Source organism: Schistocerca serialis, chromosome 4 (genome assembly GCF_023864345.2).
Source record: "Schistocerca serialis cubense isolate TAMUIC-IGC-003099 chromosome 4, iqSchSeri2.2, whole genome shotgun sequence".
Classification (NCBI taxonomy): Eukaryota; Metazoa; Arthropoda; class Insecta; order Orthoptera; family Acrididae; genus Schistocerca; species Schistocerca serialis.
In genome coordinates this window covers 958,433,348-958,577,526 of record NC_064641.1, presented here as the reverse complement: position 1 = coordinate 958,577,526, position 144,179 = coordinate 958,433,348, and the positions used below count along the sequence as shown (strand labels likewise).

General features: G+C 41.3%; 1 protein-coding gene across 2 annotated transcripts; it reads right to left on the bottom strand.

The window, feature by feature from the left end:
- Positions 1–43,861: 43,861 nt before the first annotated feature.
- Positions 43,862–110,821, bottom strand: LOC126475109 (alanine aminotransferase 1-like). Of its 2 annotated transcripts, XM_050102692.1 has the most exons (12): positions 110,003–110,821; positions 83,678–83,767; positions 83,457–83,565; positions 83,217–83,347; positions 81,512–81,625; positions 81,261–81,390; positions 70,023–70,102; positions 53,206–53,326; positions 52,949–53,070; positions 46,805–46,990; positions 44,339–44,487; positions 43,862–43,991 (listed from the first exon to the last, which is right to left on the bottom strand). In XM_050102692.1, exons 1-12 carry the CDS (start codon positions 110,291–110,293, stop codon positions 43,901–43,903), a joined length of 1,614 nt encoding a protein of 537 aa, XP_049958649.1. In that variant the 5' UTR covers positions 110,294–110,821; the 3' UTR covers positions 43,862–43,900. The 2 variants fall into 2 exon arrangements, with proteins under 2 accessions (XP_049958649.1, XP_049958650.1); XM_050102693.1 differs by lacking the exon at positions 46,805–46,990.
- Between the last annotated feature and the right edge of the window lie 33,358 nt (positions 110,822–144,179).

Sequence of the window (144,179 nt, the reverse complement as noted above, 5' to 3'; positions counted from 1 at the left end):
TAATGTCCTCACTTTCTCAATGTTTTCATCACTGATGGCGGTCGCTGACCGTTCAATACAGGGATTGTTAGAAACTCTTTCCCTGCCTTCTTGAAAATGGGTGAACCACTTGTACATGCACTTCATGGACAGTGCTTGATCCCCATAAACACATACCGGTACTGCATGTGTCTCTTTCAGTGTCTTGCTAAACTTAAAACAAAACTTTAAATTGATCCTTTGCTTTTTCATTGTCCTGTTCTCAGTTCAGAACCAACTCACTAAACAAGCACTTTGTTCAACAGGTCTAACATGGAACACACACAATGCTCAACTGAACTGTGGTGGGGGCAGATTGCCAACACTGGCTGCTACACAGATGCAGCGTTGTCAGTAACCAGTCTTGTCCAATCGACCGTTCTGACTTCATTCGCTGAACTTTATTGTATGTTCCATTACCCTCTAAATATCTCAGATCCTTCTACTCCAGGTTTTGGCCAGTTCTTGGTCCCCAGAATAAGTGCCAATAATAATGTCAGTGTGCTCACCCAGATGATTCAGTAATGTGATGAGCATTGAGCTGTAATTGGAAATGCCATGATTTCGTTGTGAGCTGGGGTGAAAAGAAATGCCACCAAAATTTTGATACACATGTGACATTACAGTGGGCTGGAGAGTGGTGGCAACGATGGATGAGCTCTCTTTGGCAGGATGCAAATCGGAAGGAAATCCCATGAAAGTGTTCATATGTCACAACGCCCACATAGTACTAGGGACAGAAAGTTGGCTGAAACCAGATGTAAACAGTAATGAAATTCTAAACTCAGATTGGAATGTATACTGCAGAGACAGGCTGGACAGTGAAGGGGGAGGCGTGTTTATAGCGATAAGAAGTGCAATAGAATCGAAGGAAATTGACGGAGATCCGAAATGTGAAATAATTTGGGTGAAGGTCACGGTTAAGGCAGGCTCAGACATGGTAATTGGATGTCTCTATAGGCCCCCTGGCTCAGCAGCTGTTGTGGCTGAGCACCTGAAGTACAATTTGGAAAATATTTCGAGTAGATTTCCCCACCATGTTATAGTTCTGGGTGGAGATTTTAATTTGCCGGATGTAGACGGGGAGACTCAAACGTTCATAATGGGTGGCAGGGACAAAGAATCCAGTTAAATTTTTTAAAGTGCTTTATCTGAAAACTACCCTGAGCAGTTAAACAGAGAACTGACTCGTGGCGATAACATATTAGACCTTCTGGTGACAAACAGACCCGAACTATTTGAAACAGTTAACGCAGAACAGGGAATCAGCGATCATAAAGCGGTTACTGCATCGATGATTTCAGCCGTAAATAGAAATGTTAAAAAAGGTAGGAAGATTTTTCTGTTTAGCAAAAGTGACAAAAAGGAGAATACAGAGTACCTGACGGCTCAACACAAAAGTTTTGTCTCAAGTACAGATAGTGTTGAGGATCAGTGGACAAAGTTCAAAACCATCGTACAATATGTGTTAGATGAGTATGTGCCAAGCAAGATCATAAGAGATGGAAAAGAGCCACTGTGGTACAACAACCGAGTTAGAAAACTGCTGTGGAAGCAAAGGGAACTTCACAGCAAACATAAACTTAGCCAAAGCCTTGCAGACAAACAAAAATTACGCAAAGCGAAATGTAGTGTAAGGATGGCTATGCGAGAGGCATTCAATGAATTCGAAAATAAAGTTCTATGTACTGACTTGGCAGAAAATCCTGAGAAATTTTGGTCTGATGTCAAAGCGGTAGGTGGATCAAAACAAAATGTCCAGACACTCTGTGACCAAAATGGTACTGAAACAGAGGATGACAGACTAAAGGCCGAAATACTAAATGTCTTTTTCCAAAGCTGTTTCACAGAGGAAGACTACACTGTAGTTCCTTCTCTAGATTGTTGCACAGATGACAAAATGGTAGATACCGAAATAGATGACAGAGGAATAGAGAAACAATTAAAATCGCTCAAAAGAGGAAAGGCCGCTGGACCTGATGTGATACCAGTTCGATTTTACACAGAGTGTGCGAAGGAACTTGCCCCCCCTTCTTGCAGCGGTGTACCATAGGTCTCTAGAAGAGCGTAGCGTTCCAAAGGATTGGAAAAGGGCACAGGTCATCCCCGTTTTCAAGAAAGGACATCAAACAGATGTGCAGAACTATAGACCTATATCTCTAACGTCTGTCAGTTGTAGAATTTTGGAACACGTATTATGTTCGAGTATAATGACTTTTCTGGAGAGTAGAAATCTACTCTGTAGGAATCAGCATGGGTTTCGAAAAAGATGATTGTGTGAAACCCAGCTCGCGCTATTCATCCACGAGACTCTGAAGGCCATAGACACGGGTTCCCAGGTAGATGCTGTGTTTCTTGACTTCCGCAAGGCATTCGATACAGTTCCCCACAGTCGTTTAATGAACAAAGTAAGAGCATATGGACTATCAGACCAATTGTGTGATTGGATTGAAGATTTCCTAGATAACAGAATGCAGCATGTCATTCTCAGTGGAGAGAAGTCTTCCAAAGTAAGAGTGATTTCAGGTGTGCCGCAGGGGAGTGTCGTAGGACCGTTGCTATTCACAATATACATAAATGACCTTGTGGATGACATTGGAAGTTCACTGAGGCTTTTTGCGGATGATGCTGTGGTATATAAAGAGGTTGTAACAATGGAAAATTGTACTGAAATGCAGGAGGATCTGCAGCGAATTGACGCATGGCGCAGGGAATGGCAATTGAATCTCAATGTAGACAAGTGTAATGTGCTGTGAATACATAGAAAGAAAGATCCCTTATCATTTAGCTACAATATAGCAGGTCAGCAACTGGAAGCAGTTAATTCTATAAATTATCTGGGAGAAGGCATTAGGAGTGAATTAAAATGGAATGATCATATAAAGTTGGTCATCGGTAAAGCAGATGCCAGACTGAGATTCATTGGAAGAATCTTAAGGAAATGCAATCCGAAAACAAAGGAAGTAGGTTACAGTATGCTTGTTCGCCCACTGCTTGAATACTGCTCAGCAGTGTGGGATCCGTGCCAGATAGAGAAGATTCAATGGAGAGCAGCGCGCTTCGTTACAGGATCATTTAGTAATCGTGAAAGCGTTACGGAGATGATAGATAAACTCCAGTGGAAGGCTCTGCAGGAGAGATGGTCAGTAGCTCGGTACAGGCTTTTGTTGAAGTTTCGAGAACATACCTTCACTGAGGAGTCAAGCAGTATATTGCTCCCTCCTACGTATATCTCGTGAAGAGACCATGAGGATAAAATCAGAGAGATTAGAGCCCACACAGAGGCATACCGACAACCCTTCTTTCTACGAACAATACGAGACTGGCATAGAAGGGAGAACCGATAGAGGTACTCAAGGTACCCTCTGCCACACACAGTCAGGTGGCTTGCGGAGTATGGATGTAGATGTAGATGTAGATGTAGATATGTGGCTCAACTAGTTGGGCTCTGCATGACCATGGAAACAAGTTTGGTGGAACTGTACTTGGTGTTGTGCATATGACAAAGTCAGATAACATTCCCTTGTGTATGTATGCAACAGTCTGTTGAACGATGTCTTGTTGCGATGCAAATATGATGTATCCATTACCAAAGGCACCTAGAAGGCAGGTACTTGGTGCATAATGTTTGGATATATGGACCATTGTTGATGCCATTGGCTGTGCACAAAACATGTCACACTTTTTTTTAAAAAGGGGCAGAGGTTGTTCATTTTGATGTGAAGCTCTGAAGTGAAAATTATGTAAGTCACTGTCTTACATTCATAGTTCTCCGACACTATAATTGTGAGATGGTTCCTGTGTCTAAGCCTATGAGATTAGATGAAGGCCACATGGTAATCCAAGGAGGTGCTGACATTCATTGCAATGTCACTAATATGGAGAAGAACCAGGTGAGTTTCCTCATGGTTGGTTGATGGACACAGTGAATGCAAAATATATACATTTTATTGCACAGTAACAGTAAATGGAAAAAACCTACATGCATACAATGAAAAGATTGAACTGGTCTCAAAGATAGTCCTGCGGCTGAGAATTGTGCCACTGCCTGAAATGTCTTGCTACATTAGTTTCCCCCTGCAGGTCCAGGGGTTATAATAGGCCCCAGGCATTCCTGCCTGTCATAAGAGGTGACTAAAAGGAGTCTGACGCGTTTTGGCCTTTATGTGATGGTCCCCTGTAGGGTTTGACCTCCATTCTTCCAAATTTTTCCCCCTGGGGCATCGGGACTCCCGGCAATGGCCATCCTACCAGGTGGCCTTTGCTGCGGCTTGGTGGTGCCCATGGGGAGGGCCCCTGGTTGGAGTGGGTGGCATCAGGGCGGATGACTCGCCATGAAGCGTAGTACATCATCTCTTGTTGATGGTCAAACACCAGCAGTCTCTAAGCAATGAAGGTCTAACTTCAATGCTAAATGCTAAGAAATATGAGCCCAAATCATTGCCGCCCCCCTCCCCAGCCACACCATGGGAAGAACGCAAGGCTAATGATGGCAGCGAAGCTTATTCACTCCAGTACCTCATATGTACAAGAGTTGATAGGGAATCCTTCTTTTCAATGAAACCTTAATTTGTTTGTGGAGCATTGAGAGGACAAGTTTGGGGAGGTGGAAGGCTTGTCCAAAATGCACTCTGGGTCAGTCTTCATCAAAACAGCATCCTCTGCCGAGTCACGGGCACCACTCGCCTGTGACAAGCTGGGGGATGTTTCTGTAACCATCACACCCCATAAGAGCTTAAATATGGTCCAGGGTATCATATTTCACAGGGACCTTCTTTTGCAGTCGGACAATGAGCTGCGCAACAATTTAGAGCGATGAGGTGTTCATTTCATCCGGCACGTCCATCGTGGTCCGAGGGATAACCAGTTTTCTACTGGTGCCTTCATCGAGGGTGACACATTGCCCGAGAATGTTTATGTGATGGTCTACTGCTGTTACATCAGGCCATATATCCCTCCCCCGATGCAGTGCTTTAAGTGCTGGTAGTTCACCCATATGTCTCCCCACTGTACTGGGGTGCAAGTCGCTCTAATTTGCTGCAGCTCTACGTAGCCCTTGTCCAATCCTGCCTTTACTAATGGAGACTGGGCAGAGGATGCTGTTTATGGTTCGGCGGTGCCCTCAGTGTTGTGTTTACTCAACCCAGTGCACCACTGTGGCACTTGCCTAGCGATGGGAGCTTTTAGAACGAGTCCGGTGATCAGTGTTCTAGTGGAGGCCGGAGTCCCTCCATTGAAGGTTAGGCTTGCACAACTGCTCGCCAGTTACGTTACACACATTCATAGTTCTCCTGAGCATCCAAACTACTGTTTCCTTTTTCCACCCGTGGCAGTTCATCTCCCGCATCAGCGGCCCAGGTCAGGACTAACGATTGCGGTTCACGTGCGGTCCCTTCTGTCTGAACTGGAGTCCTTCTCTTTACCACCTCCCATCCAGGTCCTTCTGCATACACCTCCGTGGTGTACACCTAGGCCGAAGATTCATCTGGACCTTCCACATGCTCCTAAGGACTCCGTTAACCCTGCAGCTCTCTGCTGTCACTTCTTCTCAATTCTTGACATGTACCGGGGCCATGAAGTGGATTACACTGACGGCTTGATGGCTGATGGTCACTTAGGCTTTGCGTATGTTCTTGGAAGAAATATTGAACGTCACTCCTTGCCAGATAGCTGCAGTGTTTTCACTGCAGAGCTGGCGGCCCTATCTTGTGCTTTTTAGCGCATCCACTCATGCCTTGGGAAGTCATTTCTCCTGTGTACTGACTCCTTGAGCAGCCTACAAGCTATCAACCAGTGGTACCCTTGCCATCTACATCTACATCTAACTCCATACTCCGCAAGCCACCTGACGGTGTGTGGCGGAGGGTACCTTGAGTACCTCTATAGGTTTTCCCTTCTATTCCAGTCTCGTATTGTTCGTGGAAAGAAGGATCCTTTGATAGCATCCATTCAGGAGTCCATCTATGTTCTGGACCGGTCCCATCGTTCAGTTATGTTTGTGTGGACCCCAGGACATGTTCGGAATCTCAGGCAACGAAATTGCCGACAGGCTGGTCAAACAGGCTACGCGGAAACTGCTTCTGGAGATGCGCCTCTCCAAAACAGACCTGTGTTCTGCTTTGCGAGACGGAGTGGTATATTAGTATGCACAACAAACTGTGTGTCATTAAGGAGATTATGAATGTGTGGAAGTCTTGCAAGTGGTCGTCTTGCAGGGAATCAGTTGTCCTCTGCTGGCTTGTCATTGGCCATATGTGGCTACCGCACGGTTACCTCCTGCATCGCGAGGACCCACCTCGGTGTTGTTGTGGCTGACAAATGACGGTCGTCCACCTCTCTCTGGACTGCCCACTTTTAGCCGCTCTGCAGCGGACGTTTAACTTTTCCAGCACCCTACCTTCAATGTTGCGTGACAATGCCTCAACAGCAGCTTTATTTTTATGTTTTATTTGTGAGGGTAGGTTTTATCATTTGATCTAAGTCTTAGCACATGTCCTTTATCCTTCTGTGTCCTCGACCCTAGTGCTTTTAGGGTGGAGGTTTTAATGTGTTGCAGAGTGGCTGACTTCTCCTTCTATTCTCATGGTCAGCCAGCCATGGTAATCTGCCGTCTTGTTGTATCTCTTCTACATGTTTCTTGTGTCTCTCTGTGGTTTTCTTGTCCGATTTTTCCGTTTTAGTGTTTGTTGCCCTTCTGTCATTCTTGTGGTTTTCTCCTTTCTTCCAGCTGTGTATTGTATGTCTTGATTATTTTACTCCCACCCTTGTGGAATTATTTTATTCGGAACGAGGGACCGATGACCTAGCAGTTTGGGCCCTCTCCCCCTCTTTTAACTCAATCAACCGACCAACCAAGCTACATTCGTTAATGCCATCTGTGCTGTGTTGCCACAGTGTCATATCGTGCACATATGATAAAGACAATAAAGAAACAGCCAGTATCTGTGAGGACCTAGAATTAGTATATGAGGATGGACCATCTTGTGATATAAAAGTGCTCCTTGGTGACTGTAATGCTAAAGTAGAAAGAGTGGTTTTTCTGAGACACTATGCTGGCTCTCGAGGTACTAGTGGATGCCAGTCACAGAAATGTTATTGAGAATGTAAAATCTCAAAGAGGTGCAGAAACAGAATCAGACCAATATTTTATGTTGACAACTAACCATGAAAGGATAGAAAGCTGTAACTGCAGGAAAACAGATAGAAGCAAACTGGGAAAGAAAAAGAAAATCCCCCGAGAGAAAGCAACATTGAAAGGATAAATGGTATTGAAATTTGTAACAGGTTTGCTGGCCTTGAAGGAGAGGAAGATAATGTAGACAAATGATCCCAGCTGAAGACTGGAGACAAGCACATGACAGATGAAGTTTTGAAAGCTTTCAAGAAAAGGAGAAGCAGCAGAGAATGGATTAATGGCCATTATGAATGGTAAAAGGAAGTAGAAGCTTTCACGTTCATAACACTGATTTTACATTCTCTGTCATGCATTAAAATCTCCACTAACCAAACATCAAATATTGAAGAGCTACCAACTTCTGTCCTGCACACTGATCAGGTGCTATGGTAAAAATGACACATGAAAGTAACAACATTTCATGAAATCGCATTCTAGGGGCTTTTATGTTTACGTGATTCATTTGCAGTAAAACATGCATACCAGGCAGCTACAGTGCAAAACAGCTGCTAGGTCGATGATGTCAACAGTGGAAAGCAACATATCGTTGTAACGAAGTCTGTAAATAACATTGGATAACAGCATTGTTAATTCACTTACTTTTCTGTAAGAGTAAGTGTGTGTGGTCATTTGTTGCTATTACCAGAAAATTTGAAGTAAGTTCCTAGTTTTTAATTCCTTCATATTTAATAACTATGAATTGCAACTTCCCTAATTATGCAGAAACTATATTTGTTTTAGGGTATGCCTAGAAGTAGAATCTAACGGGTCAGAGTGAAAGACGCACAGCTAGACAGATACCATTTCTGCACAAAGAAAGTAATAGCAGTGTGGGCATTGATAATAATGCATCTGTTTACTTAACCTTCATGATATTAATTCATGAGTACCAACAATTGAAGTACCGATTTTTAAATTAATTATATAAGGAGGCCAATGAAACTTATGTACATAATTTGAAAGAAACTTTGTCGCAGGTGTGCAGGAAAGAACAAAATTGTGTTTATAAATAACCACTATGAGGACACACAGACACACACACACACACACACACACACACACACACACACACACACACACACGACAAAAGTTTTTATTTGGCTCTGACATTGTTACCATTTTTTACCATGTGTAACGATCAGGTGCTATGGGAGACATGACACACAAAAGAAAGTAACGGCATTTTCAGTTACTTTGGTCTAAGTGTAAACAGAACTAACTCTGTGTTCGTTTGCCACAGTCACCGAAAAATTTATCATGTTCCTAATTTTCAGTATCTTTATTTTGAGCCACAATGTCTTTTATTATAAGGAAACTATATTTGTTTTAGGCTATACCTGGAAGAAGAATGTTAATTTCATAGCGAGCACAGACGTAACAAGAATAACTGTAACACCACAAGAAGAATGTTAATGGGTCGGACTGAAAGACTATGAGCGAGAGAGACACTTTTTGCATAGAATAGGTAACAGATGATTGGGTAACGCGTAATTCCCAGCCTTGGGTTCACAGGTAGGGTTCGCATGTACTCCCTGGTGATGGAGGGAGGGGTGATTGCGTGAGCTGCTACCTTCCCAAATTGCTGATTGCTCCCTCTGTCAGGTGTTCAGGAGGTGTGACCTGAGGGGAGCCCCCATTTGGAAGGAGCGCGCCATTGGAGACGCTGGCAGTCATGGGGGATTTTCTCGCAATGAGCCGATCATCATCTTCGCAGTCAATGTCTACCAGACATAAACAGAATGAAGCTCCCGATTCAAAGACCCTCCCAGCAGCACCACAGTTCCTTGTGGTTTCCAGTATTGAAGACAGTCAGTCTTTTGCAAACTGTAAATCCGTTTATTATTCAGAAAGGTGTTGCAGTTGCCGGTCCTGTGAAATCCTGCTCTCATTTATGCAATGGCACTATGCTTTTGGAGACTACTTCTGGTTCAAGCACAACAATAGCTTGCCGCTTCACTCCTCTATGCCTATCCTGTTCGTGTCGAGGCCTATAGGACTCTGAATTCTTCCTGTGTTGTTATTTACACTAGGCTGCTCAACGGTCTGACTAAGGCTGAAATCCAAACATACCTCACTGGAGTCCATTAGGTGATGAAAAAGGCAGATTCTCCTCAGTGCCCACACACACTCTTTTTCTCATCTCTTATAGAGTGGTGCTTCCGTCCAAGATCAAAGCATGTTATGAAGCTATTACAGTCTGACCATACATTCCAAACCCGATGCGCTGCTACCAGTGTAATCGTTTCAACCGCACTTGAATGTCCTGTCAACACCCAGCCAAATTTGTAACCTGTGGTAGCGGTGCTCATTAGCGCTATTGTCTGCCGTCTCCTCCCAGCTGTATCAACTATAATGGTGACCATGCTGCCTGCTCTTGAGATTGTTCCATGTATCTCGATTAGAGGCCTGTCCAGGAGATCTGGGTAAAGGAAAAAGTACCTTACCTGGTCGCCCGCAAGTTATTGGCTAGTCACAAACCCTGTGTCCTACATCTGGCACTTACAGTACTGTTCTTGCTACATTCAACCTCAAATTCAGCACTGATTCTAAAATTGCCCCTTGTCATGGTAACATCACCAACTCCTCGTCCAGCTGTGCCACAAGCCACCAAAATTTCGCCTCATGTGGCGAAGTCACCTGCTACACAACCGGCAGGCTGGAAAGGACAGAAGGGCTACTCCTGCGAAGAATTCCTACATTCTTCCAACCAGCAAATGTCTGAGTCTTCCTCCACCAACCAGAAAGTTTCCAAGAAGTCAAGCAAAGGCAAACGGTCTTCTTCACCAACTTAAAGATCCTCTTTGACGGTGTCACCACATGATACTCTTTCCCAGCCGACCTCTATGTCGCTGGTGCACACCACCAATCATTTTTTTTCTGCCCTGGACTCCACAGATCAACAGACGGAGAATGCTGACACCTTTGCAGTTCTCATGGAGCAGGATCCGCCAGCCTTTGCTCACTGTAGCAGTGAGTCTTTGAAGGCTGACACAGAGCAGCTGCTGTGGTGTACCCCTTTCTTTTTTCCCTCCTCCCCTTTCCCTGTCGTGTCTCTCCTTCAATGGAATATTTGTGGGCTTTGATCAAACAAAGAGGATTTATGACTGCTCTTAGAATCACTGTGTCCACTTGTTCTCTGTTTCCAGGAAACAAAATTGCATCCTCATGACCACTTTGAGCTCTTGCATTTCTTCCTGGTCCATTTTCACCTTCCCCCCTGAGGATGGCATTCCATCTTATGGAGGAGCCATGCTGCTCATATGGGATGATATTCATAGTGTACCAGCTGTTGCAGTTCGCCTTTTCCTTCCTCACTTGACCTTTTCACTTTGTAACATTTACATCCCTCCATCTTCCGATGTCAGTGGGCAGACTTCCTCCAACTTACTGGGCTGCTACCTCATCCCTTTCTGCCGCTCATTGACTTTAATGCACACTATCTCCTATGGGGCTCACCTAGAACTTGTCCGAGAGGTACATTTGGACCTATCCTTCTGCACTGCCCAGTTTGCCCATCATCTCAGGTGGTCCATTCTCTCTGACACATAATCAAGTGACCATTTCCCATGTGGTATCCATTTGCTGACTCCTATGCCACCTACGTGCACACCCAAATGACAGATTTATAATGCCGACTGGAGGCTTTAGTTCTCCCTGGCGACCTTTGACGAATATTTCCTCAGTTGCAGTTGTAATGACTGAGTAGAATATCTTACCAACATTATACTTACCTTTGCAGAATGTTCCATTCCTCGCACTTCCTCTTTACCATGCTATATCCCGGTCCTTTGGACTGAGGCATACCACAATGCAATTCGCACACAGAGATGTGCTCTCCACATTTTTAACCAGCATTCTTCGATGGGAAACTGCATTCATTATAAACAGTTGCATGCACAGTGTCGTCGCGTTCTTTGGTGTAAGAAACAAGCTATCTGGATATCATCCACTAGTTCTTTTAACAGTTCCACTCACTCTTCTGTTTTATGGGCCATATTCAGTCGGCTCTTTAGGAGCAAGATGCATGACCCAATTTCTAGCCTGAAAGTAGCAGATGATGTTATAGTGTATACTATTATTATATCCAACACCTTGGGCCACCATTTTTTTGGAGATTTCAGGCTCCTCCCACTATCACCCTGCTTTCCTCCATCAGAAAAGCTCGGAGGAGACTTGGGCGATTCTCTTCCTCTTCCTCTTCCTGTTCCTCTTCCTCTTGCTCTTCCTCTCCCTCCTCTTCTTTCTCTTTCTCTTTCTCTTCTCTTTCTCTTTTGCACCCTTCTCTTGTGGGCAAGCACTTCGTGCTTCATACGTGGAACCGCATCTGGGCAGGGGCACATTTCCCAGACACTGATGTGAAGCCACTGTCATACCCATACCTAAGCCTGTTAAGGACAAACACCTCCCTTCTACCTACTGCCCCATTTCTCTCAGCAGCTGTGCTTGCAAGGTGATGGAACACGTGATTCGTGCTTGATTAGTATAAGGGATTGAGTCTCGCAATTTACTAACCCGTGCACAGTGTGGATGTTGAGCACTCAATTCTGCTGTTGCCCATCTTGTCACTTTGTCCACTCATGTCATGAATGGTTTCTGCGGAAATCCCAGATTCTGGCCGTGTTTTTCAATTTTGAGGAAGCCTGTGACACTTGACGGAGGACTGGTATCCTCTGTACAATCCGCACATGTGGCTTCTGTGGCCACATACCCTGTTTCCTTCCGGAATTTTTAAAAGACTGAGTTTTCAAGGTAAGTGTGGGTTCTGTCTTGTCGGACACTTTTATGCAGGAAAACGATGTGCCTCAGGCTTCCATCGTGAGGTTGTCTTATTTGCTGTCACTATTAACCCTATGATAGCCTGTCTCCTGCTGGGCATCTCCGGCTCCCTTCACGTGGATGATTTTGCCATGTATTGCAGTTGGCTTATTGAGCAGCGTCTTCAGCATTGTCTCAATTGTCTTTATTGATGGAGCTTCGATGATGGCTTTTGTTTTCCCGCTGGCAAAAACGTTTGTGTGAATTTCTGGTGGCACAATTGGTTTCTTCCACTGTCTTTAAATCTTGGGACTATTGCTCCTCCATTTGTTGAAACTATGAAATTCCTGGGACTCATGCTTCAGAGGAAACTTTGAACCACACTCCTCAGTTTGTACCGGTCCCTTCTCTACTCAAAACTAGACTATGGGTGTTTCATTTATGCATCTACACGATACTGCCTACAGGAAAAATTAAGAGGCCTTTGGAGAAAAGAGAACCACTTGCATGAATATCAAGAGCTCAGATGGAAACCCAGTTCTAAGCAAAGAAGGGAAAGCAGAATGGTGGAAGGAGTATATAGAGTGTCTATACAGGGGTGATGTTCTTGAGGACAATATTATGGAAATGGAAGAGGAGGTAGATGAAGATGAAATGGGAGATATGATACTGCATGAAGAGTTTGACAGAGCACTGAAAGACCTAAGTCGAAACAAGGCCCCGGGAGTAGACAACATTCCATTAGAACTTCTGACAGCCTTCGGAGAGCCAGTCCTGACAAAACTTTACCATCTGGTGAGCAAGATGGTATGAGAGAGGCGAAATTCCCTCAGACTTCAAGAAGAATTTAATAATTCCAATCCCAAAGAAAACAGGGGTTGACAGATGTGAAAATTACCAAACTATCAGTTTAATAAGTCACAGTTGTAAAATACTAACGCGAATTCTTTACAGATGAATGGAAAAACTGGTAGAAACCCACCTCGGGGAAGATCAGTTCGGATTCCGTAGAAATGTTGGAACACGTGAGGCAATACTGACTCTACAACTTATCTTAGAAGAAAGATTAAGGAAAGGCAAACCTAATTTTCTAGCATTTGTAGACTTAGAGAAAGCTTTTGACAATGTTGATTGGAATACTCTCTTTCAAATTCTGAAGGTGGCAGGGGTAAAATACAGGGAGCGAAAGGCTATTTACCATTTGTACAGAAAGCAGATGGCAGCTATAAGAATCGAGGGGTATGAAAGGGAAGCAACAGTTGGGGAGGGAGTGAGACAGGGTTGTAGCCTCTCCCCGATGCTATTCAATCTGTATATTAAGCAAGCTGTAAAGGAAACAAAAGAAAAATTCGGAGTAGGTATTAAAATCCATGGAGAAGAAATAAAAACTTTGAGGTTCGCCGATGACATTGTAATTCTGTCAGAGACAGCAAAGGACTTGGAAGAGCAGTTGAACGGAATGGACAGTGTCTTGAAAGGAGGTATAAGATGATCATCAACAAAAGCAAAACGAGGATAATGGAATGTAGTCGAATTAAGTCGGGTGATTCTGAGGGAATTAGATTAGGAAATGAGACACTTACAGTATTAAAGGAGTTTTGCTATTTGGGGAGCAAAAAACACTGATGATGGTCGAAGTAGAGAGGATATAAAATGTAGACTGGCAACGGCAAGGCAAGCATTTCTGAAGAAGAGAAATTTGTTGACATCGAGTATTGATTTGTCAGGAAGTCGTTTCTGAAAGTATTTGTATGGAGTGTAGCCATGTATGGAAGTGAAACATGGATGATAAATTGTTTAGACAGGAGGAGAATAGAAGCTTTTGAAATGTGGTGCTACAAAAGAATGCTGAAGATTAAATCAGTAGATCACATAATTAATGAGGAGGTATTGAATAGAATTGGGGAGAAGAGGAGTTAGTGGCACAACTTGACCAGAAGAAGGGATCGGTTGGTAGGACATGTTCTGAGGCATCAAGGGATCACCAATTTAATACTGGAGGGCAGCGTGGAGGGTAAAAATTGTAGAGGGAGACCAAGAGATGAATACACTAAGCAGATTCAGAAGGATGTAGGCTGCAGTAGGTACTGGGAGATGATGAAGCTTGCACAGGATAGAGTAGCATGGAGAGCTGCATCAAACCAGTCTCAGGACTGACGACCACAACAACATTGTGGCATATGTTTGGCCGCTAGTGCCTTTTACACTAGCCCGGTTGAAGCTGCTGAACTACTGCTGTCCTAAGGCCGTGACTTTCTCCTCAACAGATATGCATGCCATTTGTCTACCATGTGTGGCCATCCATCCCATGCCTCCTTCTTTGATGACTCCCTTGATCACCTTTATGGGACGCATCGCTCTTTTCTGTTACCTCCTGAAGTTCACTTTCGGCTCTTGCTCCGTCAGCTTAATCTCATGCTACCTGCCACCTTCCCCATGGGTGAGAAGCTTTCACCACCTTGGCTTCGTACAGTGGCCCATTTTCACCTTGTCCTTTATTCACTTCCTAAAAACACTATTCCAGCCTTGCTCTGTTGCCCTCAGTTTCGCGACCTCCACACTGAACTTTGTACACAAAACATCAGACTGACTGTGGTGTCGGGTGCACCTTCGCCATTGGCTCTGACATTTGGTATTGGCCTCTGGAACACTGCTCAGTATTGACAGCAGAGCTCTTTGCCCTGTATCAGGCAATGCAGTACATCTGGCTTCACACACTTTCCAGTTGTGTCATCTGCTCTGCCTCTCTCAGTGTACTCCAAAGCCTCTGTGTGCTGAACACTGTCCATCCCTTAGTGGAATGGGCCCAGCAAAGTTCTCACTTGCTCACTCTTGATGGAGCAAATGTGATGTTTGTGTGGGTTCCTGGTCACACCCATCTGACAGTAAACGAGGCCACTGACGCTGCTGACGAGGTTTCAGTCCTTTCACTTCAGCTCATTAGTTCTTATATTCCCTCCAATGGTCTCTATGATGCCGTCTGTCAGCAGGTGGTGTCACTTTCACATTGCCACTGGTCCTTCCTTCATGGGAACAGGCTCCAGGTTATTAAGCCTCTCCCCGTGGCTTGGACAACCTCCTCTTGGCCCTCTCACTGTGAGGAGATGAAGTTAGCTAGGTTGCATATTCGGCACTGTCTTTTTAGCCATTGCCATTTGCTAAGTGGTGCACCCCCACCACCTTGTGCTCATTGCGCTCAATCTTTGACGGCCCGCCATTTCGTGATGGAATGCCCTTTTAACCACTTATGTTCTCATTTGTGTTTGCCGTTTTAGCTATCAGCTGGTTTAGCAAACAATGCACAGGCTGTTGACCACGTTTTACTTTTTGTCCGTCATGGCAATATGGCAAAGAACATTTAATTTTTAGATCATGATCTCTGTTTCTCTATGGTGTATTTTATAGACCTTTCTCCACATCCCTGTTTTTAGCTGTCCTGTCTTCTGTTGATTGCGATTAACATGTAGTTGTTTTTAACTCCTCTCTTTGTTTTCATATTTTACATTTCTGACTTGGGCATGTACAACCTTAGTTGTTTTTGCGCCCTAAAACAAAACAAAACAAAACAACTGTATTGTCAACACCGAAAAGTTACTTTGCTGCCGTGAACATAAAATTTGTTTTTCAGTGCAGTGTATCAAAGACTCCCTTCAAATGATGGAACAATTAAAGATGAATCAGAGAATTATTTCAAGAGTACATGTAACTACAATGCAGCATTTGCCATGCATCAATTCTACAGCTAAAATTTCAGACAATTTAAGATACATGACATACAAGAGGTACACTGATGCAGTTGATCGAGTTTCAACCACAGGCGATACTAGTTGTCTTTTAATACTCAGTACATTTTGATGATTGCATCTGGTTTATGTTATGTAATTATGACTGCCTCTGCTCATTACACCTAGTTTATCATTCACTTTTATAAACGTAACAGTCTTAAAGGCATACAGTGAATACACAAACAATAAATTTTAATTTTTGAAGAAATTTCCATAGGACAGATATTTGTTTATAAACATATCAAAAAACATTTTGCATCACCTCGGATCCAAGAGTTTCAAATTATGTACAGAAAATTGGAATAGAGATCAAAATAAACATCATTTCTGTCCTTTTTGTTGCTCATGAAAACCACACATTGCATGTTGTACCACCATACAGTGAGTATTTCAGATGCGGTGATCCAGATTGCTCTACACACTGGTACCTCTAATATCCAGTAGCACGTCCTCTTGAATTGATGCATGTCTTTATTCGTCTTGGCGTACTATCTACAAGTACATCAAGGCACTTTGGTCCAGATTGTCACACTCCTCAACGGCGATTCGGTGTAGATCCCTCAGAATAGTTGGTGGGTCACGTCATCCATAAACAGCCCTTTGCAATCTATCCCAGGCATGTTTGATAGGGTTCAGGTCTGGAGAATGTGCTGGCCCCTCTAGTCAAGCGATGCCATTATCCTAAAGGAAGGCATTCACAAGATGTGTGCAATGGGGGCATGAATTGTCGTCCATGAAGACAAACGCCTCACCAATTTGCTGCCCATGTGGTGGCACTATCAGTCGGATGATGGCATTCACATATCATACAGCCATTACGGCGCCTTCCATGACCACCAGCGACATACGTGGGCCCCACATAATGCCACCCCAAAACTGCAGGGAACCTCCATCTTGCTGCACTCACTGGGACAGTGTGTCTAAGGTGTTCAGCCTGACCAGGTTCCCTCCAAACATGTCACTGACGATCTTCTGGTTGAAGGCATATGCGACACTTGTCGGTGAAGAGAACATGATGCCAATCCTGAGTGGTCCATTCGACATGTTGTTGGGCACATCTGTACCACACTGCATGGTGTCGTGGTTGCAAAGATGGACATCGCCATGGACGTTGGGAGTGAAATTGCACATCATGCAGCCTATTGCGCACAGTTTGAGCCATAATACGACGTCCTGTGGCTGCACGAAAAGCATTATTCAACATGGTGGCGTGACTGTCAGGATTCCTCTGAGCGATAATCCGTAGGTAGCAGTCATCCACTACAGTAGTAACCCTTGGGCAGCCTGAGTGAGGCATGTCATCGAAAGTTCTGTCTCTCTGTATCTCCTCCATGTCCGAACAACATTGCTTTGGTTCACTCCGAGATGCCTGAACACTTCCCTTGTTGAGAGCCCTTCCTAGCACAAAGTAACACACCGAGTGAGGTGGCGCAGTGGTTAGCACACTGGACTCGCAATCGGGAGGACGATGGTTCAATCCCGTCTCCAGCCATCCTGATTTAGGTTTTCCATGATTTCCCTAAATCATTTCAGGCAAATGCCGGGATGGTTCCTTTGAAAGGGCACGGCCGATTTCCTTCCCAATCCTTCCCTAACCCGAGCTTGCGCTCCGTCTCTAATGACCTCGTTGTCGACGGGACGTTAAACACTAACCACCACCACCACTACAAAGTAACAATGTGGATGTGATCGAACCACGGTATTGACTGTCTAGGCATGGCTGAACTTCAGACAACATGAGCTGTGTACCTCCTTCCTGGTGGAATGACTTGAACTTATTGGCTGTTGGAGCCCCTCCGTCTAATAGGTGCTGCTCATACATGGTTGTTTACATCCTTGGGTGCGTTTAGTGACATCTCTGAACAGTCAAAGAGACTGTGTCTCTGATGCAATATCCACAGTCAACATCTGTCTAAAGAAGTTCTGGGAACTGGGCTGATGCAAAACTTTTTTTGATGCGTGTATTAGCAATTACCCTAACTGATGTCTTTTGAAGCCTCAACTTCCTATCCACATAGACTGTGGGTGCCCCACCCCAAATTTCAGCCCTCATTGAAAATGAGAGTGGATTAATCTGTAGTACACTTGCTTAAGGGCAGGATGATTTATTATTATATTTTGAGGTTTTTGGTAAGTAAATAATGCTGCTAATTTTTGTGTAGCCGATATGCTCGTTCTGTGTAAGACATTTGTCAATCACAATAGCTAAAAACTTATTTTTGTTGGATGTTTCAACTGTAGGTAGTGACTGAATATGAGATTGGTTATAATTTAAAAGAACTTCATTAAAACAGTCTTGTAAGTTTATCCATTGTAGAGATTCTGTGAGCAGTTCAGAGTTCTCTGCACTGTAATGCTAACTGTTCAATATGGTCCCAGCTAATAAATGGTGCATCATCATCAGCATAGTTAATTAGCTTTGAGTTTTGTGGTTGTTTTATGTCAATAACACATACGAAAAATAAAAATAGCCCAAGAATACTTCCCTGGAAAATTTTACACTTGATACTTGTGTATGTTAATTTTACTGTTAGGATTTTACTTTCATTCTTATAACACAATGTAGAACTGTCTTCTGTCTCAGAGATACAAACTTATCAAGTTTAGTTCTACTCTACTTATAACATCAGTTCCTAATTTCAGTAATAGCACTGGATTCACAGAATCCAAGACCTTAGAAAAATCTAGAAAAGTCCTAATGACTGTATCTAGTCTGTATCAGAAGAAGTTATTTTCATGTCAAACTTCTGGCTGCTGAGCTCAAAGAATGCCCGTGGAAGATGGCTGATAAAAATGAAGATAGTGTCTAACCTGACAAAGACCTCTGAATCTTTCAACCTGAAACTGAAGTGTTCCACAAAGTCAGCAGAGTTGCAAATGTAATGTAATCATATACCAGTCTGAGTGGTAAACAATTTTTTGACATATTTAGTAAGTTGGTATGTTGGGACCTCTCTGTTGCTGATAATGGGATGAAGAAGCATTATGAACCTGGGGAAGATCACGAAGTCTTAGAGAAACTGGATATTTTGGTAGCCCTTGATAATGAACGTGGGGAGGAGTGCTCTCAGTGTAAATGGTATTTGCAGTTGTAGATTCTTAATAGTTTCATCTGGTAAATCAATCTTTGGAATGAAAGACCAAGACCTTTCTCATTCTCTTTGTTGGATCTTATAAGGTTACTGATCTTACAGTTGCCCTCTGGGCATTGTTTGATAAGAAATAGGTATTGGTTAGAATTTTCATTTAACTAGCCAACACTGCTTGATACATTAAATACTGTCCATGTACATTTATTTTCACAGCACAAACATGATTACCTTGCAGTTAACATTATTCATTACCTTTAATAAATGTAGGTCAGTAACTTACATAGACATCATGAAATCTAATTTGTTTATGCAAATGGCTTTCAGCTATGACTTGGGACAGGGAGTACAAAATTGGCTGTTATTGCAAAATGTTGTGAAATTTGGCAATTTCCTCATTCACGTGTGCTACTGTCATAAAGAGAGCAACATTGCACTGACGTTATCAACAGGTAGGTATTGAATGTTGAAATTGGAGTGTGTCTTATTTAGTCACAGCAAAGTGTTGATGGACTGGTGGCATATTGTCACAGAAGAGGACTTTGACTTCTTACAAAATGTGAACAAATTCCATCTTAATACACAATATGGAGGGAGACATTAGAAAGCACCTGACATTTCAATGCTTATGTGGAAACACTTGATATAAGTAAGATGACTTAGAAAGCAACATACACAAAGTTTTCCACAGTAAGACTAGTAATACTGAAAGACCAAGTGAGACCAACCAATTCAAAAAACTGCCATGTATCATGTATGTATCTCCAAACATGGCCACTGGAAAGATTTTTACAAAGTCTCTTGAAATTTGCTGTGTATTCAACCTTGTTCTTCATTTCTTCCAATTTCTCTGGAATTTATAGCAACTGAGAGGTAACAGACCACTTGGAAGCCTGACGTATTGAGTTTTCTGTGGTGTTTTGAGCTTGACTGAGTGGTACACTAAACCATCAATAAATTAGTTGCAAGTTGGTTTTTTTTATTTTTATTTACTCTATTTCTTTTTGGGGTGGGGGGTTTATGCTGAAATGAAATTCTTCCGTGTTGTTCTGTGTTCTTACTGGGTGATAGTCTATGCAACAGTTATTGAAATCCAGAATGTGCATACCATAATCTTTATCACTGGGAAGAAAGGAACACCCTCTAGTGGGAAAATAGTGCATTACCTTGTTTAAACATCTCATCTTTGATACATTTTCAAAACTACTTTCACTGGAGATCATGAAATGTCTCTCATGCCAGTGCATTGTGCTGCTAGCTACTTACTGGAGCAGGAACTACATAAGTCAGTAGCACACAATTGTAGCAGTTATTGCAGTTCTGTGTCAGCCTGTATCTTTCATACCAGACACTGTTTGTTGACACGAAGACCAGACAGTATAGAGAACAGTGTTTGTGAAGATTAATGTAGTGAAGTGAGAGGCCTGAGGGCGGGGGTGGAAGTGGTGTGTGTGTGTGTGTGTGTGTGTGTGTGTGTGTGTGTGTGTGTGTGTGTGAGAGAGAGAGAGAGAGAGAGAGAGAGAGGTTATTTCCAATTGTGACCCAGAAGATTGCAGGATTTGAATGTATTTTACAAACAATTGCTATCTGCCAAATGGGAGGATTTGCTATTGGGCAAGAATCCAGATGGAAAGGGGTGTGATAAAGCTGCTGAAGTTGAGTATGTTGTACCCAGTGGTTTGCTCTGCCACTGAGTGGTTAATTGGCTCTTGGCTTCAGTTTAGTTGTGGTCATTCATTCGAGATGATAGCTGGTTGGTGGCCATGCCCACATAAAGCGTCTGCACAAGTTAAAGCAGAGTTCATATTCGATATGCCTGCTTTCACTGATGGGATTGTTATACATGTGGTGGGACTATAATAGGATGTAATCATGAAGGTAAAAAAAGAAGGGAGATGACACTAGACTTTTGCTGTACGTTGTTTTGAAGCCAGTGTGGTCAGGGCCCGCCACCATTTCATGTAGCTCAAAACAGCTGATTATTATTTATGATTGCTTCTTTGTTTTATTACACGTCAAGTTTCGCAGGACCAAATTGAGGAGCAAATCTCTAAGGTCATGGAATGTGTCAGAACATGAAATTACAATGTAAAAGTAATAATAGATAAAATTAAAGTGTTTATGAACCCAAAAAAAGTCAAGCCGTGATATTAAGTAAATGCAATCAACAATACAACAAGAATCAGCTTAATTTTTCAAGGAACTCCTCAATAGAAGAAGTGACCCATGAGGAGAATCTTCAGTTTCAATTTGATTACTGCTAAGATTTTTGAATTTGAGTGGTAGCTTATTGAAAATGGATGCAGCAGTATACTGCACACCTTTCTGCACAAGAGTTAAGGAAGTCCAATCCAAATGCAGGTTTCATTTGTGCCGATTATTAACTGAGTGAAAGCTGCTTATTCATGGAAATAAGCTGATATTCTTAACAAGAAATGACAGTATAGAATATGTATATTGAGAGACCAATGTCAAAATACCCAGACTAGTGAGCAGGGGTCGAAAGTAGGTTCACGCACTTACACCACTCATTGCCCGAACCACCCATTTCTGAGCCAAAAATATCCTTTTAGAAGGGGAAGAGTTACCCCAAAACATAACACCATACAACATAAGTGAATGAAAATAAGCAAAGTAGACTAATTTTCGTGTCAAACAATCACTTGTTTCAGATACCATTCAAATTGTAAAAATGGCAGCGTTAAGTCTTTGAACAAGATTCTGAATGTGGACTTTCCACGACAGTTTACTATTTATCTGAACACCCAGAAATTTGAACTGTTCAGTTTCTCTAATCATATGCCCATTCTGTAAAATTAAAGCATTGGGTTTTGTTGAATTGTGTGTTGGAAACTGTAAAAACTGTCTCTTACTGTGATTTAGCATTAGTTTATTTTCTACAAGCCATTAACTTAGGTCATGAACTGCACTATTTGAAACCGAGCCAATGTTTCACACAACATCCTTTACTACCAAGCTAGTGTCATCAGCAAACAGAAATATTTTAGAGTTACCCGTAATACTATATGGCATATCATTTACATAAATAAGGAACAGGAGTGGCCCCAACACTGATCCCTGGGGTACCCCCCCCCCCTCCCCCCCTCCCCCCCTCCTTCCCCCACTTGATGGTACCCAACTCAGATCTCACACCACAGCCATTCTCAACATTGTGAATAATGACCTTTTGCTGTCTGTTGCTAAATTAAGAGGTGAACCAATTGTGAGCTACTCCCCCTATTCTGTAATGGTCCAATGTCTGGAGCAATATTTTGTGATCCACACAATCAAATGCCTTAGTTAAATCAAAGAATATGCCTAGCATTCAAAACCTTCTGTTTAACCCATCCAGCACCTCAGAGAGAAAAGAGAATATACCATTTTCAGTTGTTAAACAATTTCCAAAGCGAACCGTACATTTGATAGCAAATTGTGTGATATAAAATGATCAATTATGCTTACATACACAGTCTTGTTAATAACTTTAAACTGAGAGAGGTGGTACAGTGTTAACACACTGGACTCACATTCGGGAGGACAATGGTTCAATCCCGCATCCGGCCATCCTGATTTAGGTTTTCCGTGATTTCCCGAAATTTCTTCAGGCAAATGCCAGCCAGGATAGTGCCTTCGAAAGGGCACAGCTGACTTCCTTCCCCGTCCTTCTCTATTCCGATGAGACTGATGACCTTACTGTTTGGTCTCTTCCAACTGATGACCTTACTGTTTGGTCTCTTCCACCAAATCAAACCAACCCAATAACTTGAGCAAACACTGATGGCATAGAAATAGGCTTAAAATTGTCTACATTATCCCTTTCTCCCTTTTTATAAAGTGGCTTTACTACTGAGTACTTTAATAGTTCAGGAAACTGACCATTCTTAAAGGAAAAATTACAAATATGGCTAAGTACAGAGCTAACACGCACAGCACAGTACTTGAATATTCTGCTAGGGACTCCATCATATCCATGAGAGTCCTTAGTCTTCAGTGATGATGTAATTATTGACTCAATCTTATCACAAGGAGTAATTCAGACATCAATCTTGGAAAGGCACTTGCCAAGAAAGTTATATGATTCCCTGTAGCGACTAAATTTTTGTTTAATTCACCAGCAATGCTCAGAAAATGATTATTAAATACTGTACATGTACCTGATTTATCAGTAACAGAAATATTTTTACTATGAACTGACTTTATATCTTCAACCTTGTGCTGCTGAACAGACACTTCCTTTCCAACTGACTATATGGTTTTAATTTTATCCTGTGAATTAGCTATTCTATTTGTGTACTACATACTCTTTGCCTTCCTAATAACATTTTTAAGTGCTTACAGTACTGTTTGTAATGTGCTACTGTAGCTTGATGCCGGCCGGGGTGGCCGAGCGGTTCTAGGTGTTACAGTCTGGAACCGCGCAACCGCTGCGGTCGCAGGTTCGAATCCTGCCTCGAGTATTGATGTGTGTGATGTCCTTAGGTTAGTTAGGTTTAAGTAGTTCTAAGTTCTAGGGGACTGATGACCTCAGAAGTTAAGTCCCATAGTGCTCAGAGCCATTTGAACCATTTTTTTGTAGCTTGATTGTGACTACTTCTTACCTTCTGAAATAATTCCTGCTTCATTCTACATGAGATCCGTATCCCATTAGTCAGCCACCCAGGCTGCCTTTTACTGCTAGTACCCCATTTGAAACGTTCTAATGGAAAGCAACTCTCAAAGAGCGTGAGAAATGTGTTAACCTGTGTTGTCGGTACTATAAATATTCTGCCACTCTTGTTCCTTGACAAGGTTTAAAAAACACTCTATTGCCACTGGATTAACTTTCCTACATAGTTTGTAATTATATATGACAATTGTTTGAGTACAAAAGCCTTTTAGTGTTAATAGTTGTGCATCATGGTCTGAAAGGCCATTCACCCTTTTACTAACAGAATACTCATCTAATAATGAACAATAAATTTAAAAAAAATTGTCTGTGGATGTGCTACTGTTCCCCTGCACCCTAGTTGGAAAAGACACAGCCTGCATTAGATCATATGAATTTAGGAGATCTACCAACATCCTTTTCCTTGCACCATAATATACAAAATTAATATTGAAGTCACCACAAACAACTAATTTCTAGTACTTCCTATAAAGGGAATCAGGAACCCCCTCTAGCTTGAGCAGAAATGCTCTGAAGTCAGAGTTAGGGGGCCAATAAACAACAAAAATTACAAGTTTAGTTTCACTAAATTCAACTGCCCGTGCACAACATTTAAATATCTGTTCAGTGCAGTGCCATGATACGTCTATGGACTCAAATGGAATACTGTTCTTTACATACATGGCCACTCCCCCATTCCGCAAGGAACTCTGTGGAAAACAGGTAGCTACTCTGTATCCTGGTAAAGGAAGCCTCTGAATTGCCAAATTATTTAAGTGGTGTTCTGATATACCTATAATTTCAGAGTCAACATCTATAAGCAGTTCACTAACTTTCTCTCTAATACGTCTTATATTTTGATGAAATATGCTAATTCATTCTCTTCTTGGAAACATGACGTCCTGTGAAGGTGATCCCTTAGTCAGAGGGATTTCTTTTAAGCAGGTGTATGTATCAGCTAACTTCAATCTGAAAAAGGTGCAGCTCTAAAACCAACTACTACAGGAATTTTTCCATGAGTGATCCTACACTAACCACTACACTGTCACCTATAAGCTCTGCCAGCCTCCCCTTCCCATACGTATTGAGGTGCAGGTCATGCCTAGCATTTCTGTCATGCGCATGTAATAGCTACTTTAAATACAGTAGTAAACATTACAGTCCTTGCTTGAATAACGTAGTGTTAGGATGGCAGTTTCAAACGTACATTTCAAATAATGAAGAAGAGAAGGATGTGATGTGAAAAGGATGCTTTCATAATGCATTTTATTCCACTTTTACCATATTTGTATCAATAGCAAATGAAACTGGAACTCCAAAACTAAAGCTTGGTTACTTATTGGTACTGCTTCTTCTTAGTCTGTTCTTTATTAGCCCATAAATTTGTGCAGTGAGGAAAGTGAATGATTATCGAAATATCAAAGAAAAGGTACTACATAGAGGTATACCTCTATGTAGTTTTTATTGTTTTACTAGATTGCAGGGCATTCACTATAGTTTATACATCTTCTCACTTTGAAATCTTACCTATGATGCATCATTCAGTGTGTGGTCAATAATAGTACTGTACAAGGTAAAAAAATGGATGCAATTTTTTAAACATCTACCGGCATTGTGGAATTGTACAAGTGTGATAAAGGGGAGGGTCTCAAACACTTAAGGTCTCATAAAATGGATATTTTACTTTACCACATATGTAATTTATTTTTTCAGTAATGATTGCCTAGCCTGTGTCAGATGTAGGCTTACCTTTCCAACAGTAGCCTATCTGCTTCTTTTCCTGGAATATTTCTCACCACTAACTCTGTCAATTTTTCAGGAATAACCAAACATAGCACAATTCGGATGTACATCTACTTTAATCATCTACTTCATTTTACTTTTGAATTACATTTTGAAATTTTCTAAGTACACCATGTGATCAAAAGTATCTGGACACCTGGCTGAAAATGACTTACAAGTTTGTGGCAACCTCCATTGGTAATGCTGGAATTCAATATGGTGTTGGCATACCCTTAGCCTTGATGACAGCTTCCACTCTTGCAGGCATATGCTCAATCAGGTGCTGGAAAGTTTCTTGGGGAATGGCATTCTTCACAGAGTGCTGCACTAAGGAGAGATATCGATGTTGATCGGTGAGGCCTGGCACGAAGTTGCTGTTACAAAACATCCCAAAGGTGTTCTATAGGATTCAGGTCAGGACTCTGTGCAGACCAGTCCATTACAGGGATGTTGTTGTCATTAACCACTCTGCTACAGGCGGTGCATTATGAATTGCTGCTCGATCATGTTGAAAGATGGAATCGCCATCCCCGAATTGCTCTTCAACAGTGGGAAACAAGAAGGTGCTTAAAACATCAATGTAAGTCTGTACTGTGATAGTGCCATGCAAAATAACAAGGGGTTCAAGCCCGCTCCATGGAAAACACGACCAGACTATAACACCACTGCCTCTGCATTTTATTGTTGGCATTACACACACTGGCAGATGATGTTTACCGGGCATTCGCCATACCCATACCCTGCCATCGCATTGCCACATTGTATACCGTGATTCGTCACTCCACACGACTTTTTTCCACTGGTCGTCCAATGATTATGCTTCTTACACCAAGTGAGGCGTCATTTGGCATTTACCATGTGACCATGAAATCAAAGTTTTCTCACCTCCTGCCTAACTACTTTCGGTGGATCCTGATGCAGTTTGGAATTACTGTGTGGTGGGCTGGGTGGATGTCCAGTGGTCTCTGACAGTTAACAGACAAGGTGGGGCTGTATGCTTTTGTGCTGTACATGTCCCTTCATGTTTCCACTTCACTGTCAGAAACAGTGGGCCTAGGGATAATTAGGAGTGTGGAAATCTTGCAGACAGATGTATGACACAAGTGACACCGAATCACCTGACCACATTCGAAGCCCATGAGGTTCGCGGAGTGCCCCATTCTGCTCTCTCACGATCTCTAATGACTACTGAGGTCACTGATGTGGAGAACCTGGCAGTAGATGGCAGCACAATGCACCTAATATGAAAAGCATATGATCATTTATGAGTTTTTTAATTAAAGACAGAGAGATGTTAGTAATTCTTACCCATCACCATTTACACATCATAACATTAATTGATCATCTTCTGTGGAATAGGAGGAGTTGTGAAAGAGAAACATTTCCAGCTTAGTTTCAAATTTTACTTTGCTCTCTGTCTGACTTGTGTATCAATGTGTATGAGATCAAAACTTTTGGTTTGTGGCATTGCGAAGTCTTGTTTGTACTACAGATGACCTTTATGTGGCGTAATGAATGTCATTTTGTTTCTTCTGGTGTTGTAACTGTGTACAACATTGCTCCTGTTGAAGTGCAGTTGATTATTTATAAAAAGCTTCATGAGGTAATAACTATACTGAGAAACGGATAGATTGGGCAGGCACAACGAAAAGTGTGTTCACACGTTTTCAAGGTAAGCCTTCTTCAGAAAGGAAGAAAATCGCACATACGCTTTCATGCAATTACACACACACACACACACACACACACGACTGCTGCCTCTGGCCGTTCTATCCAGAATCTTTTTTAAGGGGGGGGATGTGAGCAATGAATAATTTAGTGCATGTGATGCTGTACCAACAATCAATGCTATTACGTAGCTATGTATTGTGCAGGGATGAGACCAATACATTGGAGTGTTTGCAATATGGAATGCAATGAAAAACACAGAAAAGCAGCGAAAGAATGGGCACTGATTAAAGTAAGGCAAATCTAAAGTCAAATAACAGAAATAAAATCATTATGATGAAAGTAAACAGTGCAACAGCAATTCAAATATACAAAAGAAAATGTTGCTTGAACGGCTCCACTTACAAATGAAATGCGATACCTTTGAACTTAAGACTGCAATAGGATTGATTAGTACATCTGTAAACAATGTAGGCTGGCATTTTTGTGGAAACAACTATGTCTCCATACAGTCAAAGCACCCAACATGGTTGAAACTGGGCACGGGCATATTAGAGTGACATCACAGGGAAGTTTCACCATGGAGGCATGAATGTGGTGAACTAATGTTTTGGGCTACATAAGATGGCAGATGTCAGCTTCAAGTTTGTGATGTATTGATAACTCCCTTCATTTTTTTATCTCTATGGATGTAGTAGTAGTATTCATCCATGGATTGCTTTTACAAGTATATGTCATCATATTACATTCTGAAAAAAAAAGCATAATTCATATACTGGTATGCATGTATTTACACACTTACAGTTGAATTATTAGGATGAAAATAGCACATTGTATGATGAGAATAACAGTTAGCCTTAGTCTTGTTGTAGGAACCAAGTGCCCAGACCATCAGCTGACCTGACATTATGATAATGATAGGTTTCCATTTTGTGCACTGCAAACGTCAGATTTGTGTGCCTGAGGAACTGAATTGGCATCCTTCTGTAATGAGTGAGATGATGAACTCGGTAAGATCAATGTGACATGGGTATGTGTAAATGCATGGCATAAGGGTGGAAGAGCAATGTGTGAAGCCTTGAATCACTATATAGCAGAATAATGTCATGTAGAAGAAGGTGTAATTAGATGAATGATGAACACTAACTTCACTTAAAGAAGGTATATTCAGCACTTGCACGTACAAGAGCGCGGAGTGAACTGCCTCAGGCCAGAACACATTCAGTATATACATATATGGCTACAGAACATTCCAGTACAATGATTCCTAACATTTGTGGATACTTCCAGAATGTACTCGAACAGAATATAGAAATTAAAAGTGTACAGTTCAGGTGAGATTTGAACTCACGACCCTCCGTGCAACAGTTCAGTATCATAACAACTACAGCACGGTGCTACTCAGCTTCTTCTGCGACATTGCTCCCTCCTTAAGAGGACAGTGTCTCGGTGTTAAGTCCTCTTAGTCCGGGAACGAGTCATCGGTTCTGCATACTCCGACTCCCGATTACTGATGTTCGCCCTGGCGGTGATCTTAGAACTTACTTTGCCGCTACACTCGTAGTCACCTTTCTGCTTGGTGCCTGTTGTGCCTGTTGCAGAAGCTTCGAATTTACCCTGGGTTGCAGGATCCATATAGGGCTTCATTCGAAGGACGTGGACTGTATCTCTGGTCTTTCATTGCCTTGTGTTGGGGTTGAAATCTTCAACTTCGTAAGTAACATCAGACAATTGTTTTACAACCTTATAAGGTCCAAAGTAGCGCCTGAGGAGCGTGTAATGTGTGGGCTTACGTAATAAAGTTTAGTTGTTTTTCTGTACAAAGTGGAAATAAATATGTTTGGTGCATTGAATGATATTCCAAGAGTAGGGTATTTTTTAAATAAGAAGAGAGAGAGCGAGAGAGTGAAAATTTCCCCTTCCTAGCAGTGTAATCTTCAGAGAAGTGTCCAGTGCTAGCAGAAGACATCGGTGCTGCAAGAATGCAGAACCAGCATTCTTCAACAAGTAAGACCATGAAAACGCTTAAGCTGTATAGAGGGAGCTTAACATTACACCGGGCTACCGCACAATGTGGTGACCGTGACAGGACCTGAGAAAGAAGGGGAAATATTGAAGAAATTATAAGAAAAAGAGAAAAAAAAAAAAACAATTGGGAGTTGCCATAGCAACCGATAACATCGAGGCTGAGGAGCGATTCCACAATACTTATCCAGAAATATCATACTGATAAATGTGAAATGATTAAGGGAATCAAGAAAATTGCACAACGCTGCAGTTAGTCTCAAATCACCGCCGCCGCCACACACCAGTGCCTACGCCGCATTACACCAACGCTGCCGCCGCCATACACCAACACTGACATCGCATCACACCAACGCCAACACAGCCGTCCACAAAAGCCAACACCGTCGTCCACCTACCCCGATGTCCATCGACGCTGACACCACCTTCCACTGATGCCGAGTGAGCTACTACTGACCTTTGATTGTTTGTGAAGTTTGGGGTGTTGTGGAAATAAGCGAGTGTACTTTTAATGATAACTAGATTAAAGGCAAAACAAAACACAATGGAAAAAGAACATCAATCCATAGAGTCTGTTGGGGCTATGGGAATTGAAAAACAGGGGCCAGATTTAGGTGAATTAATGAGGTTTATCAAAGCGCAGTTTGAATCACAGAACACAAAACAGGATGAATTGAAGGCAGAATTAAACTCTAAGTTAGATTTGCAAAACACAAAACTAGAGGATCAAGTTAATATGCTAAGTAATCATATGCATGAATGGAAAAAAGAATTGTCTGGTTCCCTGAGTGAACAGACAAAGTTTTTATTTAAAGATTTAGAACAAAGAAATGAAGCTAATATAAAAGTGTTCGTTCAAAAACTAGAATATGATGTAGACTGTAAATGTAGTAATTTGGAAACACAATTTAAGGAAAAATACGACTCTGAAAAATGTTTGTAATGTTACATTTGATGTGGTCGAACAAGAATTAACTACATCCAGAAACAAGATAAGTTGCTCCCCCTAACACAGGTGCAAATTTCAGGGGTCAAATCACGGGTGGAAACCATAGAACAGAACTTCAAAGAAAAGTTAATGACTGCAGAGCTTATAAATTTGAATGGCTTAGAAGAACAAGTAGAAGAATTAATAGGACGAAAGGTTGAAGAGAAACTAAGTGTTGATATCACTTCGCCTATAGTAACCTCCGATTTAGATAACACCAGGAAAGCCTTAGAAACGTTGAGGAAAGAATTCAAGCTTATGCAGGAGAAACTAGAGAAAGGCACAGTTCCCCAAAATATTATATTAAATAAGGACATGATAACTGCTTTGCGATGGGGATAAAATTCAGGCTTGTCGAGACAGTTTCCTAAATTCAAACCATTTGGGGAGGTACACCCCACCCATTTCTTAAAACGGTTTAACCAAGCCATACCTAAAACACACATTTTTTTCTGAAATACGTAGGACCTTATCGTATTCAATCAATAGTACACCAAAAAACCCTATATTTAGTAGATCCTGTGACGGGAGAGGAAAAGGGAATGTATAATGTTAAGGATATAAAACGATATGTACAAAACCCACATGGACATTGACGTTCTGTGTCAACGGGCGGAGTGACGTCTGCCGGTTCCCGAGTTGGGTTCGGTGTTGCTTCCTCATTAGATTTCCTACACCGAACTCCCTTCAAATCTTCGACTATCCTGTAATCTATTTATAGCCCTTAAGCTATCCTATCATATTAGTATTGAAAGAGACCAATTATGACTACACGATTATGACTAATTTAAGGAGTCACAATAAACAGTAACCTCTAAGCATGAGATAAAACTAACAGGGTAACATTCTAACAGGAGATATAATATAATGGTACTGTTTAGGAAGAATGATACCTAGATGACATAAACTGAACATGTGTATGAAATATAAAGTGAAGTGACTAACTTAATAACTATTTGATTATAGTGTATATAATTTCTATTTTTATAGAATGTTTTATATTTTTTGTAAAGTGTGATGTGATTGGGGAGGGTTTATATCTAATTTTGAAAGGGGTGGGTAGCATAGGCACAGACACGACCTACACACCACGCCCTTCATACAACCCTCGCAAACAAGTGTGACTGGTTCTTCATCATTTGCCATTTCATAGGAGTTGCTAAGATCTTTTCTTCGGGGACTTCAAAGGTGACTGTGAAAATGTCCATTCTGCAGGAGCCGCTGAACATCATACCTCCTCCGGCTTGTCTCTTAAGTACCGGCGAAGTGGGGATCCTGGGGAAGGGGGGAGGGAAGGGTTTCCTGTCTTTGGGGCTGTCTTCTTTCTTTCTTCGATCTTAGCAACCAATTCTTTTATTTCCTTTCTTACTTCTCTTAAGAGTACCAATCTATCTTTCCCTCTGTCCACATTCATATACTTCTATCGCTGAAGTTCTTCTCTTTTCCATGATTTCTAAAAATCTTCGACTAAGAACCTTAGTAGACTGAAGAATCAGGACGCACGATCACACTTCCACACTCAAACAATTAAATACAAAGACGCAGACAAATAATGCGCAGGGAGATATAACGACCATCACAGATTCTTCATCTTCCGTATCCGGATGCACCAATTATATCTTCCCTTCCCAGTAATTAGCAACGTAGTTTGCTTTGTCATTGACTTTCAAAATATCATCTGTAGTGCATGTTATAGACATATCTGGGCAAATCAGTAGGTGGTCCACATCCTGTATTGCTCCGCATTCACACCTATCGCTATCACTGTAACCCCATTTAAATAGGTTTGATTTGCACCCAGTTACTCCAGTGCGCAGCCGGTTTAATGACCTCCAAGTTGTAAAAGGTAGTTGAAATCCTGCAGATCCCTCCTCAAGTAGTTCCATTGTGGAGTGTAGCACCATTTCTTCCCAAAGAGATAGCCGCCTTGCGATGGGCTTGGTGGCGAGCTCTTCAGTAGTTTCAATGAAACTCCTGCGGGATTTCAGCTGGACACGTTGTTTTCGGTGCATATGCATCGGGTGTCGAGGATCATTCTTTTGTTTTGATCTTTCGATCTCGGCGGCTACTTGTCTGTGGATAGTGGGTGGTGCTATGCCTATGATGGGATAGATGATGTCTGTGGGAATTGGTTTGAGGCATCCTGTGGCAATACATACAGTTTCGTTTACGGCGACGTCAACTTGCTTAGTGTGAGCACAGTTCCTCCAAACTGGTGCCGAATATTCCGCTGCTGAGATACTCAGCACCAGACCCATGGTGCGCAAAACATGTGGTTGAGCTCCCCACGCTGAACCTGTTAGCTTCCGCAGTATGTTGTTCCTGGCACAGACCTTTTTTTTAGTGTTGTGACAGTGCTGCTTAAAAGTAAGTGCTCTGTCCAATGTTACTCCCAGGTATTTTGGGCTGTTTGTATGTTTCAGCTCTTCCCCTTGCCACATGACTCGGAGTTTCCGTTTTTCCTAAGATGGAAGGCAGATACTTGAGATTTACTAGGGTTTGGTTTGAGATTATTGCCGTCGTAATAGGTAGCAAGTTCTGTTAAGGCTCCTGTGAGATTCTCCTCCACTTATTCAAACGTTTTATCCTGAGTGCCCACTGCTGCATCACCAGCATATATGAACATTCGTGTCTGGTGGCTGATGGGAAGATCATTGGTATAGATGTTAAATAATATTGGAGCCAAGACACTACCCTGTGCAAGTCCATTTTTCTGTGTCCTCCATCGGCTGTTTTTAGATTGTAAGGTTACATAGTAGCGTCTGTTCTGTAGCATGCATTGCACGAACATAGAAAGGGTGTAGGCCTTAGTGACATTATACACTTTCTGGGTAAGCAACTTATGGTTAACTGTGTCATATGCAGCACTGAGATCCAGGAATGCGACCCCAGTTACTTCTCCTCTCTGATAGCCGTCTTCGATGTACTGTGTGAGATTAAGTATTTGGCCACAGCATGATTTTCCTGGTCGAAAATATAGAAATTTTAACTATTGAGCTACATTCATGTACTGTAACATCCGTGTACAAACCACCCAGCGCGAGGTTCAAATTTACGGAGCCTGGAAATTTCCATTCAAAAAACAATTAAGTTGTACTAGGAGATTTTAACTGTCACGGTCTCGCATGGGGTTATAAAGAGACAAATGACGATGGCGAAATGCTGGAGATCTGGGCAGACCAGGCTAAACTGAAATTGATACATGACCCAAAGTTGCCTGCATCATTTAACAGCGGAAGGTGGAAATGAGGATATAATCCAGATAACATCTTTGTCTCCAAAAAGGTATCCCTGCAAACTGTAAAGCAAATCGAGGACCCAATTCCAAGATCGCAACACAGAGCAATAACTTGCTGCATTACTGCAGTAATCAAATCAGATGTAATGCCCTTCAAGAGATGCTTCAGTTTCAAAAAATCGCATTGGGAAGTTTTCACAGAGGACCTTGATAAGGAGATCTTGGAAATTAAACCAGAGATACAATCATATGAAACTTTTATAGACCTTGTCAAGAAAATCTCTTGACGGCGCATATCTAGAGGGTGCCGCACCCAGTATATCGCTGGACTCAATGGTAGCAGCAAGGAAACTCTGAAAAAGTATGAAGAACTGTACAATAAGGACCCCCTCTCAGAGGAAACGATCCAGGCAGGTGAGGTACTGATGTCTGGTATCTCCGAAGCGAGAAAGGAAAAGTGGTGTAACTTCCTACAAGAGACGGACATGAAGCACAGCAGTAGGAAGGCATGGAAACTGGTCAAAAGTTTCAACAACGACCCAACAGAACCACAACCAAATTACAATGAAGTTACACCTGATCAGATAGCTCACGAACTACTCATAAACGGAAAAACTAAAAGGAAGATCAGGAATGGCAAAATTAAAAGAAAATTAAACGAGGAGATTAGCTTCCTAGCTCGCCCGTTCTTCATTCAGGAGCTAGAAGATGCCATCAACGATTTGAAAAACAGCAAGGCCGCTGGCCTCGACGATCTGAGATCTGAGCAAGTTAAACATTTTGGATCGGGAGTACAAGCATGGATCCTAGAGCTAATGAATAACTGTATTACAACAATGCAAATTCCTAAACTGTGGAGGAAAGCTCGGGTTATTGCGTTATTAAAACCAGGGAAAGACCCAGCTGAAGCTAAAAATTTCCGGCCTGTCTCACTGCTTTGTCATTTATTTAAAGTGCTGGAGCGAATGATCCACCGTCACAGATAAGGGGGGAGGTAGTGCTCAGGAAGGACTCGAGCACATGTGCTAAGTAGTGACGGTTGCACATCTCAAGTGAAATGGTATAGTAAGCTTAAGCTGAAGGAACAAGGGGGGACAAAGTGTATATCCACCTGTGTTCATAGCTATAGTAGTACAAAGCAATATGAATGGAGATAAAAAGGAATAGATATTAAGCCAGAGGTATCGAGTCAAATAAGTTTCTGATGAATAATAGGATTGTGCAGACCGAATAACCTGATGAAAAGAAATAAAGTTACAACCATGGACGAAACATACACTCCTGGAAATGGAAAACAGAACACATTGACACCGGTGTGTCAGACCCACCATACTTGCTCCGGACACTGCGAGAGGGCTGTACAAGCAATGATCACACGCACGGCACAGCGGACACACCAGGAACCGCGGTGTTGGCCGTCGAATGGCGCTAGCTGCGCAGCATTTGTGCACCGCCGCCGTCAGTGTCAGCCAGTTTGCCGTGGCATACGGAGCTCCATCGCAGTCTTTAACACTGGTAGCATGCCGCGACAGCGTGGACGTGAACCGTATGTGCAGTTGACGGACTTTGAGCGAGGGCGTATAGTGGGCATGCGGGAGGCCGGGTGGACGTACCACCGAATTGCTCAACACGTGGGGCGTGAGGTCTCCACAGTACATCAATGTTGTCGCCAGTGGTCGGCGGAAGGTGCACGTGCCCGTCGACCTGGGACCGGACCCCAGCGACGCACGGATGCACGCCAAGACCATAGGATCCTACGCAGTGCCGTAGGGGACCGCACCGCCACTTCCCAGCAAATTAGGGACACTGTTGCTCCTGGGGTATCGGCGAGGACCATTTGCAACCGTCTCCATGAAGCTGGACTACGGTCCCGCACACCGTTAGGCCGTCTTCCGCTCACGCCCCAACATCGTGCAGCCCGCCTCCAGTGGTGTCGCAACAGGCGTGAATGGAGGGACGAATGGAGACGTGTCGTCTTCAGCGATGAGAGTCGCTTCTGCCTTGGTGCCAATGATGGTCGTATGCGTGTTTGGCGCCGTGCAGGTGAGCGCCACAATCAGGACTGCATACGACCGAGGCACACAGGGCCAACACCCGGCATCATGGTGTGGGGAGCGATCTCCTACACTGGCCGTACACCACTGGTGATCGTCGAGGGGACACTGAATAGTGCACGGTACATCCAAACCGTCATCGAACCCATCGTTCTACCATTCCTAGACCAGCAAGGGAACTTGCTGTTCCAACAGGACAATGCATGTCCGCATGTATCCCATGCCACCCAACGTGCTCTAGAAGGTGTAAGTCAACTACCCTGGCCAGCAAGATCTCCGGATCTGTCCCCCATTGAGCATGTTTGGGACTGGATGAAGCGTCGTCTCATGCGGTCTGCACGTCCAGCACGAACGCTGGTCCAACTGAGGCGCCAGGTGGAAATGGCATGGCAAGCCGTTCCACAGGACTACATCCAGCATCTCTATGATCGTCTCCATGGGAGAATAGCAGCCTGCATTGCTGCGAAAGGTGGATATACACTGTACTAGTGCCGACATTGTGCATGCTCTGTTGCCTGTGTCTATGTGCCTGTGGTTCTGTCAGTGTGATCATGTGATGTATCTGACCCCAGGAATGTGTCAATAAAGTTTCTCCTTCCTGGGACAATGAATTCACGGTGTTCTTATTTCAATTTCCAGGAGTGTATTTAGCTATTAAGACTATATATGTGAGCGGTAAGCAATGAACAAGTGAAGAATTTAAGCAGATAGGCTGAAGGACTCAGTAGGAGGAAAGGAGAGGTACATAGAAATTTTACCAGGAAATTTTAAATAAAATAGTGTGTAGAGGAGTACGAAAGAGGCAAGACTATGAATCATTGTTAGAGAAGATAGGGAGGGCGCGTCCCATATAGATGAAATGAGAGAAAGAGAGGCAGTTAGACAGACCCAGAGGAGGCTGACCTTGTTTTGGTTGGCAGGAGAGCCAACACCGTGTTACTAGAGGAGGCCGAAAGGCACGCGTTTTAGCTCACGCAGGTTGGCGTGAGGTCTGGAACAGGACAAGGAAATTAGAATTGAGAAAAAAGGACGTAGCTGGTGGAATACTTAACTTTAATCCATTACTGGTGAACGTCGGTCTGGACGGTACATGATTCACAATATCAATAGTAAATGATAATGGCGCCTTGCTAGGTCGTAGCAAATGACGTAGCTGAAGGCTATGCTAAAGTATCGTCTCGGCAAATGAGAGCGTATTTTGTCAGTGAACCATCGCTAGCAAAGTCGGTTGTACAACTGGGGCGAGTGCTAGGAAGTCTCTCTAGACCTGCCGTGTGGCGGCGCTCAGTCTGCAATCACTGATAGTGGCGACACGTGGGTCCAACGTATACTAACGGACCGCAGCTGATTTAAAGGCTATCACCTAGCAAGTGTGGTGTCTGGCGGTGACACCACAGACCTATACTGTGCGGGCAGGGGCACCAAAAAAGGGATTGACCTGTACCATAGTTTAGTATAAATGGAAGGGGCGTACCTACCCAAGGATGAGGAAGAAGATGTTTTCATAGTATCAACCCTTACGTAGGTTGGAACCCAAAGGGGAAAGGGTGGTATAGTGACCTGAGATTGTAGTGGAAAGTTTCTCCTGGTAAATTGGAATTCTAAAATTTTTTAAATAGAAAAAACGAGTCCAGTGCGAGGAGATAGAAAAAAGAGAAAACCCCCAGTACAACAAATTTTTTTCAGACCCGGAAAACCAGTGGTTATCATTGCAACAGCTTCTAAAAAAAAGTAAAGGCTCGACTCAGTATAACGCCTGAACTTTGAAACTGGCTAAGGGGAGGGATTTATTTTGGCTCAATCCTGGAAGCAAGAGTAGATAAATCTATTGGAAATAGCTAATACTTGTTGTACTATTAGTTTATCATACTACTATGTCTATGAAAGATATTACTAACAGCTTAATGAAATACCGGAGAGGGAAGGAGTTTTTGTACCTAATGTTTTTATGTAGTACAAAGTAACAAGATAAGTGTTAAGAAAAAAAAATTATTAAAATATATGTTGTGTGCAAAATAACGAGTAATCAAACTAAGGAGAGGGATATGTAGTGCCCCCAGAATTTTACAAAATCCTGGATACACTTGTGTTCCAGCCGTTTCGAATACGCGTTATTTTAAAGCAGGGCTTAAGAATGAGCATAAGATACTGCAGCCACTTATTGTTTGTGCAGGCGAAACTGGAAGGGAGATAATTCGTCGGTGCTGGCACGTGTTCAGCGCGACCTGCCAAGAATAAACAAATGGTCCGGAAGCTCCGTAGCCGGGTGCAAGGAGTAATGTAGCTTTGCATTGTTGAAAAACAAATGGAGTGACTCGAGATAGTGACTGTTTAGTAGATGTTGAACTGCTGTTGAGAGTATGTGGACTGGACATGGATAGCCAGCCACGATAAAAGCTTATGTATTAATTGTGTTAAAAAATGTGTAATTAACTGATCTTGGGTGCCCGGTAATGTGTGGGCTTACATAATAAATTTTAGTTGTTTTTCTGTACGAAGTGGAAATAAATATATTCTGGTGCATTGAATGATATTCCAAGATTAGGGTATTTTTTAAATACGAAGAGAGAGAATGAGAGAGTGAAAATTTTCCCTTCCTAGCAGTGAAATCTTCAGAGAAGTGTCCGGTACCAGCAGAAGACATCAGCGCTGCAAGAAAGCAGAACCAGCATTCTTCAACAAGTAAGTCCACGAAAATGCTTAAGCCGTATAGAGGGAGCTTAACATTACACTGGGCCACTGCAATACTCTTACTGGGATCATCTGATCTCTTGGCTGCTGCATATAGTTCTATTCTTGTTTTGCAAGAAATTTTGATGCCGTTAGTAAACCAAGGCTTGTTTCCAGATTTTAACAGGTTTTCGCTCACTGACTATTTTGGAAAGGTTTCTTCTAAAAGATTTGTAACTTCATTGATAAATATATTAAATTTTGAGTTAACATCAATTGCAGCATACACAGGAGCCCAGTCCACTAGCTGTAATTTGCTGGTTAAATCTTTCACTGGTGTGTTCATTTATAATCCTAAAGATTTTCCTAATGAAATTTTCTTTCCTTTGTACATTTATTTTGTTTAGAGTGAGGAATTGCTCTTCATGATTATAGAGGCCATATGTAATATTTTTCACAGTTGAATTATTGTAAATATCCTCATCTACAAATACAAGATCTATTAAAGTGCTAGAACCAGCTGTTGCTCTGGATGGAGTATCCACCACTGGTACTAAGTTGTAACAGTACATCAGGTGTTCAGACTGTTTTGTTTCTATTTTCTGTTAAAAAGTACACATTTAAGTCACCCATAACAATGGCTGATTTAGTTTTCCTACATAGGTGGGATAGAACTGATTCTATTTGTCTCAGAAATACATTCAGATTTCCAGCAGGTGCCCTGTAAAGAGCCACTTCAATAACTGTTTGTTGCACTGTCTGCTGTTAACTCAATGGCACAAACCTCAAAATGCTGTTCATCACAGTATTTGCTTAAATCTAGAAATTCATACATTGCATTGTTTCCCTTTTTTTTCCCCCCTCCAAATATTGCAACTCCACCTTTTCTTATAATAAATCTACAGTAATGTGCAGCTAAACTAAAGTTCTCAATTTGTAGCATGTGGATTCCACTCATAACATGATGTTCTTCACATTTGTCTTTTAAATTTATTAGCAACTGGTCTGTTTTGTTGTTGAGACTACATATACTTTGGTGGAATAAAGACAAAGTTCTAATTTTACTCACCTCTTCATTTGCGTGATGTTTGCTAGGAGTGGCTTTTTCCTGTACACCAGTTGATAGTATTGCTTGAGGTGTGGGAGACTCATATTGAACACACGAGAGAGATGTTTCACACACTTTGGAATCCTGTTACCACTAAATAGATGAGAGAAATAAATATTAATGTCAGTGATGTTGAGAAACAGCTGAAATCATTAAAACTCCAGGGCCTGATGGAATCTCTGTCAGATTCTGTACTGAATTTGCAGCTGAAGTAGCCCCTCATCTATCTATAATATATCATAGGTCCCTCAAACAATAAACCATGCCCAGTTCTTGGAAAAAAGCACGGGTCACACCTGTCCACAAGAAGAGTAAGAGACATAATCCATAAAAATATCGTCCAATATCCTTAATGTCAATTTTCTGTAGGATCTTAGAACATATTCTGAGCTCAAACATAATGAGGTACCTTGAACTGAATGAACTCCTCCATGCCAACCAGCATGGATTCCGAAAACATCAATCATGTGAAACCTAACTTGCTTTTTTCTCACAAGACGTACTGAAAGCTTTGGATCAAGGCAGCCGGATAGATGCTGCTATGTTCGCAGACCTAACCAAATCACGTGCGCCCTGCCGTCACTCGGCCCAGCCGCACATGCGTGGTGGTCGGCCTTAGCTTCACGTCGCGGTAGCCGGAGGTTCATGGCGTTATCTCCGGCTGAAGACATGGTGCCATTCAGTAGTTCTTGTGTGCAGCTCCCTCTATGGCCACAAGATATAATGGGAGCACAGATCTGACGCCACAACCACTCGCTCTTGCTCGCTAGCTGTGTAAATATCGAAGTGTTATTGTATAGATCTTATATGACAACCTTGGGCTTAGAACTTAATTATGATTTGCAATGTGGATTTGTGAATTGTATTGTGAACTTAATTATGTAGCTGCTTGCTATAAGAGCAATAGACGATGCCTGCTTCAGTGTGGAGAATAAAGATAAGTAATCTTCCTGATCACATGCGCCTTACTTTGAGACTAATCTTTTCTCGGCCATCAGATCTTGCGTCACACCCCGGTCATGTCCTGCTACCAATTCCAACTTATGTTTGCCACTCCAGGCACACATAAAAGATGCATCTAATCTTCAGAATTCTTCTGTAGCACCACATTTCAAAAGCTTCTATTCTCTTCTTGTCTGAACTATTTATCGTCCATGTTTCACATCCATACACGGCTACACTCCATACAGATACTCTCAGAAACGACTTCCTGACACTTAAATCTATATTCGATGTTAACAAATTTCTCTTCTTCAGAAATGCTTTCCTTGCTATTGCCAGTCTACATTTTATATCCTCTCTACTTCGACCATCATCAGTTATTTTGCTCCCCAAATAGCAAAACTCCTTTACTACTTTAAGTGTCTCATTTCCTAATCTAATTCCCTCAGCATCACCCGAGTTAACTCGACTACATTCCATTATCCTCATTTTGCATTTGTTCATATTCAGCTTATAGCCTCCCTTCAAGACACTGTCCATTCTGTTCAACTGTTCTTCCAGGCCCTTTGCTGTCTCTGACAGAATTATGAGGTCATCTGCAGACCTCAAAATTTTGATTTTTTCTCCATGGATTTTAGTTGCTACTCCAAACTTTTCTTTTGTTTCCTTTACTGCTTGCTCAATGTATAGATTAAAAAACGTGGGGAGAGGCTACAACCCTGTCTCACTCCTTTCCCAACCACTGCTTCCCTTTCATGCCCCTCAACTCTTATAACTGCCGTCTGGTTTCTGTACAAATTGTAAATAACCTTTCGCTCCCTGTATTTTACCCCTGCCACCTTCAGAATTTGAAAGAGAGTATTCCAGTCAACATTGTCAAAAGCTTTCTCTAAGTCTACAAATGCTAGAAACGTAGGTTTGCCTTTTCTTAATCTATTTTCTAATATAAGTCATAGGGTCAGTATTGCCTCACATGTTCCAATATTTCTACGGAATCCAAACTGATCTTCCCCAAGGTTGGCTTCTACCAGTTTTTCCATTCGCCTGTAAAGAATTCGTCTTAGTATTTTGCAGCTGTGGCTTATTAAACAGATAGTTCAGTAATTTTTCATCTGTCAGCACCTGCTTTCTTTGGGATTGGAATTACTATATTCTTCTTGAAGTCTGAGGGTATTTCACCTGTCTCGTACATTTCGCTCACCAGATGGTAGAGTTTTGGCAGGACTGGCTCTCCCAAGGCCGTCAGTAGTTCTAATGGAATGTTGTCTACTCCCGGGGCCTTGTTTCGACTTATGTCTTTCAGTGCTCTGTCAAACTCTTCACGCAGTATCAAATCTCCCATTTCATTTTCATCTATATCTACATCCACTTCCATTTCCATAATATTGCCCTCAAGTACCTTGCCCTTGTATAGACCCTCTATATACTCCTTCCACCTTTCTGCTTTCCTTTCTTTGCTTAGAACTGAGTTTCCATCTGAGCTCTTAATATTCATACAAGTGGTTCTCTTTTCTCCAAAGGTCTCTTTAATTTTCCTGTAGGCAGTATCTATCTTACCCCTAGTGAGATAAACCTCTACATCCTTACATTTGTCCTGTAGCCATGCCTACTTAGCCATTCTGCCCTTCCTGTTGATTTCATTTTTGAGACGTTTGTATTCCTTTTTGCCTGCTTCATTTACTGAATTTTTATATTTTCTCCTTTCATCAATTAAATTCAATATTTCTTCTGTCATCCAAGGATTTCTACTAGCTCTTGTCTTTGTACCTACTTGATCCTCTGCTGCCTTCACTACTTCATTCCTCAAAGCTACCCATTCTTCTTCTACTGTATTTCTTTCCCCCATTCTTGTCAATTGTACCTTTATGCTCTCCCTGAAACTCTCTACAACCTCTTGTTTAGTCAGTTTATCCAGGTCCCATCTCCTTAAATTCCCACCTTTTTGCAGTTTCTTCAGTTTTAATCTACAGTTCATAACCAATAGATTGTGGTCAGAGTCCACATCTGCCCCTAGAAAAAATTTAAAACCCGGTTCCTAAATGTCTGTTATACCATTATATAATCTATCTGATACCTGGCAGTATCTCCAGGCTTCTTCCTTGTATACAACCTTCTTTTATGATTCTTGAACCAAAATGATTAAGTTATGCTCTGTGCAAAATTCTACCAGGTGGCTTCCTCTTTCATTTCTCACCCCCAATCCATATTCACCTACTACGTTTCCTTCTCTTCCTTTTCCTACTATCGAATTCCAGTCACCCATGACTATTAAATTTTCGTCTCGCTTCACTATCTGAATAATTTCTTTTATCTTATCATACATTTCTTCAGTTTCTTCATCATCTGCAGAGCTAGTTGGCATATAAACTTGTACTACTGTAGTAGGCATGGGCTTCGTGTCTATCTTGGCCACAATAATGTATTCACTATGCTGTTTGTAGTAGCTTACTCGCACTCCTATTTTTTAAATTTATTATTAAACCTACTCCTGCATTACCCCTATTTGATTTTGTATTTATAACCCTGTATTCACCTGACCAAAAGTCTTGTTCCTCCTGCCACCGAACTTCGCTAATTCCCACTATATCTAACTTTAACATATCCATTTCCCTTTTTAAATTTTCTAACCTACCTGCCCGATTAAGGGATCTGAAATTCCACGCTCTGATCCGTATAACGACAGTTTTCTTTCTCCTGATAATAGTATTAATAGATAGTATTAATAGTAACCTCAGACTTTTTGCTGTTGATGCAGTTATCTATAATGAAGTACTGTCTGAAAGAAGCTGTGTAAATATTCAGTCAGATTCTGATAAGATTTCAAAGTGGTGCAAAGGCTGGCAACTTGCTTTAATTGTTCAAAAATGTAAAATTGTACACTTCACAAAATGAAAAATGTAGTATCCTATGACTATGTCAATAAGTCACTGTTGTAATTTGCCAACTCATACAAATATGTGGGTGCAACACTTTGTAGGGTTATGAAATGGAATGATCTCACAGACTCAGCTGTGGATAAAGTAGGTGTAGACTTTGGTTTATTGGTAAAGTACTCAGGAAGTGCACTCAGTCTACAAAGGAAACTGCTTACATAGAAATCTCTCATGAGAAAAGTTTTAGGTATTGCTCAAGTGTGTGGGACCCATACCAAATAGGCCTAATGGGAGATATTGAACATATAGAGAGGAGGGCAGCTTGGATGGTTACAGGTTTGTTTCACCTGTGGGAGAGTATCACTGTGATGTTGAAAGAACTGAATTGGCAGAGTCTTGAAGGTAGACATAACCTGTCCCAAGAAAGTCTACTAACAAAGTTTCAAGAACCAGCTTTAAATCATGACTCTAGGAATATATACCATAACCCCCTATGTATCACTCACCTAGGGATCATGAGGACAAGTGTAGAATAATGACTGTATGCACAGAGGCATTCAAACAATCATTCTTCCCATGCTCCATACATGAAAGGAAAAGGAAGAAACACTAATAACTGGTACAATGGTGCGTACCCTCTGCTGTGCTCTTCATGGTGGTTTGCAGACTATAAAAGTAGATGTAGATGTAGATGTAGAAGTAGACGAGGAAATTTAAATGTGTGCATGTGTATGTTTTTGTTAGACTTTTGATTGGAGGAAGGACATAGAAAACTTAGCTACACAAGCAGTATTGTTTCTTTACTGATCAGCTGCTCAATGCCTCAGCTATATGGTGATTGGTTACTTTTACTCCTTCCATAATTTGTATTAGAGGTCTTATGCCCCTGTCAAAAACTTGGATACAAAGAAAGCATATGAAAAATGATGGATTGGGTGTAACATTCATTTTACAGTCTCTTTAGGAAGTACTGTATATTTTTAAATACATTTAATTTTCCATCACAGAGGAAGAGAAGACAAATATGGTGATAATTAAAACTCCTCATCCAGTCAAACTTGTGATTAGTTTTCTGAAATTTATGTGTTATCCATACTTCTGCATGAATTTATCATGATAAGCCTTGATTTTGTTCATCATACTCTTCAGTTTGTTATGCTGAGGCAAAATTGTAGTTCTGGAAAAAAAGAGTTATTAGAGTTATCTTTCAACAATATGTGACATATGAATAAAATAATGAAGTAGTTCAGTTCTAAAATGATGAATAAAAGATGAGAATAAAACTGAGGAACAGGAACAAAAAAATTTTACAGGTACTGAAAAGTATGAAATGTCAGTCACTCTGAATCTTTGACTAGGTGGTTTTTGCCTTTAAATCATTTATACTCTTATCAGCTACATTTTTAATCTGGTGTAGCATCCACACTGTGGTTGTAGTTGTTTAAGTGACTGGGAGCTGAATACTTCCCTCTTTCCACATACATAATTTACAATCAACATTCAAGTCAATATTATACTTCATACCTGAAATGATATGTCCCTGGTTTTTGTCCAAATTCTGATCCTGGTACAACAGTGATACCAGTATCCTCCAATAATCCCAATGCATAGAAAGCATCGGGTGGTAAATTATTTTGTTTAGCTTCCTTTATAGCATTGGGAGGAAGATGTAACTGAAATAAAAATTGACAGCAGGTCATGTATAATAAATAAACTGACTCTTGATGTGCCTTGCCAGGCACATTGGACTTTTGGCATTTTACTTTTAATCTTTGACTTGTTTGTATTTTTATAAAGATGGCTATATTGCATGCTATGCTGGATCACTCCTTTGTAAGCCATGCTATGGAACAGCTGACAGTTTTTGTTCCCATTGCATTTATTCTCTATAATAGCTGCTGTAGAAGTGCAGATCAGGGGTATGTAGTGATTTTTACTGTTGGTTTCAGCTTTTGTGAGATTATGGCTTGCAACTTAGCTCAATCACATGAAGTCTTTGACTACATACAGTCGGTCTGTTGGCCCATAATACAAATTCATGTCATTGCATGAATGCAGTTAACAACGATATTTTTCAATGCATGTTCACTGCTTCTTTATGACCTGAATGATTTGAAGAGGGTTGTAGAAAACAACCAAAACTAGTCATTGTGTTCAAAATTGCAGTATAGGCATTAAAAGCTTTTTACGCAAAAAAAAAAGTGTAATTCAAAAGTGTATATATACACAACAAAATCAAAGCACAAAGAAGGAGTCTGTGAGAAACATCTGTCAAGGAGTGAGACAAAGGTGTCCATTATCACCTAAATTATTTAATATATACATAGATGTCATAAATACATGGCAGAATAAAGCAGTGCACCATTATAAGCTTAATAATAAAGTTATAAATACGTTCCTGTTTGCAAATGATCAGATAATCTTAGTGCACTCAGAAGATAAATTAAATAGAGCAATTTGGCTCTTGCACAAGGTGGCAAATGATTTTAATATTACAATATTTAAAAGTAAAACCAAGATAATGGCATTCCAGGGTGAAGAGCCTTTAAGAGCAAAAATAATAATTGATTATAAGCCACTAGAGCAAGTAAATACTTTTAAACACCTGGGATGTGAAGTCTCATATATCACACACCAATGATCAAGAGTAAAAACTGCAAGAATTCCAGCAGTGTGTAGGTACTATAAATCGCACTATCTTCAAAAAAGTTAGAAAAGAGACAGTACTAAAATTTTATAATGTGATAGCAGTGCAGTTCTAATGTATCGGTCAGAGACTTGGACTCTAAATGCCAGTCGAAGGAGGAGGATTGAGCTAGCAGATGAGACTCCTAAGACCTCTAGCTGGTTACAAAATTATAGATCAGATAAAAAATAGTGAAATAAGTAATGAACTGTCTGTCAAAAGCATACTTCATAAAATAGGAGAGTACAGAAAGAAATGGCATGAATACAATTGAAGAATGCAAAAAGAATGAATACCTAAAATAATATACACCTGAAGGAAAAAGGAATGTTGGGTGTCCTAAAAAGAGATAGAAAGATAAACTGCAATCTACTTGATATTGGAACATGTAAGGATGCCTTAACCAAACTGGACATGGTGGTGATGATGATGATGATGATGATGACGAAAGTTTTTATTTGATAAATAAATAAAGTCATTCTTGTCAAAAAGAATAGAAATATGAAATGGCTGTTTTACTGCAGCATAAAGAAACATTACTGCTGTCTGAATGGGGGTGAAAAGGGATGGAGAAAGCTGTCTGCATTAAGCAGACAACAGGCTGCAACAGGGAATGAAACAGCAAAAGATAGCAAGCTCTGACTTCCTTACAACAGTGCTTTGTGCTCCGCACTGGGCACCTATGACAGTGGATGCATACTCTACAATGTATTTCAACTATTGGCCTTTGAAGAATTGTAGGTAACATCTGTGATGGGCCTCCAATTGCTTCCTCACTCATTTTCAAACCAACAATGTAACATGACTTTCACTTGAAATGGTTTTTATAACACTGGGCATATTATTGTTATTGTTACTATGACAACAGGTTGGAAACAATGGACAAAATTGGGGAAAGGCCACTCCACTGATATGTAACTGATTGGTATGCTGCACAGAGACATTTAACATGTCGACTGCCACGTGGCTGCTGACGGTCACAGCAGAGCCTTATGCCTGAAGCCATGTACTCGCTGACAGCCACAACACAGCCTCACGCCTAATGCTATGGCCTGGCCTGGCAATTAAAAGTCTGTCACTGATGCTTGTGGCATTCAACATATTAACAGAAGCATTCTACTGTGTTTCCAAACCTGGGCAAGCACTTATTCCAACAAAAAAAAAAAAGAATGAACAGTCTGATATGGGGTGTCTTCCCTCATATTTTGGTTGGACACTATAGAACATGTTTCCCATTTGCATCATATAACATATACATATTTGTAACATCCACACATTTTACAAGAATGTTGTTGAAGTTGTACCTGTGGGAATGCATACATGGCACCTTGCACTTTGTTGCAGGACATCCCCTCTAGACTGTTGAACACGTTTACAACTGTCTTTGCTCTTACACTGAGTGAGTTTAAAATAGACTCCTTTTCGGCAGTAAACTGTTCGTATGAGGGATCACCTGGCTGCGGTGGTTTGACTACACAATCAATTGCAACCTATAAACACACATAAAAATTATATATACAAATGAATTTCTTACTTCTAAGACAAAAAAGTCGCTACACCAATACAACTTATGAAATATGATTATAATTTTAAATGAAATGAGTAATCCATTGTTGAAGTCCAACAGACACTAAAATGTCATTTGGTGACTTAGTGGGTACATGTCAGACTAAAAATCCAAAGATGTAAAGTTCAAGATGCTGTCAGTCTCACCATTTTTTCTTTCACATCTCAGTTATTTTACCTGTGGAAAGGATATTTATGTGAAAAATTCCTAGTCACACCATAATGTGAAGTTCATGTTAAATTGTAGGTCTTCTTATAATGGGCTGGACCAGTCCATTCATAGACTGGAAAGAGAGAGCGTACTACTTCCTTTATGACTGCACCTGGTAAAGTGCCATGATATTCACCCTTACAGTTCTGTTTTACCTCTGAAGTTAATATTTAAAAAATTGTTATGAAATAACTAGGGTTGGGTAAAAGATTTCATGTACAGAAATCTACATACTTGTCAGATAACATTAAAAACTGACATATTCACATTTTACAGAAATATGTCATAAAATTTGTTACATTTTGTGACCATTACATATTTATTTATTTATTTATTTATTTCGTATTCAATTAATCCGTATTGTGATAAATCACAAGGATGTGGAATGAGTCATGATTACATACAACAGATATAATACACATATATAAAATGACAAAAATGTACCATAAGATTATGAATAAATTTGTAGGTTAAAATCAAATCAAAGGTATAGCTCAAGTAATATAAAACAATACCTAAAAAGGAAATATAGTACATTTTCCAAATTAAACAAATAATACACATATATAAAATGACAAAAATGTACCATAAGATTATGAATAAGTTTGTAGGTTAAAATCAAATCAAAGGTATAGCTCAAGTAATATAAAACAAATACCTAAAAAGGAAATATAGAACATTTTCCAAATTAAACACTTAATGTGATCTATAGCAAACAAATTTTTATCAGTATAAAAAATCATTGCTTTATCTGTAGATACTCATCAAGAGAATAGAAGGAATTTACCATTAGGTATTCTCTCAATTTACATTTAAAAGTAGGTAAGACATTAATGTGATCTTTAATACCTGATGGAAGGGAGTTGAAAATTTTTGTGGCTGAATAATGAACACCTTTCTGAACAAGACTTAAATGTTTCAGATCCCTGTGTAGATCATTTTTAGACCTAGTATTATGATCATGACATTCACTATTAGTTTTAAAAAGAGATAGGTTGTTAGAAACAAAAATCATCAAAGAAAATATGAATTGAGAGGTAAGTGTTAATATTTGTAACTTATGAAACAGACTTCTGCAAGAATATCTTGGATGAACACCACTCATGATTCTAACAGCTCTCTTCTGTGCAGTAAATATTTTTTTGGCTAAAGGCTTGTTGCCCCAAAATATTATGCCATACGACATGATAGAATGAAAATAACCAAAGTAGGCAGCTTTAGTAGCGTCCTCATCACCAATGGGGGTGATTACACGCAGAGCATAAGTTGCCACACTGAGCCTTCTATGTAGGTCTAAGATATGCTCAGACCAGTTCAGCTTGCCATCAATTAGAATGCCCAAGAACTTAGATGATTCACAGTGTAGTATATTTTGGTTACCACAGTTTAAGTGGCATACTTCATTTTCTTGTTGAGATGTGTGAAATTGCATATACTGAGTTTTCTGAATGTTTAGAGTTAGTCCGTTGCACTTAAACCAGTGTAGGATGTCAACGAGTACAGCATTACATTTATTTTCTAGGTCACTGTTAGTTCGACTTTCAAGCAGAATAGTGGTGTCATCGGCAAAAAGAGTAAATTTACACTCGGTGTCTGTGCAAAGTGGGAGATCATTGATGAAGATAAGGAAAAGCAAAGGTCCTAGGATGGACCCCTGAGGCACACCACACTTTAATGTGCCCCAATCAGAAGAAATGGGACTATCATTGGCACCATTAATTATCACCTTCTGTTTTCTGTTTTGCAGATATGATTCTATCCATCTACCAATGCTACCTCGCAAGCCATAAAAATTAGCCTTATGTAAGAGAATGTTGTGGTCCACACAGTCAAAGGCCTTAGACAAGTCACAAAAAATTCCAATAGGTGACATTTTATTATTTATTGACTCTAAAATTTCATTTGTGAGAGAAAAAATAGCCTGCTCAGTTGATCTACCTTTTTGAAAACCAAACTGGTTTCTGTTGAGTATGTTGTGGCTGTTAAGATGTTCTACAATTCTTGTATACATTAGTTTCTCTAATACTTTTGAGAAACTACTTAGTAGTGATATTGGACGGTAGTTAGATAAATTAGTTTTGTCACCCTTCTTGAAAAGTGGTTTCACAACGGCAAGCTTTAATCTCTCTGGGACAACACCTTGCTGGATAGACTCATTAAAAATGTGACACAGGACTTGACATATGTGGTCACTACAATGCTTCAGTATTTTTGGTGAAATGTTGTCAATACCAGTGGAATTTTTATTTTTTAAGGCCTTGATGGTATTTTTAACTTCAGTAATAGTAACTGGGGCAATACAAATTGGGTCATACGTGTTAGGGTTAGCTCTGTGTAATAAATGCATAGCAGCATTTAAGGAACCGTTACAACCTACTTGTTCTGCTGCAGTTATGAAGTGATTGTTGAATATATTGGAAACTGTTACAGGATTATGAATAACCTCATCCTTATAGCTTATCTCTGTGGTATTAACATTCTTGTTACTCTTGCCACACTCTCTCTTTATAACATTCCAAACTGCTTTTATTTTGTTCTCAGATTTATCAATTTCAGACTTAATATACAGGCTCTTGGATTTGTTTATCACCCTTTTTAAAATTTTACAATATAACTTAAAATGAGACATTTCAAGGGGATCATTTGATACTCTTAGTGAGGCATGTAACTCCCTCTTAGTCCTGCAAGAAATTTTTATACCTCCAGTAATCCATGGTTTACTGGAAGAAACCTCATTGTTCTTTCTGACAGTTTTTTTTGGGAAAGCCATTTCAAATACAGATATAAATTCATTTAAAAAAAGGTTAAATTTATCATTAACATCTGATGTGCTGTACACTGGCTCCCAATCTATCTGTGACAAATAGTCGTTAAAGGCAGACACAGTTTCAGTGTTTATACATCTATAGGACCTATAGGTGTGGGAGATTTTATTGCACAAACTGATGTTATTTACTTTCAGAAGTTGTCCATCATGGTCAGACAGGCCATAAATTACTTTGCTCACACTAGCACTGTTGACTCTATTCTTGTCAATGAAAATATTATCTAGAAGGCTCTTGCAATTTTCTGTAACTCTAGTGGGCCAGGTAACCATCGCAGCCAAGTTGTAAGAATTCATTAAGTGGTCCAGGTCAGTTTTGAGGTTGTTATCAGTTAAGAAGTTGACATTAAAGTCACCTACAATTATTAAATTTCTAGTTTTAGAGAACAATTTGGTCAAAAGAGATTCTAACTTATTCATAAAGATGCAAAACTTCCCTGCTGGAGCTCTGTAAATTGCAAGCACAGTAAGTAACATGTCCTTTGCAGAAATTTCAGTCCCGCAAACTTCAAAATGTTGATCTACACAATACTTACTTAGATCTAAAGATTTATAAATGATTTTACTGTCTATATAAATTACAGCACCACCTTTCTCCTTACTTGTTCTGCAGTAATGAGTAGCTAGATCATACCCATCAAGCTGCAGCCCATCAATTCCAACTGTTACATGATGCTCAGTAAGGCATAAAACATGAGGACGGTCAACAGTGTCCATGTCCCCTAAATTTACAGATAAAAACTCTAATTTACTTTTGAGACTTCTGATATTTTGATGAAGAATAATAAGATTCTTATAGCTACCTCTACTGTCCTTCTGCTGGTCTGCTTGTCCATTAACACCGTTAGTCCCCGTTGCACTCAAAACTGTGTTGGATACATTAAGACCTATGTCGCAGATGGAGATTTGTTCACTAGATGTCGTTGGCGAGGTCGGGTGGGTGCTGGCCATAAAAAATCACTGTTTCTTTTTGGAATTCTTCTTTCTCTCGTAGAAAATCGGGGATTACCTTTTATCCTTGGAGATACTGCATCGGAATTATTTTCCAGTCCTTGAGGTTCTTTGGGTGGAACTTCATCATATGGTATTAATATGTCATTGGCAGTGACAGGGTGAGACACAGCTATACATCTGTTTCTTGTATTCACATTGGTTCCCTGTCTATCTTGGCATGAATTGGTTTCTACAGTACCGGTACAAAATCTGACCTTTCTTGCAGAGCTGGTTGTAAGTGTTTTTACTACATCACACCGTTTCCATGGGTTTGATACTGATGAAGCAATGTTCTTGCACAGTCTGAGCTTTCCTGTTTTGTTCAGGTGTAGTCCATGATTAGTGTAATCAGGCCTTTGCAAGAATAAATTGACATCAATTACTTTCACATTAACAAAATTAGATGACAAATTCATTATATATTCATTAAATCTGTACACTGTTTCGTTGACTTCTGGCTTGTCATAACAGTAGGGAACGGTACATAACAATAGCTTTGTATGATCAAGTGCTGCAGTCAACTTTTCTAAGTCTGGAATAAAGTTGTTTTTCTTACGAATGTCATTTATTCCTGCAAGGATAATAACTGCATCGTCCAAATTGAAATCACTAGTAAGATCTGATGCCCCTTCAACTACACCACTGAGGCATGCATTTGGTTTAACAACAGATGATGTGTAGTACTTGGGTTTCAAAAATTCATTTAGCAATGATGCACAGTTTCGCCCATGACTGTCCGATAGTAATAAAATCTTATTCGTTGGCTGACTCTCAATTGGTCTTTTTGTCGAATTTTTAGGAACATTGTCTCGTCCTACCACCTGATATAATATAATTAACTATTGCTTCAGTAACAATTACTGTCAAAAAAATTGTGCTCGTAATACTGTGGAAGCGAACTATTTATGCTGCTTACATAAAATGTGTGTTTTATTTTCTCTTATTTTGATTTTATTTAGCAAGTTTACATTTTTTTACTATTTGCATATTAATTTGTAAAAGTAAATCTATGCCACCATAAATCTGAAAGTTGTTGATGTAAAATTGAGACTAACAAACTGTTGAATGACACTTTGTTGAAGTGCTAAATAAAAGTACAGTGAATTTTATAAAGCTTTACTTATAATGCATAAATCACCTATGCATCGCTCCACTCCATTCCCATCTGTAGAAGTGACTAAAACAGATTAAAGAGTGATACATAAAAGTTGTTGGGGAATAAAGACTCTTATGTCATCTGTTGGTGTTGTGTTAAGACTGTAGATAGTAAATGTGTGGAAGCAGAAGTTTTACTGTGTGAATCTCTTGGTTTCACTAGTGTGTGGCAACAAAAGATGTTTGCAATTCCTTATAGTGCAGTCTGAAGGTAAGTATTGGCCAGACTTACTTTTTCTTTGTGAAGTTGATACATAAAATACACCACATACAGTAACGAAAGGATGAACATACGAAATCCATTTTTAGTTACGCATGTGATACATTTTTAAAATAATTGCCACATTTGGCATATCTCACAAAATCTTCCTAAATGTAAGCAATAAGAAGATAAATACCAGCAACAAACTATAATGTGTAAAGTACCTAACTAGATGCAACACCTACATTTATGTGTAATAGCTCATTGAGGGGCTAATATCTACAAATGAATGTGAGTTAGGCATTTTATGCCCATTTATGTGTCTACTTCCTGCAGGGGATTGCATAAAGATACTCACTTCAGGGTTCTGTGGAATGAAATAGCCTCTCATGAAAATGTATTATTGTACATAAAAAATTAGAAAAAAGGTTCAACATGAAATTACTGCAAAATATAATCTTACAGCATTCAGAAACTTTTTAAGTCAGGGAGAGTACCTGTCCTGGGACAGTAGGACATGACATGACAGTAAAACTTTTCATGCACATTGCTTTCACATCTGGCTCTAGGTTGATCAGCTCACAGTATCCTCCTCGTAGTCCACACTCTCCCAAGTATCCTGTAATAAACAAAACATACCCTAACAACACTGACACTGTTAAAGTTAGTTGAGGTATTATTTTATCCTTTCACTATTAGAAACCAAGGAAAAACAACAATAACATCACTATATCAATCAGAATAAACATTTTACCTTTCGATGCTGACATGAAAGAGGCCATCTCCATCTCACTATAAGGTGGTCCCATTTCCATCATAACCTTCTTAAATGAATAGAATTTGCTCTCTTCTGCATACACATTGTCCTGGTACACCTAAGGAAAAACAAATTACAACTGCAACTGCAAAGAAAAGTGATGTTTTTTCACACAGGTATCTGTACTGAAGAATGTCATGTAAAATGAGAATTCATGGTCGTTATCATCATTATCACAAAAAACATTTTATTTATCACTTTAATTTATTGTAATGCAACCATTCCAGCAGTGCATATCAAGAACTGTTCCATGTTCCATCTTAGTGCACTCATATTTAGTTTAAATTTAACAGACACTGACGGTAGTTATATACTGTGTTTCTTCTTACATCTGAAATATGATTTAACACATGTAAACTGCTGTGAATATTTTGAAAATTCATGAATCAGAGCCTCGCAACAAAAACATTAAAACTGGAATCACATTTATCTCAGGAAATTTATTCATGATGTTTGTTTTGTATCAATGGATACCAACCATCCCTCCTACTCTCCACCTTTCCTTCTTCATACACTCCACAGTGCACAACTTCTCACTCCAGTCAAGCTGAAGGGCTACAGTCCTAGCACAGTGTATTCAGCCAACATAATATTGCAATTGTTACCTTTACTACTTAGGTTTTTATGTTGTACCCAGTAAAAATATTTTATTTATCACTTCAATTTATAGTAATGCAACCATTCCAGCAGTACATATCAAAAACTGTACCATGTTCCATCTTAGTGCACTTCTGTTTTGTATAAATTTAACAGACACTGACATTAGTAATATTCAGGCAGCATAATATTGCAATTGTTACCTTTACTCTTTAGTTTTTTTTATGTTGTAACCAGTAAAAAACATTTTATTTATCACTTCAATTTATTGAAGTGCAACCTTTCCGGCAGTGCATATCAAGAACTGTACCATAATATTGCAATTTTTACCTTTACTCCTTAGTTTTTTTTATGTTGTACCCAGTAAAACTCCCATTAACCATGGACCTTGCCGTAGGTGGGGAGGCTTGCGTGCCTCAGCAATACAGATAGCCATGGCGTAGGTGCAACCACAACAGAGGGGTATCTGTTGAGAGGCCAGACAAATGTGTGGTTCCTGAAGAGGGGCAGCAGCCTTTTCAGTAGTTGCAGGTGCAACAGTCTGGATGATTGACTGATTTGGCCCTGTAACATCAACCAAAATGGCCTTGCTGTGCTGGTACTGCGAACAGCTGAAAGCAAGGGAAACTACAGCCGCAATTTTTCCTGAGGGCATGCAGCTTTACTGTATGGTTAAATGATGATGGCGTCCTCGTGGGTAAAATATTCTGGGGCTAAAATAGTCCCCTATTTGGATCTCTGGGCGGGGAGTATGCAGGAGCACATCGTTATCAGCAGAAACAAAACTGGTGTTCTAAATATTGGAGTGTGGAATGTCAGGTCCCTTAATCAGGCAGGTAGGTTAGAAAACTTAAAAAGGGTAATAGATAGGTTAAAGTAGGATATAGTGGGAATTAGTAAAGTTTGGTGGCAGGAGGAACAAGACTTCTGGTCAGGTGAATACAGGTTATAACTATAAAATCAAATAGGGGTAATGCAGGAGTAGGTTTAATAATGAATAAAAAAAAAGGAGTGTGGGTAAGCTACTATGAACAGCATAGTGAACACATTATTGTAGCAAAGACAGAAAAGAAGCCCATGCCTACCATAGTAGCACAAGTTTATATTCCAACTAGCTTCACAGATGAAGAAGAGATTGAAGAAATGTATGATGAGATAAAATAAATTATTCAGATAGTGAATGGAGACAAAAATTTAGTTGTCATGGGGGACTGTAATTCGATAGTAGGAAAAGGAAAAGAAGGAAAAGTAGTAGGTGAATATGGAATGGGGGTAAGGAATGAAAGAGGAATCCGCCTGGTAGAATTTTACACAGACCATAACTTAATCATAGCTAACAGAGGGTTTAAGAATCATGAAAGAAGGTTGCGTATGTGGAAAAGGCGTGGAGACACAGGAAGGTTTCAGATAGATTATATAATGGTAAGACAGAGATTTAGGAACCAGGTTTTAAATTGTAAGACATTTCCAGGGGCAGATGTGGATTCTGACCACAATCTATTGGTTAAGAACTGTAGATTAAAACTGAAGAAATTGCAAAAAGGTGGGAATTTAAGGAGATGGGACCTGGATAAAATGAAAGAGCCAGAGGGTAAAGAGAGTTTCAGAGAGAGCATTAGGGAATGAGTGACAAAAACAGGGGGAAAGAAATACAGTAGAAGAAGAATGGGTAGTTTTGAGAGATGAAATAGTGAAGGCAGCAGAGGATCAAGTAGGTAAAAAGACGAGGGCTAGTAGAAATCTTTGGTTGACGGAACAGATGTTGAATTTAATTGATGAAAGGAGAAAATATAAAAATGTTGTGAATGAAGCAGGCGAAAAGGAATACAAACGTCTCAAAAATGAGATTGACAGGAAGTGCAAAATGGCTAAGCCAGGATAGCTAGAGGACAAATGTAAGGATGTACAGGCATATATCACTAGGGGTAAGACAGAAACTACCTACAGGATAATTAAAGATACGTTTGGAGAAAAGAGAACCACTTGTATGAATATCAAGAGCTCAGATGGAAAACCAGTTCTAAGCAAGGAAGGGAAAGCAGAAAGGTGGAAGGAGTTTATAGAGGGTCTATACAAGGGCAATGTACTTGAGAGCAATATTAAGAGAGAGCTGAAGAGTTTGACAGAGCACTGGAAGATCTAAGTCAAAACGAGACCACAAGAGTAGACAACATTCCATTAGAACTACTGATAGCCTTAGGAGAGCCAGCCCTGACAAAACTCTACCATCTGGTGAGCAAGCTGTATGAGACAGATGAAATACCTTCAGACTTCAAGAAGAATCCCAAAGAAAGCAGGTGTTGATAGGTGTGAAAATTACCGAACTATCAGTTTAATATTTCACAGTTGCAAAATACTTACACGAATTCTCTACAGACGAAAGGAAAAATTGGTAGAAGCCAACCTCAGGGAAGATCAGTTTGGATTCCGTTGAAATATTGTAACATGTGAGGCAATACTGACCCTACAACTTATATTAGAAAATAGATTAAGAAAAGGCAAACCTACGTTTCTAGCATTTGTAGACTTAGAGAAAGCTTTTGACAATGTTGACTGGAATACTCTCTTTCAAATTCTGAAGGTGGCAGGGGTAAAATACAGGGAGCGAAAGGTTATTTACAATTTGTACAGAAACCAGATGGCAGTTATAAGAGTCGAGGGGCATGAAAGGGAAGCAACAGTTGGGAAGGGAGTGAAACAGGGATGTATCCTATCCCCATGTTATTCAATCTATACATTGAGCAAGCAGTAAAGGAAACAAAAGAAAAGTTTGGAGTAGAAACTAAAATCCATGGAGATGAAATAAAAACGTTGAGGTTTGCAGATGACATCATAATTCTGTCAGAGACAACAAAGGGCCTGGAAGAGCAGTTGAACAGAATGGACAGTGTCTTGAAGGGAGGCTATAAGCTGAATATGAACAAACGCAAAATGAGGATAATGGAATGTAGTCGAGTTAACTCGGGTGATGCTGAGGGAATAGATTAGGAAATGAGACACTTAAAGTAGTAGATGAGTTTTGCTATTTGGTGAGCAAAATAACTGATGATGGTTGAAGTAGGGAGGATATAAAATGTAAACTAGCTATGTCAAGGAAAGCGTTTCTGAAGAAGAGAAATTTGTTAACATCGAGTATAGATTTAAGTGTCAGGAAGTCATTTCTGAGAGTATTTGTATGGAGTGTAGCCATGTATGGGTGTGAAACGTGGATGATAAATAGTTCAGACAAGAAGAGAATAGAAGCTTTCAAAATGTTGTGCTACAGAAGAATGCTGAAGATTAGATGCATAGATCACACAAGTAATGAAGAGGTACTGAATAGAATTGGGGAGAAGAGGAATTTGTGGTACAACTTTACTAGAAGAAGGAATCGGTTGGTAGGAGATGTTTTGAGGCATCAAAGGATCAGCACTTTTGTATTGGAGGGCAGTGTGGAGGGTAAAACTCATAGAGGGAGACCAAGAGACGAATACACTATGCAGATTCAGTAGGATGTAGGCAGCAGTAAGTACTGGGAGATGAAGCAGCTTGCACAGGATAGAGTAGCATGGAGAGCTCCATCAAACCAGTCTCAGGACTGAAGACCACAACAACAACAACAACAACAACTACAACAACAACACCCTGTAAAACTAATTTTTTGAACTGTCATTGTACATAGTCAATTAATCAGGGGAGACTAAGTAGGCAAGATGTCTCTATTTGGCTGCTATGTCTTCCTTGATTTTTTGTCATGGACAACTTCCCCTTCAGCTTTCCCTGCATTATAAAGCTTGGCAGTTCTTTTAGCCTCTAAGTCTTTCTTTGATTCAGCCAGAAGTAGCAGTCCCTGGTTCAAAAAACTAAAATTTTTATGTCTTTCTGTGTTTTTGTCTGCTATCACTTGGTGATTAGATTTTTGATATTTCAAAAGTATAAACACTATATTACTTTAAACATTGAAGAGGTCAAAAGTACCTGAACATCTGATTAACCAAGAATACACGAAGCCAACCCAAGTAACACACAGATGGCTTTATTCATAAACCTCTGAACAATAACAAAAATAAATCTCTCGCGGCTCCACACATAACAAGACAAAAGAATCACACAGAAGGTGCAACGTAAATGATACACAGAACAACTGATGCAAACGAAAAGAACACAGTGAGAGTAAGTCAGCTCTCCTCTTTGTGTATATAGGTGCAAGTTGCCAGTAGGCAGCATGTCGGAACCCTGCCATGTGTATGCTTCCTACAGCTGGCCTCTAATGACTGGCCCACACTGATACAGTTGGCATTTGATTTAAAAACACTCATGCCATAAAACTACACTCAGCGCACTCGTAGCCACATGCACTAGTAACAGGGTATACCACACGTGTCCCTTGTGTGACGAGGGCACCCAGGTGATGGAGGAGATGCCAGTGGCCCAATGAGAGATGCACCCATCAGATCTGGAATGGCGGCAGCCGGTGCCACAGTGGGGGCAAGGCGGGATGGGACAACGTACTGGGTGGGCACTGGAGCATAGGGCCGGAATGCACAGAGATGCAGGCACCCCCGAGGTCGGTGAGCTTGTGCAGCACCTGATGGCAGCACCGGGGAGGAGGGTGCCATCGCTGTCTCTGCATCATCATCATCATCATCAGCAGCAGCAGCAGCAGCAGCAGGTAGGTGCCAGTGTGGAGGAGATGGGGCTGGACCCACCAGCAATGATGGCTGAGGTGATGATGACGAGGGGATGGTGGACACAGCCCGAATGGAATAGTAGGCTGTGGCAACAGACCTGAGGCCAGAGGCAGTGCAAGTGCCTGGTACTGGGAAGCTAGAATGTCAGGGTGTTGCACATGGAGGAGGCAGCCATTGGGATGGGGCACATCCAAAGCAGGTGATGAAAGGCTCGAGGCAGGGGGCGGCGGGGCAGGCTGCAATGACAGGGACCTCACCTGTGACCTGGCAGCTTCTAGCAGCAAATAGGAGTGCATCTGATCAAAGTGATGCATGACTAGCCCATCAGCCATACGGATGTCCCATGATGGCATCCCTGGCAGTGGACAACAGTGGCCAGTATCCACTTGGGCCAGTGACCAAACCCTTGCGTCCACACTGGCAATCCTGGTGTGATGCAGCCGGACAAACCTGACCAGGGCAAGTTTGGCACAGGCCACAGAAAGTGGAGGAGCGCATGTGGCTGCAAGCTGTGAAGCAACTCAGCCAGTCTCTACTCCCCCATAGTCAAAAAACAGAGAAGGGCATTGTCCAGTGAAGAATCCACAACAAACTTTTTCATTTGGATTTGAACACATGCATCAGTTATTCCACCTTACCACTTGATTGAGGGTGGAATGGCAGAACTGTAACATGACGAATGCTGTGATGAGAACAAATCAATTGAAAGATATAAGAAACAAACTGTGGCCCATTATCAGAAACTGAGGTACAAGGCAGCCCATCAATAGGAAAAAACTCTCAAAAACATATGAAATGTAGCTTCAGCTGATGTCGATGTACTGAAGCATCTAAGGAAACCAGGAAAATGGATCGACAACCAAGGGCCAATGGGATTTCAAGAAATGTATAAAATACATGTTTGACTATCAGGCGCATTTATTTTAAACCCAAATATCACCTGGTTTCAGTCGTGGATCTTGTCCACGGATAAGGGTTAAAATAGTTTAAGCCACAGCATTACATTTGTCATTAGTTAAATAATGTGTAGAGCATGTCATGAATATCAATACATGATATAGGACTTTTAGTAGGAAAAATACTAATACCAAGTGTACACACAGCAGTACTGAAGAGAAGATAGGAGTCCTGATCTTCTCTTCAGTATTACTGTGTGTACACTTGCTTCTAGTATTATATTTATTAATATTACTGTTTTAGGATTGTTGACAGTTAACTTTGCATGGTAGTAAATACACAAATATGTACAACATTATCTTTATGTGACGTTCCTGAGGAGTGAACACTTTCCAACCCAGTGATGAGCTGCCCCGGAATGTGATGCCGTAAACCATCAGTGAACAAAAATGGGGAAAGTATGAATTTTGTGGCAAAGCAAGTGAATTTGTCTGATCGATATATATTCAAGACAGCACAGGACACCAGAATGTGGAGCACCCATACTCTCCTCTGTGGAGCCAAGCATACAATCTGCCTAATTTTGCATGCAAGTAGAGATTGTGCAACAAAATTCAAAAAATCATAATAATTAATTTAATTCAAATTGTAGCTTCAAATGTCCAGAGATATTCAAAAGCATCAAATCCTGAGTTTGACAGGGATTAATTTAATAGTTAGTGTAAGGACCAATGTTTTTTGTAATATTTGGAGGCAAAGAATATAAAAGCTACAACTTTAAGTATTATATTCCAACAACAGTTATTAAAAGAAATAAAATAAAAGTTAATATGGCAACAGAACCCCAATTGGGAAACTGAGATTTGGTCTTTGATGAAGATGCTGTTTGAGGGAACAGTTAAATGTATTAGTGATAAGAAATCCAGAGTTACTATCACCATCTGCAAGAAATGACAAAAGAAAAACCATTACAGAAAAAGGAGAGTGCAGGAGTGAATCAGTGTGAACACTGTTTGCAGTACAGCTGATGAGTGCAAGCCTCAGTTAGCTGTAGCTGGGAATAATATGATTAGGTGACAAGAGATGGCAATGTACACAAGGTGTTAAAGGGCAGTGCATTGGTGGAGCTGTCATTTGTACTCAGCTGCTTAATGTGAAAAGGTTTTTTACATGATTATGGCCACACGATGGGAATTAACAGACTTTGAATGAGGTATTGTAGTCGGAGCTAGATGTGTGGGACATTCTATTTCAGAAACTGATTGGGAATTCAATATTCTGATATCCAAAGTCTCAAGAGTGTGCTCAGAATACCAAATTTCGTGCATTACCTCTCACCGCAGACAATGCAGTGGCCGACAACCTTCACTAATTGAATGTGAGCAGCAGTGTTTGAGTAGAGTTGTCAGTGTTAATAGACAAGCAACACTGCATTAAATAATTGCAGAAATTAATGTGAACATGCGATAAACATATCCTTTAGGACAATGTAGTGAAATCTGGTGTTAATGGTCAATGGCAGCAGATGGCTGAGATGAGTTCCTTTTGCTAGCAGCATGACATCTCTTGTAGTGCCTCTCCTGGGCTTGTTACCACGTCGGTTGTACCCTAGATGACTGGAAAACTGTGGCCTGGCCAGATGAGTCCTGATTTCAGTTGGTACAAACTAGTAGGGTTCGGGTGTGTTGTAGACCCCAGGGAGCCATGGACCCAAGTTGTCAACAAGGCACTGTGCAAGGTGGTGGTGGCTCCGTAACGGTGTGGGCTGTGTTTATGTGGAATGGACTGGGTCCTCTGCTCCAACTGAATTGATTATTTATTGGAAATAGTTACATTTGGCGACCATTTGCAGCCACTGATGGACTGCATGCTCCCATGAGAATGTGCCATGCCACCGGGCCACAATTGTTCATGATTGGTTCGAAGAACATTCTGGACAGTTCAAGCAAATGGTCTAGCCACGCAGACTGCCTGACATGAATCCCATTAAACATATATGGGACATATTCAAAATGTCAGTTTGCAAACAGAAATCTTGTACCAGCAACAATTTCACAATTATGCACAACTATGGAGACAGTGTGATCAATATTTATGCAGGGGTCTTCCATCAACTTGTCAAGTCCATCCCATGTCGAGTTGCTGCACTATGCCGGGCAAAAGGAGGTCCAACACTATATTATGAGTTATTCTACGGCTTTTGTCACCTCAGTGTAATAATAATAATAATAATAATAATAATAATAATAGCATTTATTTGTCTGTAATAACTTTACAGTCTTGTATATCATCAGTTTTTGTACATTTACAAAGATATCATGCCATACATGTAATGAATATATACAACAAGTAGCATATTATATACTATTATATAAACATTCACCAACATTTTGTACTCAGGCATACTAAACTAAAATTGTCAATAACAGAGCTTAGAATTATTTGAATGAGTGTAAACGTTTTTGATTAACAATTGTTTCAATTTTATTTTAAAATGATGGCCATGGAGCTCCTTTGTATTATTTGGTAACCTATTATAGAATTGTCTTACAGCTTCAAGTGCACCTTGATGTGTAGCTGTTTTGTTAGTCATCACCCTGTGATAATCACATCTGATTTGTGTATTATGAGTGTGTCTTTTCATTATCCTCAGTTCATCATTCTCTTTTACAAACATAATAATCTTAAGGACATGCAATGAATACACAGTCAGTAAATTATAATTTTTGAAGTAGTCCCTTCGGGAGTAACATTTACTTATATTGTCAATTAGCCTCAATGCTCTCTTTTGACGCCTGAATGTCTTATCCATTTAGACTGTGGTTGGTGGAGGAGCAAATGCAATTGTCTAAGGACAATAGGATTTATTATACTCAACAGATGTTTCAGTATGTAAACATAGCTGCTAATCGTTTTACAGGTGTAGCTGTTGTGTTCTTTCCATGTTAGATGTTGTCAATCACAAAGCCTAAAAACATAGGTTTATTGGTTGTTTCACCTGTACACAATGATTCAGTATGAGACTGGTTATAATTAAACAAGAACTTTATTACAAGAGTCTTGTCTTCGTTCTGTGTAATTTTATTCATTGTTAGATATTTTGTGATCGGCACAGAGTTCTCTTTATTGCTTTGCTGATGAGTGTGACCCAAGCTAATAAATGATGTGTCATCAGCATAGTTCACTAGCTTTGAGTTTTGCGACCATGTTATGTCATGCAATAAAGAAAAAGAGGCCAAGAATACTTCCCTGAGGGACTCCACATTTAGGAGATTCATGTGCTGTTTTTACTGTTAGGATTTTACTTTTGTTCTTATAACATAGTTTAGTACACTATCTTCTGTCTTGGAAGTACTAACTTAAGAAGTAGAGTGCTACTCCTCTTATACTGTAAGTCTCTAATCTGGATAATAGTACTGCATGGTTCATAGGATCAAAGGCTTTAGACAAATCTAGAAATGTCCTGATGACTTTGTTTCTTTTATCCAGTTTGTTTAGCATTTAATAGATAAAAGTTGCTACTGCCATTGTTGTGGTTGTGGACCTCTCTTTTGAGAACCCAAACAGTGAGTTGTTTAAGAGGTTGTGGAGTACTGAAGTCGATGAGAGTGACCTGTAATAATTTATGTCTGTGATTGCTCCCTTCTTATACACTGGTTGTATCTCAGTAATTTTGAAAAGTTCAGGAATGGTCCCCTGGCCAGTTGAACTGCTATTGGTTTTATTAACTCCTTAAGTAATGTAGATAGTATGTCATCCCTATTTTCATTACCTCACATTCTTTTACTATCCTTGGGAAAAATGAACATATTCCCAAGTGAGACTACATCTGTATTCCAGTTTCATTTACTGGAATCTATGAAAATCTGAGAAAAATTAAATGTTATTATTGCCTCAAACTTTTCAGTATTTGCTAGTTTCGTGTATGCCATTCATATCAAAAAGCAGTGTAGTGAAGGGAATAGTAGACTATCCACCTTATGGGTGAGGAAATCAGCCAATGTTTAACGCAAATAGCAACTGTTGTTAATGGAACAGATTAACGGCTGTATGAGATTTTATTTTTTCTGTGTGTGTGATCAAAAGAAATTATAATACATGGATATTTTGTTTAAGCTGTGTTTATATAATTTCTTCCTATCAGAGTACACGACCCTATTCTGGACCCTGAACAAAGAGATGAAGTCTACATGTGTGTGTGTGTGTGTGTGTGTGTGTGTGTGTGTGTGTGTGTGTGTGTGTGTGTGTGTGTGTGTGTCATACATACTGTAACTTGCAGTTCAGCTAAAGCTGATTTTTTATTATCATCAACAAAAAACATTAAGGAGTAAATATGTTGGGAAGTGAGCAAAAATTCCAAGATGTATGCTTTTGATTTTCTGGTTTCCCTCTTAACCATTGCTCATATAGATTTTATTATTATTATTGATTCTAGACATGTGGAGCTTCTTTTTTAACATTTTGTATCACTTTCCGATAGAAGTGTTATAATATGAAAATAATCATACCAGCATAGTGTTGAGATTTAAATTGATGCTGTCTGAAAAAGTCACATTGTTATATCCTATTGGCTAAAGATGCTACAGGGCGACAGGCAATGGTCTGGCATCTGCTATTTACTTCCATGACATCGCCGAATAGTCGGTAGTCAACATGAGTGGGTGGTCACGACAGTTCCTGCTCTGTGCCATGGTATCCACAAGTCATCACTGGGTATAACACTGTACAATTTGCTTTTAACTTTGTTTTATTATACTACTGCTCATTAAATAGTTGGTTCATAGATGATCTACATCAAGTAGAAACTGGTCACCACTTATGAATAAAAGTGTTCTGTGCAATTAAGACTGTTGAATATAATACTTTATTACTGTTCTTTGTGATTGCTGTTGTGACTGCCAGTCTCTCTCTCTCTCTCTCTCTCTCTCTCTCTCTCTCTCTCTCTCCCTCCCCCATCCCTCTCTCTCTCTCTCTCTCTCTCTCTACATCTCCACTTTCTTCTCATTTAACCTTTTCTCTTTCAGTCACCCTCTCCCTTTCTCTGGGCCCCCCACTGAAGTAGCTGCAAACAACATGCAGGTGAGTCTAGATCTTGATATCTACAGCAGATTATACTGTGTTGTCCTGTCCTGTCTAGGTGCAGATCATTCAATTCTATTTTTATTGATCCATAAATCGTGGCTCATGCTACACATGGTCATAGGACAAGTCACAGTTTAAATTTGTACAAATATTATAATTGACTTATAATGATAAAAAAGAACAATTACATATATAGAATGAAATAAATTAGCTAAAAACTAATGATGTTTAAGAAAACTTTTTACTTGGTTATTTTAGACTAGCATTCATAAAATCTTCAGCTGTATGGAAGCAATTATTCACAACTAACAGTTTTAGTTTGCCGCTGAATTTTGGATAGCTCCTTGTATAAAAGAACTCCCTTGTCTCTTACATTAGTCTGTCCTTTACATAGCCATTGACTAATTATAGATACATAATTGAAGTGACAGGCTTGTTGATGGTGGATATCAATTTCTTTGCAAAAATGTATAAATTTTAATGAAGAAAACACACTATATTTTGAATATACATAAAAGGCACTGGCAGGCTATATACATGGTGATCAACAATTAGTGCAACCTTTTTTGCAGCATGCGGCTGACCCATGAGGCTGGCTGCTGTGCCTGTTGTGCAGGTACAGTTTGTTGAAACACTTAAGAAGAAAAGTAAATTACTCATCTATATTAAGCAAAGAGATGCTGTAACTGCCTCCATTCATTGTTCAAACCTACTTAGAAAATTGCTGATTACACTCTGCAGTTACCTCTGAGAAATGGCAGCAATTTTTCTTGACAAATGTTGGTTAGTTTTAAGTTAACATAAAGTGTGTGGATTTGATTTGTATACTTTCTCTTAAATGGCCCCCTCTTCCCCAGAGATAAAAAACCCACAGAGGGTTAAAATGGGGGAATTAAGAGGCCATATGTTGAAGTACATCATGAATTTCCTGTAATGAGAAGTTGGTGGTATGTGCAGTCACAGAGTTCTACTGATGGGTCACAGAAGGATGTTCTCTCAGTTAATTGGCCAAAAACGACTGCAAAATGTTTTCCACACGTCTTTCACCGTTTGCTTCCTGGAAAAAAAATGGGTCTAATATTCTCTTTGTGGTAACAGCACACCACATTCCTATTTTTTGATTATGCATCATACCTCGTGTATTATGTTAGGCTTTTCAGAACTCCAGTAATGGTTATTTTGTGAAATAATGTATTCACTTAGGATACATTCTCTGTCATGCACTCTGTTCAAAATCCATTCAGAAAACCACAGCCTTTTTGCAGCATCACCTGTTTTAAGTTCTTGCACTGTAGTTATTTTACAGGGCTATAACTTCTATTTCTTTATAGGCATTTGAACAGAGCCATAGGAAATTGCCATTTGCTGAGACAGATTTTCTAGGAGACCTTTCCACAGCATGCACAATGTATCCAGAGCTGCTTCTTTGGATAATGTATCAGCTGACTATGTTTCCTGTCAAAAACACTTCCCATTTCACAAAATTTGTTTATTAATTAATTGTACTCTGATTATGAACTTGAACATTAGGAAATTCCTCTTGAAAGAATCTCCTTAACACGTGTGCTGATTCTGTATGCACATATGACTCGTACATGAATGCTCTTTGGTGACTAGAATTCATGGATTTCCCCTTTCCACTTGAAACACGTTCATTCAGTATACTATATTGTGTCATCTAACAAGCATGTGCTACTTGTGCAAACAGAGGCTTCACAGTGGAGGGGATTAATACTTTCTGCCAGCATTGCCACCAGCGGGGCAACAAAATCCCTGCTGGGCTGTTGTTTTAGGGTTATAGCTCCTGAAACATGTTTAGTAGTGGAGGTGAGGCATTTTTTCATTATCTTGAGTATTCTCTTTTGCATAATAAAAATCTGTGTGTGAGAGGTCAAAATGGAATGCAATATGTAAGTACTGTATGTGCAAGTGCAAAAGCAAACAATTCTGGTGTTTCCATCAGAAATGCAGCACCCACAAATGAGTGCTGGCCCTGTAATTACACATTCTGCTTTCACCAGCAACAGCAGTGGGGGAATATGATATATTAGCAGTGTATAACAGAAGATACTTGTTGCATCAAAGTATCTTATGGCAGTTTGATCTCATGCCATAATATCACTCCAATTTCACACTTTCATTCTGCGAGATACCTGAGAATTCCTTCTTTGAATATTTGTATAGAAAGGCAGAAATCTCGTAGCATATCAACAGCCTCTTTGGTGACATTTGGATGCCATCTTCCTGTACAATATTTGTGTTGTACACTCATCTACATCTTCAGGAAATGTAAATGATAATGAAAGGTAAATTACATAAAATCAATTGACTGCTTCTCCTTGACAATGATCCACATGTATCATGATGAACTGTCCATGTTATGACTTTCCTTTGAGCTGACACAAATCACGTCCTAAAGAAGAGAACTTGAACTGTCTTAGTTGGGTAATGCAAGAATTGAATTTGGTATAATTCCCAACAATTGTTAACTGTAAAAGATGAAGGCTAATGTATGGGCAACCATCTCTGCTGAAAAATACTCTGATTAGTATTGTGGTGAAATGCACCACAACATACGTGCTTGCTCGTTTTCTGGGCAAGCAGCTGACAGAACGTTACAGAAGATGCTGAACCGTTTGTATGTAGCAAGCACCCTAATGTGACACGGATTCTCTCTTTGTCCAACTCTTTGCCTTATGTGGGTTTTCCAGGCAGAAAGTGTGGCCAGAAGCCTTTAACATGAAGAACACTTCCTGCACGGACACTGAGACACCATCGATGAGTGATTTGTGCAGCGTGTAATTGCACGCCAACAGAACATAATGGCTTGCTGCACAGTGTTCTCAGATAGGTGTATGAGCAGTCAGCACACCATGCACTGGTAAGTTGGATTTGTGCGACTATGCAGCATGAGCATTGCTAGCTACTTGCATTTTCATGCAGAAGCTGTGGGCCTACCTGCTTTAAATAACTGAGCTTTCGCTGCCCTCATACCCAGACAGTTATTCCAGGTACAACACCAGTCATCATTTCTTAACTACACCAACACTGATACTACCCAGGACAGCAGTCTGGCAACCTCCAAAGCCTGATAAATGGTGCAGTGTGTGTGCTCATGAGGACTTATATGCTTTTCCGCAAGTCGCCTACCCGCATATGTGAAATAATGTTGCCTGTATTAGTGCACCTTTGTGTGAACAAATAGTTAGATGCAGCCACCATATATTTGTTACATTATTACCTCCCATCTTCACCTGAGAGTGTAGACTCATCTGGTAAGAGTCATGAGTACTAAGTGATTTCTTATGTATGTGTAGATTTAATGTGTAGGCCCCTTTAGTGTGCAAACTCTGTACCCTTTTGCACATATAGAGATAATTATTGTAGTCTGTTTTCTTTCTGTAGATGGAAATTGTATGTAAACATGACCTCCATTAATTGAACTGGGATCAAAATATTATACTTTCCATTCTCTGCTGATAGACGTAAGTTATGTGTCCCATGTAACATAAGGGTTTTGTTTTCATGTGCTGAGAGAGGGAACTTTTTATGAACGCCAATTTCAGCTGCATTAGTGGTGAGATGTATCTGGTCCAGACATGATAGCTGGACCATCATTTACATTGGTCCATCTCTGCATATTTGTACAGTCTCCCATCAAAACATTACCTTTGGCATTTTATTAGGTTGGTGCATAAGTTCATAGTGTTTTGCCGGCCGGGGTGGCCGAGCGCTACAGTCTGGAACCGTGCAACCGCTACGGTCACAGGTTCAAATCCTGCCTCAAGCATGGGTGTGTGTGATATCCTTAGGTTAGTTAGGTTTAAGTAGCTCTAAGTTCTAGGGGACTGATGACCTCAGAAGTTTAAGTCCCACAGTGCTCAGAGCCATTTGAATTATCATAGTGTTTGCAGTTTGCACATTGGTATTCAGATTGCTTTGGGTTTATTTATCATTTGTAATTTTTTATTTGTAGTTCACTGTTGCTATTTGATTTTACACTTTGTCATTTCGAGATAGTGAGTGGAGCTGTGGACACTAGAAAAAGAAGTGCCAAGTAGAGATACTGGAAAATTTCTGACATATTTTTCTGTTTGATATCAGTAGAGGGGTAACAGCAGTGGAAGCAGCCAGAAACATTTGCACCATGTATGGGGATAACACCATTGCACAGAGCACAGGAAGAAAATGGTTTTCTAGTTTTAAGGAGAATTGTTTTGACATTAGTGACTCTCCATGTTCAGGAAGACATTTGGCGTTTGATGAAGATTGTTTGAACACACTAATCCTCAATTATCCACATCAGTGTACTTAAGAAGTGGAAAATGTGATGAACTGTGGTCATTTCACCATCATGTGACATTTGCATGCAATGGGGAAGGTTCAAAAATTGGATATCGGTACCACATGCTTTAAACTAAAATTACAAAAATCATCGGGTGGTGATATGTGCATCTCTGCTTGCTAGTCATTAATTGGCTCATGAAGAACACTGACCAGTCTCATTACTGGTGACAAGAAATTGTGTCTTTATGCTAACATAAGGAAAAGAAAGGAATAGATGAAAAGGAATGAATGAGCCCAAAGAAAGAAACAACTCACTATGCAAAGACCTGTGTGCATTCACAAAAGATAACATTATGCATATGGAGGAACAGCAACCATGTAGTGTACTAAGAATTGCTTCCCCAAGGTGTAACCATAATTGCTGACATGCATTGTGTGAACATGGATCAATGAGTTCTTTGCCTTAAAATCATGTTATTTCTACAGTTGTGGAATTTAAAAGTTATCCAGCATTGGTAGACTGTTGTAAATAGTGAAGGAAAATTTATTATTGAGGACTAAAGCATCTGTTATGTGTATCTGTTGTTTTTATTAAACTTGTGGAGAAACAATATGAAATTATGCAACATTCCAAGGGTATGTTAATTTGTTGTATAACCTCCCTGTAATAGGTAAACTTCATTGAAATAAATGGACCATTTGTATGCCAGTGCCCGTCCATTTCCAACATACCTCTCCTTTACCAATCAGCTTATAAGATAGTTGCTAATAATACAACAAGTTCCCAGAATCCAAGGATAACCATCTAATTTTTCCTTAAATAGTCATCTAGTAAACATTTTACTTGGAAAATTTCAGATGTGCTATTTGAGAAATAGACTGGATAGCTGTCTACAAAACCAAATAATGTTTGTCTAAACTGTATTGTTGTATCAAACTGTATTACATCTGTCAAATTCAGTATTGATAACTTAGTGACATGACTGTGAATACAATAAAATGAATAAAGCACTACATACTGTACCAGTTTTCCTAAAGAAGACCATTCTAGCATCCTACATTATTTACGTAATGATTTTGGATGCCTCTAAGTCTAAAATGTAAGAAGGCTCAACCTAACCACAATAATAAGCTTGGAATTTCCTTTCTTCACTGTTATTATGGCTTATATTGTGATTAATAACTTTGGGTAATGTGAAAATAGAATTTTGAAAAACTTACCTCATCAGCTAAAATAAATAATCTCTCCTGATACGCAAATTTAATTATCTCTTCAATGTTATTTCTTGAAAGGACTTGCCCTGTAACAAGGAAAGTACAATTTATTATAAAACAAGTACTTTGGAAATCGAATTAACAAAACTTTCATAATGAGTGCACTGAAAACAGCAATTAGTCCCCACACTGCATCCGTCTTCGAAAGATAAGATGATCTGCCGAGAGTTAAATGATCTTCTCATTTTTAAGGACTTGGCAGTTTTTCAATGTCAAACCGAAATGGTCTTTTTTGACTCAAGATGCCACAGCTACTAGCTGTGTTATTATAATAACTGAAGCAACAAACAAAGAGGCTTAAACCCCAGCACTCATTGCTTGAGTTTTCCCCCCCAGTCTCTTCCCAGTCCCTAGCATTTCAATCCCTAGGAATGCAACACACTCCAGGAATAAATATGAAATCCCAATATACTTCTTTATCTTACTCATAAAATGCCCTAAGTTAAACATTAGCCAATTATTGTAGAGGCTAAACCCATATTCAGTAGGAAAGTATTCTCCCATTCTCTGTTTGCTGCCACTGCATTTAGGTGGCTTCAGCTACAAAGTGGTTATAACTTAACTGACAGCTGCAGTGTGCACCATACACATCACAGGATGTTGAAAGCTTGAAACACTGTAGATATGTTCATTAATCAGAGCTCTCATGGAATATGCTGAAAAAAATAATAGTTCCATGTTCTGCCACCAGATGACAGTAGGGTGTTGAAAGCAGTCAAAATGTGAAATGCTTCCTGTTTTAACATCAATATGCTGTTTTTTGGTAGATGACTCATTTTGATTCCCTTTGCAAAGTGAATGCTGGTGTAAAAAGTTAAGAAGCTTGAAGTTTTCAATACAAAACACAAGGGCTGTTGAGAAGAAAGACTGTGCAGTGCTGTCTGCTGGTAAAGTTGTTTCATCAGAATGGCAGCAGCAGCAGCAGCAGCAGTGCATTACCGGAGTATCACTGACAGAAACAGCTGTGAAGAAGCCCAGTGTCAATAAATGTGTTAAAGAATATGATCAAGGAATTTGAAGAAACAGATGAATCGGGTGGTGTTCAAGGTAGAAGGAGGCGGCTCATTCCCAAGGCAGTTGTTCATAAAGTTGCCGTGGTTGTACCCATCGTGCAGCGTATGCCTCAGATTCTCCAGCTAGTACTCGAGTTGTGTCATAGGAATTGTTTCTCACCTGGTCAACAGTTCAAAAGATGTTGTAGTGTATTTTACTATGCTATACCTACAAGATTCAGAATGTGCACCAAATGAAGCTCCAAGGCTACAATGCCATGAGTTTTCCCTTCTTTTTTTGTGTGCATGGAAATGGATGATGTGGCTGGGAAACATTCTTTGTATGGACGAGGTACATTTTACTCTGCACAATGCCTCGAGTGTGCAGAACTATTGCATGTGGGATTCTACTCCAATGCATGTTGTGCAGGAACATCCACTCCACACAGCTTATGTTTTTGTGTGGTGATGTTTCACGAGCTCCTTCATTCTTGGTCCAATTTTCTTTGAGGAGGCGACATCCTGTAGACCTGTTAGCTCTACAACGACATTTTCATGTTGTAAGGACTCCTTACGTAACATGTGGTTTGAGCTTTGCAAGAACGTAACTGTGTCCACACCACTATTTTGATGCAAAATAGGGTGACACAACATGTCACTTGCTAGGTGAAAGATTTGCTTTGAGAAACATTCAGTAATGACTATATTATCTCTAGACAATTTCAAGATGTGTAGCCTTTCAGATCCCCAACCTTAATCAGTGTGACTTCTGGTTGTGGGGATATCTGAAAGATCATGTCTACCAGGGCTGTGTCTAGACTCTTCCTGACCTGAAGGAGAACATACGACGATGTATCGCTCTGATTGCACAGACATATCGCAAGCAACTGTCGACTATCCTGTTGGAAGACCATATTGAACACATATATCCTAATAAACCTGCCGGAACTAACATTATCAACTGTTTGGTCATTCTTCCCCTTTTCCTGCACCTACACCACATTCTGACTGCTTACAGTGCCATATTTTCACCTGGGGGTAGAAAGTGAAACTATAATTTTTTCAGCATGATCTGGAAGTGCACTGCTTAATGGACATATGAGGTGTGACAATAAAGTAATGAGACTGATGTGAAAAAAAAATGTTGCTTACTGTTATAGTCAAGTTTAGTGTTGTCTACTTCAAAGTAGTTTCCTTCTGATTGCGTTTTGTCTCTGGATCATACTGAAAAAAACCAACTTTCATCACCAGTGGTAACACAGCTCAACAATTCTGGATTGATTTCTGTTTGCTCTAACAGATTGGGCGCCACAGTTTTCCGTCTTTCTCGCTGTTGTGGTGTGAGACTTTTGGGGACCATTTTTTTCACATATCTTTCTCATACCAAGATCTTCAGTTATTATTAGATGAACCGCTTCTTGATTGATGTTAGTTCTGCAATCACTTTCACGGATAATCTTCAATCAGATCGTAAGAGTTCACGCACCCTGGTCAAGTTGACATTTGTCCGAGAGGTTGATAGTCATCCACTGCGGTCTTCATCTTCAGTATTCATTCTGCCTTCACTAAACATTTTATGCCAACGAAAAACTTGGGCTCTTGACATAACCTCCCCTCCAAACGCCTTCTGAAGCTTACCGTAAGTTGTCGTCATGTTTCACCCAATTAAACACAAAAAGAAATGGCATACCGTTGTGCAATATTATGTGGTTCCATTTCTGTGATGAGAGACACAAACACGTGTTAACTTATTACAGCACAACTCACGACTGAGCAGTTGCATTGATGCGCCACTTGAACTAGAAGCAGCTTATAGACCAAGGTCAAAGATATTGTGCTTACGCAAGCCTGCAGGGTTGCCAGATCTTGCAAAGAAAATCAGTCTCATTACTTTATTGCTGCACCTCATATGTACGATGTTTCAGCACCTTGTGATGTATTCAGCCTGCACTACAGCACTCTGAACACTGTCAGTTTCTTTATAATCACTCAGTATGACATCCTGTAACTCTTGAAGTAAATGTCTTTATAAAGAGTTTAGCCTCAGTAGATATTAAACTGTCGCATAGTCCACATTTTGTGCACTAGTGTCATGAAAACTGAGTCTCAGTGTCCTGCATAGTAGCATCCACATGTTGGAAGAGAACAGGCCCCTGTGAGTGAGTCTTCCGCCTTCTTCATGTCTCAGAATGCCATCAGTCTTCTGCACACTGACATCCAGCAATGAGAGATGGCCATAACTGTCAACCTCCATGTTGAATACGATGTTTCTGTGAACCCTGTTGTAGTAGTAAAGAAAACAAATGCCTATGCCATTTGTCTAAAGGATTGCTCTCGTGTTTCCACAATAGGTATTCAGTAATAATGCTGTTGTTAATGCAGTGTGACATCTTTGGATTCACTGAAATATAAGTTTGCTATAGAGATGAGAGATGAATGCATTAGGTTGGACTTTAAAATTTAGATATCAATAAATAAATAAATAAATTTCATTATCTTTCAGACGGATTGTATCCATTACAGTCCTCCAAGATATGAGTTGGTTGAGTTATAAATGTGCTTGCTCATACATAATGTGGAAAACAAAGACTACTGAATTTATTGAAGGATAACAGAACAAATATGAGGTAGATGCACTAAGCTTCCACCATAATTTTGACCATTTCTTGGATTATTATGCGACAAAGAGGTTTTCTTTTTAGAGACTCTTAAAACTACTATATTCAGATGAAGTCAAACAATGGAAAATCCAGGATGGAAAAATGACTGTCTCTGAGAGATTGTGGTTTATTTTTCATCACACAGGAGTGTTGATCTATTCATTTTTAAGGGTACAGATATCAATCCTTTACTTGAAGGATCAAATCCACCCTTATGCTGCTTTGCTACAGTGAATTGGCATCGCTGATGGAGTGGCCCTCATGGCTCGAAGGGAGAGATTGATGCCTGGAGATTGTTTAGCATGAAGGACTGAGTCACTCGTGCCAGACCATGCTTGCAGAGCAGATCCTGATGGACCATGCTTCTGCAATCGTATGCAAAAGTGAAGTATTTTATTGAAAGATTATAAAGAGTCATGTTGGAGCCATCATGGGGGTAGGAGATGAATGTATGCGAGCAAAGTGAGAATTTAGAAGCTCAGGTTAAATTTTGTATTGGGATAGTTATTACACTACTGGCCATTAAAATTGCTACACCATGAAGATGATGTGCTACTGATGCAAAATTTAACTGACAGGAAGAAGACGCTGTGATACGCAAATGATTAGCTTTTCAGAGCATTCACACAAGGTTGGCACCGGTGGCGACACTTACAACATGCTGACATGAGGAAAGTTTCCAACCGATTTCTCATACACAAACAGCAGTTGACAGGCGTTGCCTGGAGAAACGTTGTTGTGATGCCTCTTGTAAGGAGGAGAAATGCGTACCATCATGTTTCCGACTTTGATAAAGGTCGGATTGTAGCCTATCGCAATTGCGGTTTATCGTATTGTGACATTGCTGCTCACGTTGGTCAAGATCCAGTGACTGTTGGCAGAATATGGAATCGGTGGGTTCAAGAGGGTAATATGGAATGCCGTGCTGGATCCCAATGGCCTCGTATCACTAGCAGTCAAGATGACAGGCATCTTATTCGCATGGCTATAACAGATCGTGCAGCCACGTCTCGATCCCTGAGTCAACAGATGGGGACGTTTGCAAGACAACAACCATCTGCTCGAATAGTTCGACGACATTTGCAGCAGCCAGGACTATCAGCTCGGAGACCATGGCTGCGGTTACCCTTGGTGCTGCATCACAGACAGGAGCACCTGCGATGGTGAACTCAACGACAAACCTGGGTGCACGAATGGCAAAACGTCATTTTTTCGGATGAATCCAAGTTCTGTTTACAGCATCATGATGGTCACATCCGTGTTTGGCAACATCGCGGTGAACGCACATTGAAAGCGTGTATTTGTCATCGCCGTACTGGCGTTTCATTCGCTGTGATGGTATGGTGTGCCATTGGTTACATGTCTCGGTCACCTCTTGTTCGCATTGATGGCACTTTGAACAGTGGATGTTACATTTCAGATGTGTTATGACCCGTGGCTCTACCCTTCATTCAGTCCCTGCGAAACCCTACATTTCAGCAGGATAATGCATGACTGCATGTTGCAGGTCCTGTACGGGCCTTTCTGGATACAGAAAATGTTCGACTGCTGCCCTGGCCAGCACATTCTCCAGATCTCTCACCAATTGAAAACGTCTGGTCAATGGTGGCTGAGCAACTGGCTCGTCACAATACGCCAGTCACTACTCTTGATGAACTGTGGTATCGTGTTGAAGCTGCATGGGCAGCTGTACCTGTACACACCATCCAAGCTCTGCTTGACTCATTGCCCAGGCATATCAAGGCCGTTATTACGGCCAGAGGTGGTTGTTCTGCTTACTGATTTCTCAGGAGCTATGCACCCAAATTGCGTGAAAATGTAATCACATGTCAGTTCTAGTATAATATATTTGTCCAATGAATACCTGTTTATCATCTGCATTTCTTCTTGGTGTAGCAATTTTAATGGCCAGTAGTGTATACAATTAAATGGGAATCGCACAGTAAAAAGTCGGCAATGGGAGCCTCATGATGAGTAGCTGTAATTGTAGTGTAAATGTGCTCAGAACAAGTACAGGTGTAATACAGTAAACTCCCAATTATTCAGGGGAATGTGCGTGAGAAGACACACAAATAATCGAAAAACATGAATAATAAAGATATATTCAAACATACATCCCCTGTTTGAAATTGTATCTCAGTTTTGTGCATAGGTGCTGAAGCCTGTTTATTTCTTAAAGTGGATGGTAATGTAAGTGTGCTTCTGAGAGGAGTTGAATTTTTTTTACATGAAATTTCAGATTATTCTTGGAGCAATAATGTCATTGTACCGAAAACTCCTCTGGCCTGTATAATCTAGAAGAGTATCAACATACTGCAATGCTGTTCAATGACTGACAAGGTCAGTGTCCTCATCCCTATCTTTACATTCAATTTCCTCTTCTTTGTTTTGTTATGAAGCAGCAGTAACAATTTTGGCATTACTTGTGTATTGGAAGCCGTTTTCGCATGCATCAGTCATCAGCCATTCATTCAAGTTTCCTCTATTGACATCTTCAAAACTATTTAAATCTGTTGCCAGATTAATTACTTGTGCAGACGTTATTTCTTCGTAACTAAAACCTTGAAAATCACTTTCTTCTATATCTGAAAGAATTTTCATCCAGCTTCACTTCCAGCCGTGCATCAGAAATTCCATGTATGGGATACTGATGTGTTTACTGGTCTGTTGGCTATATAATGGGAGCCAATTAGGTGGTAAAAACTTAGTTATGACAGATCATAATCAGATCCAAGAATCCGCTCATCAGGATGTGAAGGAGCAGTAACAAGCAATAGAATAGCATTCTGTGGAAAGCCATTCTCTCCTAGAAATCACTGAATTTGTGGTACAGAAGAGTGTGGAATCAGTTTTGAAAATTTCACTATCCTTTCAGGCAACTTTTTAGTTGTAGTAATGCACAGGGAGATCCTTAGCTGTGATATCCTTGAATGCTCATTTTTTTAGTATTATTATTGTTATTTTCCACTCACTAGTAGTTTCACTTTGTGCTTCCCAGGAGGATTAGCTGTCACAAAATTTTGATGTGTTCTTTGGATGACTTATAGCCAGGAGCTTCAAATTTGCTCTTAAAAGCAGGCGTTCTGGTTGGTAGCCATTTCCTATACAAACCACTTTTCTCTGCATTATAAATTTGGTTTGGTGTGAAATTCTCTTCTTCCACACATTTCTGGAACTCTGCTTGGAAGGGATCAGCTGTCTTAACATTTGACGTAAGCCACTCTCCTTGCACAGTAAGTTCACCATTCCCATAATGTTGTTTGAATCTGGTTAGCTACCCAGATGAGGCACTAAATTTTCCCTCTAACCCTAGAGCTTCATGCAAAAATATAGCTTTTTTGACACTTATTGCACTTGAAACAATGACACCACCTTCTCATTTTTGGCTAAAGCATTGCAAAGTCATCAAATGTAGCTCTCTTCATGCTTTTTTGTGGAGGTGGTCCATTTCCTGATAAAATTTTATATTTTCTACTTATCCTTTTTAATGTCCCAAACAGTTTGCAATCAGCACTTAGCTTTGCAGTAGTTTTCCCCTTCTCAAATCATTCAAATAATCCTAACTTTCATTTTAATGTCAACACATTTCTTTTGTTTCTCTGTAATCTCTTTTAAAAAATTTCTTTTAACTTGCTTCATTGACAGTTACACACTGTTTGACATCAGGAAACTGAAATTTGTCTTCCATTTATGTGGAACAGGCTGGTCAGTAACAATGTACATGTTACTTTTTTGTCATGTGGCAGTCATTTAAACAATGGGAATGGCAGTTTTTGTCTCATGGTTGTTTGTTGCTGTTTTCTAGAGAAAAGATTGCAAATCCTTTTTTTTTCTTGCACAAATAATTCGCAAACTTGTTAATCTGCACAGAAATAGAGTGGAATGAATTACCTGTGTCATACAAAAGTGTTGGCATGTTAAAACTTCTTCATTATTGGTAGAATATTGTGGAAAGAAGTGAATTATAGAACAGTCTGGGAGAATAGACTGGCCATGCACTGTAGGCTTACTGTCAGAACTTTAGTTATGAGGACATGTACCATGGGTGTAGATTTGCCCTCGACAACTGGCTACTCATGAATGTCTAATGCCTAATTTTGGAGTCAGCCAGACTACAAAAAAGAGCAGTCGACTATGATTCGGTAAATAGTATGGGGATGGCTTAATGTTTTGTCATTTTCATATGTGGAGTTCAGTTAAATGATAATAGTTTCTTTTTTGAAGTAATGAACCAGCTGATAAAATTTTTATGATCACAATATAAAGTTATAATGTTCTGAATAATTTCCAGTATGAATTTTCACTCTGAAGTGGAGTGTGCATCGATTTAAAATTAATTGGCAGATTAGAACTGTTTGTCGGATCAGGACTTACATCTGGAACCTTTACATTTTCCTGGTAAGTTATTGAAGGTACTGGTCGTGAGTCATGCTTTGATAGCTCAGTCGATATAGAACTTGTCTGTGAAAGGCAAAGGTCACAGGTTCAAGTCCAGCCCTGGCATATGCTTCAAATCTGCCTGGAAGTTTCATTCCAAATAATTATTTCAGTTTCTTTGATGTATGTTTGAACTTATTGCAATAATACACAAAAATAAAGATTGTAAATAAATCATTTGAAGAGTAAGATTCATAACATTATGTACAATCTTTGAAAACATATGTAACCAATCTTGACAGGGTCCTGTATCAAAAGGATGACACTTAATGAATGAAGTAGTAGCAGGATAGTTGTTAAGTTCAGTTCTGTGGTCAAGAGTAACATTTTACGCTGAGACTAAATAAAGTAATGCCAATAATGACAAATCTGAACAAATTAGTTTTCAAGAAACCCAGAAATTACTATTTCCATGTAAAAAATTAAGCAGAATCTGGAGCAGAAATGGAAACTGGAAACATCAGCCTTCTGTGAGCTTTTGAGAAGACTCTTGACAAGAAATCATATTGGCTGTTTGCTTTCATCTCAAGTGGCAACCATCTGCAATCGAGAATGAATCTTTGACAATTCCAGCCACTCATGCCAGCAAAGCATCAGAAAAATAAATGTCAGTCACAGTGGTGAGAGAAAAGCCAACAGCCAATACATCGTAAGTGAAAAAATAAATAAATTAATTAATTAATTAATAAAAAATAAAAAAAATGTACAGCATTTTATTTATTTTGGCAGAATGTGCAATTAGAAAACTGAATTTTGAATATATTTAATGGCTGTGAACAGTTGAAGCTGCTTTACACTTTGCAGCTGGCCATCAGCAAGACAGTCTAGAGCATGAAGAGCAGGGTACCCAGTATCAATGCTCAGCATATGGCATATGAGACACTGCCTCCAAAGTTGTGCGGACACTGGTTTAGTAATGTGCCAATATCTCCAGGGTGTACTGTGGGTACATCAATTTGAGGAAAGTTTCCACTGCCAGAGTCAGCTGCAATCAGTAACAGCATGTTTTTAACAGGGGTCACCATTGCCTGTTACAAATTGTAGCAGGATCACATTACACTAAATCAACTGTGATTTCAATTCCAGACAACAGTCACTTTTACACATCATAATCTATCATCTCAGTATTCTACCAGTAACCAGAGTCTTTGCAAATTATAAGTTCATGAATATTTTTCCCTTTTCTCCTATTTTTCTGTTTACTTTACTTCCTCTCTTCATTGTTTGAAGTCAGTATAAACTACACTTAATGCTGGATGCAGAGAAAATATGTGTGATGTTCTAATGCAACATTTGTAAGGCAGTTTCATGTTGTATCTCAAGTTTTACTTGTATTATTACAAGGGAAGTATACCTAAAGTAGACAAAATGTTTCTTCAGCAGAAGATATCAGTAAGAATATTGTGTAAAATATAAAACTGTAACAAGTTGCAGAAGCCTTTTTAAGAATCTTGGAATTCTTATACACACCTCCCAATACATTTACTCCTTAATGGTTTTTGTTGCCGATGATAAATATCAGTTTCAACAGTTTGTGATATGACCATTCACAGTATGAGACACAAAAATAATTATCATGTAGATTGTACTTCCTTGTCTAGTGTTCAGAATGTTGTTATGTAGGATATTTAACTAGCTCCCATATAACAGAAAGCAAGAAATTGGGAATACTATCAATTTGAAAGAAAAATTTAAAGTAAACCTTGTTAGTAACTCAACAAATTATTTGAGTATCTAGATTCTGGGACTGGAACTGTTTTTTGGGCACATGACAAAAAGCAATGTTTATTAAAAATATTGTATGAAAAATGAATGATGTACTATAAATAGTAGTCAGTATTAACTATAGATGTAAAAAATACTTTCTCCAAAACATACCATTCCAAAAAAGTTGTAAATTTTAAGCTGCCAGGAGCAGCTAGGGAAACTGAGAAAGCACCAGCATTTCTTAAATTACCACCTTCCTTACTAATTTACTCAATTAAATTTATAAGGCATAAGCATGAATAAAATTAATCATTTTAGTGATAAATTTCTTGTCCAGCATGAAGAACATATCTGTGATGATTCCACAACTGTGGTAACGATTTTGAAGAAAATGTCAGCACTTGTTGCACTTTTCTTTTTACTTTAAACCACAATAGGTTTTGGCCTCCAAGACACCCTGCGCCTGATTTATACCAATAGATAATGGCCTTGGGTTGGACCCAAAGCAGTAATGGTTTAAAATAAAGAAAAAATAAAGAAAATTACACCTGCTGCTGACATTTTCTTGAAAATTTTAGTGATAATTTATTGTTAACACAGGACACAGATATAATTTGTATGATGTCTTTGTCTCATGTTAATGTATACTTTCACTCATTCCACATCCTTAATGTTCTCCTTCTTGATGAGATCTATTGACTACTATGAATGAATGAATGAGTGAGTGAATGAATGGTTACTGTATTAGAGAAGGAAAGTTGCTACTCATCATATAGCAGAGATGCTGAGTCACGATAGGCACAAAAAAAGATTCACACAATCATAGCTTTCGACCATTAGGCACAAGTAGACACACGCGCGCACACACACACACACACACACACACACACACACACACACACACACACACACACACACACACACACACACACACACATGCAAATGCAACTTGCACACTTGTCTGCAGTCTCAGATAACTGAAACCACACTGAGACTGAGACTGCAGACATGTTTGCAAGTTGCGTCTGCATGAGTGTGTGTGTGTGTGCGCGTGTGTGTACGTGTGTGTATTGCTGACAAAGGCCTCAATGACCGAAAGCTATAATTGTGTGAATCTTTTTGTTGTGCCTATTGTGACTCAGCATCTCCGCTATATGGTGAGTAGCAACTTTCCTTCTCTATTATTGTTATGTTTCATCCTGGATTTTCCATTGTTTGAATGGTTACTATAATATAAATGATTTATCACTGAAAAATAAGTATGTTCAAACTGTAGATGTAGAGTGTCTGCTGAGATCTAAGAAACCTTGGAGGCCCTAATCTGGCCAGGGTAAACAAGTGAAAGCATAAAATAAATCAGTAAGTAAATGTTTCTGCTTTACCATTACCTGTTGGATTTCCTGGATTTATAATCACTATAGCACGAGGGTTACATACTTTTCTAGCTTCATCTATGGCACGTTGCAGCTCAGCTAGATCCAAGCCCCAGCAACTTTCTTCCTCTAGATAATATGGTATCTAAAAAACAAAATATTGCAAAAGGAATGAATTCCACAGCTCATTCATGTGCAAATTACTGAACACAAAACACTCGTACAGAAAGATTAAAGAAGAGCAAGACCATAATAAATTCACTGACCTGCACCATGTTAAATTCTGAAAGAGTAGCAGAGTATATAGGATACTGAGGAATTGGAGTCATGACACCAGCCTTTTTCCCATTCATTTCTCCTATCAGCAAGTACAGCACCATCTGAAACATCAATATCATTGATAAGAAAATATTTTTCACTTTTCAGTTATTGTTAATTAACAAATATGTGTATGGGCAAGGAAGGGGTTGTTGAGTGGTGTGTGTGGGCATGGAGTGTACAGCCATGTGTGTGTTATCACATTCCTTAACACATTCAGCACTATACCCATACACTATACGAGCACACATGTATCGGCCATGTGGACAGCGCCTTTATCCCATATGGGCACATCTTTTCCGTCCACTGAAATGCGTTTGCTACATGACTGCTGCCTGTAGGATAGCTGTAGTAGTTCACATTTTGTTCACTAGATGCAGCAGCAGTCTATTTACAAGTATCTCTTCACTGAACATGTCGTATGAACGTCAGACATTAACTTTCAGAATTGTCATGGAGGACAGAAACATGCTACCAAAAAGCTTCAAAACAAGGAACCTGAATTCCCCCTTCCCCCCCCCCCCCCCTTCTTTTATTCAAGCAAAACAATGAAGTGAAAAAAATTTTCTTTCACATTTTCTCAGTCTACTGTTAATTGTTTTATTTTGCAGAAGGAAGTCACCAAGCAAAATATATCTCAAGTGGAATTTATAAAAAATAAGAGCTTGGACTTGGTAGCTGCAAGAAGAGACATTATACCCCTGGAACCATCACTAACCATTAGCCTACATAGAAATTTTGTTCTCTGTTTTATAGAAAAGGTGCTACCCACTGCCAACAAAGTAAAAACCACATGCTACTGTGAAGTTTGTTCTGATGAAGGAGGGTAGGAGGACATGTTGAATTGCAGACAGGCACAATGAAAAGATTGTTATATGTTAAGCTTTCGGCTAAACCCTTTACTGGAAATATGAAACACACATGCATTCACATAAGCAAGCACACCTCATAAACAGATGACTGCCTGAGCAGCAAGAAATAGCACTCACGTTTGTAGGTGTTCTTTCTTGTGCAAATATATGTGTGCTTCTCTTTCCTGATGAAAGCATTGTCTGAGAGCTTAATGTGTACCAGCCTTTTTGCTGTACCTGTCTGTTACTCAATGTTTCATCTTTAAACTGAGTAGCAATTTGTCCTTTCCATAATTGTTGATATTCCAACGTGGACCTTCCTGTGTTTGAAAGGAAGGAAAGAGACTGTGTACAAGAAAAGAAAGCAAACTGCAATGTTTGACTTTGTGTACCACAATGTTTTCAAATTACCATTTGGAAGTAAATTATCTATAAATTCCATGTAATCATTCTTGTCTCACAGTATGAATTTTTTTCAATCTGCTTTAAATCTTTGGGAGCAAATGTACACCTTTTCTGGGTGGTGGGGGGCGGCGGGGAGGGGGGGTGGTGTTTTCATGTTTTGGCAGTGCTAATACACCAATACTGATGTGAACATGTGTATAAGCAAGCATATTTCATAATTTATAAATTATGGGGTTTAAAATGCTGCTAGATGTGTGCCTCTAAGATGCTTTACCACTGAGTGATGGTTCCGTCACTTTGCTGGAAAATTACCAGTTCACCTATGCAGTCGAAGGGGAGGGATGGCAGTGCTGAATGTACTAATAATTTAATGACATCACAATTAGAGTTTTGCTACCTTTATGCCTGTAGTCGCGCCACATGTCATGACAATATCCTCCCAAGAGCTTGGGGCACCATCTCTCCTTTCTATAAATTCTGCTACATGTCTACGGATCACTTCAGTTCCAGCAGATTCAGGATAAGACCCTAGAAAAATTTTATGAAGCACTTTTGAAAAATACTAATGTTGCAGTGAACTTAAATAGGTTAGAGTGATTGAAGTAAGTAATTTAGTATTAAAGTCAGTCACACAAACCCACACTGCCACCTGGACAGCTAGCCAGGATCTCTTTGACTCGATATTTTACATCGTAGGGAAACCTGGGATCGTCCAATAACACTGGATATGAAACCATAGCAAGCACCTAAAATAGATACTCCAATAAAAAGACAATATTAATATATATTTATAATATATGAATTTCATTTGGAAGTAAAATTCATTGCAAAATTTTTAATTGTATTTACTAAAGTTACCTGTCTAACAAATGTGATAGGCACTTGCCCCAAGCTATGGCAGTCACCAATGTTTGCTTTAATAACTTCTGTAAATGGTTTCTTGACACCCTGCACAAAACAACCAAACAGTAACAAGTCAGTTAAAAACAACAATGGTTTTTGAATTACAATATGTATAGTACTGACAAGACTCGAACAAAAGAGAGGGGAGGGGTGGGGGTGGGGGTGCGTCGTGTGCGTGTAAGCTTGAGTGGCTCATTCCACCTGTAACCCCCCCCCCCCCCCCCCTCCGCAGGCACACACACACACACACACACACACACACACACACACACACACACACACACACACACACACAAAGTAAACTGTTTAGCTTTCAGTCTTTTGTCATGTGGCCCCTATAACACTAAATAAATGAAAGGTGAGCCACTCACACTGCAGCACACTTAATTCTCTAGCCAAAGAGTTGTAATTCGCAAAACAAGTAATTTTAAAAACTGTGCTGCTCTCAGATTGTCATCTGCAAAACAGAGGTCAGGTCTCCACTTACAGTTACACTTATGCTGTTTCAAGAAGTAAAAGACACTTGTTAATTGGAGCCACACTGAAATTTGTTTACTACAGACACTAAAAATAATCTCATACCATGGTAGTATGAGCCAATGCATAATTAAAAATGGAAATGGGTCTTTAAAAAAAAGAAATTTTTAGAAATGATAGTCTGTCAGTCACTGTTTATTATCTCAAGATTATTGGTTTCACACACTGTTGACAATCTTCAGAGCTGTTAAACGTATAAATATAAATGATAGTAGGATGTTAATTCTGAGTTAAGTATTACAAAGCTAACAAATTTTTATCTTTTGACAAAACTCATAGCTGTAATCAATACATACGTCCTACTGTAAGTTCAGGAGACACAGCTCATTTTCGTAGATTGTTACCAACTTCTTACAGTTTTTATGGTATTATAGTGTTTTTATAATGTTTGTTGGCAAGTTGTCTTTCAAAATTATTTAACTTAGGTAGTATATATCCACTTCAAACAATGGAAAATCCAGGATGGACTGTAACAATATCATCATGAGAAGGGAAGTTGCACACACACACACACACACACACACACACACACACACACACACACACACACACACAAGAGGGAAGGAGAGGGAAAGACGAAAGGATGTGGGTTTTAAGGGAGAGGGTAAGGAGTCATTCCAATCCTCTTAGGGGAAAAAAAGGACAGGTATACACTCACACCACACACATATCCATCCGCATATTATATATATATAGAGGGAAACATTCCACGTGGGAAAAATATATCTAAAAACAAAGATGATGTGACTTACCGAACGAAAGCGCTGGCAGGTCGATAGACACACAAACAAACACAAACATACACACAAAATTCAAGCTTTCGCAACAAACTGTTGCTTCATCAGGAAAGAGGGAAGGAGAGGGAAAGACGAAAGGATGTGGGTTTTAAGGGAGAGGGTAAGGAGTCATTCCAATCCCGGGAGCGGAAAGACTTACCTTAGGGGGAAAAAAGGACAGGTATACAATTGCGCGCGCGCACCCACGTGCACACACACACACACACACACACACACACACACACGCACACACACACACACACACACACACACACACACACACACACACACACACACATCCATCCGCACATACACGGATGGTCATGTGCGCGTGCGCGCGAGTGTATACCCGTCCTTCCCTCCCCCCAAGGTATGAGGGGGCCATCCTGGTACCTATTATCAACCTATTCATGGGTCGCTTAGAGGAAGCCTTCTTGGTTACCCAGGCCTGCCAACCCAAAGTTTGGTACAGATTTATTGATGACATCTTCATGATCTGGACTCACAGTGAAGAAGAACTCCAGAATTTCCTCTCCAACCTCAACTCCTTTGGTTCCATCAGATTCACCTGGTCCTACTCCAAAACCCACGCCACTTTCCTTGACATTGACCTCCACCTGTCCAATGGCCAGCTTCACTCCTCCGTCCACATCAAACCCACCAACAAGCAACAGTACCTCCATTATGACAGCTGCCACCCATTCCACATCAAACGGTCCCTTCCCTACAGCCTAGGTCTTCGTGGCAAACGAATCTGCTCCAGTCCGGAATCCCTGAAACATTACACCAACAACCTGACAACAGCTTTCGCATCCCACAACTACCCTCCCGACCTGGTACAGAAGCAAATAACCAGAGCCACTTCCTCATCCCCTCAAACCCAGAATCCCCCACAGAACCACCCCAAAAGTGCCCCACTTGTGATAGGATACTTTCCAGGAGTGGATCAGACTCTGAATGTGGCTCTCCAGCAGGGATACGACTTCCTCAAATCCTGCCCTGAAATGAGATCCATCCTTCATGAAATCCTCCCCACTCCACCAAGAGTGTCTTTCCGCCATCCACCTAACCTTCGTAACCTGTTAGTTCATCCCTATGAAATCCCCAAACCACCTTCCCTACCCTCTGGCTCCTATTCTTGTAACCGCCCCCGGTGTAAAACCTGTCCCATGCACCCTCCCACCACCACCACCTACTCCAGTCCTGTAACCCAGAATGTGTACACGATCAAAGGCAGAGCCACGTATGAAAGCACCCACATGATTTACCAACTGACCTGCCTACACTTTGATGCATTCTATGTGGGAATGACCAGCAACAAACTGTCCATTCGCATGAGTGGACACAGGCAGACAGTGTTTGTTGGTAATGAGGATCACCCTGTGGCGAAACATGCCTTGGTGCACGGCCAGCACATCTTGGCACAGTGTTACACCATCCGGGTTATCTGGATACTTCCCACCAACACCAACCTATCCGAACTCCGGAGATGGGAACTTGCTCTTCAATATATCCTCTCTTCCCATTACCCACCAGGCCTCAATCTCCGCTAATTTCAAGTTGCCGCCACTCATACCTCACCTGTCATTCAACAACATCTTTGCCTCTGCACTTCCGCCTCGACTGACATCTCTGCCCAAACTCTTTGTCTTTAAATATGTCTGCTTGTGTCTGTATATGTGTGGATGGATGTGTGTGTGTGTGCGGGTGTATGCCCATCCTTTTTTCCCCCGAGGTGGGTCTTTCCGCTCCCGGGATTGGAGTGGCTCCTTGCCCTCTCCCTTGAGGCCCACATCCTTTCGTCTTTCCCTCTCCTTCCCTCTTTCCTGGTGGGGTGGTGGTTTGTTGCGAGGGCTTGAATTTTGTGTTTGTTTGTGTGTCTGTCGACCTGCCGGTGCTTTCGTTCGGTGAGTCGCATCATCTTTGTTTTTTTATATATATATATATATATATATATATATATATATATATATATATATATATATATAAAATAGTGGGAAACATTCCACGTGGGAAAAATATATCTAAAAGCAGAGATGGTGTGGCTTGCCGAGCGGTGGTGTTGGCGGGTCGATAGACACACAAACATACACGCGAAATTCGGGCTTTCGCGGCAGGCGGTTGCTTCGTCAGGGGGGGGGGGGGGGCAGGGGGGGGGGGCAAGAGGATGTGGGTTTTGGGGGGGAGGGTGAGGAGTCGTTCCGGTCCCGGGAGTGGAGTCACTTACCTTGGGGGGAGGGAAGGACGGGTATACAATCACCCGCACGTGCACATGTCCATCCGTGTATGTGCGGATGGATTTTTGTGTGTGTGTGTGTGTGTGTGTGTGTGTGTGTGTGTGTGTGTGTGTGTGTGTGTGTGTGTGTGTGTGCGCGTGCGTGCGCGCGCGTGCGTGCGATTGTATACCTGTCCTTTTTTCCCCCTAAGGTAAGTCTTTCCATTCCCGGGATTGGAATGACTCCTTACCCTCCCCCTTAAAACCCACATCCTTTCGTCTTTCCCTCTCCTTGCCTCTTTCCTGATGAATCCACAGTTTGTTGCGAAAGCTTGAATTTTGTGTGTATGTTTGTGTTTGTTTGTGTGTCCTTCGACCTGCCAGCACTTTCGTTCGGTAAGTCACATCATCTTTGTTTTTAGATATATTTTTCCCATGTGGAATGTTTCCCTCTATTGTGTGTGTGTGTGTGTGTGTGTGTGTGTGTGTGTGTGTGTGTGTGTGTGTGTGTGTGTGTGTGTGTGTATATATATATATATATATATATATATATATATATATATGCAACTCACACACATGACTGAGACAGTCTCAGGCAACTGAATGGCAGTGTGGTTTCAAGTTGGGTTAAGGAAGCTCGTAAATATCTGGAAAGGTTCGACATTCAAGAAGTTCAGAATTTAAATAGGGATACATTTTGGACTATGATTCGAAATTCGGAAGGATTTCAAGTCGAAAGAACTAAGAAGACTGGAAGCACCTGGATGGATGAACAAAAGCAACATCACAGCAGCCATATGAAGGAGCACTGGAGAAAGAGGGCACTTCAGACAAAGAAGAAATAGAATTGGTGATCCTAAGTGGTCAATTCACAAATAAAGGAAATAGAGAAAGCTGAATTTCACAAAGAATCTGAATATGAAAACCATATTATTTCCTACAGAGAGATTTTCATTCTCCCAGGACATCATAATATGCTAGCATTCAATGAGTTCTATAATCCTGCAACAACTGATGACAGGGATGTAGACCTATAATTGTGTGCATTTGTCCAAGGGCTATCTTGAATGATGGGGGCATTTTTGAATTGCTTGGAACCCTTTGTTGTTCTAGTACTTATATGAAACTGTTGTCAAGTGGGAAATAAGTTCTTCATACACATATATTGTATGGATAGGTTGAAGTTTGGTATACTGGAAGTTAGAGAAGTGTGATGACAAGAAAAGCAGAACTTCTGGTCCAAGAATACAGGGATATAGGAGCATGTCTAATAATAAATAGTAAAATAGGAATTGGGGTAAGCTTCCATGAACAACACAGTGAATGCATTGTCATATCACATGGAGCCATTAGTTACCACAACAGTACAAGTTATGCCAACCAATTCTGTAGATGAAGAGATTGAAAGAATGTGTAATGAGGTAACAGAAATTCTTCAGATATTTAATGGACATGAGAATTTAATTATGATGGACTGGAGTATGACCATATGAACAGGACATGAAAGAAAAATAATATGAGAACATTGACTGGGGGAAAGTCATGAGAGAGGAAGACACATGGTAGAATTTTGCTAATAACGTAATTTAATAAGTAGTAGTAATGGGTTTAAAATCATGAAAGGAGGCTACATATTGAAAGATACCTGGAGAGACAGGAAGGTTTCAAATATACTACAGATTTTTAAGACAGAGATCTCAAAACCAGATTTTGAAGTGCATAACATTTACAAGGACAGAACTAGACTCTGACCATAATATATTGGTTATGAAATGTGGATTAAAACTGAGGAATTGCAGAAAAGAGAGAAATTAAGGAGTTTGGACTTCGATAAGTTAAAAGAACTAGCAGTTGTTGAGGGCTTCAAATGGAGTGTTAGGCTTCAATTAACAGAAACAGGAATAAAGAAGACAGTTCAAGATGACTGGGTAGCTTTGAGAGATGAAATAGTGAAGGCAGTGAAGGATCAAATAGCAAAAGAAAAAGAAGGCCCAGCAGAAATCTTTTCATAACAAGCAAAGTATTGAATGCAAAGATGAGGTGACTTACCAAACAAAAGCGCTGGCAGGTCGATAGACACACAAACAAGCACAAACATACACACAAAATTCAAGCTTTCGCAACAAATTGTTGCCTCATCAGGAAAGAGGGAAGGAGAGGGGAAGACGAAAGGATGTGGGTTTTAAGGGAGAGGGTAAGGAGTCATTCCAATCCCGGGAGCGGAAAGACTTACCTTAGGGGGAAAAAAGGACAGGTATACACTCGCACACACGCACATATCCATCCACACATACAGACACAAGCAGACATATTTAAAGACAAAGAGTTTGGGCAGAGATGTCAGTCGAGGCAGAAGTGTAGAGGCAAAGAAGTTGTTGAAAGACAGGTGAGGTATGAGTGGCGGCAACTTGAAATTAGCGGAGATTGAGGCCTGGCGGATGACGAGAAGAGAGGATATACTGAAGGGCAAGTTCCCATCTCCGGAGTTCGGATAGGTTGGTGTTGGTGGGAAGTATCCAGATAACCCGGACGGTGTAACACTGTGCCAAGATGTGCTGGCTGTGCACCAAGGCATGTTTAGCCACAGGGTGATCCTCATTACCAACAAACACTGTCTGCCTGTGTCCATTCATGCGAATGGACAGTTTGTTGCTGGTCATTCCCACATAGAATGCATCACAGTGTAGGCAGGTCAGTTGGTAAATCACGTGGGTGCTTTCACACGTGGCTCTGCCTTTGATCGTGTACACCTTCCGGGTTACAGGACTGGAGTAGGTGGTGGTGGGAGGGTGCATGGGACAGGTTTTGCATCGGGGGCGGTTACAAGGATAGGAGCCAGAGGGTAGGGAAGGTGGTTTGGGGATTTCATAGGGATGAACTAACAGGTTACGAAGGTTAGGTGGACGGCGGAAAGACACTCTTGGCGGAGTGGGGAGGATTTCATGAAGGATGGATCTCATTTCAGGGCAGGATTTGAGGAAGTCGTATCCCTGCTGGAGAGCCACATTCAGAGTCTGGTCCAGTCCCGGAAAGTATCCTGTCACAAGTGGGGCACTTTTGTGGTTCTTCTGTGGGGGATTCTGGGTTTGAGGGGACGAGGAAGTGGCTCTGGTTATTTGCTTCTGTACCAGGTCAGGAGGGTAGTTGCGGGATGCGAAAGCTGTTTTCAGGTTGTTGGTGTAATGATTCAGGGATTCCGGACTGGAGCAGATTCGTTTGCCACGAAGACTTAGGCTGTAGGGAAGGGACCGTTTGATGTGGAATGGGTGGCAGCTGTCATAATGGAGGTACTGCTGCTTGTTGGTGGGTTTGATGTGGACGGACGTTTGAAGTTGGCCATTGGACAGGTGGAGGTCAACGTCAAGGAAAGTGGCATGGGATTTGGAGTAGGACCAGGTGAATCTGATGGAACCAAAGGAGTTGAGGTTGGAGAGGAAATTCTGGAGCTCTTCTTCACTGTGAGTCCAGTGGCAAAGTGATACTTCCAGCAGAAGAAAAATGATCCTAATCCTACTCCTAATGATCCGACTCCTCAAGACACCATCCAAATTGAACCCTGCCTGGAACAGTTCCGTCCTCCGTCACAGCTGGACCCACCTCCTCTTCCTCAAAATCACCCTCTCCAAACCTTCCAGGAATTTCTGACCTCCAGCCTTGCATCTCAATCCTTCTTAAAAAACCTTAATCCTACACCCAACATCACCACTGCTGAAGCCCAGGCTATCCGTGATCTGAAGGCTGACCGATCCATCGTCATTCTTCCGGCGGACAAGGGTTCCACGACCGTGGTACTTGATCGTCGGGAGTATGTGGCTGAGGGACTGCGTCAGCTTTCAGACAACACCACATACAAAGTTTGCCAAGGTAACCCCATTCCCGATGTCCAGGCAGAGCTTCAAGGAATCCTCAGAACCTTAGGCCCCCTGCAAAACCTTTCACCTGACTCCATCAACCTCCTGACCTCACCGACACCCCGCACCCCTACCTTCTAGCTTCTTCCTAAAATCCACAAACCCAATCATCCCGGCCGCCCCATTGTAGCTGGTTACCAAGCCCCCACAGAACGTATCTCTGCCTACGTAGATCAACACCTTCAACCCATTACATGCAGTCTCCCATCCTTCATCAAGGACACCAACCACTTCCTTGAACGCCTGGAATCCTTACCCAATCTGTTACCCCCGGAAACCATCCTTGTAACCATTGATGCCACGTCCTTATACACAAATATTCCGCACGTCCAGGGCCTCGCTGCGATGGAGCATTTCCTTTCACGCCGATCACCTGCCACCCTACCTAAAACCTCTTTCCTCATTACCTTAGCCAGCTTCATCCTGACCCACAACTTCTTCACTTTTGAAGGCCAGACATACCAACAATTAAAGGGAACAGCCATGGGTACCAGGATGGCCCCCTCGTACGCCAACCTATTCATGGGTCGCTTAGAGGAAGCCTTCTTGGTTACCCAAGTCTGCCAACCTAAAGTTTGGTACAGATTTATTGATGACATCTTCATGATCTGGACTCACAGTGAAGAAGAGCTCCAGAATTTCCTCTCCAACCTCAACTCCTTTGGTTCCATCAGATTCACCTGGTCCTACTCCAAATCCCATGCCAATTTCCTTGACGTTGACCTCCACCTGTCCAATGGCCAACTTCACACGTCCGTCCACATCAAACCCACCAACAAGCAGCAGTACCTCCATTATGACAGCTGCCACCCATTCCACATCAAACGGTCCCTTCCCTACAGCCTAAGTCTTCGTGGCAAACGAATCTGCTCCAGTCCGGAATCCCTGAATCATTACACCAACAACCTGAAAACAGCTTTCGCATCCCGCAACTACCCTCCTGACCTGGTACAGAAGCAAATAACCAGAGCCACTTCCTCGTCCCCTCAAACCCAGAATCCCCCACAGAAGAACCACAAAAGTGCCCCACTTGTGACAGGATACTTTCCGGGACTGGACCAGACTCTGAATGTGGCTCTCCAGCAGGGATACGACTTCCTCAAATCCTGCCCTGAAATGAGATCCATCCTTCATGAAATCCTCCCCACTCCGCCAAGAGTGTCTTTCCGCCGTCCACCTAACCTTCGTAACCTGTTAGTTCATCCCTATGAAATCCCCAAACCACCTTCCCTACCCTCTGGCTCCTATCCTTGTAACCGCCCCCGATGCAAAACCTGTCCCATGCACCCTCCCACCACCACCTACTCCAGTCCTGTAACCCGGAAGGTGTACACGATCAAAGGCAGAGCCACGTGTGAAAGCACCCACGTGATTTACCAACTGACCTGCCTACACTGTGATGCATTCTATGTGGGAATGACCAGCAACAAACTGTCCATTCGCATGAATGGACACAGGCAGACAGTGTTTGTTGGTAATGAGGATCACCCTGTGGCTAAACATGCCTTGGTGCACAGCCAGCACATCTTGGCACAGTGTTACACCGTCCGGGTTATCTGGATACTTCCCACCAACACCAACCTATCCGAACTCCGGAGATGGGAACTTGCCCTTCAGTATATCCTCTCTTCTCGTCATCCGCCAGGCCTCAATCTCCGCTAATTTCAAGTTGCCGCCACTCATACCTCACCTGTCTTTCAACAACTTCTTTGCCTCTACACTTCTGCCTCGACTGACATCTCTGCCCAAACTCTTTGTCTTTAAATATGTCTGCTTGTGTCTGTATGTGTGGATGGATATGTGCGTGTGTGCGAGTGTATACCTGTCCTTTTTTCCCCCTAAGGTAAGTCTTTCCGCTCCCGGGATTGGAATGACTCCTTACCCTCTCCCTTAAAACCCACATCCTTTCGTCTTCCCCTCTCCTTCCCTCTTTCCTGATGAGGCAACAATTTGTTGCGAAAGCTTGAATTTTGTGTGTATGTTTGTGCTTGTTTGTGTGTCTATCGACACACATCCTTTCGTCTTCCCCTCTCCTTCCCTCTTTCCTGATGAGGCAACAATTTGTTGCGAAAGCTTGAATTTTGTGTGTATGTTTGTGCTTGTTTGTGTGTCTATCGACCTGCCAGCGCTTTTGTTCGGTAAGTCACCTCATCTTTGTTTTTATGTATAATTTTTCCCACGTGGAATGTTTCCTTCTATTATAAAGTATTGAATGCAATTGACAAAAGGAGAAAATACAAAAATGCAGATGGTGACACAGGCAAATGCACCAAAAATTAGTTGTATTTGATGACTTTAACATTAATTTATAAGTAGATGTGCAAGAAAAGGAATGTTGGAAGAGGTTTTAAATTACTATCTTCTAATGCATAATTTGTACTTTCCAACCAAAGTGTAGGGGAACAGTAGCACTTCTATAGACAACATTTTTGTTCATTCTTCATTAATAGAGCAACATTCCATTAGTAAAAGCATAATTGGGCTTTCAGATCATGATACACAAATTTTAACATTAAAAGGGATTTGTGCATGATCACATTTTATATGTAATTACAAACTGTTTAGAAGTGTGTGACGAACAGCACAAGGTTGAGCGTTTAAAGTCAATATACTGTAAAAATATTACTGTTGCTGGTAAGTGAAATATATGTGCAGTATTTAACAATAACTTTCTGAGTTTAACAGGTGAATTAAATAAAAACTTTTTTTTTTCACGGAATCATATGACACTCTTAGAAAACAGCTTTTGATGACTGCCATTTGAAATAAACTTCTTTGTTACTGACAAGGGAGAGTTTGACTCAATAATTAAATTGCTGAAGACGAAGAACTCTCATGGATATGATGGGCCACCTGGCATAATACTAGGGTATGGCGCTGTGTATGTTGGCCCAGTACTTAGCCATATTCATAGATTTCCCCATAGGAATGGTCGATTTACTGGAAGAGTAAAGTACTCAGGAGTTAAACCATTTTATAAAAAAGGAGAAAATGATAATGTTGACAATTTTAGACCTATTTCTACACCATCAAACTTATTTATACATAAGGGTAATTAGTCATTACAGTTCACATAATTTGCTGAAATGTATAGTTTGTTTGTATAAGTGGTTTGACAACTGAAAAAGCTTCATTCTCTTTTCTCTGCAACACAATGGACGTGTTAAATAAAAAGCTTCTAACACTAGGTGTCTTCTTTGATTTAACTAGGGTGTTTGATAGTTCTGATCATAAAATATTATTGCAGAAGTTGGACCATTATTGAATAAGACTAGCAGCTCACAATTGGTTCCCCTCATACTTTAAGAACAGCCAGCATAAGCTAATTCTCCACAGTATAAAGAACAGCTGTGATAAGGAGTGTGACTGGGCATGACTAAGTGGGCAGGTGGCTCAGTTGTCAGCGCTGGGACCGCTGCCATTTCTTACACGTCTAAACAATATGCCTTCCAAAGACAGGTAATTCCAAAATATTTTTGTTTGCTGATGACTCAGGTTTTGTAGTGAAGATTGTTGACTGCAGCATAGGCAGTGTATCAAATAATGCAGTTCTGCACCCAAGTTCATGGCTTGTAGGAAACAAATTTATGCTAAATCACAGTAAGATTTGGCTTTTACAGTTAATAACACACAGTTAAACTAAAACTGACATTTTGATTACACAAAATGAGCACATGTTTAGTGAGTCTGAACAGTCCAAATTCTTAGGTGTTCAGACAGATGGTAAGCTATCACTGAAAGTCCAGGTTCAGGATCTTGTTCAGAAAGTGAATGCTACTATACTGACTTTTACAACATATTTTCATAAGTGATATCCAATCTGAAGTTAGGCTACTTTGCTTATTTTCATTCACTTTGACGCACGGAATAACTCTTCCCATTCACAAAGGGTATTTTTTACTCAGAAATGGACCGTTGAAGCAATATGGGATGTAAGTTTGCCAACATCTTGTTGAGCCCTATTCCGGAATCTGGGAAGGCTGACATTGGCCTCTTAAACATATGTTTTCTTAAATATCATTTGTTGCTAACTAGATAAGCTTATTCCCAAGAATCAGCAGCTTTTATTCAGTTAATACTAGGCAGAAATCCAATCTGCATTTGCATCACACCTCCATGACTCTTGTGCAGAAAGCCATGCAGTATTCTGCTGCATCCATTTTCATTAAGGTACCACAAGAATTAAAAAAAAGTCTTAGCAGTAATCCATTCACTTTCATGTCTAAGTGAAGAATTTCTTCATGGCTTACTCCTCCTATTCTGTTGAGTAGCTAACGGAAAAAAATTAAGACGATTCCTGTGTTATGTTTTTGATTATGCTAATATATACTCAGCAGCTTGTCTGAATAGGATACATGTAAATTCTTTTGATCAGTTATTAACTTTTCTGATGTTAATTTTATGTACTGACTTCTTCCACGAATATGTCAATTTGCTCCTCAGTTTGGACCTACAGAACTAAAAGTGTAAAATGGAAAGAAAAAAAAAACACATATGTCTAAAGAGTGAAATTGACAGGCAGTGCAATATGGCAAATCAGGAATGGCTAGATGAGGAATGCAAGGATGTAGCAGCGTGCATAACTAGGGGAGAGATAGATGCCACACACAAGGAAATTAGAGAGGGAGAAAGAGAAGCTGTTGTATGGATACTAAAAGCTAAGATGCAAGCCAGAACTAAGCAAAGAAGGGAAAGCAGAAATATGGAAGGAATATATAGAGGCCCTATGCATGGGAAATGAACTCCAGCATAATATTGTAGAAAGGGAAGACGAAGCTGCTGTGTCGTCCGAACAAGACACAGCCAGGGCAAAAGCACCACAGGCACAAAGATGCGAACTGGTGCCAGTGCCATACAGACTTGGCACTTGTGCGCGTTCCACCAGCACCACGGGCAGTGCTGAGGATGAACGTATCGACTTCGCCTTGGCCAATTGCCGGCCAAGTACAATCTGCCATGACCAGAAGACAACGGACAGAAACTTACTCAGAAGATAGAAGAGCAGCTCTCGCTCACTTGGTTGTAGATCGTCGTCCAGGGCTGACTTAGATAGGGAATGTCATATAGTGAACTCTTAGAAGCGAACAGACAGTTGTCGTAAATTGCATTTGCCATGTACTGCAAAGTTTGCCCATGATTATTTGCACTAAGCCATTGAAGGCCCTTTTTGTGTTATATTACAAGCAGTGTTGCACACTTCATTATTTGACAAGTCACAAAAATAGGTAAACCTTTTTAACTCATTTGTGTGATTTTCGTTACTAATTTGTTGGAGTGTAGTAGAACCTTCGTTCTCCTACCCTGTTACCTGACACTGGGGCATAGCTGTATAATAGTGTCAGGGAGAAACTGTCTTAGTGGTGTGCTGCACCAGAATACGTTTTAGGAACTCATAATCTCGGCCTACCGTAGCAACAGTGGCAACACAGCCTTCACAGGAGTAACGACGAGGCCTTTACAAAACTGGCGACGACGGTTTACAAAATTGCCGACGAGGGCTTACTAAAGAAGTAGAGGAAGATGATATGGAAGATATACTGGGAGAGTTATTTGACAGACATATGAGACAGCTAAATTGAAATAAGGTCCCTGGCGTGTACAATATTACATAAGATCTATTCGGGTCCTCGGGAGAGCTCGTCGTGACAATCCTGTTCCACTTAGGTTGCAAAATATGTGAGAGGCGAAATATACCATCAGAAGAACGTAATAACACCAAATACAAAGACGGTAGATGCTGGTAGGTGTGAATATTAATAAACTACCAGATTAATAAGTCATTGATGCAAAATACTTACACGAATTATTTACAATAGAATGGAAAACTGATAAAAGGCTAAGGACAATTCGGGTTTTTGGTGAAATGTGGCAACATGTGACGCAATACCAGTCCTGCACTTTATCTTAGAAGACAGGTTAAAGAATGGCAAATCTACACGTTTGGAGAAAGTGTTTGATTGGAATGCCCTCTTTCAATACTCAGAAACAGCATTCCCCAAACTCGCACATCGAAGATGCCCTCTCGTGTGTGAAGGTCCTACGATTATTGCGTTAGAACAATGTACCACACTCGGTCGACCGTGTTTAACATTTAAACATTTACCACTATGCACCACCACCATAAAGAATTTAGAGTGAGATAGTGTTATACTGGTGCCATCCGTTTCCAGACGGGGGATTGTGCATGTATATATGAGACTCAGCTGCTCACCCGTCCAGCTAGTTCCTTTCAGAATGCTGCTGTTTACCACTACTTAATAACTGACCATCAGTGAGTTGAAAAATGTTAATGCCAGCTTAGCAGCTGTTATATAGTCTTCAAAGTTATTGTAAAAGTGGAGAATGCTCAACGGGGTACAGAGGTGCATTTCGCCGAGTCGGAATGGGACCGACATGAGAGATCGAAGATCTGTCGACGACGGTGTATGAGACACATTCTCGAGATGTCGATATCTTCAGCAGTACGAGAACGACACTGGTCGTCGACGTGTACACTGTCTGATCAAAAGTATCCGGAACTGTGTAGTGTGGAACTGACCGCCAGATACTGTGAAAGGCAGACGTGCCAGTATAAGAGGAGGAGGGGACTGTAACAGCAGAATGGGATGGTCACACGAGCTCAGTGACTTTGAACGTGGACTAGTCAACCAGAGTAACAAATCCACCAGGAACATTTGAACCCTTGTAAAGCTGCCCGAGTCAGCTGTTGTTGATGTGCTGTGAGATGGAAGTAATGTGAGGGAACAACCACAGATAAACCGGCACCAGGCAGGCCTCACGTACTGGCAGACAGGGAAAGAGTTGCAAAGTTCTGCCAGCTGTTCAACTAGCACAGTGACTGTGTACAGCTACCTAAAAAGAACGGCATACTACGATCGGGCAGCTCCTCGTAAGCCGTGCATTTCTTTGGTCCGTAATATGTGGTGATTGAGATGGCATAAAGAGCAACTTCACTGTACAGTGGATGACTGTGTGTGGAGAGAATTACCTGTTGTGATGTGTAGTGCCAACAGTGAAGTACAGAACAGATGGTGTTAGAGTAAGGGAGTGTTCTTCATGTTCCCCTTATTGCACTTAAGAAAATGTTAAATGCAAGAGAATATGAACACATTTTACATCATTGTGTTCAGCTCAAAGTAGAGGAACAGTTTGGAGACGACGACTGTTTCTAATGGCATGATAATGCACCCTGCCACAAAGTAGCACTGTAAGACAGTGTTTCGTGCATAATACTAGTCCTGAAACGGACTAGTCTGCCCAGAGTCCTGACCTGAACGAAATGGAACACCTTTGGCACCAATTACAATGTCGACCTAGCACCAGCTTCCAGTGTCCATCATCAGAACTTTTTCTGGTTTCATTTGTTGAGGAGGAAAGGGCTTCCATTTCTCCAAAGACATTCAGATACCTCATTGAAACTGTCCTCCGTAGAGTTCATATGATGTTCACTAACTGGTGTCCAGATACTTTTCATCAGGTAGTGTATAAGGAAGTTAACTTTTGAAAACTCTGCACATTGCATATATTTAAAATTCGTGTGAGGTGGATTAATGATTGCATGTTGGCATCAAATTTCACAACAATTTTGCCCAACGCTGTTGTGGACGTGACACACGATGGGAAGGTCATCACCTCTCCTTTTACCTACATTTTACCTCTCCTTTTTACAGTCATCAGAACCCCATACCATCATTGAAATAGTGCAGTTTTCCTATGGGTCGGCAAGAAAAACATTTCAGACACTTTGGCACTAAGAATCGACACAAAAGTCCTCAGGAGGTGGGTGGCACGAAGAGCATCAATGAAACAACTGCTTATCACAGAGCGTTGATTCCTACGCATTTTGCAGTCGAAACCAACAGTTTGCAGTGTAATGTGCTACAGAATGACATTTCTGACAAAGTTCGGCTTTGCTGACCCCCCATCTCCAGACGTTTCAACCGTATTCTATCGACTTCGTAGGGCTTCAGTCATACTGAATGCAATGTGACCCCTTTGGAGTGTAGTGCTACCACAGTTTGTGCTCTGGTATATGAAGTGGACCGTTCAAATCCATTTGATACAATTCGAACGTGATCCAAAGTAGTAAAGAGCGTTTGTGCCGTTTCAGCCCCCTGTTTCACACCTACCTGTGGCGTGGTCATAGAGGGTGCAACACTGACATAACTGGTAAAGGGTCGCTCTAACACGCCAACTCGGCAACACTGTCTTTGTTGAACACGTCAGAAATACACCTGTCCGAGACTTGACACCCGTGCAGCCAAGTTGTGCCCTGTGTGGCTGCTCTTGCGCCTGGGGGCAGGCAACCCCACTTGCGGGGTGCCGAAGGGGTTTTCTTTGTATCCAGCATTATCTTCTGCTGCTTTCTAATGCTGCCTTTCAGGCTATCTATATTTAGGACTTTCAGTTAGGTTTAATCTGGAACTCATTCTTCAGCTTACCAGCATGGAAGAATGCTGTTGACGCAGGTGTTATACAATTTCAGCGCAGGGATAGCAAAGCCAGTGACACTAGTTTCCGCTCTTGCAGCATATGACATGTGAACTATTGAGGCATCTAATTTTTCATCACGATTACAGTTTCACCAAAATAGAAATCAATAAAACAGTTACAGTGTCAGTTTGCAATGATAGCTTATTTCATTGGAATAACAACTAATTGAAAATTAACTTTGCCCCACACGTCACGAAACAGCGAGATATCACACACTTTGCACCTCAACATTAATGAATCTTAATACAAATGCGATTTACCACATACAGTCATAATTTCATAACTACGGCGAGAACGCAGGAGTACGTTGATGGGGATGGAAGCGAGATCCATACTTGGGAAGCCACTATAAAATTGATAACGGCACCCAAGGAGCGCAGGAAGAATAATCGTTTAAATACCTCTATGCGTGCTGTAATTAACTGTAGTACAAGTATCAGTGAAGTTTAAGCGTGTCAGGCAAGGCCAGTGACCATTTGTTGTTATATACTTTGTAACTCGCTGCAGTGCGTGAGATCCTAATATTTTTTATTTAACGAAGCATCCTCGGGGTTGACTACTATCCTTTATGCAGCTGTGTTTTGAATTATATGTATCGGACCTATGAACCATTTTCCACTGATTATGCCATCTTTGCACGCAGATGGATTCTGGTCCATCTATAGACATAAAATTAATGATCTTATTACAGTTTGCAGCTTCTTAGTGAAACTGCAGCCTCGCTGTCGAGCAGCTAACCATCTTCCTTAGCAAGCTGCACAATCAACTGTACTATTCTCAAATACAGTACGTGAGTTTAACGTCATTCCTATTCAGAGTTACTGTGTGCTATTAACAATGGGTTAATAGTATGTTAACTGCGAGTATTTAGGATATTCTAAAATTAAATTAACATTTGAATATTTGATTTTTGAGAGAACTTTAATTAGAATTTTTCTATCTGTGGTCAGTTGGAATTAGTTTGTAGCGTTATAAGTAACAACTGTGATAGTATATATAACATGTAGAATTTAATGATTATCTTGTATTGCAATATCTTGTATTATAATCAATGTGTTGCGCTTTGTTTAACGTCTAACTTAGTGAAACCTAGTCTTCAGTAGCAGAGTAGTCCCGACGCATCACATATGAATTTCACATTGATGGAGAACAGTGCATAGCAATTCTCGCTTACCTGTGCTACTTGAAAACTATGTATCTACTTCTATTAGTTTCAACGGCATGAAAATGTATGTGATGGCTGGCTCACGAGACATTGACGGGCACTGGATATCACCAGGCTTTCTGAGTTTTTTGACTACTTTGTAGATAGATGGTCAGAAAACGAAAAAAAAAAACCTATAAACCTTTGGAGTTTCTACAAACGGCGCCATCGAACGAACCAACACTGCAGAAGGCTGGCACCACAAAATTAATAACATGCTTGCTAAACCAAATCATAAAATCAATGACGTAATTAGGTGTATGAAAAGAGAAGCAGAAATTCTGTGTGCGCGTTATAGTGAGGGTAGGGCTGAGTACGTTAAGGTAAACGAAACGGGATGAAAGGTTAGTAAAAATGTACGAAGAGGATGATGAGAGCTGCAGTCTGGAACCGCGAGACCGCTTCGGTCGCAGGTTCGAATCCTGCCTCGGGCATGGCTGTTTGTGATGTCCTTAGGTTAGTTAGGTTTAACTAGTTCTAAGTTCTAGGGGACTAATGACCCCAGCAGTTGAGTCCCATAGTGCTCAGAGCCATTTGAACCATTTGATGATGAGATCAGGACTTGCTTGAGAGCTGTCTCCTACGTACAAAAGATTGACTAAATTTGTCAGAAGATTAATGTGGAAATAAAAATTTACAAAATATAAATAGCTACATATAAATAAAAAAATTTAAAAAAAGTGTATTGACGATACTTGTAAGCTGATTTTAAACACATTTGAATGACAATAATGTACTTGTGCCAGTCCAAAGCATGGATAAAGTCTGATGCAAATCTCAATAGTTTTAAGAATCTGGTCTCAATTCTATGGCCGGCCGTACTGTATTTGGTTTTCCGTGGTTTCTCAGATCATTCTAGGAAAATGGTGGGAGGGTTCCGTAAGGAAGCAATGGCTGCCCGCCCCCGCCCCCCTACAACCACAGATACTGGCGGAAGCTAAAATCTCTAGCGAGAATTACAGTCGACACGACGTAAAACACCAAACGACAAGAGCGATGTGAGGTCTTTTTGTGTTCGATAAGTCATACTTCATACTTGTTTACTGGATACTTTTTTCCTATATAAGTCTTCAACAGTCGATATATTACACCGCAGATGTTCTGAGTACAAACAATGTGATCTTTGATTGTCAGCGATATTGTCGTTGCCTGTGTAGCATTCGAGAGTATGAAGTGAGAGAGTCTGGTCAAGCTTCTGAGCTGTCTGGAATACAGAGATGCAAATGCAGAGGATACTGATTTTTGGAAACATGGTTTTGTAAAGTGTGAAGATATTTAGGTAATGCTGCTGCATTGCTTGCTCATGCTTAATTTATGATAGGTTTTTGAAAAATTTTCAATATGATTTTCTTTATTGATTCGGGTTGGTTAACTTGATTGTTGAGACGGATTTAAACAAAATTCTGTGCCCACATAATTTGGACTAGATTCACCACTCCTTTACCCTTCATTGATGAGTTACATGACAGAGTTACATTTTTTATAACAAGTGAATTTTTTACAAATTGTTGTAATCGTTAAAAATTTGTTCCATATGTCAGTTTTTAAACGGTTGTCTCTTCTGTATCTTAAGTATGTTCAGTTTCTTACACCGTCCCCTTACTATTTTGTAATGTTGTGTCACCAAATTTCACTTGGCGGAAAGCAGTTACTTAAATGTAAACGTAGGCTTCCGCGGCCGTTGTCACAGTCAATAAAATTCTTCTGGGTTTGAGGCCGCATTGTCAATTATAAACTTCAGACGTTTCGGCGACTATTGCAAGACGCCTTCTAGGGTGTGTTGGCGAAACGTCGGAATTTTGTAATTGACAATGCGACCTCAAATCCAGAAGAATTTTATTGACAGTTACTTAAAGTTTAAATATGACGTGTTTAGCATAGTTGCTTTATCTTCCATTGCTCTCGGGTAAGGCTCTTTTTTTCTTTGCTGCTGCGCAGCATTCTAACATTCACCAGTCTCGAACAGCACCGAGCTTCCGTTGCCACAAGGTAAGTTACGGAAGTTTATTAGGGCCAATTTAACATCACTGTAGGAGCAACAAAATTATTTACAGTTGAGCATTGCATTTCAAATTTCGTCGTGGTCAGTACAGTTAAAGTTTAGTTAAGATGTTATTTGTTTGTCAGACATTCTTCCTCTTACAGTGCAGTGTTACACATTCTCGTGAGTGTTCAGGAATTTCTTAGTTCGCGTAAGTAAATTTACAGTGGCAACACCGGCTCCCGTCAGACCACCGAAGTTAAGCGCTGTCGGGCTGTGCTACCACGTGGGTGGGTGACCATCCGGTCTGCCGAGTGCTGTTGGCAAGCGGGCTGCACTCGGCCCTTGTGAGGCAAACTGAGGGGCTACTCGATTGAGAAGAAACTGACATACGGCCAGGAGCGCGGTGTGCTGAGCACATGCCCCTCCAGTAACCCTTGTGGGCTGAGGATGACACGGCGGCCGGTCGGTACCGTGGAGCCTTCATGGCCTGTTCGGACGGACTTTAGTTTTTAGTTGTGTGTGTTGGAAATGCAAGAAATCCATTCTGCCCCCGTTCACTGTACTGCACAATACAGGGTTTCACAAGGTAGCTCATTCGTTATACTGTTTTATCTCTTTTAATTAGTTTTGATAAAAGTTAATTGGAAGACGGTTACACAATTTCAGATGGATTCAGCGACTCTTTCTGTCAGAGAGGCTTTATGTAACCATACTACTTGCACTGTTCAGTTGACAGAAAATTCACATTAACCGTACACACACGAAAGATACGAATAGGAGACCATTGTTGTTGTTGATGTGGTCTTCAGTCCAGAGACTGGTTTGATGCAGCTCTCCATTATAAAAAATAAAACAAAAATACAGTTACAGATCTCCTGATGGCTTTACTAGACAGTAAATGATTGCATCATCTGCAGACAACCTAAGAGGCCTGCTCAGATTGTCTCCTAAATCATATATATAAAGCCTGCAACACTTCCTTGGGGAACGCCAGATATCACTTCTGTTTGACTCGAGGACTTCAATAAGTACGAATAGAGGCCTTTCAGACAGGAAATCACGAATCCAGTCGCACAACTGAGACGATATTCCATAGGCACGGAATTTGATTGCACGCAAGCGATATTTTCTGAATCCGTGTACTATTTGTCAATACATGGTTTTGTTCAAGGTAATTCTTAATGTAAGAACACAGTAGGCCTATATGTTCCAAAATACTACTGCAAATCGACCTCAGTGATATGGTCTGCAATTCGGCAGATTACTCCTATTTCCATTCTTGGGTGCTGGTATGATTTCTGTAACTTTCGTGGCCTTAGATACGGACGTTTTGACGGGCGAGCTGTTGTATGTTATTGCCAAATACAGGATGACAATTATTGAACTTCTGAACGGTTTGCGTTAGGACTTTCAAACTACACGGTTGGCCGCGGCGAATGATGAGTATTAGTATGTGAATATGGTTTGGTTTAGCGATGAAACCCACTTTCATTTGGATGAGTTCGTAAATAAGAAACATCGGCGCATTTGGGGGACTGAGAATCCGTATTTCGCGATCGAGAAGTCTCTTTGCCCCCAACGGATGAGTGTGTGGCGTGCAGTGTCCAGTCGCGGAATAATCGGTGCGATATTCCTTGATGGCACGGTGGCTGCCGAACGGTAAGTGAATGTTTTGGAAGATTATTTCATCCCCATCCAAATCGATCGTGATTTCGACAAGACGTGGTACACACAAGACGGAGCTCAACCCCATCGAAGCAGGAGAGTGTTTGACGTTCTGGAGCAACACTTTGGGGACCGCATTCTGCCTCTGGGTACCCAGAGACGACTGGCAGCGCCCTCGATTAGTTACCATATGCTCCGGATCTGTACTAATGCGACTCCTCTTTGTGGGGCTACATTAAAGACAAAGTATACAGCAATAACAACAAAACCATTGCTGAGATGAAAACAGCCATTCAGGAAGTCATCGAAGCATCGATGTTCCGACACTTCAGTGGGTCATTCAGAATTTCGTTATTCGTCTCCGCCATATCATCGCCAATGATAGCAAACATATCGAACATGCCATAACCTAAATCAGAGTATCTGTAGTGACGTTTACATGTTCATACTTTAAAGGGAACCTAGTTGGCATGCTAACTGGCCCGGAAGACTTGCCTTTATTAAGTGCTTTAAGCATCTTCGCTACACCGAGGATATATACTTCTAAGTTACTCATGTTGGCAGTTGTTCTTGATTAGAATTCAGAAATATTTACTTCGTCTTCTTGGGTGAAAGAATTGCGGAAAATCATATTCAGTAACTCCATTTTGTGACCCTGTCATCGGCATGTCATGCAATGAGGACATTGATTGTGTCTTGCCGCTGGTGTACTTTACCTGTGACCAGAATCTGTTTGGATTTTCTGTCAGTTTTCCCGGCAGAGTTCCATTGTAGACATTATTAAAAGCATCTCGCACTGACATCCGTGGTGAATCTCGATCTTCAGTAAAACTTCGCCAATAATTGGGATTTTGTGTTTTAAATTTGGCATGCTCTTTCCGTTGCTTCTGGAACAGTGTTCTGGCACGTTTTGTGTAGCACGCGGAATTAGTTCAAACCCTTTTTAATTTATTAGGTATAAACCTTTCAATTGCTGCCCATACTATTTCCTTGAATTCAAGCTACGTCTGGTGTATGCTTACTTAATTTGAAAGGAATGGACACTTTTTCTTAGAAAAGTGTCAAGCGAATTTTTATCTGCTTTTGTAAATAGATATATTTTACTTTTATTTTTGGTGGCTTTGGACGTTACAGTATTAAGTCTCGCCACAACGACTTTGTGCCTACTAATCCCTAAGACCGTTATGATGTTCTCTGTTTTCTTAGGATTATTTATCCTAAGAGTTCAAGTATCTTTTCGCAACCATTTACAGTTCTGGTGTGCTCCTGAGGTAACTGCTCAAAATATTTTTCAGAGAGAGCACTTAGAACAATTTCGGGCGAATTTTTGTGCCTATCACCTGCTTTGAACATGTATTTTCACCAACATATCGAGGACAGATTGATGCCACCACAACCTTTAACTGTGTGAGTGCAGTATCTGTTTGAGGTGGTACTCAAATTTTCTTTGAACCTCTCAACAAGTGTGTGATCTGAGACAAGGGTTCGGTAAAATGAGCCTATTATAAATTTAGTCAGGTTGTCAAGTGTAACCTCTATCCACACTAACTCACAGAAACTATCTACTTCAATTTAATTTCAACATATACTAATTCTAACGGGAACAAACACTCCGCGATCAACTGTATTTAACCTATTCCTTCTGGACACTCATTTCGTAAAAATTTTGTCTGACCTTTCTTTGGCTTTAGTCGTATTCCAATACCTATAACGATATGAGCTTGGATCTCTGATTCTTTCCCAGTAATGCTACGACGAGTTACAACTGCATTACCTATGGTTCCTACGTCTACCTCTTCCTGTGTTTGACCTGAATCCTTCGAGACTGAAGCCATTTTTGTTATTTCCCGATCATCTAACCTAAAACACCGCCCTGTTCACCCACACGTGTAGCTGTTTCCTGTGTCTGACCTATTAAGCGGAACCTGTAAAGCGACTATCCTATGGCGCAAGTCGAGGAATCTGCATCCTACACAGCCCCAAAACCACCTGAGCCTTTCAGACCCTCCACTCAGCTGTACCAAACATGCACAACTGGTCCTGTTGACGATACTACCGATCTGTCTTCATCTTGGAAGAAGAATGGCAGTCTTGACCACTTCAAATAGCTTCCAGAAACCAAACAGAATCTCTTCTGACGCCAAGTGACTCACAGTATTAGTACCGAAATGAACCATCACCTGTAGTTGACTGCAATCTGTGCTATTTATGGCATCTGGAAGACCCTTTCTACTTCTGTGACTACTCCTCATCCTCTTTCTCCTCCTGCGCCCCCTCCCATCCTTGATAGTCGCGTCCCTAATGCCCCGATTACAAAGCTAACAGTGGAACTTCCAATTACCAGTAGTCCCAACCTCCGCGAATTCCCGGGTCTTGCAGGCTGAAAAATGACAAGTGACTGCATCTGGATCATGATTATCTTCAGTTACAGACAGGACCTGAAATCTGTGTCAGGTGAACCAGGGAGGCCTTTCCATCGGCTCCTGGGTAGACTTTCGCTGTTTACCACGTCTTGGAGCGAACTCCGATTGTAAGGATTTCAACTATTTCTTCATCACCACTCATCACCACTTACACTAATTTTCATTTCAATAGTGATTTCAGTGGAACAAGGATTAACTTAGCGCAATATTCCTATGTTTTCCTTTGCAAAGCAACATTGGACGCTGCAAAAGAAAAAAAAAAAAAAAAAAAAAAAGGCTCTGAGCACTGTGGGACTTAACTTCTGTGGTCATCAGTCTCCTAGAACTTACAATTACTTAAACCTAACTAACCTAGGGACATCACACACATCCATGCCAGAGGCAGGATTGGAACCTGCGACCGTAACTGTCGCGCGGTTCCAGACTGTAGCGCCTAGAACCGCTCGGCCACTCCGGCCGGTTCGATGCTGCAGCCTGAATTCTCTCGACGACCGCGGGTGAGGGGGCAACCTCAGTGTGTGTAGTAACTGGAGTGCTCATACGATCGTACTTTTGGTAATATGCGTTGATGTGGTACTGAATTAAATACTTTTTTCGCAAATCGAGAAATAATGTATTTACCTGACGGCCTTGATCCAAAGCTTTCAGTATATCATATAACAAAAGTGTTATTCGGGTTTCACGTGACCGATGTTTTCAGAACCTATGCTAATTGGCCTGGAGGGGTTCATTCTGTTCGAGATACCTTATTACGTTTGAGCTCAAGATGTAAGGTTCTACATCCGATGTCAAGATATTGACTGTTGATTTATAGATGACTTCTACTACCCGTCTTCTAGATGGATGTGGCCTGTGCTTTCCTTCAATTAATGCTCACGGTTTTTTGTTCGAGGTATCTTCAATAAATTATGGTTCAGAGTATAGCTAATTCAGCCGTAAATTCAGTTTAGACTCTGATAGGGATTCCACGGGGCCCAGGAGATTTGTTCGATTGTAAGGATTTCAGCTATTTCTTCATCGTCACTTACACTAATATTCATTTCAATAATGATTTCAGTGGAACAAAGATTAAGTTGGCGCAATATTCCCGTATTTTTCTTTGTAAAGCAACACTGAAATCTGCAGCCTGAATTCCGTATACCGTAGCCAGGGCGGCTTCCCGCAGTTTCCAGAGAGCGTCAAGAGTCATGTCAGCATAATTCAAATACAGTCCCTGTCCATTTCTGGTAAAACTTTACTAGGAGCCGTCCACGGTTTTACTCCGAACGCCTGTCGCAAGCGATCATGGGAAGTTAAGATGGCAGAACAGCTAATTTGTAAAGCTAATGACGTAACGACATGAATTGGTTTCGAAAGCGCACGAATAAATAGTCTATTCAACGCAACAGGATGCTCAACATAATTGGTTAAGAATACTGTCACCTTTCAACATAACTTAAGTCTCGGGCTACGCTGCAAATAATGGCATACTAGTCGTAAGAACTGGTGTGTTGTAGATGACGAAAACGGCGATACACTAATCTCTTTGTCAGAAACAGAAGCATATACTGTTACATACTGAAGCGCCAAAGAAACTGGTACACCTGCCTGATATCGTGTAGGGCCCCCGCGAGCATGCCAAAGTGCCTCAAACCGTCGTGGCACGGACTCCACTAATGTCTGAAGTAGTGCTGGAAGGAACTGGAGGGAACGGACACCATGTCCTGCGGGGCTGTCCGTAAATCCGTAAAAGTACGAGGGGATGCAGATGTCTTCTGAACAGGACGTTGCAAGGCATACCAGATATGCTCAATAATGTTCGTGTCTGGGGAATTTGGTGGCCAGCGGAAATGTTTAAACTCAGCAGAGCGTTCCTGGAGCCACTCTGTAGCAATTCTGGACGTGTGGGGGTGTCTCATTGTCCTGCTGGAATGCACAATTGACATGAAAGGATGCGGGTGATCAGACAGGATGCTTACGTACGTGTCACCTGTCAGAGTCGTATCTAGACGTATCAGGGGTCCCATACCACTCCAACTGCACACGCCCCACACCATTACAGAGCCTCCACCAGCTTGAACAGTCCCCTGCTGGCATACAGGGTCCATGGATTCATGAGGTTGTCTCCATACCCGTACACGTCCATCCGCTGGATAAAATTTGAAATAAGACTCGTCCGACCAGACAACATGTTTCCACTTATGATGTCGGTGTTGACGGGCCCAGGCGAGGCGTAAAGCTTTGTGTCGTACAGTCATCATGGGTACACGAGTGGGCCTTCGGTTCCGAAAGCCCCTATCGATGATGTTTCATTGAATGGTTTGCATGCTGACTCTTGTTGATGGCCAGCACTGAAATCTGCAGCAATCTGGACAAGGGTTGCACATCTGCGACACTGAAGCAATCTCTTCAGTCGTCGTTGGTCCCGTTGTTGCAGGATCTTTTTGCGGCCGCAGCGATGTCGCAGATTTGATGTTTTACCGGATTCCTGATATTCACGGTATACACGCGAAATGGCCTTAAGGGAAGTCCCCATTTCATAGCTACCTCGTAGATGCTGTGTCCCATCGGTCGTGCGCCGACTATAACACCAGGTTCAAACTCGCGTAAATCTTGATAACCTGCCATTGTAGCAGCAGTAACCGATCAACAACTGCGCAGCACCGTATTCTGCCTGTTTACATGTCTCTGTATTTGAATACGCATGCCTATACCAGTTTCTTTGGCGCTTCAGTGTATAAGCACGGACTTTCTATCGCACTGCACGCGGGCAGTCAGACAAATGTACGTTTAACCTCTTGCCATTGGAAGCGCTGCAAAGCTGTACTACTACAATATAATTAAAATGAATTAAAACAACAGGTCAAAAAAGGCCTGGCGTCTTTTAGATGGTGGTAACAGTGATAAACTAAAGACCTTCACAAAAATGAGATACTAAGCAAGCAACGACATTGACCCTATGGCATTGCATGCAGAGTGTCTAAATTATACTACTACGTGAAACTAATACACAAAACCATCAAAGATTTTGACATATATGACTATACTGCATGTATGTATAACTGAAACTGTAAACTGCAGCTTTCAACGTACCTTTTCCAGTTCCTTTTCGATCTTCGACGCACGATTCACGAGTGGTCCCGTAATACCATACTGCATTTCCTTTATGCACGGGTTGAGTGTTTCCAGAGTGACACTCTTAGCTCGCCTGCTGGGACGATCCCCACCGATACTACTGGCTGTCATCATGTTGCGAGCTGTATGAGGAGGTACAGCTTCTGTCTCCATATACAGTGCGGCACTCCAGTTCACGCGTTCGTATATCGGCATGGCGTTGCGCGCTTTAAGGGTCCGCACAGAATGAAACACACTGATTCCTACCATGGCTGCTCTTGGAATTTCAACGTGCTCTCACTAATTCGGAATTCCCGATATTAAGAGTGAGCTGAGCAGGGAACTGCAGACCGTATACGGCTTGAGACGGAATTCGAACTGTAGCCAGTTTTAGTGGTAACTGTCTGATGAGCTTGTTACAGAAGTCATACCAGCGCGCACAGTAACTTGTGAAATGAAATGTCGTGTGGCTAGGGCTTCCCGTCGGGTAGACCGGTCGCCTGGTGCAAGTCTTTTGAGATGACTTTCGTCGAGCCAGAAACAACGCGACAGAGAAGCTGCAACACCTCAACGGGTAAATGAGCTCGACACGTCCTCCGCACAGATGCTCGTGTGGACGAATCGTCTGCTACTGTGTGTCCCTCCACTGGTGACGTTCAGGTCCGAAGGTGCGTGCTAAAGCGCTAGTCTAACGGTCCATGCAGCAGAGCTGATAGTGAGGACGACCGCGTGTTGACACTTCCCAAGCAGCTCGCCTGTGGGTGTCGACTTCCGCTGATGTTTCGCCCTTCTGAATGGTAGCGCGAGAGAGGTAATAAACACCTGCGTGCTCTGCAAACTTCTGTGAAGTCCATGTCAGAGGCAATTACTAAACTATCACGTGTTAGATATCGGTATCTTCCCGTTCCAACAGCACGCGCGTCGTGGAAATAAAGATTACATAAATGTCTGTCTCCCCTCTGTAGTTAGCCTAATCTTCAAGATACCTACGCGAGCGGTACGTAGGAAGTTCGAGAATATTCGTCATACAATACTGGTTCTTAGAATTTTGAAAGTACGCTTTTGCGGGATTATTTGCGTCGATCTTCAAGAGTCTGCCAATTCAGGTTTTTTTGCGCCCTCTCGTAAGTCGAACCCCTGACTGTTCGCATGGTCCTTTGTGTATGTTCGATATCATCTGTTACTCGTATGTGGCGTGGGTCTCACGCTCTTGAAGCGCAGATGCCTGCGATTTCAATAATAGAAACAATAAAAATGTAATACGTTTTAATTGGCGATAATAATAATAATAATAATAATAATAATAATAATAATAGATAGGAAAACACTTCCCAATGTTGTGCAAAATTCAGTTTATTTCATCACTAGCCGGCTTTCAGCCTGTTAGGACATTTTCAGGTGACAAGTGAATGTCGCAAACACAGATAAACATGTAGCGACTGTCGAGCACTCAAACCGCACTTTTGTGCTTTGACTGAACAGACTCTTTGGTTTAAATTCACTCTAGTTTTCGCATGCCGGCTGGGTTGCATACTGTTCTTGTGTATTTGATATTTGCGAATACAACTTCCCTCATCTACTGCAAGGGGACAGAAGTTACTACAAACATGATGTGCGACTAACATATATATTATTTATACAGAAGATACAAAAATAACGTAGTGTTTACATAGAAAACACTACAGTTTTTGTCAAACAGAAATAATTAAATTTTCTGAAAGAGGGGAAAACAAAGTTTTTATGTGGAGGTAAATTTATCAGCTGATGAGAAATACGAAGAATTTACGATTTGAGTATGGTATTTGTAACAAACTTAATTTAACAACAAGGAAAAAGAAACTGGGTCTGATCATTTACTTAAACTGGCATCCTGTGTAATGTGCTCGTAGATTTACGGTGTTTCTAGAAGGGTGGGCTCTATGCTTTTCTTAACAGAATTTAAAATTTCACATTCTGCAACACGTAAATGATTTTCTGTTAAAAATGATCAGAAAAGGTTGTATTTTTCTTACCTAATCTGCAGTTACTCTCATGTTCAGATAACCTAATTGTCACAGCTCTGCCTGACGGACCAGTATATACCATTTCACACTGATTGTTACTAGATTGTCTGAAAATGAGAGAATCTGGAGTTTAGGGAAGAAAGATTCAACCTCTGCTGACAATATTTTGACAAAAAACGATTCACGCAATGTAAAATGTGAAGCTTTGCGTCTAACGGCAGCTACCTGGGCGCCCTTGTCTAGTGCTCTCCGGGTCTCGTGGAGGAACAGAACGAGCTGGGTTTCACACGATCTTTGTCTTCGGAACCCATGTCGCTTCCTGCAGAGGAGATTTTCGGTCTCCAGGGGATAAAACACTTCCGAAAATTCTACAACAGACCGACGTCAGGGAGACAGCCCTTTAGTCCTGTACGACCGTTCGACGGCGGATCTCGAAGACGGGAATGACCTGTGCTTTTTCCCAATCATTAGCAACGCTTCACTCCTCTAGATAGCTGTGGTTCACTGTTGCTTTCCTGTACTCTGCGGAGCATCGAAGTGGTGTCCCGCTTGGTCGAGTGGCCTTTCCCCTGTTGAGCGACTTCCGTTGCTATTCTACACCATGGCCATTTGTTTCGATACCTGTCTTTTGGCATTCGTGTGACGATTTAAAGAACGAACTGTAGTGGAATCTTTCTCTGTGAAACAGTTTTCGAAAAATGCTCTTAGTACTTCGACCTTATCTCTGTCATTCTCTGTTTCGATGGCATTATGGTTGCAGAGTGTAGGGTCACACGGCTTAGAGCCGTTTAAATACGACCAGAATTTCTTAGGATTTTCTGTCAAATTGATAGACAGAGTTTTACTTTCGTATTCGTTGAATGCTTCAGGCGTAGCCCACTTTATGCTAATTTTGGCTTCGTTTAGTTTTTGTTTTTCCGCTAGGCTTTGGCTACGTTAGAAATATGTCAGTGAAGCTTTCTTTACTTTCTTAGCAACTTCGTAACACCGTTGTCAGACCACGGTGAATGTTTTTCATCCCTGACAACTTTCCTCGGGACATACTTGTTTAAAGAGTATTGTACGAGGCTCTTTACCTTTGTTCATGGATGCTCAACATTGTCAGTGCTGGAGATGAAATTTACGTGATGACCTATCAGGTAATTTAAAATCTGTCTCTTGTCGCTCTTGATAAACAGAAAGACCTCCTGCCTTTAGTTGTATTCCCGTTTACCGCTGCATTCAGTGATACTGTAACGACTTTGATAACTAGGTTCCTGTTCTACGCCAAGTAGAAAAGGTTGGTTCGTCACGAGCAGGCCTAAGGTATTATCTTCACGGTCCGGTCCTCTCGTTAACTGTTCAAGTTAATTTCCGGCCATCTCACGATCTATCGGAAAAGGATGACGAGTCTCACCAGTCTCTTAAAAAAGTTTAAGGAAAACCAAGTTGGAAAGGGTCAGCCCCAGGTTCATCTTTATTTGCAACACCCTTCATCATTTTCAATTTCTCAAAGCACATACAATTTATTCAAACAATCTTAAGCTTTACAGAATAGAAAATGTACAAAATTAGCCTAGCTAATATAAAACCAAAGAATCTCTGAAACAGGCGTTTAGGTTAAATTTTCAGCAACAAGAAGTTCTTTACATAATTGTAAATACAAATTAACACACGAGTGTGAGGCATCCAAAATTCTAGTAATTAAAACAGTATCTTAAATTCGGTCAGTACGCTGGCAATGCACAATAAATTAATAATGACAGCTAAGGTGACCGAGGTGTCTTAGAAACTTACGCTGAAGTAGGACAGAGTGAGAATGAAATAATATAAGGCCTAGGATGCAGATCATCACAAGTTTTAATCACTACTTACAATTTTCCATGTGTAACCAGATTGCCACTCCCAACTGGTGTGTAGTACACCCAATATTCAGCCCACTATAACCTGCATATGAAGTCACAATGTATCTTTGTGGGGCCAAGGCTTGACAATAACTAAAACGATTCAAAACAACACATTACACAAGGTACAAAGTCGTACCTCCAAAATTTTTCTTAATTAAATTTAGGGTTTCATTGATATTGAACGCGAAGTTTAAAATCTCTTTTGCCAACAGAAGAACTATAATGTCCTGCCCATATTTGCGTGAACACAGCACATGGCAACCCTGATGTTAATTCTATTACCTCTTTTGGCTACAGATCATTCACAAGGGGGTCAGTGGGACTTCTCAAACAGCAAACTCCCATGGCCATTAAAGGGTGTGAAAGATGAATTCCGCCGTTAAGCCTCGCCACACCACAAAGGCAACGAGAAGATGCATTTTCCGCCTTCACGGAGGCCCCGCAGCACTGGTTCTTGACTGTGGCCACATTCCAGGGTTTGACACCTCCCCGTACTCATGCCGCGAGTGACCCAGGAATAAGCGGGTGGACCCCGTGCAGTGAGCGACCGAGACGCAGACATTGGAGCCGTTGTGCAGCCACGCCCTCACCTTGCTTAAGAATGGTCACGTTGCGTGCCGAAAACCGATGGACCTCTGCAGCCGTTAGGATGGGATCTCAAGAATACACATGCAAAAGCACGTGAATTCTTCTGGCCTGGCAGCAGTCGTTTTACCTGCCTTAGAAAGCAAGAACGTGTCAACGATTCCAGCACACCACAGGCACTGGGAGGAGCATACTCAAAGCGCGAACAATTCGCACAGGGAGCCGTTTGAAAGAAGTCAGCCTTCTTAAAAAGACGTGTTCTGGCCAATAAGGACGCTCGTTAGAAATCACAGATAGAAGCAGACTCCGAGACGAATCCCAGAAATGAGTCTGTCGAGGCCTCACGCAGGGACATCGGCTGCAAGGGAGTGTTTTACGGCTGCTTTCATAACGACTTCGGGATGCAGAAAAACATCGAAAGAATGTGCCACCAATGCTAGTGAAATCGAGAGAAAGATGCCAATTCCCAACTCGCACACTAGATGGAAGATAGGAAATTTCCACCCTGCACGGATAGGCACGGTCGTGAAATGGCGATCATTCCCTGGGCGGCATTGCAAACTGAGTCCGCCAATGACAGCGCCGCGAGAGGAGACAATTCTGGGGAACCGTTGAGCTGGCAGATGGTAAGTCGGTAAGGCAGCGCGGCAACAGGGCGTCTCCATGCATCGCCAGTATCCGCCCTGCCCTCCGACACCGTGACACCACAGCTTCGACCACAAGCTACAAGGGGCAGGCAAGGCAGGGACCGTGCCTGTGGCTCGCTGCAAAGCCGCGGATGCCGAGGAGAGCGCCAGACACGGACTGCACAGCTCCGAGGCGCACAACATCTGCCGCAGCACTACACGACGGTTGATCACGGTGAGAAGATTCGTTCCGCCCTCCTTCCTATTAATAACTTAATAACCCAGTCAGTTCCGCACTGAGATTTGTAGTTCTGGTTTGGTTTGTGTAAACAGTACTGAAATTCCTACGTTTTTCATGTTTTAATCGTGTAAGCAATCGGTTCCATTCATATATCGACTCCTTCGTCTCATAACCCTGTATGTTTGATTTCATTTAATTATTCCAGAATGAGATTTTCACTCTGCAGCGGAGTGTGCGCTGATATGAAACTTCCTGGCAGATTAAAACTGTGTGCCCGACCGAGACTCGAACTCGGGACTTTTGCCTTTTGCGGGCAAGTGCTCTGCCAACTGAGCTACCCAAGCACGACTCACGCCCCGTCCTCACAGCTTTACTTCTGCCAGTACCTCGTCTCCTACCTTCCAAACTTTACAGAAGCTCTCCTGCGAACCTTGCAGAACTAGCACTCCTGAAAGAAAGGATATTTCGGAGACGGGGCGTGAGTCGTGCTTGGGTAGCGCAGTTGGTAGAGCACTTGCCCGCGAAAGGCAAAGGTCCCGAGTTCGAGTCTCGGTCCGGCACATAGTTTTAATCTGCCAGGAAGTTTCTCATTATTGATGTCGCCACCAGTGTGGAACGATGCCATTGATAATTCTTATGTCACGTGATGTCACAAACAATTCCTCTAGTTTACCACATTTTGGCGCCCAGCGTCGGGCTTCGATCTGATTTCAGTCTCACGTTTTCGCTAGCGTGACAACTTCTAAATTTTCAGTCACGACTCTGGAGGAATTCCGTTCCCTTATTAGGATGTGGTAACTTCTTTGTGTATGATGTCAGGCTCAAGGATGGTGTGTTTTTGTGTGCTGCGTCTGTTGCAAATGAGCATATGAAGTAGGTATAGCGATAGTTAGTGTATTCAGATTTTGTTCTCACAGCTACCCCCGTATTTAGTGATGTAGTTATGGAACGTGTTGTGTCCCAAGTTTCCGGTGTTCTATTTGCTCCTACCTACGTTGCCATCAGCGTTGCATTTTCTCTGTTCGTTTTGTGGAATGCTTTTAGTTTGTGATTCCTTTTTTCCATGCAGCTGATACCTGGGAGAGTGATAAATACGTAAACCGTCAAGACAATGGTGATTTCGTACCTGTATTTGACTGAGGAAACGACAGGCACTTCTGTGGGGAGTACATAAATTCGGAGTGCACTAGAAACCGAGAGGATTACTGAGAAAAGTTCGGGAGCGAGGAAGAAAATACAAGGCATGTCTGTGGGCCGTACGGAAAGTCGGAGTCCACTGTATCGAATTCTCGAGATATTAGACAACCGCACATCGCAGTTAGCAGTTATGAGGGAGGTAAATAAAATATGAGTTGAAAGACGGGAAACTGGAGTAAAACCTTGTAATCAAAAGCTTGAAGGGCAGATTGATGAACTTAGGAACGAACTGTAGACCGAAACCAAACAGAACGGAGGGAGGTCACCAACAACTTGGACGAGATGAGAAAAGAGTGTGAAACAAAGGTTGACAACTTAGAAACAACGGTAAGCACGAAGATGACTAACATCTCCACGCGCATAGATGAGGAAAGTAAATGGTCCAGGGAAACACAAACTAGAGTGTCAGTCCTTGAGGAAGAAGTGTCCGAAGTGTTATTATAACGCAGGTCACTCCTACGAATTTGCAGGCTGCGCTTCCGATACACGGGGCTGACTTACCAGTGGCTAATTTTATTGAATGCGCAGTACCCACCCGAAGAATACGTAAAGAATTAGACGCATATCTGCGTGTGAAAGTAGTGGCGGAATGTAATGCTTTACTTGTTGCGCGAGAAGCAATCGACTGGGAGGAGGTTGCCTGGTTTTATGTAACAATTTGCGTGAACAGTGGTTATAAGGATTTCTGCTCAAAATTTCTGGCAACGTACTGGAACCTGGCCCCACAGGCAAGTGCAAGAGCATACATGGGGGCAGTATGCGCCACTGTCGCACCAATCCGTGGCAACATACGCTGCTCTCTTTGTCGTTCTGGTGAGGTGAGGCATTTGGACGACAAAAGTACAGACCAGGAATGATGTAGCGCGATGCGTTCACATTTTCCTGCTTACGTACAACGTGCACTCGTCGGGGCAATGTCGAGAGAACAGTTCCTCGATATTTGAAGATCCTCGGACGACATCGAGGAGCAGGAGAAATAAAGTACGGCAAATTCTAACGTAGTGGGGACAGAAAATAGGGCGCCACAAGAGTTCGAGTAGCGCAATGGCAAGTATAACTGGCGCTATAACGGACGAAGGGAATAGGCGAGTGTGAGACAGACGCCGGCGCCGCGCACCAGGCAGATCAAGGCAGGAACGAAGAGCCTGAATACAGACTGCCGGCGGAGATGTGTCAAGTGAATGGCCGACGTCGTGCGATGTCGCAGGGGACGCCTCAGCACAGAAGAGGCATCGTGCGGTACTGGCAATCACAAGCAAGGGACGAGTTGACCAGGGGTGTGATGGCCCGGAGTTGCCGGAAGAAGCGGACAGTCGGTTTCCCCTCATTCAGATAACCGTAAAAGGAATTAAGACGAGAGCATGTCTGCATTCTGGGTCGGAAGTGACAGCACTTTGAGCGTCCTTCTGCGCAAAACTGGTAGAAAGTAATAGTAAATTGGCTGAGATATACGTAAAAGAAATCTTACTAACTCCCACTTTTGGAGCGAAAAGGAAGAAGGTAGAAAAACAGATCTCGTTGCCGCTAAGCGACGGAAGAAGTTGCCTTCCAAATGAATCCAATTGTCGTCTGTGGATTGTCTCTCGATTTTATAATCGGAATACGTGAATTCGCTCGCGATTGTTCCTAAGAAAGACGGATCGGGCCATTGTTGCCTCGATGCAAGATTATTAAATGATGACCTTGAGGCAGACGGAACAAGGCCGGAACCTGTCCAGGACATACTGCACCAATTTCGCTGTCCACTTTTGATATTACAACCGGTTTCAATCAAATTGAACTCGATCCCACCTGCTGGAAGTACACTGCCTTCTTATTTGAAGGGGAACAGTATGTGTACAGCCAAGTGCCATATGTGCTTAAGGACTCAAGTACGGCATTTGCGAGGGCCCTGCACGGCGTAATCACACCCGAGATAAAGGAATTTTGTGTCGCCTACATCGACGGCATAGCTGTCGCATCTACAAATTTGAAGAATGCATGTGCCACACAAATCAACTGCTGGAGGTACTCCAGAGACATGTGTGATGCTCAGGCCGGACAAAGAGAACCTGAGCGTAAGTTGGGTAGGAGATCTCGAGATCTCGCAGGAAGGTATGTGTCTGGAAAAGTGCACATTAATGGAAATCACGAAGATGAAACAGCCATTCCGTGTATGAGAAAAAAGACAGTTCCCGGGCTGAGTTCGCTAATATTTGTCAACAAATAAGCATTGCTGGCGTTGTTGAGCTTCTTCAGTAAGGCTTCTATAATTTTCTAGATCTACTCTTTTATCTTAGTGAATTTTTCTTGTTGATTAAATTTTTATCAGGATGACCGGACTCAGGTTTGAACTGTCGTCCTCCAGAATGCAAGTCCAGTGTGCTAACCACTGCGCCAGCTCGCTCAGTCCTAATGTAATTTTTAAACAGTATGTTGCATTTACTTCTAAAATTCCATATTTTGTAGATATAAATTTTATATCCTTTTTCTATATCTTGAAACATGAAACTACTGCCGTTTCGTTTCGAGTCCCCAAGGTCACCGGGTCTCCCAGGATCTGAAGGTCTGGAAGCCACTGGCGCTCTGTCGCTGAGATAGTTACCTCTGTTAGAGCTATTATCTGGGCAGGCACCCACGCCAGCAAAAGGTTGGCGCGTATAAAATTTTTCATTTTATGGCGCCATGCAGTGACAGATTTTTATTTTTTTACCTATATAAATACATATACTAGTAAATGTAATTTCGACAGCACAGTGTCGTGGTGAAGCACAGCACAACGTAGTTCAATACAGTACGACGGAGGAACGTTATATCCAGGACCCGTGGACGATACTGAAATGGCGGAGAGGGGGAATAATTTTAATGTCAATAGGAGCAACAGTATAAGGATGCTGCTAATGAAATTAGACTCGGCCCGTAACCCAGCATATGACGGTTTAGACGAAGAAGTTGTGGAATTTGAATTAGAGCCAAGGCCGACAGAAGAAGCCAAAACTGGACTGCGCCAGCGCCATCCATATCAGTATGGCGAGGGAGATCATCCAGCAATAGACACAAATACGACTGAAAGTCGACCGCTTTTCTCTGGAGCGGCTGAAACAGCAGTGGACGACGCGGCCTTGAGCACCTCTTTATCTACAAGTGAGATAGCTGGCGCTGCTGGTGCAACAGCTTTAGCAGGTGCTGGAATAGCATACGGCGCAACGAAATTAGTTGAAAGAGTGAAAAATAAAGGATTAACGTTGCCAAGTAGCGATTATGTTGGGCCTGGAAACCCTATAAATATAGACGCACCAGGAAGTGGAGCAGATGCCATTGCTAAAGAAAACGACGTTGGTTACGACCGCTTATTAAAGGAAGCTCGAGAATGTGTTTTTACTGAAGAAGAATTTAAGCAACGAGTACAGCAGTTGGATGCTAAGGCCATAATTCACTTTGCTATTGATTGGAGTCATTCACGAAATTGGCTTTCCTTTGCAGAAAAGTACGGACTGAAATATAAAACATTTGTGGAACAGAAACTTAACAAAGTATTATATCCGAAAGCACCGGATGCCAAACAACAAGGTATGTAAATTTATATATTTATATTGTTTTAGACACTATTTGTCTATTATATTACGATAATAATAGTAACGTTTCTTGCCTTCAGAATTATGATTGGCCTCCTTGGGAACGTCCAAATTGGAATCGAATGCATGAAGGCCAGAAACGTTATGCATATGGACAGTGGCTAATGTCACGTGTACGTCGTGGTTTGCCTATAGATCACGAACGCCATCAACGTCTGGCAGTACGTCACTAGCATCAATGGAAGAAGCTGCGACTGAACACGACGACGACGAGATCGAATATTTCGAAGATGAACAAGAGGATCACACTCCAGTTGTGCCATTAGTTCCATATTCAGGTTCTGACACACATAGTAGTGAAATGGAATCAGCATCAGGGAAACGTGCAGGTCAAGTGCAAGAGAATGTTTGTGCAAAAAAATAAAAAAAGCGCTTCCAGTAACTGCAGCTCCATCAGCTAATGGAATGGGTGATTCTGCTATCACACGTGATGTACCGTTACCGTCCCCATCAACATTAGATACAGGAACTATTACAAGTTATAGAAAAGTGCATCGCTTTTTCACATATGGGTAAGCATATAAAGCAATTACTCATGAAGATGCTGTTTTTATGATTACTCCTTTGGCCGAAATTCCTGTTGATAGTCCATTGTTGTATATGACTCCTTCCGAATTTGATTTATTGCCAGATGATAGTAGAATTGTTCATTGTAAAGTAACAGTAATTGCTCGTAATCCCAGAATTGCATTTCCAACAAATTCAAGTGACACTGAACTTCCCACTTCAAACCAAAATAAAAATATGATAACCAGTATAGGTATAAATTTGAAAGTTCCTGGTGTTAATGTAAAGCCAACTGCATTTGCCACCTCTGCACCTATGGAGACAACTAGTACAGACCATAAACGTAATTTTTGTCCAATATGGAAATCATGGTACAGATATAGAAATGATGAAGAAGCTTTTCTAACTACAGTTCCCGCACATCAATTCGGACAACCCACTAATTTGAAATACTATTATGCATGTGATCTAGCTCAAAAGATAAAGGTTTACATAATTGGGGTTGGAAGTGTGTACAATCGTGTGTTTCTGAAGTTGATGCAGATTTGCGTACTGCAAGTGTTGTTGTATAAATTATAAATATAACCTTACTTCAGGTTTTCTTAAAATTCCAAAAGTTAGTAATGTTGATATATTTCCCATTTCTGTAACTCAACAAGGTGTGCCTCAACGATATACCCTTAATGGTATAAGCATTCCAATCCATTTATGACGTGCGATGATTTTTCGAAAACACCTTTAGAACCACCACAAATCCAAGAACAGCTAGTATCAACTATTAGTGCAATAACAAATAAGAATCATTGGGATATAATAATTTGATTGAAAAAGCTGATATTACATCTAGTGGGTATAATATTAGAGTGCATGATACTAATGTGCAACCAAGTCTTCATATAGGGATAAATCATACTTATGCTTTAAGTACCAGTAGTCTGAACAGTGATGTTTCAAAATATACAGATACTCAAATATTATTTGAAGTGATTGCTGAATGTTCTGTTTATTCAGATGGGTTCGAGACTCATTATCCTTGAGCAAATGTATCAAATGTTCAAATATCGGATATGATTTATGTGGTGTCACCGCCAGACACCACACTTGCTAGGTGGTAGCCTTTAAATCGGCCGAGGTCCGTTAGTATACGTCGGACCCGCGTGTCGCCACTGTCAGTGATTGCAGACCGAGCGCCGCCACACGCCAGGTCTAGAGAGACGTCCTAGCACTCCCCCAGTTGTACAGCCGACTTTGCTAGCGATGCTATACTGACAAACTACGCTCTCATTAGCCGAGACGATAGGTAGCATAGCCTTCAGCTACGTCATTTGCTACGACCTAGCAAGGCGCCATTATCAATTGCTATTTATCTTGTGATGCATGCACCGTCAGACCGATGTTCACCAATTATGGATTAAAGTTAAGTATTTCAGAAGCTATGTACTATTTTTGGCTACTATAATTCCTTGTCATTTTCCAGACCTCACGCCAGCCTGCGTGAGCTTAAACGCGTGCCTTTCGGCTTCCTCCAATTTACATGGCAAATGTGACAAGGAATGAGGAATCATCTGTGTATAAAGGTCAATATGAAATGAAACATGCATAATTCTTATGATTGAATGTATTGTAAAACCATTTGTAATGTACAATAATGACAATAAAAGCAGTATATGTACAATTTGTGGGTTGACTTTCTTTCACCTCAATATGACACATTATACATTTGTAACAAATTGAAGAAGGCTAGTGGATATGGTGTCTTATTTGCATCTTTTAATTCATCAAACTTTCTCCATCTAACAGTTTTCACACGTATATCTTTCAAATCAGGATGACTACAAACAACTGGTTGAGAATTAGAAATCAAAAGTAGAGGAGTTCGACGTAAAATGGAATCACCTTTATATTTATCTCGTATGTTACAGGCTATACCTTTACAAACTTTCTTAAAATCTTCTAATGCACCTTCTTCCAATGAAATTTCGTTTCCAACTATTATTCTTCTGTTTACAGCATCTTGAAGAGTAAACTGATTTGTTTTATCGTTGCAACGACCAATATGACCTACATTTAAAGCTAACGATATTAAACAGTCGAAAAACCAAATTTTACCACTATTTGGAGGGCCTATTACACACAGTGTATTTAACTTTTTGGAAGGTACATAATTATCATTTTGCCAAACATATAAGCCATTTTTATTAAACCATGAAACTAAATTTGTGAGGAACAAGAGGATCAACAGGTGGCAGTCGAACTAATTACAAATAAATATATCCATTTTCAATATTTTTGCCATGACCATTTGTCTGTTTGTTTAAGGATTGGGCTATTATAAAATGTAGTAGTAGTAGTAGTAGCTTTATTCATCCGTAGATCTATTTTTACAAGGATATAGGACATGTCAAAGTATTTACAAATTTAGACCAAATTAAAATAAGCTAATTCGTATACACATATTGTGGTGTCACCGCCAGACACCACACTTGCTAGGTGGTAGCCTTTAAATCGGCCGCGGTCCGCTAGTATACGTCGGACCCGCGTGCCGCCACTATCAGTGATTGCAAACCGAGCGCCGCCACATGGCAGGTCTAGTCTAGAGAGACTCCCTAGCACTCGCCCCAGTTGTACAGCCGACTTTGCTAGCGATGGTTCACTGTCTACATACACTCTCATTTGCAGAGATGACAGCTTAGCATAGCCTTCAGCTACATCATTTGCTACGACCTAGCAACGCGCCATATTCAGTTACTACAACTAATATCTTCAAGAATGTATTCTGAACAGATAATATTGTGACTCATGTACCGTCAAGAGCGACGTTCATCATTAATGGATTAAAGTTAAGTATCAAACTAATTACGTCCGCTTTCTGAATACTCATTCCTTGTCCTGTTCCAGACGTCACGTCAGTATAGTTCTTCCCTCCTCACGCCAGCCTGCGTGAGCTAAGACGCGTGCATTTCGACCTCCACTCGTAACACGGTGTTCTGCTAACACAAAATTGGCAACGAGGATGGGATAAATGGTGTCCTTAACTATACTGTCATATGTCGTTGAGACTGTCCTGATTTAATTGTGTAATGGCTTCGCCACACTCTCCAGATGTACTGTCCGAATTTTATCGCTTACAGAATCAGCAGACGCAGGCATTACTGGATGCCCTTGGACAGCTCGTCCAGGGTCAACGTGCAATGCAAAACTATGTGGCAGCCGCCGCTCCACCGCTAATGCAGCCACAACATGCAGTTGCACTGACCTTCAGACCTTTTGGTGCTACACTGGAAAGCTGGCCGGAGTGGTCACACCAATTTGGATTCCATCTCGCCGCCTACAGAATGCAAGGTAACGAGCGGCAGCCTTTTCTTTTGTCGTCCGTCGGCGTGCAAATCTACCGTGTGATAGTCAAATTATTTCCCTGACGCGACGTAGCAACTCTATGCTACGAAGAAATTTTGTCAGCATTAGATGCGTATTCCAAACAATCAGTCAATGTAGTTGCGAAACGGTATACTTCTTTCGTACAAAACGTGCGGCAGGTCAGACTAATCGGGAATGGGTTGCAACCTTGCAAGGCCTTACTAGGGATTGTGCTTTTGAGTGTCAATGTGGACTCCCATATTCAGTTACTATGGTACGTGATGCAATTCCACAGAACGTTTCTGATGTTCGTATAAGGGAACAGATTCTGAAACTAGTCAATCCCTCCCTTCAACAAGTGATGGACATATTTGATCGGTAGGACACACTTGACTTTGCTCAGGAATCAAAGTGTGGACTTGGACATTAACGGCAAAGTGATACCATTCCAGCTCGATACCGGGGCTGCAGTTTCACTGATCAATCAAGACACTTACAAACAGCTGGGCACACCTCCGTTGCGTGACGCAAATGTTACGTTAACTAGCTATTCCGGTCAAGAGATCCCTGTGTTAGGACAGTGCAGCCTTCTTGCAACATACAAAGGACAAACAAAACTTGTGTCATTTTACGTCCTTCGTTTTTCTTCTGCAGTGAACTTGTTTGGTTTCGATTTATTTCAGTTGTTTTACTTGTCTATAGTAAATCAGGTCCTATCAGTGACCCAGACTGTGCCTTCAGACAGTGTTTCTCGTCTATGTGAAGAATTTGCAGACATTTTTGCACCGGGCCTCGGTTGCGCTAAGCACTATAAAGCACCTTTGCAACTGAAAGTAAAAGCGCAACCGAAATTTTCAGAGCGCGCAATGTTCCCCACGCATTGCATGATGAGGTCGCAAAAACATTACACGATTTGGAATCACAAAGTGTAATTGAACGTGTGCAGGCTTCTCTCTGGACATCACCCTTAGTAATTTTGCCAAAACCTTCGGGAAAATTGAGACTTTGTGTGGACTTCAAGGCAACAGTGAATCCACAACCAGTGATTGCAACTTTTCCTTTACCCAGCCCGGAAGATCTTTTGGACAAACTATGCCCGGGCAAATATTTCACGAAGTTGGACCTAGCAGATGCGTACTTGCAAATACCGGTGGACAAAGAATCCCAGCGCGTTTTGGTGGTTAACACGCATCTTGGTTTGTATCGATTCAAACGACTGTCATTCGGGCGTGCATCCGCCCCTGAATTGTTTCAGCAATATCTACAAACTGATTGTGCGTCGGTCCCTACTGCAGCGAACTATCTGGACGATATTGTGATCTCCGGAAAGACGGAAGAAGAACATTTAGCCAATCTCAGAACAGTATTTCAGGTCTTGTGATATAATGGCCTTCGCTTATGGAAGGACAAATGTGTGTTTTTTGCTCGTGACTTGCCATACCTGGGCCATGTACTCAATGCCCAAGGCATACATCCCAGTCCCACGCACCTCCGTACCATACAAGACTTGCCTTCGCCGCAGAATTTGAAGCAGGTACAGAGTGTGCTGGGAAAAATCAACTATTATCACAGATATGTGCCGCATGCCTCTTCCATTTCAGCTCCGCTTACGCCGTAAAGGTGTTCCCTTCGTCTGGACGACGGAATGCGAACGCGCCTTTCGCCAGTTGAAATCGGCGTTGCTTTCCAATACTTGCCGTACGCCATTCGATCACCAGAAGCCCCTTTTGTTGATGGTGGATGCATCGGATTTCGGAATCGGTGCTGTGCTTGCGCACAAAGATGGCTCACACAATCGCCCTATTGCCTTTGCGTCCAAATTGCTCTCGTCTGCGCAAAGAAATTGTTCACAGATCGAGAAAGAAGCATTGGCTCTCGTATTTGGTGTTAAAAAGTTTCATGACTTCTTGTATGGTCGTCACTTTTCCATAATCACAGACCACAAACCTTTGACATCGCTTTTTCATCCGAACAAGACTGTACCCCCACGTACAGCGCAGAAATTCATTCGCTGGTCTATTTTCCTCTCGCAGTACCGCTACGATATCTTGTATCGGTCCACTGCTAAGCACGGACACGCCGATGCGTTGTCCCGTTTGCCTGTTGCTGAGGATAGAGCATTCGATTCCTCCGAACTTGCTTGCATGCTCATTGATTCGGAAACCGATGACGTGGTCGAATCGTTTCCGATTGATTTTCGTCGTGTAGCTACAGCCACAGCTGCCGACCCTGTCCTTGCTACCGTTCTGAGTTTTGTTGCTACGCAATGGCCCTTGTCAAAGTCACGGATCAGGGACCTATTGGTTCGCCGATTTTTTGCTCACAAGGAGAGACTTTTTGTTCGATGTGGTGTTTTGCTGTTGCGTTCTGATAATGATCAGTCCACGGTCGTGGTCACACGTTCGTTACAGTCCTCTGTCTTAAAGCTTCTCCACCAAGGACATTGGGGTATAGTGAGAACGAAACAACTTGTTCGTCAGCACTGTACTTTGTTCGGAATCGATGCGGCGATTACGACTATGTGCTCTTCTTGCATGGTGTGTGCCGAACAACAATCAGCACAACCGCGGAAATTCTTTGCATGGCCAAAAGCCACTTTCCCTTGGCAAAGCTTACACATCGATTTTGCTGGTCCATTCTGGAATGATCGATGGCTCGTTGTGACAGATTCATTCAGTAATTTTCCTTTTGTTGTCCGCATGTCTTCCACGACACCATCTGCCACCATCCAAGCGTTATCTGCTATCTTTTGCATTGAAGGTCTTCCACAGACAATTGTTTCCGACAATGGCCCACAATTCATGTCCGCAGGATTTCAGTCATTCTGCAAGGCCTATGGTATTCAACATCTGACGTCCGCGCCGTTTTCGCCAGTCAAATGGTGCCGCTGAACGATTGGTCAGGTCTTTGAAGTCACAGATGTTGAAGTTGAAAGAGTCGCATTCTCGGGAAGACACGTTATTGGTCTTTTTGTCCTCGTATCGCTCTCAGCTCCGAGATGGTCGCTCGGCGGCTGAGTTGCTCCACGGTCGCCATAATCGAACCTTGATGTCTTTGCTACATCCGCCGCATCCGGTTCCTATGCAGCGGCAGACACCTGCTTTTGCCCCAGGCGACGTTGTCTACTACCGCCACTATCGAGGTTCACGGCGTTGGCTCGAAGGGCGCATTCTTCGCTGCCTCGGACGTGATATGTATCTGGTTTTGGCGGCCTCTGGTGAGGTGCGCCGGCATCTCAATCAGCTGCGCCTCTGTCATCGCACGGGATCTGCCGTTCGCCGTCTGCTTTCAGCGACGGTGCCGTCCGGTCAGCGCCCCGGGGACCCATCTACTGGCTCGCCTCAGCCCCAGCCTTCCATTTTGCCCCATGGCGACGCGCCGCTGCCGCCGCCGGTTCTCCCGCCGGCGACGCCCGCAGTGGACGCGTCGCTGCAGCCGCCGGGCGCCTCCCTGGGTCACGCGCCGCCGATTGTTCCCCGTGACCAGTTGTTCTCCGACATGGAACTCTTACCCGCTCCGGACCATATGTCGTCTTCGCCCGTCGGGTGCCCCGGCCCGATGGAGGTCGACCCTTCGGCCCCTCCTGTCTCTCTACGGGCGCATACACCGCATGTTGGCGTGCACCTGGAGCAGGTTTTCAGGCGTTTCCTAGCTCCCCACGGTCCGAATGGCAGGGTGCGGGTGGCACAGCCTCGCCTGTTGTTAGGCTCCCCATCTCATCGCATACGTCAACATGGGGTCCTCCCCACGGCAGGCAGAGGCCTTATACCACAACCGTCCGCTGATTTGTGGGGGAGGAATGTGGTGTCACCGCCAAACACCACACTTGCTAGGTGGTAGCCTTTAAATCGGCAGCGGTCCGTTAGTGTACGTCGGTCCCGCGTGTCGCCACTATCAATGATTGCAGACCGAGCGCCGCCACACGGCAGGTCTAGTCTAGAGAGACTCCCTAGCACTCGCCCCAGTTGTACAGCCGACTTTGCTAGCGATGGTTCACTGTCTACATACACTCTCATTTGCAGAGGTGACAGCTTAGCATAGCCTTCAGCTACGTCATTTGCTACGACCTAGCAAGGCGCCATATTCAGTTACTACAACTAATATCTTCAAGAATGTATTCTGAACAGATAATATTGTGACTCATGTACCGTCAAGAGCGACGTTCATCATTAATGGATTAAAGTTAAGTATCAAACTAATTACGTCCGCTTTCTGAATACTCATTCCTTGTCATGTTCCAGACCTCACGTCAGTATAGTTCTTCCCTCCTCATGCCAGCCTGCGTGAGCTAAGACGCGTGCATTTCGGCCTCCACTCGTAACACGGTGTTGGCTCTTCTGCTAACACAAAACATATATTTACAGACTTTTGGTTAGAGACAATCATTAGATTTACTCTTGGTATACTTTTTTTTTACAAATAAGTTCTTAAATAATGTAATGTCACATGGTTCACTCATATCTCACTATCAGTCACTGTACACACTATACACACATTGTTTCATAACACTTCACTGACTACACACACACACACACACACACACACACACACACACACACACACACTCACACTGGTGATCTCTGGGGCATTTTCTGTATCGCAACTTCCCATTTACTATCCTGATGACCTGAGTCAGCGTCCCTCCATAATGAGTGAGATGTTGAGCTCAGAGAGAGGTGTTAGTATTATGCTACAGATAGCTTGGGGGCAAATATTTCAAGAAGGAAAAAAAGAAGGAAAAAACATAAAGTGAAGGTGTTATGTGGAATGTTGGATATTTTATAATCATTATTATTATTATTTATTTGTATAACATTTTTGTTTATCAAACCGCTACTGTGTTTTAGCTAAGTAATCCTTCAATGTATAAAATGTATTGCATAACAGGTACTTTTAGCTGCCTTATTAAATAAGTGTATTTTGGCAATTTCTTTAATCTCTTTTGGTAATTTATTGTACAGCTTTATTCCTTGGTAGAAAATACTGTTTTGAGTTTTATGTTTACTTTTTCTTGGTAAATGTAAGTTGAGTCTATCTCTTTCCCCCATTCTTGTCAGTTGTTCCCTAATGCTCTCCCTGAAGCTCTCTACAACCTCTGGTTCCTTCAGTGTATCGAGGTCCCATCTCCGCAAATTCCCATCTTTTTGCAGTTTCTTCAGTTTTAATCTACAGTTCATAAACAATAGATTGTGGTGAGAGTCCACATCTGCCCCGGGAAATGTCTTACAATTTAAAACCTGGTTCCTATATCTCTGTCTTACCATTATATAATCTATTTGAAACTTGTCAGTATCTCCAGGCTTCTTCCATGTATACAACGTTCTTTTATGATTCTTTAACCGAGAGTTTGCTATGATTAAGTTGTACTCTGTGCAAAATTCTACCAGGCGGCTTCCTCTTTCATTTCTTAACCCCAATCCATATTCACCTACTACGTTTCCTTCATTTTCCTACTATCGAATTCCTGTCACCCATGACTATTAAATTTCCGTCTCCCTTCACTATGTGAATAATTTCTTTTATCTCATCGTACATTTCATCAATCTCTTCGTCATCTGTGGATCTATTTGGCATATAAACTTGTACTATTGTGGTAGGCGTGGGTTTCGTATCTATCGTGGCCCCAATAATGCGTTCACTATGTTGTTTGTAGTAGCTTACTCGCACTCCTATTTTTTTTTATTCATTATTAAACCTACTCCTGCATTAGCCCTATTTGATTTTGTATTTATAACCCTGTATTCACCTGACCAAAAGTCTTGTTCCTCCTGCCACTGAACTTCACTAATTCCCACTATATCTTCAAGCTTTAACCTATCCATTTCCCTTTTTAAATTTTCTAATCTACCTGCCAGATTAAGGGGTCTGGCATTCCACGCCCCGATCCGTAGAACGCCAGTTTTCTTTCTCCTGATAACGACGTCCTCTTGTGTAGTGCCCGCCTGGAGATCCAAATGGGGGACTATGTTACCTCCGGAATATTTTATCCAAGAGGACGCCATCATCATTTAACCATACAGTAAAGCTGCATGCCCTTGGGAAAAATTACGGCCGTAGTTTCCCCTTGCTTTCAGGTGTTCACAGTACCAGCACAGCAAGGCCGTTTTGGTTAGTGTTACAAGGCCAGATCAGTCAATCATCCAGACTGTTTCGCCTGCCCCTCTTCAGGAACCATATGTTTGTCTGGCTTCTCAACAGATACCCTTCTGTTGTGGTTGCACCTACGGTACGGCTATCTGTATCGCTGAGGCACTCAAGCCTGCCCACCATCGGCAAGGTCTATGGTTTATTGTATTCTAAACATAATTGTAAAAGGCACCGCAAGGCTGTATATACATACACGTGAAACATATACCCTTTTAAATTCTATTGATTTTTTCCAAATAAGCAGCTTTATAGTACTGTGCTTAAGTCAAAGTTGGCAAGTTTCTATCTCCATTCACACAGAAGATAAAGTCTTGTGAAATGGATTAATCTGTTTGGAACACTATGATTCATAAAGAAGTGCTTTATATTTCTTAGTTTAAAATTTCTTACTAATGACTTACCTCTTGGGCGAGGAATGGCAGTACTTGTGCTATAATAGCGTTCAGTCTCTTAGCAATCTCCGTCTGCTTGTGCATATTAATAATATGTAACTAAAAGACACTGCATGTTACTCACTGATGATATGATTGTAATGGCATAACATGCTGATGACATTCTGTTTGCAAGTACCTTTGTGTGTTCACACCACTTCAACTGAGAATCAATATTCACTCCTAGAAATTTTGCATTTGTTACACAGTCTATAGAGGCGCCATCTACATTTAATTTAACATTATTATTTTTCCTCTTCAATCTGAAATTCATAGCATTAGTTTTGTTTATGTTCAATGTCACTTTATTACTTATTGACCAATCATAAACTTCCTTGAGAGTTTCATTTGCTTTCTCGGCAAGGAGTTCTCTTGTTTTCTCAGTGACTATAATATTGCTGTCATCAGCGAAGAGGATTTTTCACCATGAGTAAAACTACTGGGAAATCATTGATGTGTATCAGGAACAGTATTGGTCCTAATATGCTACATTGCGGAACCCCTATATTAATGTATTTTGGTTCTGATAAGTGTTTTACTAAATGTTCAGATCTATTTGAAGTATGTGTTATCTCTACTCTTTGTATCCTATCTGTTAGGTATGATCGAAACCATTCGTTAGCTACCCCTCTTATTTCTAATGCTTCTAATTTATTTAATAGAATCTTGTGGTCGACTGTATCAAACGCATTAGAAAGATCCAAAAATATGCCTGTGACACACTCGTGTTTATCAAGAGCATCAAGTACAACTTTTGTGAATTCTACTAAGGCTGGCTCCTTATTTTTGCCACTTCGGAAACCAAACTGTGATTCGCTTCAATGATTGTATTTATTCAGGTAATTCATTACTCTGTCTTTCGTAATTGCTTCTATTATTTTTGAGAATGCTGACAGCAGGGAAATACAATATTCAATGAACTGTGGATGAAGCTCGACCAACAGGCATTACGTGCATTGATCAAAAATGATAGTGGATTGAGAATGGCTAGTTTCTAGCCGAAATCTAGATCTACCAATAAAATTTAAAAAGAACGTTTGATAGCTGAAATCTATTATTTAAGAGGTTTAGAAAGTGTTACAACAGTGCCAACCGCCCACTCCCATCTCCATTAATTATTCCCAGTATGTGTGGCAGCACATGTGGAAAGTGGTCCAGGCCTGCTTCCTCCAATCTGACGTCCAACCAGCGTGGTATATCACAGTGAATGGCAAACGAGTTAGCCGACATCGACTGCGTCGCAGCCATCTAGCCGTCTTGTCCTTCTGCACCCACTGTAGAGTGGACGACACACACGACCACCGCTTTCACCGCGGTCCAGCGTCCGATGTCTGGACACTTGCACGGCGTATATTGGCGTTTCTTACGCCCAGACCCGCCCAGATCGACATCCACACCCTTTTATTCCCGAAGGGGACTTTTTACCCTACCAACAAAACTCACTCTGTGATCTGGATCTGTTGCCACATGGTCTGTTATCTTTTCAATTCTGGTAAGTCAGTACTGTTGTTGTTGTTGTGGTCTTCAGTCCAGAGACTGGTTTGATGCAGCTCTCCATGCTACTCTATCCTGTGCAAGCTTCTTCATCTCCCAGTACCTACTGCAACCTACATCCTTCTGGATCTGTTTAGTGTATTCATCTCTTGGTCTCCCTCTACGATTTTTACCCTCCACGTTGCCTTCCAATACTAAATTGGTGATCCCTTGATGCCTCAGAATATGCCCTACCAGCCGATCCCTTGTTCTAGTCAAGCTGTGCTACAAATTTCTCTTCTCCCCAATTCTATTCAATACCTCCTCATTAGTTATGTGATCTACCCATCTAATCTTCAGCATTCTTCTGTAGCACCAAACTTCGAAAGCTTCTATTCTCTTCTTGTCTAAACTATTTATCATCCACGTTTCACTTCCATACATGGCTACACTCCATACAAATGCTTTCAGAAACGACTTCCTGACACTTAAATCTATACTTGATGTTAACAAATTTCTCTTCTTCAGAAACGCTTTCCTTTGCCGTTGCCAGTCCACAGTTTATATCCTTTCTACTTCGACCATCATGAGTTATTTTGCTCCCCAAATAGCAAAACTGACTTATTACTTTAAGCGTCTCATTTCCTAATCTAATTCCCTCAGCACCATCCGATTTAATTAGACTACATTCCATTATCCTCGTTTTGCTTTTGTTGATGTTCATCTTATACCATCCTTTCAAGACACTGTCCATTCCGTTCAGCTGCTCTTCCAGGTCCTTTGCGTTCTCTGACAGAATTACAATGTCATCGGCGAACCTCAAAGTTTTTATTTCTTCTCCATGGATTTTAATTCTAACACTGAATTTTTCTTTTGTTTCCTTCACTGCTTGCTCAATATACAGATTGAATAACATCGGGGAGAGGCTACAACCCTGTCTCACTCCATTCCCAACCACTGCTTCCCTTTTATGCCCCTCGACTCTTAAAACTGCCATCTGGTTCCTGTACAAATTGTAAACAGCCTTTCGCTCCGTGTATTTCACACCTACCACCTTCAGAATTTGAAAGAGAGTATTCCAGTCAAAAGCTTTCTCTAAGTCTACAAATGCTAGAAACGTACGTTTGCCTTTCCTTAATCTATTTTCTACGATAAGTCGTATGGTCAGTATTGCCTCGCGTGTTCCAATATTTTTATGGAATCCAAACTGATCTTCCCCGAGGTCGGGTTCTACCAGTTTTTCCATTCGTCTGTAAAGAATTCGTGTTAGTATTTTACATCCGTGGCTTATTAAACTGATAGTTCGGTAATTTTCACATCCGTCAACACCTCCTTTCTTTGGGATTGGAATTATTATATTCTTCTTGAAGACTGAGGGTATTTTGCCTGTCTCATACAGCTTGCTCACCAGATGTTAGAGTTTTGTTAGGCCTGGCTCTTCCAAGGCTGTCAGTAGTTCTAATGGAATGTTGTCTACTCCTGGGGCCTTGTTTTGACTCAGGTCTTTCAGTTCTCTGTCAAACTCTTCACTCAGTATCGTATCTCCCATTTCATCTTCATCTACATTCTCTTCCATTTCTATAATTCTGTCCTGAAGAACATCGCCCTTGTATAGATCCTCTATATACTCCTTCCACCTTTCTGCTTTCCCTTCATTGCTTAGAACCGGGTTTCCATCTAAAGTCTTGATATTCATGCAAGTGGTTCTCTTTTCTCCAAAGGTCTCTTTAATTTGCGTGTAGGCAGTATCTATCTTACCCCTTGTGAGATAAGCCTCTACATCCTTATATTTGTCCTCTAGCCATCCCGGCTTAGCCATTTTGCACTTCCTGTCGATCTCATTTTTGAGACGTTTGTATTCCTTTTGCCTGTTTCATTTACTACCATTTTTATATATTCTCCTTTCATCAATTAAATTCAATATCTCGTCTGTTACCCAAGGATTTCTATTAGCTCTCGTCTTTTTACCTACTTGATCCTCTGCTACCTTCACTATTTCGTCTCTCAAGGCTACCCATTCTTCTTCTACTGTATTTCTTAACCCCAATCCATATTCACCTACTACGTTTCCTTCTCTTCCTTTTCCTACTATCGAATTCCAGTCACCCATGACTATAAAATTTTCATCTCCCTTCACTATGTGAATAATTTCTTTTATCGTATCATACATTTCATCAATCTCTTCGTCATCTGTGGATCTATTTGGCATATCAACTTGTACTACTGTGGTAGGCGTTGGTTTCGTATCTATCGTGGCCCCAATAATGCGTTCACTATGTTGTTTGTAGCAGCTTACTCGCACTCCTATTTTTTTATTCATTATTAAACCTACTCCTGCAGTAACCCTATTTGATGTTGTATTTATAACCCTGTATTTACCTGACCAGAAGTTGCGATGCACCCGCCCCACTGAAGAGTTTTATTATTTGCGTATTTCTGCTCTGTCTTAATGTTGACTAAATTCGTCGAGTGAAAGAGGGGACGGCGCAGCTGATGAAGAAAATGTCGCCTATGGCGATCATTCACCAGTAACTGACGCTGTCTGACTGCTTCTCGTAATAACTCTTATTCAGAACTCCTTTTTCTACAACAGTTACAGCGATTTATTTCTGATACCTATGCACAGTCGGCTCTTGAGGTACCGCCTAACGCGTTACCGGCCGTTAAATTGCTTCTTCCTCCTTTCACTGTTATACACAAAGTTCCTCATTATACATTCTTCGTTTTGTCTTTCCTCCGAAGTCCAGCACCCGCCCCGGAGTATCCCGCCGCCGCGGCTCTGGACCTCCGTGGAGTGACGTCATCAGCCTCACTGCGTTTGCTCCATGGCGGCCCGCTACTTGCCGCGTCAACGGAAGTCCGCGCCGGTTGCTGGCTCTGCACACATAAAAACCAAATACTTCCGCAGTATTTATGCACATAACTAAGAAATCCTAACCCGCAACTCAATTTTCTCATTTAATTAGAATTTGTGCTAGGCCAGGGGCGATTGACGGCGCATGCAACGGATCATTTGTCGTCTGTTACACCACAAAGTCTTGTTCCTCCTGCCACCGAACTTCACTAATTCCCACTATATCTAACTTTAACCTATCCATCCCTTTTTAAATTTTCTAACGTACCTGCCCGATTAAGGGATCTGACATTCCACCCTCCGATCCGTAGAACGTCAGTTTTCTTTCTCCTGATAACGACGTCCTCATGAGTAGTCCCCGCCCGGAGATCCGAATGGGGGACTATTTTACCTCCGGAATATTTTACCCAAGAGGACGCCATCATCATTTAATCATACAGTAAAGCTGCATGCCCTCGGGAAAAATTACGGCTGTAATTTCCCCTTGCTTTCAGTCGTTCGCAGTACCAGCACAGCAAGGCTGTTTTGGTTAGTGTTACAAGGCCAGATCAGTCAATCATCCAGACTGTTGCCCCTGCAACTACTGAAAAGGCTGCTCCCCTCTTCAGCAACCACACGTTTGTCTGGCCTCTCAACAGATACCCCTCCGTTGTGGTTGCACCTACGGTACGGCCATCTGTATCGCAGAGGCACGCAAGCCTCGCCACCAACGGCATGGTCCATGTGGTTCATGGAGGGGGGGGGGGAGTCAGTGCTAGGATATTGGAATTATCTCAACGAACGACAGTGCAACCTAACACTCATCCCACGCAATCAGCAACACTTCTCCAATTTCTGAGAGAGCACCTTTAATGATCCACCTCGCAGCTGGGACAACCAAGCCACGGGAAGCTGGAAACTACCCGAACCGATCAGAACCGATAATGGAATCTACGCCCGCTGAACGAGTAGATGTGCTTGGATGTGGTGGCCAACGCAGGACCGGATACTCAACCACCTCATGCACAAAACAATAATAACAACAAAAAATAAATAAAAAATAAAAATGAAATCAAGTTAACTTATTATGTTTAATTTTTATGGTTCCCCTGCAGTTTCCTTCCCTTTATTCTGCCTCACTCCCTTACAGCTATATGTTAGTCGTACTGGGTGTACGATTAGATAGGGGCCAAAGCCTGAAGTTTTTTTTTTATTTAGGTCAAAAATGGCAATGGCAATTTTCCTTCCTTTTCTTGAATCTCTTTTGTACACCCTGTTGCTGTTGTTGTTGTGGTCTTCAGTCGTGAGACTAGTTTGATGCATCTCTCCATGCTACTCTATCCTGTGCAAGCTTCTTCATCTCGCAGTACCTACTGCAACCTACATCCTTTGAATCTGCTTGGTGTATTCAACTCTTGGTCTCCCTCTACGATTTTTACCCTCCACGCTGCCCTCCAGTACTAAATTGGTGACCCCTTGATGCCTCAGAACATGTCCTACCAACCGGTCCCTTCTTCTTGTCAAGTTGTCCCACAAACTCCTCTTCCCTAGGGGGAAGGAATGCACGGGGAAAAAATGTGGCCCGGTGTTGGACTGTCAAGTGGCCCAGCCTGTTCAAAACTCACTCGTGCCATTTATTTTTATTTTCTGTTTTTCACAACGTCATGAACTGCTCGTCCGCCATTGAAATGTTTGTTCTCTTTCTATAGTCTTGGCACTTGTCATACTATCCATTGGTTACAGAATATGAGTCATGTGGTAAGAATACGTTACCGTCGCAAGTAAACATGATGGATAGTGAGTACAGGCGATATGCCACATAGACGTCTCACAGAAATTGAAACAACAAATAAACTGGTGTGAACTATGTTACAACAAAGGAATTCAAGAGTCAAAACTTCTACAACGGAACGCAACTTCAAAAACGTTAAAAACATATGTTTTGACAGAGCACAGAGAAACTGTGTGGTTATGAAAATGTTGCGTTCATGTGTTGCAGCTTATGTGACAATTATTATGTTTCCATCATTTCCTTGGGAGTGATGTCATTCACCCTCATAAGATCACCTGAATCAGGGAGAAGGCATATTTCGCTCACTTACAAATTAGGTGCGTCGATAAGAGATTCCTGTCATGTGACACACGTACTGTCACTAATGCCGTGTATCACACGCCAGATGTGTTTTCCGGTCGAGAATTCAATTGACTCGTCGCCTTGTCATCAAACGCTTACGGTTCCCTTTCGAAAGACAATTCTCTTACGTCTACTAATATAGTAGATGTGCAGCATCAGCTATCGTTGTTGGTCCCTTCCTTACACTCTTATGTTACACCACGAGACTGACACTAATTTGAAAAAAGGGAACAGCGGAAACAGAAGGCACAAGTGAGGTTTGAACAGGAATCGCCCGTGTGGCATTCTAACACCGTGACCACATAACCACAACGACATAGGTATTTTGAGCTGCGCTATATTGCACTTCCTGTCCTTACACCTTCGACTGTTTCAATTTTGCTTTTTTTTTCATAGCTCAGTACATTTTCTTCCTGTTTTCGTGCTTGTCTGTGTTCAGTTTTTGACGGTCCTTCCATTGGGTCCCCCTACCGGAAAGTCTGAGGGGGCTGCGATGGTGAGTTTCCCTTGTTGGTTTCACGTTCCATGTATCATTTGCGTGATAAATCTTAATGATATGGAACGAGTTATTATATATTGAGATCAGTTTCTTTTTGTAAATATGTCTCCATGCTGAAAATGGCTCTGAGCACTATGGGACTTAACATCTGAGGTCATCAGTCCACTAGAACTTAGAACTACTTAAACCTAACTAAACTAAGGACATCGCACACATCCATTCCCGAGGTAGGATTTCAACCTGCGACCGTAGCGGTCGCGCGGTTCCAGACTGAAGCGCCTAGAACCGCTCGGCCACAACGGCCGGCTGTCCATACTCATCATTTATTAGTTTTTACATTTTTTGATTAAAGACTGACTGATGTTAGTCAATAATTCCTACCCATCAACATTTACACGTTACAGCAACAGCGTGCAAAAAGGGTACACTCTTCACTGAGTTTAACAAATTAGGAAACTATAATCTGCAAAATGCTTTTTGTGTGATATTGTGCATGGTAATGCCTGCAACAGAGCGTGTAGAAATGGTGCAAATTTTGACAGTGGAAATAAAATAATAATATCAGATACACATTACGTAAAGAATGGAAATGGTGGTTCAGTAAGGGTGTCTCTACACACAGGAGGCGGCTACACGGGTAGCAGGGGCTGTGTGGAGTGGAGTGGGCGGTTTTTTAGGTTAGATAGTGTCGGGAAAGATCAATAAGGGCTCTAGTCTCAAAGGGTACAGGGCAAACAAGCGACGAGAATCGACCAAGCAACAGTCGGTATTGTAGTTGTAAATTGTCGTAGCTGTGTTGGAGAAGTAACGGAGCTTCAAGCGCTGATAGAAAGCACTGAAGCTGAAATGGTTATAGGAACAGAAAGCTGGCTAAAGCCAGAGATAAATTCTGCCGAAATTTTTACGGAAGCGCAGACCATGTTCAGAAAGGATAGATTAAATAAAGTAGGTGGTGGTGTGTTTGTGTCTGTTGGTAGTAGTTTATTTTGTTGTGAAGTTGAAATAGATAATTCCTGCGAATTGCCATGGGTAGAGGTTATATTCAACAGCCGTACCAAAATAATAATTGGCTCCTTCTACTGAACCCCGAACTCCGATGATATAATAGCTGAATGGTTCAAAGAAAACTTGAATCTCATTAGAAATATCAAAGAGAAACGTTTTGAGTTTCGTTTCAGATATTGCTTTGCTGTGTGTCAGGCATTTCATATCAATGGGTAAGTGATCAAAAGTTTGTGAACACCTGTTTGTGCTGCAGACAACCTTAATGTGGCGTAATGAATGTCATTTTCTTCTTCTGGTATTGTAATTCTGTACATATTTGTTCCTGTTGAAGTGCAGTGAATTATTTACAACAAACGTCATGAAGGACTAACTATACTGTGCAATGGGTAGATTGCCACTCACATGTCGAGCAAAAGGCTGGCACGACAAAAAGTGTGTTCACTTAAGCTATCAACCAAAGCCTTCTTCAGAAAGGAAGCACAGCACAATTACACATTCACACAATCGTACACAAAAAGCAAACGCACACATGACCGCTGTCTCCGGCTGTTATAGCCAGAATCTGTTTCGAAGGAAGCGGAAATCTGAACAATAAATAATTATCGGCGAGAGGAATTTAGGGCAAGAGATGTCGCCCCAACAAGCAGCGCGGTTACGTGTCCGTGTGTTGTGTGGTGACGAGACTGGTGAGGCAGTGTCGCTCGGATGTCGGAGCGTTTCCGACTTGGAAGGCAATGAAAAACGCAGGAAAGAAGAGAAAGAACGGACGCTGAGTAAAGCAAGGCAGATCTGAAGTCAAATGACAGAAATAAAACCATTACAACAAAAGTAAACAGTGCAACAATGAATCATGTATACAAGAGAAAAGATTGCTTGAATTGCTCCACTTACGAATGAAATGTGATTCCTTTAAACTTCAGATTACGATCGGATCGACTAGTACACCTGCACCAACGGAGGCTGCCATTTTTGATGATACAACTACGTCTCCACACAAACAAAGCACCCACCCATTGCTGTCGAAACCGGGCACGGGCACACAGAGTGACGTCATGGGGAAGTATCACCGTGGGGAACCTAATTTTTTGGGCTAGTTAAGATGGCGGACGTCGGCTTCCAGTTTCTGACGTAATGACATCTCCCTTTTTTTTATCTCCATGGGTGTATATAACAAATCTGTTATCGTCGGTGGCAAACGTCAGTCATAAATAAAAATAATTGAATGTGTTATTAAGAGGTAAATATTGTGTATGCTTTTTGTCGCTTGTGGTAATTTTAAATCATTTGTGTACACTTTTCGAATTATACATTTGTCTCATAGTGAGTCGTTTCAATTACTGTTTACTCTGCAGTTGGTTCGCATCCTTTACTATATAGGTCAACTGAAGAATAAGATATACATTTTATGTTGTCTTTTTTTGCCTACGCTTGTACTAGTGTCCTATTGTTCAGTTGATCTATGTAGGTCAACTGAAGTACAGGATACAAATTTTAAGTTTGTTGCTTCTTTTGCCTTCGCTTATCCTTCAGTTGATCTACATAGATAAAGAAGTACATGATATAAATTGCACGTCTGTCGCTATTTTTCGACTTAGCTTATCCTTCAGTTGGCCTATGTAGATCGACTGAAGAATATGATAGCAATACTTTCTACTGCGAAGAAAGCGATGTGTGTAAAATTACGTTCGAAATATGGATATACGTGGCATATGTCTACGGTCTGATTTCTCTGTACTACATTACTTTGTTTCCCAACATTCGTCTATGTCTTTGCAATGCATCATCTGTGCTAACTTTTGACATCATCTTTCAAAGGTGACGGCTTGTATACATGGAAGTCAAAAAAAAAAAAAAAAAAAAAAAAAAAAAAAAAAAAAAAAAAAAAAAAAAAAAAGGGAGACGGAATTACTGACATACGTTCTTGGAGGTAAAAAAAGAAGGTAGTTCTCATTACGTCACAAACTTGAAGCCGACAACTGCCATCTTAAGTAGCCCAAAACATTAGGTTCACCGCATTCTTACCTCCAAGCTCACCATAGTGACACTTCCCCATGACGTACCCATGCCCAGTTTCGACCGCATTGTGTGCTTTGATTGAGTGGAGATATAATTGTTTCATCAAAAATGCCAGACTGCGTTGTTTACAGATGTCCTAAAAAATCCGATCGTAGTCTAAATTTTAAAGGTGTGACGTTTCACTAGCAAGTGGGGCCGTTCAAGCAATATTTTCTTTCGTATACATGATGTATGGTTGTACTGTTCATTTTTATCGTAGTGGTTTTATGTCTGTCATTTGACTTTAGATCCGCCTTACTTCCGTTCTTTCTCTTCTTTCCTCTGTTTTTCAGTGCATTCCAAATCGCAAACGCTCCAACGTCCGAGCCACAGTATATTAAAGGTCTCGTCCCCGCACAACACACGCGCTGATTCTTGGGGCAGCACCTCATTCCCTATATTCCTCCCTCTGATAATTATTGATCGTTCATATTTCCTCCCTCTTGAAAAAAGATTCTCGCTAGAACAGCCAGAGACAGCGGTCATGTCTGTGTGAGTTCTGCGTGTATGATTGTATGAATGTGTAATTGTGCTTAGCTTTCTTTCTGAAGAAGGCTTTGGCTGAAAACTTTTGTGAACGCTCTTTTTGTCGTGCCTGCCTGCTGATCGGCATGCGAGTAGCAATCTATCTGTTTCGCAGTGTATTCATTCCCTTATGAAGTTTGTTGTAAATAATCCACTACACTTCAACTGCAACAATGTTGTACATAATTACAATAACAGAAGAAAACAAATGACATTCACTACGCCACGTTATGGTTGTCTGTAGCACAAACAGGGGTCCACATTGCTGTAACCAAACGTTTTGATCACTTACCCATTGATATAAAATGCCTGACGCACAGCAAAGTAAAATTTGAAACTAAACTGAAAACGTCTCTCTCTGACAACTTCTCTTATTCCACAGAAGAAGTGGAATAAAATGCTTATTACTGTAATGTTTAAATGACGACGGGGAGGAATTACTAACGCTTGCCTGTCTTCAACTGAAAAACGAAAAATCTAATAAATGATTAGCTTGGAGGCATACTTTAAAGAGAGAGAGAGAGAGAATTCATGTCAATATATAATGACTCGTTCAACGTTATTACGATTTATCGTGCATATGACACATGGAACGTCAAACTAACTGGTGTTATGTCACAAGGCATGGTATAGGCTTATATACTTTGGAAACCTCAAACAGAAATTCAAAAGCAAAATCAAGCAGGTGATCAAAACAAATGCACATTTCAATTGTGCTATGAACCATGGACCATGGACCATGAATGCACATTGCACATTTCAATTGTGCTATGAACCATGAACCATGGACCATGGACCATGAACCATGGACCTTGCCGTTGGTAGCGAGGCTTCTGTGCCTCAGCGATACAGATGGCCGTACCGTAGGTGCAACCACAACGGAGGGGTATCTGTTGAGAGGCCAGACAAACGTGTGGTTCCTGAAGAGGGGCAGCAGCCTTTTCAGTAGCTGCAAGGGCAACAGTCTGGATGATTGACTGATCTGGCCTTGTAACACTAACCGAAACGGCCTTGCTGTGCTGGTACTGCGAACGGCTGAAAGCAAGTGGAAACTACAGCCCTAATTTTTTCCCGACGGCATGCAGCTTTACTGTATGGTGGAATGATGAAGGCGTCCTCTTGGGTAAAATATTCCGGAGGTAAAATAGTCCCCCATTCGGATCTCCGAGTGGGACTACTCAAGAAGAGGTCGTTATCAGGAGAAAGAAACCTGGCGTTCTATGGATCGAAGCGTGGAATATCAGATCCCTTAATCGGGCAGGTAGGTTAGAAAATTTAAAAAGGGAAATGGATAGGTTAAAGTTAGATATAGTGGGAATTAGTGCAGTCCGGTGGCAGGAGGCACAAGACTTTTGGTCAGGTGAATACAGGGTTATAAATACAAAATCAAATAGGGGTAATGCAGGAGTAGGTTTAATAATAAATAAAAAAATAGGATTGCAGGTAAGCTACTACAAACAGCATAGTGAACGCATTATTGTGGCTACGATAAACACGAAGCCCTTGCCTACTACAGCAGTACAAGTTTATATGCCTACTAGCTCTGCAGAGGATGAAGAAATTGATGAAATGTATGATGAAATAAAAGAAATTATTCAGGTAGTGAAGGGAGACGAAAATTTAATAGTCATGGGTGACAGGAATTCGAGAGTAGGAAAAGGGAGAGAAGGAAATGCAGTAGGTAAATATGGATTGGGGTTAAGAAATAAAAGAGGAAGCCGTCTGGTAGAATTTTGCACAGAGCATAACTTAATCACAGCTAACACTTGGTTCATGAATCATAAAAGAAGGTTGTATACATGGAAGAATCCTGGAGATACTAGTAGGTATCAGATAGATTATATAATGGTAAGACAGAGATTTAGGAACCAGGCTTTAAATTGTAAGACATTTCCAGGGCCAGATGTGGACTCTGACCACAATCTATTGCTTATGAACTGTAGATTAAAACTGAAGAAACTGCAACAAGGTGGCAATTTAAAGAGATGGGACCTGGATAAACTGACTAAACCAGAGGTTGCAGAGAGTTTCAGGGAGAGCATAAGGGAACAATTGACAGGAATTGGGGAAAGAAATACAATAGAAGAAGAATGGGTAGCTCTGAGGAATGAAATAGTGAAGGCAGCAGAGGATCAAGTAGGTAAAAAGACGAGGGCTAGTAGAAATCCTTGGGTAACAGAAGAAATATTGAATTTAATTGATGAAAGGAGAAAATATAAAAATGCAGTAAATGAAACAGGCAAAAAGGAATACAAATGTCTCAAAAATGAGAGCGACAAGAAGTACTAAAGGGTTAAGCAGGGATGGCTAGAGGACAAATGTAAGGATGTAGAGGCTTAACTCACTAGGGCAAGATAGATACAGACTACAGGAAAATTAAAGAGACCTTTGGAGAGAAGAGAACCACTTGTATGAATATCAAGAGCTGAGATGGACACCCAGTTCTATGCAAAGAAGGGAAAGCAGAAAGGTGGAAGGAGTAATAGAGGGTCTATACAAGGGCGATGTACTTGAGGACAATATTATAGAAATGGAAAAGGATGTAGATGAAGATCAAATGGGAGATAAAATACTGCATGAAGAGTTTGACAGAGCACTGAAAGACCTGAGTCGAAACAAGGCCCCGGGAGTAGACAACATCCCATTAGAACTACTGATAGCCTTGGGAGAGCCAATCCTGACAAAACTCTGCCATATGGTAAGCAAGATGTATGAGACAGGCGAAATACCCCCAGACTTCAAAAAGAATATAGTAATTTCAATCTCAAAGACAGCAGGTGTTGACAGATGTGAAAATTACCGAACTATCAGTTTAATAAGTCACAACTGCAAAATACTAACTCAAATTCTTTACAGACGAATGGAAAAACTGGTAGAAGCCGACCTCGGGGAAGATCAGTTTGGATTCCGTAGAAATGTTGGAACACGTGAGGCAAGTACATCGCCTTTGTATAGACCCTCTATATACTCCTTCCACCTTTCTGCTTTCCCTTCTTAGCTTAGAACTGGGTGTCCATCTCAGCTCTTGATATTCATAC

Coding starts and splice junctions, on each gene's coding strand:
- LOC126475109 (XM_050102692.1), bottom strand. CDS start 110,293: ATGGTAGGAATCAGTGTGTTTCATTCTGTGCGGACCCTTAAAGCGCGC. Junction 83,348..83,456: donor CTGTCCAGGTGGCAGTGTGG/GTTTGTGTGACT, acceptor AAATTTTTCTAG/GGTCTTATCCTGAATCTGCT. Junction 43,992..44,338: donor CCAGGGACATATCATTTCAG/GTATGAAGTATA, acceptor CTTTTTTTCCAG/AACTACAATTTTGCCTCAGC.